The 144179-nt window shown below is 38.5% G+C and overlaps 1 pseudogene; it reads right to left on the minus strand.

The window, feature by feature from the left end:
* Positions 1-20291: 20291 nt before the first annotated feature.
* Positions 20292-80425, minus strand: LOC118635348 (annotated as a pseudogene).
* Between the last annotated feature and the right edge of the window lie 63754 nt (positions 80426-144179).

Genomic DNA, 144179 nt, shown 5'->3' on the forward strand with positions numbered 1-144179 from the left:
TTGGGACTCATTGTGCTTTCTGGACTTTTATGTCTATTTCATTCACCAGGTTAGGGATATTTTTTTATTATTATTTTTTCAAATAGGTTTTCAATTTCTTGCTCTCTCTGTTCTCTTTCCAGCACTCCCATGATGTGAATGTTGGTACATCTGAAGTTGTCTCACAGGCTTCTTATACTATCTTCATCTTTTTGGATTCTTTTTTTTTTTTCTGATTGGGTGTTTTTTACTTCCTCATAGTCTAAATTGCTGATTTGATTCTCAGCTTCATCTACTTTACTATTGATTCCCTGTAAATTATTCTTTCTTTCAGTTAGTGTGTTCTTCATTTCTTATTGGTTCTTTTTTTATAGTTTCCATATTCTTTTTCATGCTGTTGACAGTCTAAGTTCAATTAATCTTTCCCTATGTTTACTGACATCCTTATAACCAGTGTTTTGAACTCTGCATCTATTAGATTACTTATCTCCATTTAGTTTAATGTTGTTGTTTTTAATCCCTGGGATTTCCTTCTGTTCTTTCATTTTGAATCTGTTTCTTTGTCTCCTCATTTTGGCAATGTTTGTTTCTATGTATTAGTAGAGCTGCTATGTCTCTTGTGCTTGCTAGAGTGGCCTAATGTAGTAGATATCTTATAGAATCCAGTGGAACAGCCTCCCCAATCACCCAAGCTGGGCACTCAATTTGTGCCCTATGAGTTGTTTGTACCCTCCTTTTTTAGTTGAGCCTTGACTGTTGTTGGCACATCAATAGGAGGTTTTATCCCCAGGACAATTGGCTACAAGGACTGGCTGTAACCATCAACCACCATGGAAGATCAGCTGTACAGCGTCCTGCCCCACAGAGCAGGACTTATTTCAGCAGGTTTCTGGTGCCCACTGAGTCTGCCCCTTGAGTGTGTTACTATGGAGGTTGTTTGGTGGTATTTTTTAAAATATGTTTTTATTTATTTATTTTTTTATCCTCACCCGAGGACACTTTTCTATTTTTTGTTGAGATAGAGTGGGAGGGAGAGAGAGAAAGAGAGAGAACGAAACTGTGATGTGAAAGGGATACATTGAGTGGCTGCCTCCTACACAACCCAACCAGGGCCAGGGACAAACTGTAACCAAGGTACGTGCCCTAAGTGGGAACTGAACCCAGGTCTCTCCGGACCGCAGGTCGATGCTCTAACTGCTGAGTCAAACCAGCTATGGCTTTATTGAACTTTTTTTTAGAGAGAGAGAAAAAACACCAATGTGGGAAGAAAACATTGATCAGTTGCTTCCTGTACATACCCCAACTGGGGATTGAACCCATAACCTGGGCATGTGCCCTGACTGGGAATCAAACTAGTGATCTTTTGGTTATGAGACAACACTCAAAGAACTGAGTCACACTTGCCAGGACATTGGGTGGTGTTTTGATGTGGTCTGAAGCTGTCCACTAGGTGTGCTGGTTTTGGAGCATCCCAGGAGGTGCAGGCCAAGGTCAACTGCTGCTGTGTTCTACCCAGAGCCACCCAGCTTGAGCAACAAAGCATTTGCAGATAGCTTCTACTTTTGTTGGGCTTAGGAGTTCCCAGGAGAGGCCAAGTTGTGAACCACAGCTGGCTGTTATTAATGCTGGAACTGAGAACACTTAACAGAAGGTATGGGGCACACTGAGGCCAGATGCTGCTAGTTTGAGAGAATTTAGGAAAGTCTAAAGCATAAGCCAAGAAAGGCCTTTATTTTGAAAAAGCCAGTGGTAATAGTTTGTGTGGGGCAGGGTCTTAGGGAATCACCAAGGCAGGGCAAACAGTGATAGCCAGGTTGCTGGAGACCTGCCTACTGGCTCTGTGAGGAAGAGCCAGGAACGATGGCCTCTGTCAGCATTTTTGTCTGGGTAAAGCTCCTCCTTAGCTCTTGCACTAAAGGCAGAAACTTCAGTTATTTTATTTATTTATTTATTTATTTATTTATTTATTTATTTATTTATGTTACGAATGTTTCTCCTTTTTCTCCCATTGACATCCTCCACCAAATCCCCCCCCCCCAGTAGCATTATGGTCTACTGTCCTTGTTTATGTATACATGCATATAAGTTCTGTGATTTATCTCTTCCCTCCCCCCACATCTACCTATTCTGAGGTTTGTCAGTCTGCACCCCACTTCCATGTCTCTGGATCTATTTTGTTCCTCAGCTTGTTTTGTTCATTATTTTCCACAAATAAGTTAGATCATGTGATACTTGTCTTTCTCTGACTGTTTTATTGAACTTAGCATAATACTCTCCAGGTCCCTCCATGTTGTCTCAAAAGATAAGAGACCTTTCTTCCTTGTATTTGCATAGTATTCCATTGTGTACACATACCACAGATTTTTTATTTACTCATTTATTAATGGATACTAGGACTGTTTTGAGATCCTAGCAATTATATATAGCACTGCTATGAACAAAGGGGTAGGGAATATTCCTAGAAGTGGGATCACTAAATCAAATGGCAGTTCAATTTTTAATTTTTTGAGGAAACACTTTATTGTTTTCCATAGTGGCTGCACTAGTCTGCTTTCTCACCAGCACTGTATTAAAGTTCACTTTTCTCCACACTCTCGCCAGCACTTGTTGTTTGATGATTTATTGATGCCAGCCATTCTGACAGGTGTGAGGTGATATCTCATAGTTGCTTTAATTGGCATCTCTCTGACAATTAGTGATGTTGAGCATTTTCTTTTCTCCATCCTCACTTGAGGACATTTTTTCACTTTTTGTTCAAATAGAGTGGGAGGGAGAGAGAGATAGAAACATCGACGCAAAAGGGAAAAATCGAGTGGCTGCCACCCGCACCACCCAACCAGGACAGGGGACAAACTGCAACTGAGACATGTGCCCCCAGCGGGAACCAAACCCGGGTCTCTCTGGACCACAAGCAAATGCTCCAACCACTGAGCCAAACCGGCCAGGGCGTTGAGCATTTTTTCATATGCCTCTTGGCCATTTGTATGTCCTATTTGGAGAGGTGTCTATTTAGTGCCTCTGCCCATTTTTTAATTGGGTTCTTTGTCTTCCTTTGTTGAATTGTATGAGCACTCTATATATATTGGAAATTAACCCCTTATCTCATATGTCATTGGCAATAATGCTCTTCCATGTAGTGAGTCTGCTTTCCATTTTGATGGTTGTTTCTTTTACTGTGCAGAAGCTTTTGAGTTTGATGTAGCCCTATGTGTTCATGTTTTCCCTTCATTTCTATTGCTTTAATCATTGTATCAGTAAAAATTCTGCTGCGTGTGATGTCTAAAATTTTTGTTGCCTGGGGAAAAACGATTTATAACAATGAATTAGAGGATCAGGAAAATGGCGGCGAAGTGAATGGAGCTACACAGACCATCTCCCAAGACCAAACTGGATTTACAATGAAAATAAAGGCAAATCGTCAGGAAAGGGCAGCCGAAAGACATCTTGGAGGACCACTTAACCAGAAACACCCACTCAATCCTGGTAGGCTTGTGAGAACGCGAGAGGGGGCCGGGAGCCCACGGTCCGCAGAAGCCTGGGCAGGGGCCAGGGAACTCCGCGGGAAATTACTGCTACCGCCTCCCTAGCCACCCTGCATGGGCCCTGGGAACTCTGTAGCCTGCTAAATGAGCCGCACAGAATCGCGGGCCCCAGGGAACTCGGCGGGACCAGGGAACTTGGCGATACCAGGGAACTCAGCGGGAAGTTACTCCTACCGCCTCCCTTGCCACCCTGCATGGGCCCTGGGAACTCTGTAGCCTGCTAAACTCTCCGCTGGAACCGCACAGACTCGCAGGTCCCAGGGAACTCGGCAGGGCAGGGAACTCAGCGGGAAGTTACTCCTATCGCCTCCCTTGCCACCCTGCATGGGCCCTGGGAACTCTGTAGCCTGCTGAGCTCTCGGCTGGACCTGCACAGACTCGTGGAGACCAGGGGACTCAGCGGGATTCTGCTTCGAAGGCTGAGGCCCGCGAACTCAGGGAGCTAAGCCCTCGGCGGGCACCGCGCAAACTCGCGGGGACCAGGAGACTGTGCTGGATGCTACTGCCACCTCTGCAGTGTCCCGCTACTGCGTCTCAGTCCTGGGGCTTCTGCTGAGTGCAACCCCTCAGCTGATGCCACAGCCGCAGCCGCCCTTGGCTGGAATCAGCGCCCCTGGGTTAAAAGTCCTAGGCGGATCCACGACGCAGAGTCACTAACCAGAAAAGCTAAGACTTGACGGTGGTGTTTAAAGTGGGTCCTCACAGGCACATCCAAACCCAGGAGATGGAGCCACAAACAGCAGAACACCAACACCCACTGGGAAAACTTGGCAGACTCCAAAGCCCACTGTGATAGCCAAAATGGTGAGAAACAAAAACAAAAGCCAAATGAAAGAACAAGAGACGTCTACAGAAGATTAAATAAATGAGGTGCAGTTAAGCAAGTTAACAGAACTAGAATTTAGAGCCATGATGTTGCGGAAGCTCAACAGCATGTGTAAGGTCATGAGCACCATGAGTAAAGACATGGAAATGTTGAAAATAAACCAGTTGGAAATAAAAAACCAACAGGAAGAAATGAAGAATGACATATCAGAAATGAAAAACACACTGGAAGGTCTAAAAAGCAGAGTAGGGGAAGCTGAGGTCCGGATCAGTGAATTAGAAGGCAGGCTAGAAGAAATAAACCAATCAGAAAACCAAAAGGAAAAAACGATTAAAAAAAAGGAAGACAGCTTAAGAAAACTGTGGGACAACTGGAAACAGAATAATATTCGCATCATAGGAGTCCCTGAAGAAGAAGAAAGTAAGCGATGGCTAGAGAATATATTCAAAGAAATAGTGACAGAAAACTTCCCTAATTTGGTAAAGGAAAAAGGCATTCAAGTTCAAGAAGCACAGAGAGCCCCAAGTAAGAAGAACCCAAACAGGCCCACACTAAGACTCATAGTAATCAAACTGCCAAAAATTAAAGACAAAGAGAGAATCCTAAAAGTTAGCAAGAGATAAGCAACAGGTTACCTACAAAGGAAACCCCATGAGGCTCTCAGCTGACTTCTCACAAGAAACACTACACGCCAGAAGTGAATGGCATGAAGTAATCAAGGTCATGAAAAACAAGGATCTGAATCCAAGACTACTCTACCCAGCAAGGCTATCATTCAAAATACAAGGTCAAATAAAGAGCTTTTCAGACAAAAAAAAAGGCTAAGGGAATACATTAGCACCAAACCACCACTGCAAGAAATGTTAAAAGGACTGCTGTAATTACCAGGAGAAATGGGAAGGAAAATAAAACCACACTAAAAAAAATGGCAATAAATAAGTACATATCAATAATCACCTGAAATGTAAATGGACTGAATGTTCCTATAAAAAGACACAGAGTAGCTGATTGGATAAGAAAGCAAGACACATCTACATGCTGTTTACAAGAGACCCACCTCACAACAAAAGACTCACATAGATTGAAAGTGAAGCGATTGAAAAAAATCTTTCAAGCAAACGGAAAAGAAAAAAAAGCTGGGGTAGCAATACGTATATATCTGATAAAATAGACATACGTATATATCTGATAAAATAGACTTCGGAATGAAGGCCATATCTAGAGACAAAGAAGGCCACTACGTAATATTGAAAGGATCTATCCAACAGGAAGATATAACCTTGATAAACATATATGCACCCAATATAGGAGCACCGAAATATATTAAAAAACTATTGGAGGACTTCAAAGGAGAAATCAATAGCAATACAATCATAGCAGGAGACTTCAACACCCCGCTCATATCACTGGATAGATGCTCTAGACAAAAAATTAGCAAGGAAAACAGAGACTCTAAATGAAGCACTAGACCAAATGGATTTAATAGATATCTACAGAGAACTACAACCCAAAACTACAGAATTCACATTCTTCTCAAGTGCACATGGAACATTATCAAATATAGACCACATGCTAGGGCACAAACTAAGTCTCTACAAGTTCAAGAAGATTGAAATCATATCAAGCATATTCTCAGACCACAATGGCATGAAACTATAAATCAATTGCAAGAAGAACATACAAAGACATTTGAACACATGGAAGCTAAATAGCATGTTATTAAACAATGAATGGGTCACCGAGGAGATCAAGGAAGAAATCAAAAACTTCCTGGAAACCAATGAAAATGAAGACACAACAACACAAAATCTATGGCATGCAGCGAAAGCAGTTCTGAGAGGGAAGTTCATAGCACTACAGGCCTACCTCAAAAAAGAAGAAAATTCTCTAATAGACTACCTAACCTCACAACTTAAAGAACTAGAGAGCAAACAAAAAGAAAACCCCAGAGCAAGTAGAAGGAAGGAAATAGTAAGGATCAGAGTAGAAATAAATGACATAGAGACCAAAAAACAATTCAGAGGATCAATAAAACAAAGAGCTGGTTTTTCGAAAAGATAAACAAGATTGATGGACCCTTACCTAGACTCACCAAGAAACAAAGAGAGAGAACCCAAATACATAAAATCAGAAATGAAAGAGGAGAGATAACAACTGACACCACAGAAATACAAAAGATCGTTAACAACTACTATGAACAATTATATGGCAACAAATTCGAAAATCTAAGCGAAATGGACAAATTTCTAGAAACACATAGTCTCCCAAAACTGAATCAGGAAGAGATAGAAAACTTGAACAGACCAATAACAACAGAAGAAATTGAAGATGTAATCAAGACTCTCCAAGCAAACAAAAGCCCAGGCCCGGATGGCTTCACGGAGGAGTTTTACCGAACATTCAAAGAAGAACTAATACCCATTCTCCTCAAACTATTTCAAAAAATTCAAGAAGAAAGACTTCCAAACTCATTTTATGAAGTCAGCATAATTCTAATTCCAAAACCAGAAAAAGACACAACAAGGAAAGAAAACTACATGCCAATATCCCTGATGAACATAGATGCCAAAATCCTGAACAAAATATTAGCAAATTGAATCCAGCAATACACCAAAAAAATTATTCACCATGACCAAGTGGGATTCATCCCAGGGATGCAAGGCTGGCACAATATTCGCAAATCCATAAATGTGATACACCACATAAATGAAATAAAGAATAAAAACCACATGATAATATCAATAGATGCTGAAAAAGCCTTCGACAAAATCCAGCATGCATTTCTGATAAAAACGCTCGGCAGTGAGGAAATAGAGAGATCATATGTAGACATAATAAAGGCCATATATGAAAGACCTACAGCCACCATAATACTCAATGGGCAAAAACTAAAACGATTTCCCTTAAGAACAGGAACAAGGCAAGGATGCCCACTTTCACCACTCCTAGTTAACATAGTACTGGAAGTCTTAGCCACAGCAACAGACAGGAAGAAAAAATAAAAGGGATCCAAATTGGAAAGGAGGAAGTGAAATTGTCATTATTTGCAGATGACATGATACTGTACATAGAAAACCCCAAAGACTCCACCAAAAGTTTACTAGACTTAATAAATGAATTTGGCAAAGTAGCAGGATATAAAATTAATGTCAAGAAATCGATGGCATTCTTATATACCAATGATCAACTCACAGAAAGAGAAACTAAGCAAACAATCCCATTTATCATTGCAGCAAAAAAATTAAGATACCTAGGAATAAACTTAAACAAAGAAATAAAGGACCTATCGCCCTGGCCAATTTGGCTCAGCGGTTAGAGCGTAGGCCTGCAGTCCAGAGAGGCCCGGGTTTGGTTCCCGCTAAGGGCACTTACTTCGGTTGCAGTTTGTCCCGGCCCTGGTTGATCGTGCGGGTGGCAGCCGCTCGATGTGTCCCTGCACGTCAATGTTTCTCTCTCTCTCTCCCTTCCTCTCTCTCCCTCCCACTCTATCTGTACAAAAAAATGGAAAAAATATCCTCAGGTGAGGATAAAAAAAAAAAAAAGAAATAAAGGACCTATTTGCAGAAAACTACAGGTCATTGAAAAAAGAAATAGAGCAAGATATAAAAAAGTGGAAGCACATACCCTGTTCATGGATTGGGAGAATTAACATCATTAAAATGTCCATATTACCCAAAGCAATATATAGATTCAACACAATCCCCATCAAAATACCAACGGCATACTTCACAGAATTAGAACAATTACTTCAAAAGATCATATGGAACCAAAAAAGGCCTTGAATAGCCACAGCAATCATGAAAAGGAAGAACAAAGTTGGAGGGATCACAATACCAGATTTCAGGATATACTACAAAGCCACTGTAAGCAACACAGCCTGGTACTGGCACAAGAACAGGTATATAGACCAGTGGAACAGAATAGAGAACCCAGAAATGGACCCAAGGCAATATGCTCAATTAATATTTGACAAAGGTGGCAAAAGCATACAGTGGAGTAAGGACAGCCTCTTTAATAAACGGTGCTGGGAAAACTGGACAGCTACTTGCAGAAAAATGAAACTACACCATCAACTTACACCCTACACCAGAATAAACTCAAAATGGATAAAAGACTTAGATGTAACTCATGAATCCAGAAAAATCCTAAAGGAGACTGTGGGCAACAAAATTTCAGACATCATACACAGCAGAATTTTTACTGACACATCACCTAAGGCAATAGAAACAAAGGAGAAAATGAACACATGGGACTACATCAAACTCAAAAGCTTCTGCACAACGAAAGATACAATCATCAAAATGGAAAGGCTACCCACTGTATGGGAGAGCATAATTGCCAATGATATATCAGATAAGGGGTTAATTTCCAATACATATAGAGTGCTCATACAACTCCACAAAAGGAAGACAAAGAATCCAATTAAAAAATGGGCAGAGGAACTAAATAGACACCTCTCCAAATAGGACATACAAATGGCTAAGAAACATATGAAGAAATGCTCATCATCACTAATCATCAGAGAGATGCAAATCAAAACAACAATGAGGTACCACCTCACACCTGTCAGAATGGCCGCCATCAACAAATCATCAAACAACAAGTGTTGGCGAGGGTGTGGAGAAAAGGGGACTCTAGTGCACTGCTGGTAGGAATGCAGACTGGTGCAGCCACCATGGAAAACAATATGGTGTCACGTCAAAAAATTAAAAATTGATCTTCCATTTGACCCAGTGATCCCACTTCTAGGAATATACCCTAGGAAGCATAAAACACCAATCAGAAAGAATATATGTACCCCTATCTTTGTAGCAGCACTATTTATAACCGCTAAGATCTGGAAACAGCCCAAGTGTCCAGTAACGAATGGATCAAAAAGCTGTGGTACATATACACAATGGAGTACTAGGCAGCGGTAAGAAAGAAAGATCTCTTATCCTTTGAGACTACATGGAGGGACCTTGAAAGTATCATCCTAAGTGAAACAAGCCAAACAGAGAAAGACAAATTTCATATGATCTCACTTATTTGTGGAATATAATGAACATAGCAGTTTGAGGAATGGGGGTAGTCCCAGAGACGCAGAAGCAGGGGACAGACTGACAATCCGCTAAAAAGTGGGGAGGTGGGGGAGGGACAAACCACGGAACTTATACGCATGTATGCATGAACAGTGGACATGGACAACAATCTGGGGAAGGGGCAGGGAGGGAGGGGGAGGGGGAATCAGTGGGGAAAAAAAGGAGAAACATCTGCAACAAAAATTAATCAATAAAAAAAATAAATAAATAAAATTTTTGTTGCCTGAATTTTCTTCTAGGATTTTTATGGATTCATGGGTCACATTTAGGTCTCTTATTCATTTTGAGTTTATTCTTGTGTATGATGTAAGTTGGTGGTCTAGATTCATTTTTTTGCAAGTAGCTGTCCAATTTTCCTAACATCATTTATTGAAGAGGCTGTCTTTCCTGCACTGTATGCTCTTGTCACATTTGTCAAATATTAATAACTTGGGTCAATTTCTGGGTTCTCTGTTATGTTCCATTGATCTATCTGCCTATTCTTGTGCCAGTATTGGGCTGTTTCGATTACTATGGCTTTGTAGCATAACTTGATATTTGATATTGTGATTTCTCTTACTTTGTTCTTCTTTTTCAAGATAGCTGTAGCTATTCTGGGTCTTTTTTGGTTTCATATAAACTTTTGGAGTTTGTTTTTTTTTTTCATTTCTGTCAAATATGTAATTGGTATTTTAATGGGGATTGCCTTGAATCTATAAATTGCTTTGGGTAATATGAAAATTTTAATGATGCCAATTCTTCCAATCCATGAACAAGGTGTATGCTTCCACTATTTTATATCTTCCTCTATTTCTTTTTTCAATGACTTGTAGTTTTCTGTAAACAGGTCCTTTACTTCTTTGTTTAAGTTTATTCCTAGGTATCTTGATTTTTTTGCTGCAATGGTAAATGGGGTTGCTTTTTTACTTTCTCTTTCATTGAGTTTGTTGTTGGTCTACAAGAATGCCATTGATTTCTTTTTTTGTTTGTTTGTTTATCTTCAGATAGAGCAGTCAGGAGAGAGAGACCCATCAACTGGCTGACACATCAACCCAAGCGACCACAACCAGGGCCGGGGACAAACTGCAATGAAGGTACATGCTTTTAGTGGGAACCAAACCTGGAACTCTCTGGTTCACAGGTCATCGCTCCAGCCGCTGAGCCAAACCAGCCAGGGCATTATTGATTTTTTTTTTTTTTTATCCTCACCTGAGGAAACTTTTGCATTTTTTTTGTTCAGACAGAGCGGGAGGGAGAGAGAGGAAGAGAGAGAGAGAGAAACATCGATGTGAAGGGACACATCGAGTGGTTGCCACCCGCACGACCAACCAGGGCCGGGGACAAACTGCAACCGAGGTACGTGCCCCTAGCGGGAACCGAACCCGGGTCTCTCTGTACCCCAGGCTGACGCTCCAACCGCTGAGCCAAACCGGCCAGGGCTGATTTTTGACATTAACGTTGTATCCTGCTACTTTGCCAAACTCATTTATTAAATGTAGTTGATTTTTGATGGAGTCTTTAGGGTTTTCTATGTACAATATCATGTCATCTGCAAATACTGATAGTTTCACTTCCTCCTTTCCAATTGGATCCCTTTTTTGTTTTCTTCATGTCTAATAGCTGTGGCCAAGACTTCCAGTAGTATGTGAAATAAGAGTTGCAAGAGTAGGCATCCCTGTGTGGTTCCTGTTTTTAAGGAAAATGCTTATAGTTTTTTACCATTGCGTATTATGTTGGTTGTAGGTTTTTTATGTGTGGCCCTTATTATCAAGATATGATCCCTCCATTTCCACATTGCTGAGCATTTTTTATCAGACATAGGTGCTGGATTTGGTCATATGCTTTTCTAGCTTCTATTGATGTGACCATATGGTTTTTATCTTTCATTTTGTTTATGTGGAGTATAACATTTATTTCTTTGTAGATATTGTACCAGCGTTGCATCCCTGAGATAAATCCCACTTGGTCATGATGAATAATTTTTTTGATGTATTGCTGGATCCAATTTGCTAATATTTTGTTAAGGATTTTGGAATCAATGTTCATCAGGGATATTGGCCTATAGTTTTCTTTTTTTGTGGTGTCTTTATCTGGTTTTGGAATTAGAATTATTTTGGCCCCGTAGAACAAGTTTGGAAGTCATCCATCTTCTTGGATTTTTTGGAATAGTTTGGGGACAGTGGGTGTTAGATCTTCTTTGAATGTTTGGTAAAACTCCCATGTGAAGTTGTCCAGGCCCAGGCTCTTTTTTTGCTGGTCGATTCTTGATTACATCTTCAATTTCCTTAGTTGTTCTTGGTCTATTCAAGTTTTCTATCTCTTCTTGGTTCAGTTTTTGGAGACTGTGTGTCTTTAGAAATTTGTCCATTTTGCTTTGATTGCCCAATTTGTTGGTGTATAATTGTTTGTAACATGTTTTAATAATCATTTGTATTTCTGTGGCATCAGTTGTTACTTCTTTTTCATTTCATTTTATTTTGGTCTTCTCTTTTCATTTCTTGGTGAGTTTGTCTAAGGGTCCATTAATCTTGTTTATCTTTTCAAAGAACCACCTCTTTGTTTCATTGATCTTTTGAATTTTTTTTTTTTTTTTAGTTTCTATGTCATTTATTTCTCCTCTGACCTTCACTATTTCTTTTCTTCTACTGGCTCTTGGTTTTTCTTTTTCTTTTTACTTTCTAGTTCTTTTAGTTGTAGGATTAGAAAGTCAATTAGAAATTTTTCTTGTTTCTTGAGGTAAGCCTGCAGTGCTATTAACTTCCCTCTCAGGACTGCGTTCACTACATCTCATAGATTTTGTGTTGTGTGTTCATTTTTATTGGTTTTCAGGAAGTTTTTAATTTCTTCCTTGATTTCCTTGGTAACATATTCATTGTATATAGTTCAGTTCTTTTCCATATGTCTCTCATGCCTTTTGAGCTGCTGCCCTAGCACTGGAGCTGAAAACAAATGAGTCTGTCAAAAAGTAAGTCTGTGCAGAAGGCCTTTAAGAGGAATGCCTTGGACTTCAGGAGCCCTCTGTCTCACCTATTCTCAATTCCCACTGGCTTTTACAACCATAAGTTATCAGGACTTCTCTTCCCAGAACTAGAAACCTGCACTTTGGGGCCTGGTGTGGTTTGGGACCTCTTGCTCCTCAGATGGGGCCTGCATAGTGGAGATATCTCTCCCCATTTTTTATCCAGCACACATGAGTGTTAGAACAGCATGTTACAAGTCTCTGTACTCTGTCTGGATGTGCTTGTTCTTTAAACCCCTAGTTGTAGGACTTCTTCTATTCAGCTTGATTTCATGCCGTTCTGAATGATGGTTGTTCTGTAATTTAGTTGTAATTTTGATGTGGTTGTGGGAGGATGCAAGTACCATGTTTACCACGTTGCTATCTTGACTGGCTAAATAATGTTTTTTATAATAAAATAATCCAATCCAGGGTCACAGGTAGCATTTTACTTTCCTGTCTCTTTAATCCCCTTCACTCTGGAGCAGTTCCTAAGTTTTCCCTTGTTTTTCATGATCTTCACACTTTTAAAAGTACAGGCCATTTATTTTGTATAATGTCTCCTAATTTAGGTTTGTCTGATGTTTCCTCACTATTAAGTTCAAGTTATGCATCTTTTTCAGGAATAGCACAGAAGTGATCCTATCCGGTGACCCATTATTTCATTTTGTCCCATTACTAATGATGTTCACTTTGGTCACTTCATTAAGGTGGCAGTATCTGCCAGGCTTCACCACTGTTAAGTTATTCCCTTTATAATTAATAAGTATTCTGTGAGAAGGAAAAATACTCTGAGACTGTCACTATCCCATTCCTCATCAAACTTTCACCCACTAAATTTAGCATCCATTGATGTTTCTTGGCTGAGTTAATTTTACTATGATGGCTGCCAAATGGTGATCTTCTAATTCAATCATCCCTTAAACATTTATTATTTGTTTGTTTTTTTATGTAAGGGAAAGCTTTCCTTCTCCTTATTGATTGATTGATTTAAATATGAATCTATGGGTTTCTAAGCTTTAGTAAGATTTTAGAAATCTTTCTTTTCTGGCTATTTTCAAATCTTCTATATAATCTGACATTTCTCCCTTCAACAGAATGTAGAGCAGTGGAATATTAAACCTATTCTCAGAAACGTCAATCTCTTTAAACCCCAGAGCCCCAGTGCATTAAGCTTGCCAAATTGCAACATAAGTGTTTTCTTTTTATTTTATTTTATTTTTTTATTTATTTTTAGAGAGAGGAAGGGGGAGGGAAAGAGAGATAGAAACATTAATGAGAGAGAACATTGATTGGCTCCCTCCTGCATGCCCCTCACTGGGGATTTGGCCCACAACCTGGTCATGTGCCCTGACCAGGAATCGAACTGGTAACCTCCTGGTGCATGGGTTGACACTCAACTACTGAGACACACAGACTGGGCAACATAAGGGTTTTTATTAGAAGACAATAATAGCTAACTTTATTGAGTACTTAGACTGTGTGCTAAATTGTTTACATGCATTACTTGAATTTGCCAATAATTTAACTCTGTGAGGTAGGTGTTATTATATGTATAATAAATTACATATAAAGAAATCAAGGCATTGAGTTTATTTACTTTCCTAAGAATACACAGCCTATGTCAAAGTAAAGAGCTCAATAAATCAGTGCTACTAAGCACTTTGCTATCCTGTCCCCAATTTACCTCCAGCAATCCCTGAGACCTGAGTAGTCACTTTCCTTTTTCTCCTTGTTTTAATTTGTTTCCTTGGCCAAACTGCTGGCCTCTTCCATAATCCATTCTTAGAGTATGATTTTCTTAAAGTGTTCAGAGTGACTGCAGTTAAATCTATTTTCTGAAAGAAAAGAGAGATTGTCAAATTCCAGGTGTGAAAAGACAGCAGATTCCATAGACACTGAATTCAATGATAAAATAAACTTGAAGAAGAAGAAGAAGAAGAAGAAGAAGAAGAAGAAGAAGGAGGAGGAGGAGGAGGAGGAGGAGGAGGAGGAGGAGGAGGAGGTCCTCAACCCCTTCCCTTGCCCTCAATCCTAGCTTTAATACCTATGCTTTTTGGTCCTAGAGTTTAATTTCTCAGGCAATGTTCCAGGAAGAGTGGGACATGAACAGTGTGATGGGTCCACAGTGCCATGCCCTTCTTCGCCAATATCCCTGCTGACCTCCAAGACTTCAGGCTACTCAGAGTTAAGCCCCTGGGGTTATACAGTTTGTAATTCATACTCTAAAATAGTCTGAGACATAAGTCCAACAAATGGCAGGCTTTCGCTAAGTGTGACTGTGAAAGAGTCATCATTGAGGTCTTCTTCCTCCAGCCCAATTCATTCATTTCTTCACTCACCAAATAATTATTGAGCAGTATTTGTTCAGGTGATGCAGAACAAGGCAAATAAAAGCCTTGATCACAGAATCCAGAGGTGTCTATTGCAGGAATGAGACAAGTAAACAGAATTCCAAAAGTGTGATCAGTGCTAAGGGTGTACAAATACCATTCCCCATTCAACAGCTATTCTCAAAACTTCATAATTTCATAATGTTTCTCAGTGATTATGTGTTTCTATATTCATTCATGCATTCAGTGAATGATTATTTACTGACAATCTAGTCTATGTTGTGCACCAGAATAAGCAGGGAGAAGGACAGCAGCTCTCAAAGAACTCTCTGTCCAGGACAAGAAATTGTCAAGCAGTGGGACAATGACAGTCCAGATTGGAAGAGACACAGGCTTCAGAAAGCACAGAGCAGGATCCTCCACCTAGTCTGGATGAGAGTTAGAAAGTGTAAAGAAGGCTCTAAAGTTTTTCTAAAAGAAGTGCCTTGAAGCTGTGAGGGAGCTTCCCTTGAACCCAGAATAAAAGGACATTTAGGTTTTTGTGAGAGCCAGGCTTCGAGATCAAGACGACAGTCAAGATTAAGGCTGCTGGTTCTGTGAGATTTGGGGAAGATGTGGTCTCAGGGGTCATATGTTCAGCACAACTAATGGAGATATAACTACACCCTGAGGTACAGAGGCTTCTGAGATCAAATCTGAAAGAGCAGGATAAGGGTAAAGTCTCCAGGCTGTCCATACAGACTGCTGACCTAGGCCCTATTTCTCTTGCACAGCTAATAATCTTGAAAGGGCACCAAACATCGCTGAATCAATTAAATTTTGGTTCTAGTTACTTCAGGGTTTCACCAAATTTCCCTTATACAATTGGCCAAAAGTAAATAGCTTCTGTTCCTGGTCAAATGAATCCTAAAGTAGAGATTTTAAACACACATGTAGCCCTGGCCAGTTTGGCTCAGTGGTTGGAGTGTTGGCCCTTGAACTGAAGAGTTGCAAGTTTAATTTCAGTCAAGGGCACATATACTTCAGTTGTGGTTCAGTTCCCAGGCCTGGTTGGGGTCATTCAGGAGGCAACCAATTGATGTGTTTCTCTCACATCATTGTTTCTCTCTCTCCTTCCAACTCTGTCTGGAAAAAAACTTTAAAAATTAAAAATGAACACACATGCATGTGCATGCACACCCCCCCCACACACACACTTTTTGTTAAGATTACTCTTCTTTGTTGATATTGTTTGCACAGACCTGTACAACTTTCCAGAGTCAACTACTGGCCAAGCCTCTAGCCAGTGACCACACTTGTCATGGTCTTAGCAGCCAGCCAAAAAGTTAAAACAACAAAATGCATGCCTTAGGGAAATGTACTAGAACTACTGATTAATTTTATTACATTTAAAATACGTTAAGAGACCTCCAAAGAAATCCTCATCCCTGCTTGCTATGGATCTTCACATGTATCAGTCTGGACCAGCTCCTAGATAAACCTATACAGGTCCTCAAGCTAGCTGTGAGCAGCAGCCTGGTGCTGTCTTTCCTAATTACTTTGTTGAGGGCCCCAAACTCTGCTGCCCTATCATACTGGGAGTTGCAGAACGAGGGGTCTGAAGAGGGAAGGGAACTCCTGATGATAATTTCACCTTCAGAGCCCAACACTGTAGCATTTGGGAAATCCAGTGTTGTGTTATGCAAAGTACATAGGCAGACCTGATAGATACTGTTTTTATTAATTTCAACCATTATGACTTTAGGCATGTTACACAATCTCTCTGAGCCTCAGCTTCTTCTTCAGTAAAATGGGAGTAAGCCAACCTTGAAAGATTTGGGAAAATGTTAAACAAGATGATAGATGTAAAAGCACTCTGTAAACTGGAAATATAAATATTTATGCTGTCATTCTTCTTTCTGCCCAAAGGAAATACCTGGGAGAGAGCTAGCTGGTTACCTGTTCAAGGCAGAAATGGCAGGCAGAATGGCTGGATGGAGAGAGTATGCTAAGGTAGAAAAGAGGCTTGCCTGGCAGAATTGAGAAACTGGCAAAGCAGACTTCAGGAGCACAATTTCCTGGTTGCCTTATGCAGAGTGTGTCCTTCAGCTTGTCTTCCACTCTGATGTTCCAAGGTTGCCTTCTGAGATTGCCCAAGTGTCTGTAAGAGCCAGTACCTAGTGACAGCCCTGATGTGCTAAGACTTTAGAGCTGCTTTTCTCCAAGAATTCAGGATACAGTCAGCACTAGTATCTACTTTTAATCTCAATCTATCACCATAGAGAAGAATAATTATGATTAATCTTATTTTACAGGTAAAAGAATTGGAGCCTAGAAAGGTTTAAGGACATGCCCAAAGTAACAGTGAATGGTATTTACCTTTTAGTATCTCAACAATGTATTCAGAATGTATTTATTCATACAACAAATATTTATTGAACAACTACAAATTACTAGAATTGTTCTAGGGGAAGGGGACACACAGATAAATAACAACAAAAGCCACCAAGATTCTTTGTCCTCAGGTCACACACATTCTAGAGAGGAGTTAAAATAAATTAATTTGCAAAAAAAAATCATTAACAAGTTAATTTCCCATAAAAGTGGGTGTTAGAAAGACAATAAAAGAGGGAAGACCTTTCTGAGGATGAGGCAGTTGAACTGAAACTACTTGATGGACGAGGAGGAAGAGTTTCTAGGCAGAAGGATAAAGAAGATAATTTCAACCCTGGCCAGTTTGGCTCAGCAGTTAGAGTGTCAGCCTGTGGACCAAAGAGTCACAGGTTTGATTGTAGTCAAGGAAATGTATCTCGGTTGTGGTTCGGTCCCCTGTCATGGTCAGGGTTGTGGGGACAGCAACCAATCAATCTCTCTCTCTCTCTCTCTCTCTCTCTCTCTCTCTCTCTCTCTGCCTCCTCCTCCTCCTCCCTCCTACTTTACCTGAAGATAAATAAAAAAAATATCCTTGGGTGAGGATTAAAAAAAAAAAAAGATAAAATGCAGGAAATCTCACTTTAAAAAAAAAAGAGGAAGAATTTTCCAAACAGAGGGAGTGGCAAGTATATAGGCCCCAGGGCAAGACTAAGCTCCACATGAAGAGAGAGTGTTCAAAGGCCAGTGTGACCAGAGGTAGTGAATGAGGGGAGAAGAATGGAAGTAGATGAGCTCCAAGATAGATTGATAGGGGCCAGATATGGAGGACATTATAGAACAGTATAGAGTTTGAATTTTATTCTAAGTGCCTTGGAAAATTGTAGGGTTTGAGAGACTGACACAATCTGACCAAAGGTGGGAAATGGACTGATGGTAACAAGAGTAGCAGAAAGCAGGGAGATTGACCAAGCAGCCATCAAAGTAAGTAATTCTGACAGGAGAGGTTGGTGCTCAGACTGGAGCTGCCAACACTGGAGATGGAAAGAGGTACATGGATTCAGGATTTGATGATTTATTGGGAATGGTGAAAAGCAAAGAATCAAGGGTGTAAAGAACTGTGAGTGGTAGAGCCATCAGTTGGAAAAAGAAATTTAGTGAAAAAGTAGCTTGGTTGGGCTGTGGGAGTGTACTGTAGAAATCCATGATTTTGGTGTAGGCCATGTTAAATTTGAGATATCTGTTCTATGCACTGGGGATTAAATGATGAACAAAATAGACATAGTCTATGTCCTAATTTCAGTTGTAGTCTGTGGCTGGTAGTAGCAACACAGGTCGCCTAAAGGGTTTTAAATGAAGTCCATGGATATGCTTGAGAGGAATCAATAGATCTGAAAATCTGTCTCTTTATGTCCCTCCTCCTGAATGTTTTTGAGATTTTGATAAAAACTTTTGATCTCAGAAAAAGAAAAAGACAAACACACACTTACACCACCCCTCTGGAGTTTCCACTCACTACCTACCATATAGCTTATATTCTAATACTATTGAACTCTATGCAGATACCTGTACCTACTCAGTAATTTCTCACCTCCAAGCTTTTGCTTATGTAGTCCCTTTCACCTGGAAGAACTTCCCCTTCATCTCTTGCCCCTATTACTTAGCTAACCTTTCATCATACTTCTTAGTTCTGTGTCTTTCACTGAATGAAAACACACACTTGGCCCATGCCCTCCTTGAGCTTATGGTCTAGCCAAAGAATACAGACATGAATCAAGTAATGACAATAGAGTGGGATGAGCACCTTGAAGAAGAAGTGCAGGGTCCAATGGAAGGTACAACAGTGGAGTAAATTAGGAAAGAGTTTCCAGAAGCAGCCATCTGTACATCGGGAACTGAAAGAGAAGTAAAAGTTGCATGGGAAAGGTGGGATTGGGAAGAAGGAAAGAAAAGAGTATGTCTGGCAGGGAGGTAGCATGTGTGAAGACCTGGTGTGGGAAACCATGGAATATAAGGGGAAATAATGGAGTGAGTGCCCTGTAGATCAGCTAAAGTTGTAATGGGAAGACATTAAGAGGCTTTAAGCAGCACAGTACAGAATCAGATTTGTATTTGAGAAAGAGCACTGACTACTGTGTACAGTGTGGATGGGGTTGGGGGTGTCAAGAGAGGAAAATAGCCCAGCTGGTGTTGCTCAGTGGTTAGACACTGACGCATGCACCAGATCTCCCATTCAAGTGCTGGTTGGGGCATGTGCCCAGGTTGTGGGCTGAGTCTCTGGTAGGGGCATGCAGGAGGTGGCTGTGAGATGTTCTCTCTCATCGATGTTTCTATCTCTCTCTCCCTCTCCTTTTTTCTCTAAAAAGAAAGAGAGAGAGGGGGGGGGAGAACAGGCAACATAATTTTGCCTAACCATCACAAGTGAAATGGCTGTCATGCTGTGGTGATAGAAGTGTGCAGGAGGAACAACTTATCTGCTTCCTTTCTCTTTCTACTTTAAGCCCATAGTGAAACCATAAGCATCTATGTCAACAGAAGATGACTTATTTTCTCTCCTGAGACAAAGATTCATCCTTCCTCAACTGTAGACCATTTAGGACATGTGATAAAAAAGAAAATATGTCCCTGCACCATAAAAAAAAAAATTCAAAAAAATTCAAAAAAAATTCAACAAACAACCAGAAGAAACATGGCAGCGGGCAGGACCAGAGGGAGGGTGAGTACGTTAGAGAATGAGCTAGTGTGTGATAGAGACTGAGTGGATGTGAAGGTGGACGATCAAACTTGTGGCTCTTCAGGGTGCTTCTCCATGCACTGTGGGGAGGTCCCACCATTTTGGAAGATCCCAGGTCTTCTCTGGAAGGAAGCAGTGGGAGCAGCTAGGGCCCAGCAACCTGAGCCCACCAGTGCAACTGGCACCATCGAACCAGTGGACACTCTGTGTCAACACAGATCAGTGCACAGTAGTGGAGCTCCCAAGGAGCCTGTCGCAGAAGGCACAAACAGCCAGGAGATCAGCACCATCCCCCATAGTAGCATCCCCATAAGAGTCAAGATATACCCTAGCAACAGAAGCTGGGGAGCAGACATCCATCCCCAGGCAACAGAAGCACAGACCAGCAGCTGAGACCCATCCCCAAAAATTATAGCAAAGTCTGAGCAATAACTAAGCATGACTGGGCAGCAGTGCTCCCCAGCCACCAGTTACAGGACCTGGGGTTTCATCAGGACCTGTGCAACCCAGCTTCCCACAAGAGTGGTGGAGAGCCAGGGCTTCAGATGGACCTGTGCAATGCAGTGGCCAAAAAGAGCGGCGGGAAGCTGGGGCTCCAGAAAGACCTGTGCAACCCACTGGCCCACAGGAGTTTGGGGAGCTGGGGCTCCAGAGAGGCCTGTTGATACAGCTCCCAACAGGACATGAGGGTAGCTGGGGCTCCAGAGAGGTCTGTGAAAACCAGCTTCCCACAGTGTGGGCATGGAGTGCAGCTCCAACAGGGCCTGAACAATACAGCTACAGGTGGCACTAGCAACCAGTGGAGAACACAGCTTCAGAGGGGCCTTTGCAATCCAGCAGCACCTACCAGGACACACCAATACCAACTCCCAGTAGTCAATTTGCTAGGCTCCACAGCAGGCAAGAGGTGACATGCAACAGAACAGTCTGGGAGGCACAGCAGCTTTATTTGATATACAGTGAGCTGCCTACACATCCAAACATTCCTCACCAGGTCTGGAGCTACCAGATGGCTAAAATGGAAAGACAAAGAAAAAGCACTCAAAGGAAAGATAAAGAGGAATGACCAGAAAAGGAACTACAAGAAATGAAAAAAAAAAAAAAAAAAAAAAAAAAAGCAACTATTCAGATAAAGAATTCAAAGCAATGATTTTAAGGGTGCTCAAACAATTTGGTGAGAACTACAAGCAATGTAATAAGACTTATTAAGAGCTCACTGGGAACTACTTCAGCTTAAAAAAAGAGGTAGAAACTACAAATTAAGAAGTAGAAGCTATGCATAAAAATCAAGAGGAAATAAAGAATGACATAGCTGTTATGAAAAGTACCTTAGAAGGGTTCAAGAGTAGATTGGAAAAAGCTGAAGATCAAATCAGAGACTTAGAGGACAAGGAAGAGGAAAACACCCAAATAGAGCAGCAAATGAAAAAAAGTTTTAAAAGCAGGAGAGTTTAACAGAGCTGTGGGACAATACAAAACATAACAACATTTACATTATAGGAGTACCAGAAGGAGAAGAATCAGAGAAAGAAATAGAGAACCTGTTTGAAGAAATAATGACAGAAAACTTTCCTAAACTGATGAAGGAAAAAGTCACATAAGTCCAGAAAATACAAAGAGTCTCAAGGAAGATGAACTTCAGAATACCCACAGCTAGACACATCATAATAAAATTGGCAAACATTAAAGTCAAAGAATAAATCTTAAAGGAAGCAAGAGAGACAGAAAGTTACCTACAAGGGAGCACCCACTAGACTGTCAGCTGTTTTCTCAACAGAAACACTGCAGGCCAGAAGGGAGTGGCATGAAGTGTACAAAGTAATGGAAGGCAAGGGTCTGAATCCAAGACTACTCTATCCAGCAAGGCTATCATTCAAAATTGAAGGAGAAAAAAAAAAAGAGCTTCACAAAAAAAAAAAAAAAAAAAAGCTAAAGGAATTTACCACCACCAAACCTGCACTGCAAGAAATGCTAAAGGGACTGTTGTAAGAAGAAGACAAAACAGAGAAAGAGAGAGAGAGAGAGTGGAACACAGGCATAAACTAAAAATAGTAATTAATAACTATCTATCAATAATAACCTTAAATGTAAATGTCTTAAGTGCTCCAATCAAAAGACATAGGATAGTTGATTGAATAGAAAAACACGACCCATATATATGTCATCTACAAGACCCACCAAACAACAAAAGACAAACAAGATGAAAGTGAAGGGATGAAAAAAATTCTCCAAGGATATGAAAAAACAACAACAACAAAAAAAACTGGTGTAGCAATACTCATAACTGACATGATAGGCTTCAAAATGAGGGGCATAATAAGAGACAGAGAAGATCACTACATAATATTAAAAGGATCAATTCAACAAGAGGATATAACCCTGGTAAACATATATGCACCAAATACGGGAGCACCAAAATATATTTTAAAAACTCTAGAGGACTTCAAGGAAGAGATCCATAGAAATGCAATCATAGTGGGTAACATTAACACGCCATTGACACCACTGGATAAATCTTCTAGACAAAAAATTAACAAGGACATGGAGTTCTTACAAGACAAAGTACATCAGTTGGACTGCATTGATATTGACAGACCATTTCACCCCAAAGCTGCAGAACATACATTCTTCTCAAGTGCACATGCGACATTCTCAAAGATAGACCATATGTTAAGACACAAAGTAAGTCTCTACAAATTCAAGCAGATTGAAATCATATCAAGCATCTTTTCAGATCATTGTGGCATGAAACTAGAACTCAGTTAAAATAAAAACACACAAAAACATTCAAATAATTGGAGGCTAAACAACGAATGGGTTACTAACGAGATCTAGGAAGAAATTAAAAACGTTCTGAAAACCAATGAAAATGAACACACAACAACACAAAATCTATGGGATGCAGTGAAAGCAGTCCTGAGAGGGCAGTTCAAAGCACTACAGGCCTACCTCAGAAATCAATAAAAATTTCTAATTGACTTTCTTACCCTACAAATTAAAGAAGTAGAAAGTAAACAAAAAGAAAACCCATACCTAGTAGGAGGAAGGAAATAGTAAAGGTCAGAGCAGAAATGAATGACATAGAGACTAAAAAACAATTCAAAAGATCAATGAAACAAAAAGCTGGTTCTTTGAAAAGGTAAACAAGATCGATGGACCTTTAGCCAGACTCACCAAGAAACAAAAAGAGAGGAACCAAATAAAAAAAATCAGAAAAGAACGAGAAGTAACAGCTTACACAACAGAAATACAAAGGATCATCAAAATATACAATGAACAATTATATGTCAACACATTGGAAAATCTAGGAGAAATGGACAAATTTCTTGAAACACATATTCTCACAAAACCAAACTAGGAAAAAATGGAAAACTTGAAAAGACCAATAACAACAAAGCTAATTGCAAATGTAATTAAGAAACTTCCAGCAAACAAAAGCCCAGGCCCAGATGGCTATATGGGGGAGTTATCGAACATTCAAAGAAGATCTAATATCCATTTTCCTCAAACTCTTCTAAAAAATCCAAAAAGACAGAAGACTTCCAAATTAATTTTATGAAGCCAGTATAATCCTAATTCCAAAACCAGATAAAGACACTACAAAAAAGAAAACCACAAGCCAATATCCCTGATAAACACAGATGCCAAAATCCTTAACAAAATATTAAAAAATCAAATCCAACAATACATCAAAAAAATTATTCACCATGACCAAGTGGGATTCATTCCAGGGATTTGAGAATGGTACAATATTTATGCAAATCAATAAATGTGATACACCACATAAACAAAATGAAAGATAAAAACCATATGATCATATCAATAGATGCTGAAAAAGCATTCAACAAAATCCAGCACACATTTCTGATTAAAAACAAAAACAAAAAAAAAACTCAGCAATGTGGAAATAGAGGGGTCATATTTCAACATAATAAAGGCCATATAGGAAATCCTACACCAACATCATACTTAATGGGAAAAAAACTAAAAGCATTCCCCTTAAGATCAAGAACAAGACAGGGATGCCACTTTTGCCACTGTTATTTAATATAGTACTGGAAGTCCTAGCCACAGCAAGCAGACAAGAAGAAAAAATAAAAGAGATCCAAATTAGAAAGGAGAAAGTGAAACTGTCATTATGCTCAGATGACATGATATTATACATGGAAAACACTAAAGACTCCCTCAAAAATCTACTAGACTTAATAAATGAATTTGGAAAAATAGCAGGATACAAAATTAACATTAAGAAATAGATGGCATTCTTATACACCAATGATGAACTCACAGAAATAGAAACGAAAAAGCAATCCCATTTACCATCACAGCAAAAAAATCAATATACCTAGGACTAAACTTAGTCAAAAAAGCAAAGGACTTCTTCACAGAAAACAACAGGTCATTGAAAAAATAAATAGAGTAAGATATATAAAAGTGGAAGCATAAACCTTGTTGATGGATTGCAAGAATTAACATCATTAAAATATCCATACTACCTAAAGCAATCTATAGATTCAATGCAATCCACATCAAAATACCAATGACATATTTCACAGAAGTACAACAAACACTCCCAAAGTTTATATGGAACCAAAAAAGAATAGCCACAGCAATCTTGAAAAAAAAAAAGAATAAAGTAGGAGGGATCACATTAGCAGATATCAGGTTATACTGCAAAGCCACTGTAATCAGAACAGCCTGGTACTGGCACAATAACCGACAGATAGATCAGTGGAACAGAACAAAAAACCTAGAAATTGACCCAAGACAGTATGCTCAATTAATATTTGACAAAGGTGGCAAGAGCATACAGTGGAGTAAACACAGTCTCTTCAAAAAATTGTGTTGAAAAAATTGGACAACTTCTTGCAAAAAATGAATCTAGACCACCAACTTACACTATACACAAGAATAAACTCAAAATGAATAAAAAATGTAAATGTAACTCGTGAATCCATAAAAAATCTAGAAGAAAATGTAGGCAACAAAATTTCAGACATCATATGCAGAAAAATTTTCACTGATAGATCACCTAAAGCAAGAGAAAGAAAGGGAAAAATAAACACATGGGACTACATCAAACTCAAAAGCTTCTGCACAGCGAAAGAAACAACCATCAAAATGGAAAGAGAACCCACTGTATAGGAGAGCATAGTTGCCAATAATACATCAGATAAGGGGTTAATTTACAAAATATGTAGAGTACTCATACAACTCAACAAAAGGAAGACAAAGAGCCCAATTTAAAAGTGGGCAGAGGAGCTAAAAAGACACCTCTCCAAACAGGACACACAAATAGCCAAGAGACATATGAAGAAATGCTCAACATCACTAACCATCAGAGAGATGCAAATTAAAACAACAATGAGGTATCACCTCACACCTGTCAGAATGGCTGCCATCAACAAATCATCAAACAACAAGTATTGGCAAGGGTGTGGAGAAAAGGGGACTCTAGTACACTGTGGGTGAGAATGCGGACTGATGCAGCCACTATGGAAAACACTATGCTGTTACCTCAAAAAATTAAAAATTGGACTGCCATTTAACCCAGTGATCCTACTTCTAGGAGTATACCCTAAGAAGCCTGAAACACCAATCAGAAAAAATACATGTATTCCTATGTTCTTAGAAGCACAATTTGCAATTGCTAAGGTCTGGAAAAAGCCCAAGTGCCCATGAATATATGAATGGATGAAAAGCTGTGGTATATATACAGAGTGGAATACTATGCAGCTGTAAGAAAGAAAATCTCTTATCCATTGAGATGGCATGGAGGGACCTGGAGTGTATTATCCGAAGCCAAGCAAGTCAATCAGAGAAAGACAAATATCACATGATCTCATGTATTTGTGGAATATAATAAACAAAACAAGCTTATGGACAAAATAGTCCTAGAGACATAGAAGTAGGGTACAGACTGACAAACCTCAGAAGATGGGGTCAGAGGGGAGGGAAGAGATAAACCACAGAACTTATATGCATGTATGCATAACCATGCATGTAGACGACAGTGCTGGAATGGGCAGGGGTGGGGATTGGGAGGAGGATGTCAATGGAGGAAAAAGGAGAAACGTCTATAGCAAGAATAATAAAAAATAAAGAAATACTGAAGTTAAGGTTTTAAAACATTTGGACTTGACTATATCATCTTTTAGGAATAAAGAGAAGTTACTTATGAATTAGTTCTATTTACGTTGTTGAATTTTTTTTTAAGAATATTTTTTAGATTGTGATTATTTCTCATTGATTCACTTTATGTAATTTTTTGGAGCTCAAGCTTTCAAGATAAAATGGGAAACTGACTTTTGAGAATTATTGATTAGGGTCCATATGACATTCAAGACAATACACCCTTTGGAAAAATGGGTAATATTACAGTGGTACCTTCATTTCCATTTTATTTGTTTGGTAATATTTTAGCTGAAATACAATTGTAAATATTTTTTAAATAAAACAATTAATTAAAGCTATTTTTAGGTAGGTTGGAATTAAAGTTATTAAAACCAGGTTGGAAACTTTCAGAAAAATATAGCTTGGTACAGTTGGAGTAGGCTAGTGTAAACACTAAATAGAGATATAATACACTATTTTAACTTCCATTTTGGAGAACTAATCCTGAAGGATGTTGCATGATCCTTTCTATGACCTATAACAAACTTTTGTATTCTAAGAAGTATCTGAAGCCTTAAGTTCCATTAATATTCAGAAAAAACTATATGAAAAAGATGCCTACTAATAAAGATGTACCCCACATGTGGAGGCATGTTAAGGAAAAAAAAGTAATATTAAGAAAATTATAATTATCATAATCATTATGGATATCTTTCAATACAGATAGATCTCAACTAAAAACAACTTTTTTGGTGGAATATATGTACAGAAGTAACAAATTATGGTAATAATTCTTCACCCAGCATCTGATGCCTCAATTATGCAGAAAAATAAGGTGTCTTCTCCCTACTGAATTTAAAAGGGTATTGAAAATGGCGGCGTAGGTAAACACGGTATCACGTCCTCCCACAACCACATCAAAGATACAACAAAACTACAGAACAACCATCATTCAAAACCGCCTGAAATCAAGCTGAATGGAAGTCCTACAACTACAGAATTAAAGCAGCAGCCACATGGAGACTGGTAGGAGGGGTGGAGGCGCGACGGGATGGTCCCACACCCACGTGTGGCAGATAAAAATCAGAAGGATACCTCGGGTGGTAAGGTCCTTCCTGAGGACTGAGGGGTTCCCGTCCCACACCAGGTGCCCCACTCAGGGTTCCAGTGCCAGGAAGAGAAGTCCCCATAACTTCTTGCTGCAATAACCAACAGGAACTGAGGCTCAAGGAAGCTGGATCAGCTGGACCCACAGGCAGCTCCTTAAAGGACCCACTCAGGGACTTATCAGACTCTCTCCCTCTAAGCTTGGAAGGGAGGCAGCTCGAGGGGCATCAGAGACATACAGGGAAGAACTGAGCTGTTCAGCACTGGAGCGAGGGCTGGAGAAGGGGATTTCTCTGGGACAAATGTGCTGTCAGAGGCCTTTGTTCTTTTGGGTAGCCCTTCCCTGGGGCAGCAGACAGCCACAATATCTGGGACTTCAGCAACCTGCCTCACACTGGTAGCCCCGCCCTGGTGACTCCCTGAGGCTTCGCCCCACCCAACTTTTAGGCCCACCCAAGCTGTTGCCACTTGCTTAACCATAGGATTGGCCTGTCTTGGATCCTGCTTCAGGTTTTTCCTGAATTCTTTCAAACATGCAGCATCTGGTCTCAGCTTGCCCCATACCGCTCGTTAAGTAATACACAGAAACAAACACAGGGAGGCAGCCAAAATGAGGATAATAAGAAACAGGTCCCAAATAAAAGAACAGAACAAAACCCCAAGAAAAGAACTAAGCAAAATGGATATAAGCAACCTAACAGAAGCTGAGTTCAAAATACTGCTTATAAGGATGCTCAATGAACTTAGTAATAACCTCAGTGAACTTAGTGAGGGCTTCAAGAGCATAAAAAAGGACCAGTCAGAAATGATGGATGCACAGTCAGAAATGAAGGAGGCATTAACTGAAATAAAGAATAATTTACACAGATTCAATAGTAAAGTACATAAATCCAAGAAGCAAACCACAGATTTGTAATATAAGGAAGCAAAAAATGCCCAATCAGAACAACAAAAAGAAAAAAGAATCCAAGAAAAAAGAATCCAAAAAAATGAGGATAGTGTAAGGAGCCTCTGGGACAACTTCAAGCATGCCAACGTTCGCATCTTGGGGGTGCCAGAAGGAGAAGAGCGAGAACAAGATATTGAAGACCTGTTTGAAACAATAATGGCAGAAAACTTTCTTAACTTGGTGAAGGAAACAGCCATACAAATCCAGGAAACACAGAGAGTCCCAAAGAAGATGAACCCCAAGAGGTCCACACCAAGACACATCGTCATCAAAATGCAAAAAGTTTCAAGACAAAGAGAGAATTTTAAAAGCAGCAAGAGAAAGGCAGCTAGTTACCTACAAGAGAGTTCCCATTAGGCTGTCAGCTGATTTCTCAAAAGAAACTTTGCAGGCCAAAAGGGAGTGGCAAGAAATATTCAGAGTGATGAAAAGCAAGAACCTACAACCAAGATTACTCTATCCTGCAAAGCTGTCATTTAGAATCGATGGCCATATAAAGATTTTCCCAGATAAGAAAAAGTTAAAAGAGTTCATCACCACCAAACCCTTATTATATGAAATGATGAAGGGTCTTTTTGAAGAAAAATATAAAATATATGAACAAACAAAATGGCAATGAATACATATCTATTGACAATGTAATCTACAAACAAAATGAACAGGTAGAACAGAGACATTCTCATAGATACAGAGAACATTTTGTTGGTTGCCAGATGGGAGGGGGTTAGGGGAATGGGAGAAAAAGGCGAAGGGATTAAGAAGTACAAATTCATTGCTAGACTGACAAACCTCAAAGGGGAAGGGGTTGGGGGGTAGGAAGAAATAAACCAAAGATTTATATGCATAACCAATGGACACAGACAATAGTATGGGAAAAGGCGGGAGGGAGGCGGAAGTGGGGAGGAGGGGGTCAATGGAGGAGAAATGAGGAACATCTGTAATACATTCTACATTCAACAATAATAATTAAAGAAAAGTTTACTAGACTTAATAAATGAATTTGGCAAAGTAGCCAGATACAAAATTAACATCAAGAAATTGATGGCATTCTTATACACCAATGATGAACTCACAAAAAGAGAAACTAAATAAAAATTACATTTACCATGGCAGCAAAAAAATTAAGATACCTAGAAATAAACGCCACCAAAGAAATAAAGAAGTTATTCACAGAAAAGTACAGATCATTTACAAAAGAAATAGAGGAAGATATAAAAAAGTAGAAGCACAAACCTTGTTCATGGATTGGAAGAATCAACATCATAAAAATGTCCATACTACCCAAAGCAAACTATAGACTTAATGCACTCTCTCAAAATACCAATGACATACTTCACAGAACTAGAACAAATGCTTCAAAAGTTCATATAGAACCCCCCCCCCAAAAAAAAAAAAACCAAATAACCACAGCATTCTTGAACAAGAACAAAGTTGGAGGGATTACATTACCAGATTACAGGTTATACTACAAAGCCACTGTAATCAAAACAACATGGTACTGGCACAAGAACAAGCATATAGACTAGTGGAACAGAACAGAGAACCCAGAAATAGACCTAAGGTAATATATTCAATTAATATTTGACGAAAAGAGCATACAGTGGAGTAAGGACAGCCTCTTTATTAAATGATGTTGGAAAAATTGGACAGCTACATGCAAAAAATAAAAAAGAAACTAGACCATCAACTTACACCATACACAAGAGTAAATTCAAAATGCATAAAAGACTTAAATGTGACTCATGAATCCATAAAAATCCTAGAAGAAACTGTAGGCAACAAGAGTTCGGACATTATAATCAGCAGAATTTTCACTGATACATCTCCTAAGACAACAAAATCAAAGGAGAAAATGAAAACATGGGACTACATCAAACTCAGAAGCTTCTGCACAGCAAAAGATACAATCATCAAAATGGAAAGGCAACCCACTGTACTGGAGACCATCATCACCAATGATATATCAGATAAGGGGTTAATTTCCAATATATATATAGAGTGCTCATACAACTCCACAAAAGGAAGATAAGGAACCCAATTAAAAAATGGGCAGAGGACCTAAAGAGACACCTCTCCATACAGGATATACAAATGGCCAAGAGACTTATGATAAAATACTCAGCTTCACTGATCAACAGAGATACAAATTAAAACAACAATGAGGTATCACCTCACACCTGTCAGAATGGCCGCCATCAACAAATCATCAAACAACAAGTGTTGGCGAGGGTGTGGAGAAAAGGGCACCCTAGTAAATCACTGGTGGAAATGCAGACTGGTACAGGCACTATGGAAAACACTATGGTGTTACCACAAAAAATTACAAATTGATCTGCCATTTCTCCCAGTGATCCTACTTCTAGAAATATACCCTAAGAAGCTGGAAACACCAATCAGAAAGTATATATGTACCCCTATGTGTATAGCAAAACTATTTACATTAGCTAAGATCTGGAAACAACTGAAGTGTCCATCAGTAGACAAATGGATAAAAAACGGGGGTATCTATCTATATCTATATCTATATCGATATCGATATCGATATCGATATCGATATCGATATCGATATCGATATCTATATCTATATCTATATAATGGAGTACTTTGCAACTGTAAGAAACAATTATCTCTCATTTTTTGAGATAATGTGTAGGGACTTGGAAAGTATTATCATAAATGAAACAAGCCAAGCAGAGAAAAACAAATATCACACCATCTCAATATTTCCTGGAATATAATGAACTAAACAAACTAATGTACAAAATAGACACAGAGTCATAGAAGTAGGGCACAGACTGACAGTCCTAAGAAGAGGGAAGTGTGAGGAAAGATAAACCAGAGAACTTATTTGCATGTATGCCTAACTGATGGACACAGACAACAAAGCTAGGGATGGTGTGGGTGGTATGGGAAGGAGGGTGTCAATGGGGAAAAAAAGGAGAAACATCTGTCACAAAAATAAATTTATAATATAAAAAAGAGCTTTAAAGCATGAGTACAGATAGAGAAACATTGAAAATGAACAAATTGGAAATGAGAAATCACCACAAAGAAATAAATGATATAGCAGAAATAAAGAATATATTGGAAGAAATAAGCAGCATACAAGAGTTAGTCAAGGATCAGATCAGTAAATTAAGAGACACGGTCAACTAAATCACCCAATAAAATAAAGAATAAAATAATAAAATAAAATAAAATAAAATAAAAAACAGGAGCAACAATGAATGGGTTACTAATGTTAACAAGGAAGAAATTAAAAACATCCTGAAAACCAATGAAAATGAACACATAACACCACAAAATCTATGAAACACAGTGAAAGCAGTCCTGAGAGTTAGTTCCTAGCACTACAGGACTATCCACAAAAAGACAAGAAAATTTCCTAAATGACTTTCTAACCCTATAACTTAAAGAACTAGGAAGTAAACCAAAAGAAAATCCCAGAGCTAGTAGGAGAAGAAAATAGTAAAGGTCAAAGCAGAAATAAATGACACAGAGACAAAAAAAAAAAAAAAATCCAAAAGATCAATGAAACATAAAGCTGGTTCTTTGAAAAAAAAAAAAAAAAAAAAAAAAGCAAGATTGATGGACCTTTAGCCTGACTCACCAAGAAACAAAAAGAAAGAAACCAAATAAACAATATCAGAAATGAAAAAGGAGAAGTAACAACTGACACAACATAAATACAAAGGATCATCAAAACATATTATGAACAATTATACGCCAACAAATTGGACAATTTAGGAGAAATGGACAAATTTCTAAAAACACACAGCCTCCCAAATCTAAACTGGGAAGAGAAAGAAAATGTAAATAGACCAATAACAACAACAGAAATTGAAGATGTAATCAAGAAACTCCCAGGAAAAAAAGCCCAGCCCCAAATGGATTCATGGGAGAGTTTTACCGGAATTTCAAAAAAAGATCTAATACCCATTCTCCTCAAACTATTCCAAAATATCCAAAAAGATGGAAGAATTTCAAACTCATTTTATGAGGCCAGCATAATCCTAATTCCAAAACTGAATAAAGACACTACAAAGAAAGAGAACTACAGGCCAATATCCCTGATGAACACAGATGCAAAAATCCTTAACAAAATATTAGAAAATCGGAACCAGCAATAAAAAAAAAAAAAATTATCCATAATGACCAAGTGGGTTTTACCCCAGGCATGCAAAGATGACACAATATTTGAAAATGAATGTGAGAGACATTCCAAAATGGCAGCGTAGTGAATGGAAGCAACACAGACCATCTCCCAGGACCAAATGGAAATTACAATGAAAATAAAGACAAATCGTCAGGAAAAAGCAACAGAAAAGCAGCTTGGAGGACAATATTACCAGGGACACTGACTGAATCCTGACAAAATTTCAGAGGAGCGAGAGGGGGGCTGGGAGCCCAGAGACAGCAGCATACTTAACTGTGAGCAGCGCCCTCGGATTAAACTCCCAAGTGGCTCCAGAACACACAGCCGAGACAGAGGCTAAAATAGCCAGAACCACTTGCCTTGGGCTATTGAAGAGGGAGGGTGGACTGGACTGGAACTGTGTGGGGACACTTAGTATTTGGAGAGCTCCCAGGGCTTTGGCTGAGTTGTGGCCACCCAGGACTGTGGTCATCTTACCCCATCTGATGGCCCTAGAGAGAGGCAGAAGCCCCTCCCTCAAAGATTCAACCCAACCCGATGGCCACTGAAATGCAAATTGAGGCCCAATAACAACCAGCATCTTCCCCACCCTCGTGAAATACACTTATGCTGAAAGCGTGGGGGAGATTTTCATTCAACTGAGGACCCAAGGCTCTTGAAGTAACCACTACTGATAGCCTCCATGCAAAAAGCTAGAGGATAACTGTACCATTCCTGGGCTAGCAACTCTAACCAAGAAAGTAAGATTTGACAGGGGTATTTAACATGGGTCCACCCTGGCTCATCCAAACCCAGGAGAGGGAGCCACAAACAGCAGAACACCAATACACACAGGGCAAATTTTACAGGCTCCAAAGCCTACTGTGATTGCCAAAATGGTGAAATACAGAAACAAAAGCAAAATGAAAGAACGAGAGAACTCTACCAAAGATGAGATGAATGAGGTGCAGTAAAGCAAGTTAACAAAACTAGAATTCAGAGCCATGATCTTGAGGAAGCTCAACAGCATGTGTAAGGACATGAGCACCATGAGTAAAGACATAGAAATGTTGAAAATCAACCAGTTGGAAATTAAAAACCACGAAGAATAAATGAAGAATGACATATCAGAAATAAAGAACACATTGGAAGGTCTAAGCAACAGAGTAAAGGAAGCAGAGGACCGGATCAGTGAATTAGAAGTCAGGGCAGAAAGAATCAACAAATCAGAAAAAGAAAAGGAAAACAAAATTAAAAAACAGGAAGACAGCATAAGAGAACTGTGGGACAACAGGAAATGTAATAATATTCACATCGTAGGAGTACCCAAAGAAGAAAATGAGCGAGGTTTAGAGAATATATTTGAAGTAATAGTAACACAACACTTTCCTAAGTTGGTGAAGGAAGAAGGCATTCAAGTTCAAGAAGCACAGAGAGCCTCAAGTAAAAAGAACTCAAACAGGCTTACACCTAGTAAGCCACATAGCAATCAAAATGCCTAAAATTAAAGACAAAGAGAGAATCCTAAAGGCAGCAAGAGATAAGCAATAGTTACCTACAAAGAAACCCCCATCAGGCTCTCAGCTGACTTCTCAACAGAAACACTGCAGGCCAGAAGGGAATGGCATGAGGTAATCAAGGTCATGAAAAACAAGGATCTGAATTCAAGACTACACTACCCAGCAAGGCCATCCTTCAAAATAGAAGGTCATATAAAGAGCTTCACAGACAAAAAAAAAACAACAAAAACAAAAAAAAACAGGCTAAGGGAATACATTATCACCAAAACAGCAATGCAAGAAATGTTAAAAGGACTGTTGTAATTAGCAGGAGAAATAGGAGGAAAAATATAACCACACTAAACAAAAATGGCAATAAATACGTACATATTAATAATCATCTTAAATATAAATGGATTTACTGTACTGATAAGAAGACACAGAGTGGCTGATTGGAAGAGAAAGCATGACTCATCTATATTTTGTTTACAAGAAACCCACCTCACAACATAGGTTGACATTGAAGAGATAGATTTCAAAATGAAGGCTATAACTAAAGAGAAAGAGGACCACTACACAATATTGAAAGAATCTATCCAACAGGAAGATATAACCTTGATAAACATTTATGCACCCAATATAGGAGCACTAACATATATTAAAAATCTTCTCGAGGACTTCAAAGGAGAAATTAACAGCAATACAATCATAGAAGGGGTCTTCAAAACCCCGCTGACATCACTGGATAGGTCCTCTAGACAAAAATTTTGCAAGGAAATAGAGACCCTAAATAAAGAACTAGACCAACTGGATATAATTGACATCTACAGAGAATTATACCCCAAATCTACAGAATTCACATTCTTCTCAAGTGCACATGGGACATTCTCAAAGATAAACTATATGTTAGGACACAAATTAAGTCTCTGCAAGTTCAAGAAGATTGAAATCATATCAAGCATCTTCCCAGATCACAATAATATGCAACTAAAAATCAATTGCAACAAGAACATGCAAAGACATTTGAACACATGGAGGCTAAATAGCATGTTATTAAACAACAAATGTGTTACCTAAAAGAACAAGGAAGAAATTTAAAAACTTCCTGGAAACCAATGAAAATGAATACACAGCAACACCAAATCTATGGGATGCAGCAAAAGCAGTTCTGAGAGGGAAGTACATAGCACTACAGGCCTACCTCAAAAAAAACAAGAAAAATCTCTAATAGACTATCTAACCTCAAAACTTGAAGAAATAGAAAGCAAAAAAAAGAGAAAACCCCAGAGCAGGTAGACGGAAGGAAATAGTAAAGATCAGAGCAGAAATAAATGACATAGAATCCAATAAAAAATTCAAAGGATCAATGGAACAAAGAGCTGGTTTTTCGAAAACATAAACAAGATTAATGGACCCTTAGCTGGACTCATCAAGAAACAAAGAGAGAGAACACAAATACACAAAATCAGAAATAAAAGTGGAGAAAGAACAACTGACACCACAGAAATACAAAAGATCATTAACAATTACTATGAACAATTATATGGCAACAAATTGGACAATCTAAGCATAATGAACAAATTTCTAAAATCACATAGTCTCCCAAAACTGGACTGCAAAGAGATAGAAAACTTGAACAGACCAATCACAACTAAGAAAATTGAAGATATAATCAAGACTCTTTCAGCAAACAAAAGCCCAGGCCCAGATGTCTTCACAGGGGACTTTTACCAAACATTCAAAACAGAACTAACACCCTTTCTCCTCAAACTATTTCAAAAAATTTAAGAAGAAGAAAGACTGCCAAACTTGTTTTATGAGGCCAGCATAATTCTAATTCCAAAACTTGAAAAAGACATTACAAAAAGAAAGAAAGAAAAAAAAAAAACAAAAAAAACACTACAGGCCAATATCTTGGATGAACATACATGCCAAGATCCTGAACAAAATACTAGCAAATCGGATACAGCAATACATCAAAAAAAAATTATTCACCATGACCAAGTGAGATTCATACCAGAGATGCAAGGCTGGTACAATATTCACAAATCAATAAATGTGAGACATCACATAAATAAAATGAAGCATAAAAACTATATGATCATATCAATAAATGCCAAAAAAGCCTTTGACAAAATCGAGCATCCATTTCTGATATAAATGCTCAGCAGTGTGGGAATAGAGGGATCATATCTAGACATAATAAAGGCATATATGAAAGACCTACAGCCAACATCATACTCAGTGGGCAAAAATTAAAAGCATTTTCCGTAAGAACAGGAAAAAGACAAGGATGCCCACATTCACCACTCTTATTTAACATCGTACTGGAAGATAGCCACAGCAATTGGACATGAAGAATAAATTAAAGGGATCCATACTGGAAAGGAGGAAGTGAAACAATTATTATTTGGATATGACATGATACTATACGTAGAAAATCATAAGACTCCATAAAAAATTTACTAGACTTAACAAATGATTTTCTCAAAGTAGGAGGATACAAAATTAACATCAAGAAATCAATGTCATTCTTATACACCAATGATGAACTCACAGAAAGAAAAGTTAAGTAAACAATACCATTTACCATTGCAGTGAGAAAATTAAGATACCTAGGAATAAACTTAACCAAAGATATAAAGGACCTATTCACAGAAAACTACAGGTCATTGAGAAAAGAAATAGAAGAAGATATAAAAAAGTGGAAGCGCATACCTTGTTCATAGATTGGAAGAATTAACATCATTAAAATGTCCATACTACCCAAAGCAATCTATAGATTCAATGCAATCTCCCTCAAAATACCAACGACATACCTAAGAGAACTAGAACAAATACTTCAAAAGTTTATATGAAACCAAAAAAGACCTCTAATAGCCTCAGCAATCTTGAAAAAGAAGAACCATGTAGCAGGGATCACATTGCCAGGTTTCAGGTTATACTACATAGCCACTGTAATCAAAACAACCTGGTACTGACAGAAAAACAGGCATATAGACCCGTGGAACAGAACAGAGAACCCAGAAATTGACCCAGGACAATATGCTCAATTATTATTTGACAAAGGTGGCAAGAGCATACAGTGGAGTAAAAACAGCTTTTTAAATAAACTGTGTTGGGAATACTGGACAGCTACTTGCAAAAACTGAAGCTAGAACACCAACTTACACCATATACAAGAATAAACTCAAAATAGGTAAAATACTTAAATGTGACCCATGATTCCATAAAAATTCTAGAGGAAAATGTAGGCAACAAAACCTCAGACATCATACACAGCAGAATTTTCACTGATACATCACCTAAGGCAACAGAAACAAAGGAGAAAATGAAAACATGGGACTACATCAAACTAAAAAGCTTCTGCACAGCAAAATTAACAACCTTCAAAATGGAAAGGGATCCCCCTATATAGGAGACCATAATTGCCAATGATGCATCAAAAAAGGGGTTAATATCCAAAATATATTGAGTACTCATACAACTCAACAAAATTAAGACAAAGAACCCAATTTAAAAATGGTTAGAGAACCTAAATAGACACCTCTCCAAAAAGGACACACAAATAGCCAAGAGACATATGAAGAAATGTTCAACATCACTAATCATCAGAGAGATGCAAATTAAAACAACAATGAGGTATCACCTCACACCTGTCAGAATGGCCGCCATCAACAAATCATCAAACAGCAAGTTGGCAAGTGTTTGGAGAAAAGGGGACTCTAGTACACTGCTGGTGGGAATGCAGACTGGTGCAGCCACTATGGAAAACAATATGGTGTTACCTCAAAAAATTAAAAATTGAACTTCCATTTGACCCAGTGATCCTACTTCTAGGAATATTCAGTAAGAAGCCTAAAACACCAATTAGAAAGAATATATATATATACATACATATATATATATATATATATATATATATATATGTATGTATATATATATATTATTTTTTTAATTGTATTTTATTTTTTTAATCCTCACCCGAGGACATTTTTCCATTTTTTATTCAGGTAGAGTGGGAGGGAGAGAGAGGAACAGAGAGAAAGAGAAACATTGACGTGAAAGGGACACACTGAGTGGCTGCCACCCGCCCGCATGACCAACCAGGGCTGGGTACAAACTGCAACCGAGGTACGTGCCCTTAGGGGAAACTGAACCTTGGTCTCTCGGGACCGCAGGCAGATGCTCTAACCGCGGAGCCAAACTGGCCAGGGCTAGAAAGAATATATATATCCCTATGTTTGTAGCAGCATTATTTACTATAGCTAAGATCTGGAAACATCCAAAATGTATATCAGTAGACAAATGGAGAAATAAGAATGGAGTACTATGCTACTCTAAGGATGAAAGGTCTCTTATCTTTTGAGACAACATGGAAGGACCTGGAGAGTATTATCCTAAGCAAAAAAATCCAAGCAGAGAAAGCCAAATATCACATGATCTCACTTACTTGTGGAATATATTGAACATACAGTCTGAGGATAGGGGTATTCCCAGAGACATTGAAGTGGGTTACAGACCTACAATCCCCAGAAGAGGGGATGGGGCAAGATAAACCACAGAACTTATATGCATGTATGCATGGACAACGGACATGGACAACAAAGCTGGGGACAGGGCTGGGATGGAGGGGGAGGGGTGAGTCGGGGCGGGGAAAGAAACTTCTGTAAAAAAAATAAATGAATTAATTAAATAAAAAAATCTATGGTAAGTGTGCACAATGGAATATTATGCAACTATAAGAAAGAAATATTTCTTATCTTTTGAGATGGCATGGAAGGACCTGGAGAGTATTATACTAAGCAAAACAAGCCAAGCAGAGAAACACAAATATCATATGATCTCACTTATTTGTGGAATATAATGAACTAATCACACTGCTGAACAAAATATTTCAGCGACAATGAGGTGGGGTACAGACTGACAAGCCTCAGAGGAGAACAGGTACAGGGCGAAGAGATACACCACCGAACTTCCATGCATGTATGCAAGACCACTGAACATAGACCACAAAGGTGGGGGTGGAGCCGGTGGGAAGGGGAGGAGGGTGTCAATGGGGAAAAAATGAGAAATATCTGTAAAAAAAACTAATTAATAAATTAATAAATTCAAAATTAAAAAATAAAAGAAAACAGAAGACAGCTTAAGTAAGCTATGGGAAAATGTAACAACATTCGTAACATAGAAGTTCCAGAAGAAGAAGAAAATGAGCCAATGTTAGAGAATATATTTAAAGAAATAGTGACAGAAAAATCCCTAACTTGGTGAAGGAAGAAAACATTCAAGTTCAAGAAGCACAGAGAGCCCCAAGTAGAAGATCCCAAAGAGGCCAAGTCACATAATAATTAAAATGCCAAAAATTAAAGACAAAGAGAGAATCCCCAAAGCAGCATGAGATAGGAAACAGGTTACTTACAAAGGATCCCCCATAAAGCTATCAGCTGATTTTTCAACAGAAACATTACAGGCTAGAAGGGAATGGCATAAAGTAATCAAGGTAAAAAACAAACAAACAAACAAAAAAACAAGGATCTCTATCTAAAAATACTCAATCCAGCAAGAAGTCATTTAAAATACAAGATAAAATAAAAAGTTTCCAAGATAAAAAACAAAACAAAAATCTCCTGTAATAAGCTGAAGAAATGTGAAGAGAAACATAACCAGAATAAACAAAAATGAAAATAAATAGGTACATATCAATAATAATCTTAAATGTAAATAAATTAAACATCTGATCAAAAGATACAGAGTAGCTGACTGGATAAAAAAGCATGACTCATATATATGTTTTTTTTACAAAAGACCCACCTCACAACAAAACCTCACATAGGTTGAAAGTAAAGGAATAAGAAAATTTTCCAAGTTAAAAAAAAAGCTTGGTTATCAATACTCATATTCAATAATATAGACTTCAAAATGAAGACCATAACTAGAGACAAAAAAGGCCACTATATAATATTGAAAGAACCTATTCAACAGGAAGATATAAACTTGTCAAACATGTATGTACCCCATATAAGAGCACTAAAATATATTTGAAGATACCAGAGGACTTCAAAGGAGAATTCGACAACAATACACTCATAGCAGAGGATTGCTGATATCACTGGATAGATCCTCAAAACAAGAAATTTATAAGAAAACAGAGATTCTAAATGATGTCAAATATATTTAACAGATATCTACAAAGAATTATACCCCAAAACTGCAGAATACACATTCTTCTTGAGTGCACATGGGACATTCTCAAAAATAGACCCCATGTTAGGACACAAACTAAGTCTCTACAAGTTCAAGAAGATTGAAATCATATCAAGTATCTTCTCAGATCTCAATGGCATGAAACAAGAAATTAATTATAACAAAAACATTTAAACACATGGAGGCTAAATGGAATGTTATTAAACAATGAATGAATTACCAAAGAGATCAAGGAAGAAATTAAAAACTTCCTGGAAACAAATTAAAAACACAACAACACAAAATCTTTGGCACACAGTGAAAGCAGTCCTGAGAGGGAAGTCTGTGACACTAAAGGCATACCTTAAGAAACAATAAAAATTTTAATTGACTCTCTAACACTACAACTTGAAGAACTAGAAGGTAAACAAAAATAAAAACCCAGAGCAAGTAGAAGGAAAGAAAGAGTAAAAGTCAGAGCAGAAATAAATGACACTAAGACTAAAAACAAAAAAAAATTCAAAAGGTCAATGAAAGAAAGAGCTGATTCTTTGAAAAGATGAACGAGATTAGCCACACTCACCAAGAAACAAACAGAGAGGACCCAAATAAAAGAAATAAGAAATGCAAAAGGAGAAGTAACAACTGACACTACAGATATACAAAAGATCATTTTAAAAATACTATAAACAATTACATGCCAAAAAAACTGCACTATCTAGACCAAATAGACAAATTTCTAGAAACACAGTCTCCCTAAACTGAACTGAGAAGAGAAAGAAAACTTGAACAGACTGATAATAATGAAAGAAATTGAATATATAATCAAGAATCTTTCAGCAAACAAAAGCCCAGTCTCGGATGGTTTCATGGGGGAGTTTTACCCAATATTCAAAGAAGATCTAACATCCCTTCTCCTCAAACTATTCCAAAAAATCCAAGAAGAAAGAGGACTTCTGAAATTGTTTTATTAGCCAGCCTAATTCTAATTCCAAAACTAGATAAAGACAATACAAAGAAAGAAAACTACAGGCCAATATCCCTGATTAACATAGAGGCAAAAATCCGTAACAAAATGTTAGCAAATCAGATTCAGCAATACATTAAAAAATAATCTGCATGACCAAGGGGGATTCATCCCAGGGATGCAAGGCTGGTACAATATTCGCAAATCAATAAAGGTGACATATCACATAAACAAAATGAAAGATAAAAACCATATGATCATATTAACAAATGAAGAAGCATTTGACAAAATGTGGCACCCATTTCTGACAAAACACTCAGCAGTGTGAAAATAGAGGGATCATATCTCGAAATAATAAAACCTATCGTATAGCGAATATCATACTCAGTGGATAAAAACTAAAAATATTCCCCTTAATAACAGGAACAGAACAGGGATGCCCATTTTTACCACTCTTATTTAACATAGTACTGGAAGTCTTAGCCACAGCAATCAGACAGGAATAAAAAATAAAAGGGATTCAAATTGGAAAGGAGTAAGTAAAACTGTCATTATTCACAGATGACATAATATTATACATATAAAACTCAAAAGACTCCATCAAAAATTGACTAGACTTAATAAACAAATTTGGCAAAGTAGCAGGATACTTTACATCAAGAAATCGATTGCATTCTTATACACCAATGATGTACTCACAGAAAGAAAAACTAAAAAATCAATCCTATTTACCATCGCAGAAAAAAAAAAAATTATATACCTAGGAATAATCTTAACCAGAAAAGTAAAGAACCTCTTCACAGAAAATGACAGGTCATTAAAAAAATAAATAGAGGAAGATATATAAAAGTGAAAGCATATACCTTGTTCATGGACTGGAATAATTAACATCATTAAAATATCCATACTACCCAAAGCAATCTATAGATTCAAAGCAATCCCCATCAAAACATACTATGAACAATTACATGCCAACGAGTTGTACAATCTAGGAGAAATGGACAAATTTCTAGAAATACACAGCCTCCCAAAACTGAACCAGGAAGAGATAGAAAACTTGAACAGACCAATAACCAAAAAAAGAAATTGACATGTAATTCAGAAACTCCCAGAAAACAAAAGCTGAGGCCTGGATGGCTGCACAGAGGAGTTTTACCAAACATTCAAAGAAGATCTAACACCCATTCTCCTCAAACTATTCCAAAAAATCCAAGAAGACAGAACACTTCCAAACTCATTTTATGAGGCCAGCATAATCCTAATTCCAAAACTGGATAAAGACACTACAAAGAAAGAAAACGACAGGCCAATATCCCTGATGAACACAGTTGCCAACATCCTTAATAAAATATTATCAAATCGGATCCAGCAATACATCAAAAAATTATTCATCATGACCAAGAGGGATTCATGCCAGGGATACAAGGCTGGTACAATATTCATAAATCAATAAATGTGATACTCCAGATAAACAAAATGAAAGGTAAAAAACATATGGTTATATCAAGAGATGCTGAAATAGCATTTTACAAAATCCAGCCCCCTTTCTGATAAAAACCCTTAGCAATGTGGAAATAGACAGATCATATCTCAACATAATAAAAGCCTACCGCCAACATTATACTCAATGGGCAAAAACTAAAAGCATTCCTTTTAAGAATGAGAACAAGATAGGGATGCCCACTTTCACCACTCTTATTCAACATAGTTCTGGAAGTCTTGGACACAGGTATTAGACATGAAGAAAAAATAAAAAGGATCAAAATTGGAAAGGAGGAAGTGAAACTGTCATTATTTGCAGATGACATGATATTGTACATACAAAACCCTAAAGACTTAATAAAAAATCTACCAGATTTAATAAATGGTTTTGACAACATAGCAGAATATAAAATTAACATAATAAAATGCATGACATTCTAGTATGCCAATAATGAACTCACAGAAAGAAAAACTACAAAAAGAAATATCCCATTTACCACTGCTTCAAAAAAGTTAAGATACCTAGAAATAAACTTAACCAAAGAAGTAAAAACCTGTTTGGAGAAAACTACAGTACATTGAAAAAAGAAATAGAGGAAGATATATAAAAATAGAATCATATACCTTGTTCATGGATTGGAAGAATTAACATTATTAAAATGTCCATACTACCCAAAGCAATCTATAGCTTTAATGCAACCTCCATTAAAATACCAATGACACATTTCATAGAACTTTAACAAACACTCCAATAGTTCATATGGAATCAAAAATGACCCCGAATAGCCACAGCAATCATGAAAAAGTTTAATGAAGTAAGAGGGATCACAATACTGGATTTCAGGTTATACTGTAATCAAAACAGCCTGGTATGGGAACAAGAACCAGTATACAGATCAATGCCAACAAAAACAAACAAACAAACAAAAAAAAACAGAGAACCCGAAAATAGACCCAAGACATTATGCTCAAATAATATTTGACAAAGTTGGCAACATCATACAACAGAGTAAAGACAGCCTCTAAAGATAATAAATGGTGTGGGGAAAATTGGACAGCCATATGCAAAAAAGTGAAACTAGACCACCAACTAACACCATACACAAAAATAAACTCAAAATGGATAAAAGACTTAAATGTGACTCTTGAATCTATAAAAATTCTAGAAGAAAATATAGGCAACAAAATTTCTAAAATTATACACTGCAGAATTTTCACTGATACAATGCCTAAGGCAACAGAAACAAAGGAAAAATGAACACATGGGACTACATCAATCTAAAGAGCTTCTGCCCAGCAAAAGAAAAAAGCACCAAAGTGGAAAAGGAATCCATTATATAAGAGAACATAATTGCGAACAATATATCAGATAAGCGGTTAATTTCCAAATATATAGATCACTCATTCAACTCAACAAAAAGAAGACAAAGAACCCAATTTAAAAAATGGGCAGAGGACCTAAATAGACACCTCGCCAAAGAAATGCAAATGGCCAAGAGACATATAAAAAAATGCTCAACATCACTACTTGTCAGAGAGATGCACATTAAATGACTGTAGGGTATGTCCTCACATCTACTGGAATGGGTGCCATCAAGAAATCATCAAACAACAAGTGCTGGTGTGCTGGTGAGGGTGTGGAGAAAAGAGGACTCTAGTACACTGCTGGTGGGAATGCAGGGTAGTGCAGCCACTATGGAAAACAATATATTGCTTTTTCAAAAAATTAAATATTGAGCTTTCATTTGACCCAGTGATTCTACTTCTAGGAATATACCCCAAGAAGCCTCAAACACCAATCAGAAGGACTATATGTGCCCTTTTATTCATAGCAGTACTATTTACAATTGCTAAGATCTGAAAACAGCCCAAGCGTCCACAATTATAGGAGTGGATAAAAAAGCTGATGTACCTGTACACTTGGAATACTATGCATCTATAAGAAGGAATGATCTCTTATCCTTTGAGACAACATGGAGGAACATGGAGATTGTTATGCTAAGCTAAATAAGCCAACCAGTGAAAGGAATATATCACATGATCTCAGTTATTTGTGAAATATTATGAACAAAATAAGCTGATGAAGAAAGTAGACCCAGAGACTTAGAAGTTGGATTTAGACTGACAAACCTCAGAGGAGGGGGGCGGGGGTGGAGAAAAAACATAAACCAAAAAAGCAAAACAAGCCAAACAGAGAAAGACAAGTATGATCTCACTTATTTGTAGAATATAATGAACATAACAGTCTGAGAAATGGGGTACTCCCAGAGATGTGGAAGTGGGGTACAGACTGACAATCCCCAGAAGGGATGGTGGGGGAGAGACAAACCACAGAACTTATATGCATGTGTGCATGAACAATGGACATGGACAACAAAGCTGGGGACAGGGAGGGGAGGGAGGGAGAGGGCAGAATCAGTGGGGAAAAAGGAAAAACAACTGTAACAAAAATAAATTAATTAATTAAATAAGAAAAAAAAAAAAAAAGATAAACCAAAGAACTTAAGTGCATATAGATTTAACCAATGGACATAGACAACAATGCTGTAATTGTGGATGGGGAGGAGGGTGTCAATGGGGGAAACGGAAAAACATCTATAACAAAAATAAATTAATTGAAAAAAAACAATTCTGTTGTGGGGCAGAATTGGGAGGAGGGTGTCTATGTAGGAAAAATAAGAAACCTCTGTAACAAAAGCAAATTAATAAAAAAATAAAGAATAAAACAGCACCTTAATAATAAAATAAATAAATAAATTACCCCCACATACACACTCCCCCACCACCAGCATTAGTAGTCTAACTTAAATATCTCAAAGAATGTGGAACTCACCACCTTACAGAGCTGCCTTTTTCTTCTGTTAAGAATGATAGAATGCCATTCAGTCCTGATGAATAAGAATTAATTGTTTACCTGTCAGAAGCTTATTACTGAAGTGGCTAATAAGGAGAATTCTGAATACCTCTAACAAGGTATTTATTTCTGAGAGGTCACTGACATTCAGGAGTAAAAAGAAGTGAACATTATTATTATTATTATTATTATTATTATTATTATTTTTTAGGAAGCAATAATGAAAAACTCGGTTAGGTCATTGAGAAAACCCACAGAAATTTCTCAGTTTCCTGATTGAGCTGCTGTAGGGAATTTTTGGGCTTAGCTTTTGAGATACCTCCACTCTGCTTCACTGCCCTTTGGGCTCCTGGCACCCAGGAATGGGATTTCTACAGGAAACTTAACAAAGGAGAGCAGAGAAAGATATTCTTGAGGCCTAAACTTCAGTCATAGGGCTTTCTGAGAAACAGCTGGCAATCAAGTGCTAGACAGGCCAGCAATCCACCAGGATAAACAAGAATCTCTCTGCATCACTCCAAGGTCCCAAAGAAAATACAAAACAAAGCAGGAAAATTGTTACAGACCTAGCAGAGAAAGAATTTATTCATATAAGCCTTCTTATAGAATGCCATCCTTTTCAGAAACCTTGGCACCCCAAAGATAATGCTGAGTCATAACATTAATATAAAAGTAGATGCCAGTTATTGAGCACTTACTCTTGGCCAGGACTGGTACCCCATGCTTTATATGTATGATATCCTTTAATCTCTACATTGTCACTAGAAGGTAGATGTTATTGTTTTCCTCATTCTTCAGGTGCAGAGACTGGTAAATGACAGAGCCAGCATTCTAAGCAGAACTGGAATACAGGATTATCTGACTCTAGAATCCATGTGCTAACCACTTGTCGTGCTAACTGTCCTGATAAGGCAGGACAAAGTTTTTCTCTGCTTCTACAGGCACCTGTAATTAATCCTTCAGATTGTTCCCAAGGTTCCCTTATTCCTAAAATTCCCAGCTCTGTTCAAAACCTTCAGTGGCTCTGGTTTTGCTTCTCACTGAAAATTCAATATCTTAAAGATAGTATTTAGCACCTCTTCAATTTGGCCACAACCTACTTTTTGGGTCGATTTTCTATTTCTAGCTTCATGTATCCATTCCCCACCCTACCTCTTTCTCCCTTATGCTTCAACCATGTTGGGAAACCAGTCTCTGTAAACGCCACAGTATATTCTATCTTTGTGTATGATGTATCCTCTGCTTGGAAAGGTCCTTAAGCACCTTCCTTTCTTCAGCCAGGCTACTTATTATTTATTCAAAGCCCAGTTGAAATGGAAAATCCTGTCTTTATTTTTTCTTTTAATTGAATTTATTAGGATGACACTGATTCACAAAATTATACAATTTCAGGTGCACAGTTCCATAACACATCATCTGTACACTGTATTATGTGTTAACTACCCCAAGGCAAGTCACAGTCCATCACTATTTATCCCCCCTATACCCTCCTCCACCTCTTTCCAACCCCTCCCCCTGGTAAATACCACAATCTTGTCCTTGTCCATGAGTTATTTCTTTTTTTTCTCAATCCCTCCACCTCTCTACCCTGCCCCCACAGATGTCAGCCTTCTCTCTATCTATAAGACTGTCACTATTTTGCTTGTTAGTTCGTTTTGCTCATTAAACTCCACTCATGAGTTAACTCATATGGTACTTTTCTGAAGTTCTCCTCAACCCTCCCATTTAGAATAACCCCTGCCTTCTCCCATTTTCTATATCCTTTAGTGGTTAATCACCTTCTAATGTTTTTACACTCTCTTGTGTTAAAGTTATTCCCACAGCACAGCTAGTATAGCTCAGTGGGTGAGCATCAATCCATGCACCAAGAGGTCACTCGTTCAATTCCTGGTCAGGGCACATGCCCAGGTTGTGGGTCTAATCCCCAATGAGGGGCATGCAGGAGGCAGTCAATTGATGTTCTCTCTCATCGATGTTTCTATCTCTCTCCCTCTCCCTTCCTCTGTCTCTAAAATCAATAAAGAAAAAAGTTATTCCCACAATAGCATCTCTCTGAGTCAAAGAATAAATAGGAGCAAACAGAAACCAAGCCTTCTATTTATATCTGTGGCTAAATAAAGGGAGTTGTAGATTTAGGGACTGCTCAGCCTTAGGCCTAGCCTCTTAGGTGTGGTCTATTCAGGTCTAGGCCATATCAGTAAATGTAATCCAGAAAAAGAGAGGAAGAAGAGCCCCCAAAGAGGCTCCAAGAACTCTGACAATGTTGCCTCATTAATTTCCAAATGTTTCCATCAGCTATTTTATATCCTGTGTGGTTGTCCCCATTCAAAAACCTCAACCTTCTCCCAATCTTGACAAAACCAAACTTTGAAAATATTTGAAGACAGTTAATAGCATTTCTATGATGGTAGGCTGAATGTGAAAACCGAGATAAATTTCAAAAATTTAATGTTGATCAAAAGACGTGACACATAGAAAAATGCATCTTGTATCATTTCATTCAATGAGATTTAAGAACAGAGAAAATGAATCAAGAATTGTAGGTGTCAGAATAGTGGTTACCTGAAGGGGATGATTAACTACATGGATTCATGGAAGGAAGGCTTCTGGAGTGCTGAAAATCTTTAAATCATCTTCCTGAGCATTTCTTAAACTGTCTGTGAATCCTAAAATAAGCAATCATTTTTCATCTTTGGAATGTTTTGTTGTTTTTGTGGTTGAGAGATACAGGTTGCCCTCAAATGATACATGAAAAAACTACTTAAAATATTTTGAGAGTTTAGTTTGTGGAAAATTGGAGAGATGTCTTTTGTTTCTTGTTTTTTTTAAATTGGAATATATTACCCTCTGAGACAACATGGATGAACCCGGAGAGTATTATGCTGAGTAAAATAAGCCAGTCAGAGAAAAACAAGTACCACATGATCTCACTTATTTATGGAACATAATGAACAAAATAAGCTGTCGACCAAAATAGATCCAGAGTCAGGAAGTAGGGAACACACTGACAAAATACAGAGGAATGGAGGTGGGAGTGGTGGAAAGACATAAACTAAAGAACTTCAATGCATATATGCACAACCAATGGACACAGACATTAGGTTGAGGAAAACAGGGGGGAGGGAGTAGGCAAGGGGGGGTGTCAATGGGAAAAAAGGAGAACAACTGTAATACTTTCAACAACAACAAAAATAGACTCTGAGAGAAAGATAAAGATGGTAGCAGGCAGGACATGAGTGAGGGTGAGAGTATGAGAGACAGAGCGAGTGTGAGAGTGCGAGTGAACATGAGTGTGGATGACCAAGCTTGAGCAGTGCAGAAACGTAGGGTAGAAGGTTCTTGTGCTGTGGACGGAAAGCAGCCAGCTACTACAGTAAGCAGCTCATCAGCAAGCTTCTCCCTGCATGGGCAGGAGGCCCTGCCATTTTGAAAGATCCCTGGTTTTCTATGGAAGGAGGAGGTGAGAGCTAGTGCTGAGCAACCTGTATACAACAGAGCAAATTGCACCATCGGTCAAGTGGACCCCGCGTGTCAAGGTGGACCAGCACACAGTAGCTGCGCTATGGAGGTGCCTGCCGCAATAGCTAAAACCAGTGAAGCGCCAAGCACCATACCCAAAAGCAGAAGCCTGTTTGGAGCCCAGTACCTTCCACTACAGGAGAAGTGACTGGGTAAGAGTGGAGCCCAACCTCAACAGTAGCTGAGGATTGGGAGTGGACATCCATCCCCAGGCAACAGCAGCACAGATTGGCAACAGAGACTCATCCCCAGCAACATAAGCAGAAGCTGATCAAGAGTTGTCCCCAAAAGAGCATACAGTGGAGTAAGAACAGCCTCTTTAATCAATGGTGTTGGGAAAATTGAACAGCTACATGAAGAAAAATGAAACTAAACCATCATCTTACACCCCACACAAGAATAAACTCAAAATGGATAAAAGACTTAAACGTGACTCATGAATCCATAAAAATCCTAGAAGAAAATGTAGGCAACAAAAGTTCAGACACAATACACAGCAGAATTTTCACTGATACATAACCTAAGGCAATAGAAACAAAGGAGAAAATGAACACACGGGCCTGCATCAAACTAAAAAGCTTCTGCACAGCGAAAGATACAATCATCAAAACGGAAAGGCTACCCACTGTATGGGAGAGCATAATTTCCAATGATATATCAGATAAGGGGTTAATTTCCAATATATAGAGAGTGCTCATACAACTCAACAAAAGGAAGACAAAGAACCCAATTAAAAAATGGGCAGAGGAACTAAATAGACACCTCTCCAAACAGGACATACAAATGGCTAAGAGACATATGAAGAAATGCTCAACATCACTCATAATCAGAGAGAGATGCAAATTAAACAACAATGAGGTATCACCTCACACCTGTCAGAATGGCCGCCATCAACAAATCATCAAACAACAAGTGTTGGCGAGGGTGTGGAGAAAAGGGGACTCTAGTACACTGCTGGTGGGAATGCAGACTGGTGCAGCCACTATGGAAAACAATATGGTGTTACCTCAAAAAATTAAAAATGGAACTTCCATCTGACCCAGTGATCCTGCTTCTAGTAATATACCCTAAGAAGCCTGAAACACCAATCACAAAGAATATATGTACCCCCATGTTTGTAGCAGCACTATTTACAATAGCTAAGATCTGGAAACAGCCCAAGTGTCCATCAGTAGATGAATGTATAAGAAAGCCATGGTACATATACACAATGGAGTATTATGCAGCTGTAAGAAAGAAAGATCTCTTATCCTTTGAGACTACATGGAGGGACCTGGAAAGTATCATCCTAAGTGAAACAAGCCAAATGGAGAAAGACAAGTATCATATGATCTCATTTATTTGTGGAATATAATGAACATAACAGTCTGAGAAATGGGGTAGTCCCAGAGACGTGGAAGTGGGGTACAGACTGACAATCCCCAGAAGAGGGGGTGGTGGGGAAGAGATAAACCACAGAACTTATATGCATGTATGCATGAACAATGGACATGGACAACAAAGCTGGGGACAGGGCAGGGAGGGAGTGGGAGGTGGAATCAGTAGGGGGAAAAGGAGAAACATCTGTAACAAAAATAAATAAATTAATTAATTAATAAAAAAATTTAAAAAATGAGTGGTGCCCCAGCCCAAGCAGCAGCAAGGCTTGGGCAGGCAAGACCTGTCTCTGACAACTGCAGTAGCATAATTGGAATGGAGCCCTTCCCCCAGCAGCAATAAAGTCCCAGGTGCAGAGCATCCTGAGCCCCCAATAGTAGCAGAAGATTGGGACCTGAGGGCACCCCCTGGCAATAGCGGCAGCAGTAGCAGTTAAAACTGGAGGCTGATACTTGCCCCCAGCAGTGACTGATCAGGAGTTGAGCCCCACCGGGCAGCAGAGTACCCCAGCAGCACACGAGAAGTACCGACGCAGCCCAGAAGCATAACAGAAAGAAGCACAAACCCCAGAATCATACCAGTGAAACCCACGCAACCCAAAGGATAACAGTGGAACCCCACGAACCCCAGCAGACACCAGCAGGACCCACACCCAGGAGAACCCAAATTGAATCCATGCACCTCAACAGAATACCAGCAGGACCCACAAACCCTAGAAGTGTACCAGTAGAACCCATACCAACTAGCAGAGAACCAGTGGGACCCCACACACCCCATCAGGATACCAGCAGGACCCATGGACTTCAGAAGTGCACCAGCTGGACCCACACACCTCAGGCAGCAACAGTGCAGATCAGCAGCTGAGACCCTTCCCCAGCAACATTAGCAGAGGCTGATCAGAAGCAGTGCCCCACCCCAAGCAGCAACAAGACTCAGAGAGCCAAGACCTGCACTACAGACCAATACCACCTACCAGTTTTCAATTCTCTCCCCAGAGTAGGCAAAAGCGCCTTACACCAAAACAGTCTTGTATGCACAGAAGCCTGATTTGATACACACGGACCTGCCTACACATTCCAACATCTCTCCCTAAGACTAAAACTGCCAAATTTCTAAAAAGGTGAGACAAAGAAACAAATCCCAAATGAAAGAAAAAGAGAAATCACCAGAAAAGGACCTACAGAAAATGGAAGAAAGCAACTTGTCCGATAAAAAAATTCAAAGTAATTATTTTTAAAGGTGCTCAAACAATTTAGTGACAACTACAAGCAACTTGATAAGAATTATGAAAAGCTCAGTGCGAACTACATCAGCTTAATAAAAGAGGTAGAAGCTATGCATAAAAATCAAGAGGAAATAAAGAATGACAGAGCTGTTATGAAAAATACCATAGAAGGGTTCAATAGTAGATTAGATGAAGCTGAAGACCTAATCAGTGACTTAGAAGACAAGATAGAAATAACCACCCAAATAGAGCAGCAAATGGAGGAGAAAATTACAAAGCAGGAAGAGAGTTAAAGGAAGATTTGGGACAATAAAAAAGTCATATCATTCACATTAAAAGGGAACCAAAAGAAGAAGAAGCAGAGAAAGAAATAGAAAATGTCTTTGAAAAAATAATAACAAAAACCTTCCTTAAATTGGTAAAGGAAAAAGTCACACAAGTCCAGGAAATACAGAGAGTCCTAAGAAAGATGAACCCCAAAAGACCCACAATTAGACACATCATAATAAAAATGGCAAATATTAAAGACAAATAATCTTAAAGAAAGCAAGAGAGAGACAGAAAGTTACCAAAACTTGTGGAGAACTTCAGGAGAGAGATCAATAGCAATACAATCATAGTGGGTGGCTTTATCATCCCACGGACACCACTGGATAGATCTTCTAGACAAAATATTCACAAGGAAACAGACTCCTTAAATGATGAACTAGATCAATTGGACTTAATTGATATTTACAAAATATTTCACAATAAAACTGCAGAATATACATTCTTCTCAAGTGCACGTGGTATATTCTCAAAGGCAGACCACATACTGGGACACAAAGTAAGTTTCTACAAATTCAAGAATTTGGAAATCATATCAATCATCTTCTCAGATCACAATGGCATGAAACTAGAAGTCAATTATAGCAAAAACACACAAAAGCATTCAGACACTTAGAGGCTAAATAGCATGTTATTAAAAAATAAATGGGTTACCAAAGAGATCAAGGAAGAAATTTAAAAATTCCTGGAAATCAATGAAAATGAACACAAACAACTCAAAATCTATGAAACACAGCAAATGCAGTCCTGAGAAGGAAGTTCATAGCACTAAAGGCCTAACTCAAGAAACAAAAAGAAATTACTAATCAACTTTCTAACCCTACAATTTCAAAAATTAGAAAGTAAACAAACAAACAAGAAAAAACAACAACAACAAAAAAAACCAGATCAAATAAAAGGAAAGAAATAGTAAAGGTCAGAGCAGAAATAAATGACAAAAAAAAAAAGAAAAAAAATATCAGAAGATCAATGAAACAAAGAGCTGGTTCTTTGAAAAGATAAACAAGATTGATGGACCTTTACCCAAAATCGCCAAGAAATAAAGGAAAGAACCCAAATAAACAAAATCAGAAATGAAAGAGAAGTAACAACTGACACAATAGAAATGCAAAGGATCTTGAAAACATACTATGAACAATTATACGGCAACAAATTAGAAAATCTAGGCAAAATGTACAAATTTCTAGAAACACATAATCTCCCAAAAGTGACCCTGAAAAAGGTAGAAAACTTGAACAGACAAATAACAACTAAGGACATTGAAGATGTAATTTAAAAAACTCCCAGCAAACAAAAGCCCAGGTTTGGAGGGCTTTACAGAGGAGGTTTACCTTAACATTTAAAGAAGGTCTAATACCCATTCTCCTCATACTATTCCAAAAAGTCTAAGAAGACAAAACATTTTCAAACTCATTTTATGAGGCCAGCATAATCCTAATTCCAAAACCAGATAAAGGTACTAAAAAGAAAAAAAATTACAGGTCAATATCCTTGATGAACTAGTTGCCAAAATCCTTAAAAACGTATTAGCAAATCAGATTCAGCAATACATCAAAAAAATTTTTATTATCACCAAGTGGGATTCACCCCTGGGATGCACAGCTGGTACAATATTCACAAATCAATAAATGTGATACACCACATAAACAAAATGAAAGATAAAAATCATATGATCATATCAATAGACGTTGAAAAAGCATTTGACAAAATCCAGCACACATTTCTGATAAAAACACTCAGCAATGTGGGCATAGAGGCATCATATCATGACACAATAAAGGGCATATATGAAGAACCTGCCGGGATTCCAAAATGGTGGCGGAGTGAATAGAAGGTACACAGAACATCTCCCAGGACCAACCTGGAAATCCAACAAAAATAAAGACAAATCGTCAGGAAAAAGCAACAGAAAAGCAGCTTGAAGAACCATATAACCAGGGACACTGATCGATCCTAGTAGGCTTGCAGAGGCATGAGAGGGGGGCTGGGAGCCCAGAGACAGCAGCGACCTTAGCTGTGAGCAGCTCTCTCAGGTTAAACTCCCAAGCTGCTCCACAGCGCAGAGCCAGGATAGTGGCTGAAATAGCCACAGCGACTTACCTTGGGCTCTGGCAGAAGGGGGGTGGACTGGACTGGAAGTATGTGAGGACAATTGGAATTTGGAGGGCACTGAGAGCTTTTGCTGAGTTGCGGCCATGCAGGAAAATGGTCATCTTACTCCTTCCCAGGATCTGGGAAGAGGCACCGGCCCCATCCTCTGAGATTCAACTCCACAAGGTGGCCGTTGAAATGCAAATTGAGACTCATTAACAACTAGGATCGGACCCACCCTTTGGAAAACCCCTTATGCTGAATAGCTGAGGGAGTTTTTTATTCAACTGAGAAGCCAAGGTTCTTCAAGTCACCACTAATGATAGACTCCAGGCAAAAAGCTAGAGGACAACTGATCCATTCCTGGGCTAGAAACTCTAACCAGGAAAGTAAGACTGGACAGTGGTGATTAACATGGGTCCTCCCTGGCTCATCCACAGCCAGGAGAGGGAGCGACAAATGGGCAGAACACCAACACCCAGAGGGAAAATTTGGCAGGTTCAAAAGCCCACGGTGATTGTTAAGTGGTGAAACACAGAAACAAAAGCAAAATTAAAAAACAAGAGACTTATACTGAATATGAGATAAATGAGGTGCACTTAAGCAAGTTAACAGAACTAGAATTCAGAGCCATGATCTTGAGGAAGCTCAACAGCATGTGTAAGGACGTGAGCACCATGAGTAAAGACATTGAAATGTTGAAAATCAACCAGTTGGAAATTAAAAACCAACAGGAAGAAATGAAGAATGACATATCAGAAATGAAAAACACATTGGAAGGTCTAAAAAGCAGAGTAGGGGAAGCTGAGGACCGGATCAGTAAATTAGAAGACAGGCTAGAAAAAGTTAACCAATCAGAAAAACAAAAGAAAAAAAAAAACTATTAAAAAACAGGAAGACAGCTTAAGAGAACTGTGGGACAACTGGAAACGGAATAATATTCGCATCATAGGAGTCCCTGAAGAAGAAGAAAATAAGCAAGGGTTAGAGAATATATTCAAAGAAATAATGACAGAAAACTTCCCTAATTTGGTGAAGGAAGGAGGCATTCAAGTTCAAGAAGTACAGAGAGTCCCAAGTAAGAAGAACCCAAACAGGCCCACACCAAGACACATAGTATTCAAACTGCCAAAAATTAAAGCCAAAAAAGAGAATCCAAAAAGCACCAAGAGATAAGCAACAGGTTACCTACAAAGAAAACCCCAATAAGGCTCTTAGCTAATATCTCAACAGAAACACTACAGGCCAGAGGGTATGGCATGAGGTAATCAAGGTCATGAAAAACAAGGATCTGAGTCCAAGACTACTCTACCAAATGGAAGGTCAAATAAAGAGCTTTCCAGACAAAAACAGGCTAAGGGAGTACATTAGCACCAAACCAGCACTGCAAGAAATGTTAAAAGGACTGCTGTAATTAGAAGAGAATTAGGAAGAAAAAAAGAACCACACTAAACAAAAATGGCAATAAAAAAGTACAAATCAATAATCACCTTAAATGTAAATGAAATGAATATTCCGATAATAAGACACAGAGTATTAGAGTCCCCTTTACTCCACACCCTCGCCAACACTTGTTTGATGATTTGTTGATGGCGGCCATTCTGACAGGTGTGAGGTGATACCTCATTGTTGTTTTAATTTGCATTGCTCTGATGATTAGTGATGTTGAGTATTTCTTCATATGTCTCTTGGCCATTTCTATGTCCTGTTTGGAGAGGTGTCTATTCATTTTTTAATTGGGTTCTTTGTCTTCCTTATGTTGAGTTGTATGAGCACTCTATATATATTGGAAATTAACCCCTTATCTGATGTATCATTGGCAATGATGTTCTCCCATACAGTGGGTTGCCTTTCCATTTTGATGATTGTTTCTTTTGCTCTGCAGAAGCTTTTTGGTTTGATGACTGGATAAGAAAGCATGACTCATATATATGTTGTTTACAAGAGACCCACCTCACAAGAAAAGACTCACATAGGTTGAAAGTAAAGGGATGGAAAAAAGTCTTCCAACCAAATGGAAAGGAAAAAAAAGGTGGGGGAGCAATACTCATATCTGATAAAATAGATTTCAAAATGAAGACCATAACTAGAGACAAAGAAGGCCACTACACAATGTTGAAGAAAACCTATCCAACAGGAAGATATAACCTTGATAAACATGTATGCACACAATATAGGAACACCACAATATATTAAAAATCTTCTGGAAGACTTCATAGAAGAAATCGATAGCAATACAATCATAGCAGGGAACTTCAACAACCCGCTGACATCACTGGATAGATCCTCTAGACAAAAAATTCAGCAAGGAAACAGAGAATCTAAAGGAAGCACTAGGCCAAATGAATTTAATAAATATCTACAGAGAATGAGACCCCAAAAATAAAGAATTCACATTCTTCTCAAGTGCACATAGGACATTCTCAAAGATAGACCACATATTAGGACACAAACTAAGTCTCTACAAGTTCAAAAAGATTGAAATCATATCAAGCATCATCTCAGATCACAATGGCATGCAACTAGAAATCAATTGCAACAAGAACATACAAGACATTTGAACACATGGAAGCCAAATAGCATGTTATTAAACAGCTAATGGGTTACCGAGAAGATCAAGGGAGAAATTAAAAACTTCCTGGAAATCAATGAAAATGAACACACAGCAACACCAAATCTATGGGATGCAGCAAAAGCAGTCCTGAAAGGGAAGTTCATAGCACTACAGGCCTACATCAAAAAACAAGAAAAATCTCTAATAAACTATCTAACCTCACACCTTAAATAACTAGACAGCAAACAAAAAGAAAACCCCAGAGCAATTAGACGGAAAGAAATAGTAAAGATCAGAGCAGAACTAAATTATATAGAGTCAAAAAAAAAAAAAAAAATCAAAGGATCAGTGGAACAAAGAGCTGGTTTTTGAAAAGATAAACAAGATTAATGGACCCTTAGCTAGGCTCACCTAGAAACAGAGAGAGAACCCAAATACACAAAATCCGAAATGAAAGAGGAGAATTAACAACTAAAACCACAGAAATACAGAAGATCGTTAACAACTTCTATGAAAAATTATATGTCAACAAATTGGACAATCTAAGCGAAATGGACAAATTTCAAGAAACACATAGTCTCCCAAAATTGGACCGGGAAGAGATAGAAAACTTCAACAAACCAACATCAACTAAGAAAAATGAAGATGTAATCAAGACTCCTCCAGCAAACAAAAGCCCAGGCCCAGATGGCTTCACAGGGGACTTTTACTGAACATTCAAAGAAGAACTAACACCCATTCTCCTCAAAGTATTTCAAAAAATTCAAGAAGAAGAAAGACTTCCAAACTCGTTTTATGAGGCCAGCATAATTCTAATTCCAAAACCAGAAAAAGAAACTACAAAGAAAGAAAACTACAGGCCAATATCCCTGATGAACATAGACGCCAAAATCCTGAACAAAATAATAGCAAATCAGATCCAGGAATACATGAAAAAAAATTATTCATCATGACCAAGTGGGATTCATCCCAGGGATGCAAAGCTGGTATAAGATTTGTAAATTAAGAAATGTGATATACCACATAAATAAAATAAAGAGTAAAAACCACCTGATTATATCAATAGATGCTGAAAATGCCTTCGACTAAATCCAGCATCCATTTCTGATAAAAACGCTCAGCAATATGGGAATAGAAGGATCATATCTCAACATAATAAAGACCATACATGAAAGACCTACAGCCAACATCATACTCAATGGGCTAAAACTAAAAGCATTTCCCTTAAGAACAGAACAAGACAGGTATGCCCACTTTCACCACTCTTATTTAACATAATACTGGATGTCTTAGCCAGAGCAATCAGACAGGAAGTAAATAATAGAAGGGATCCAAATGGGAAAGGAGGAAATGAAACTGTCATTATTCGCAGATGACATGATACTATACGTAGAACACCCCAAAGACTCCATCAAAAATTTACTAGACTTAATCAATGAATTTGGCAAATTAGCAGGATACAAAATTAATGTCAAGAAGTCGATGGCATTCTTGTACAGCAATGATGAACTCACAGAAAGAGAAACTAAGAAAAAATCCCATTTACCATTGCGGCAAAATTAAGATACCTAGGAAGAAACAACCAAAGAAATAAATGACCTATTTTCAGAAAACTACAGGTCATTGAAAAAGGAATTAGAAGAAGATATTAAAAAAGTGGAAGCACATATTTTATTAATGGATTGGAAGAATTAACATCATTAAAATGTTCATACTACGCAAAGCAGTCTATAGATTCAATGCCATCCCCATCAAAATACCAACCACATAATTCAAGGAACTAGAAAAAATACTTCAAAAGTTTATATGGCACCCAAAAAGACCCCAAATAGCCACAGCAATCTTGAAAAAAAAGAACAAAGTTGGAGGGATCGCATGATCAGATTTCAGGTTATACTACAAATCCACTGTAATCAAAACAGCCTGGTGCTGGCACAAGAGCAGTCATATGGACCAGTGAAACAGAACAGAGAATCCAGAAATGGACCCAAGGGAATATGATCAATTAATATTTGAAAAAAGTTGCAAGAGCATACAGTGAAGTAAAGACAGCCTCTTTAATAAATTGGGAAAATTGGACAGCTACATGCAAAAAAAAATGAAATTGGACCATCAACTTACACCATACAAAAGAATAAACTCAAAATGGGTATAAGACTTAAATGTTATTCATGAATCCATAAAAATCCTAGAAAAAACTGTAGGCAACAAAATTTCAGACATCATACGCAGCAGAATTTTCACTGATACATCACCTAAGGCAATAGAAACAAAGGAAGAAATGAACACACGGAACTACATCAATCTCAAAAGTTTCTGCACAGCAAAAGATATAATCATCAAAATGGAAAGGCAACCCACTATATGGGAGAGCATAATTGCCAATGATATATCAGATAAGGGGTTAATTTCCAACATATATAGAGTGTTCATAGAACTCAACAAAAGGAAGACAAAGAACGCAATTAGAAAATGGGCAGAGGAACTAAATAGACACCTCTCAAAACAGGACATACAAATGGCTAAGAGACATATGAAGAAATGCTCAACATCACTAATCATCAGAGAGAGGCAAGTTAAAACAACATGAGATATCACCTCACACCTGTCAGTATGGCCACCATCAACAAATCATCAAACAACAAGTGTTGGCGAGGGTGCGGAGAAAAGGGGACTCTAGTACACTGCTGGTGGGAATGCAGACTGGTGCAGCCACTATGGAAAACAATATGGTATTACCTCAAAAAGTTAAAAATGGAACTGCCATTTGACCCAGTGATCCCTCTTCTAGAAATACACCCTAAGAAGCCTGAAACACCAATCAGAAAGAATATTTGTACCCCCATGTTCATAGCAGCACTATTTACAATGCTAAGATCTGGAAACAGCCCAAATGTCCATCAGTAGACAAATGGATAAAAAAGCAGTGGTACATATACACAATGGAGTACTATGCAGCTGTAAGAAAGAAATATCTCTTATCGTTTGAGATGACATAAAGGAACCTGGAAAGTATTATCCTTAGTGAAACACGCCAAACAGAGAAAGACAAGTATCATATGATCTCACTTATTTGTGTAATATAATGAACATAGCAGTCTGAGGAATGGGGTATTCCCAGAAAAGTGGAAGTGGGGTACAGACTGACAATCCCCAGAAGTGGGGGTGGTGGAGAAATAAACCACAGAACTTATATGCATGCATGCATGAACAATGGACATGGACAACAAAGCTGGGGACAGGGCAGGGAGATAGGGGGAGGGGGGAATCAGTGAAGGAAAAAGGAGAAACATCTGTAGCAAAAATAAATCCATTAATTAAATTTTTTTTTTTTTAAATAAAAAGGTCACTGGCTGATATGGTGCAGTTGGTTGAAATATCATCCCATACACCAAAACGTTTTGGGTTTGATTTCTGGTCTGGACACATACCTAAGTTGCAAGTTTGATCCCTATTCTGTGTGGGTGTGTGAAGCAACCAATTGAAGTTTCTCTCTCACATTAATGTATTTTTTTTCTCTCTCTCTCTCCCCACCTTTCATCTCTAAATTCAATTTTTAACAATGCAGTAGAAAGGAATAGGATAATATGATAGAACATTCAAGAATGTATCCTGAGTATTAAGAAAACAATTATGTTGTGTGAGTGTGCATGTGTACTGGTGGTGGTGTTTAATGTATTACTTACTCTAGGACATTGCCCAATGTTTGAAAGTTGAACTTGAGGTTCTGAGTATGGATGCTACTGCTGACTACACTCCAGAGAATTTTCACTTGAATCCTCTAACCCGTATTTACTGCCTGTCCTCCACTTTGGAATAGCCAGCTCCTTCACCCAGCTATCTTCTGACTGAGCCTGACCTTTTTTTGAATCCTCACCCGAGGATATTCTTCCATCTATTTTCATATAGAGTGGAAGGGAGGGAGAGAGAGTGAGAGAGAGACAGAAACATCAATGGAAGAGAGACACACTGACTGGCCACCTCCCGCATGACACTTACTAGGGCCAGGAATGAACTGAAACCAAGGTAGGAGCCCTTAACTGGGTTCAATCCCATGACTCATTGGTCCACGGGCTGGTGCTCTAACTGCTGAGCCAAACCAGCCAGGGCCTGATCCTGACTTTTAAAAAATACAGTTCAACCATGCTGGTGTGGCTTAGTGGATTAGCATCCTGCCACGTACTGAGAGGTCCGGTTCCATTCCTGGTCAGGAAACATGCTGGGGTTGCGGGATTCATCCCCAATGTGGGGCATGCAGGAGGCAGCTGATGGTTGTTTCTCTCTCACATCCATGTTTATCTCTTTCTCTCTCTTTCTAAAAAAAATCAATAAAAATGTATTTTAAAATAAAATAAAAGCCATGAGACTTAAAAATATATATATACAATCCCAATGCCATAGTTATTTTTTCTGAGATTACAAAAAGCTCACATAAAACATCTGTTAAATGCTCCCTGTAGTCAGGGTGGAATGCTTGAATTTAAGGCACTTTTTTCTCCCACCTACTCATGTGCAAAAGATAGATTCATTTTATAAAAAAAATAAATTATATTTACTATTTTGTACTTTTCTAGACTATTTACTCTTCAAAACATGCTTTAATTTTTATCATTCTTCATAGATATTATATTTGGCTTACAGAAATAAATAGGTTTATTAAGTGGCTAGTTTAAAAAAAACTAAAGATATAATTGGATCAAGAAGTACAAGAAAAATTAATCTCAACAAAATATGTCCTGGAGTCAGTTTCTGAGCAGTTGCTTTTTAGTCTATAATTATGAATAAAATACCCCTTGAAAAGAACTCATCAGAATTTGACAGAAATGAGAACAATAGGGTAGGTATTACAAAAGATTGGTTCTTCTTAGATAATTGTTTTTAATAAAATGGTAAAAGTGTAGGCAACACCAGGCAACTATAATTAGGATAATAATCTATTGTTCTACAGGAATATGTATCCTGTTGTCTCTTTATTGGAAAGCAACAAAGAAAATGAAGTAAAGGATGGGTGGAGACATTTGAAGGGTAGTTAGACATCAAAATGTAGAGGTCATTCATTAAATTCTTCTTTATGGCAGAATCAGGGGAATAATGAGAGTGGGTGCTATGCTGTGTGCAGGCTCTGAGAGTCCTCTATTTTAGTGAGAAGCCCAGGGACATATAGGAATGCTTTTAGATATGACTGTATACATATTCTATTTATATTCTTAGGATACAGCTGTATTCAGACACAAAGCAGCTCCTCTACACTTTTGAATCTATTCTTTGTCAATCATGAGTGTGCTATCATTGGTCTCTTTCATTGGGAGAAATTCCAATAGGATCTTAATTTGATCCAAACTTGACAGAGATGTGTTTTCAAGACAGGGGACTTAAAAAGATACAATACAACTGAGTGAAAAAATCTGTTTTTTATCTTAATTTTTAGATAAAAAATAAGGGGGAAAATCAAGCCATCTACCTTATTCAGGGCTGAGGAGGGAAGGAACACATTTGTCCAGAAATTCCCAGCCCCAGGCTGCTCTAGGTTAGAGGACAACTAGACCTTTCCCTGGTACCTATAAAAGAGTGTGCTCTTGCCCATCCCAGAGAGACAGCCACTTTACGCTGGGCAGAGAGGTCTTACATGGGAACTATGCCAGCAAGCTTCAGCAAGAGGTCCTTGTCCTTTGGGCTACACATTTATTTTCTTCTCACCTGAAGCTGTGGGCCCCTTAAATGGCTAGGTCCCAACAATCCTAATTTAGTTATAAATTTGGCAGTATAGTCAAGTAATTAATAGCACAGGCTCCAGAGTAGGATCACATAAATTTAAGTCCTCTGCTATCTATAGCTATGGGACCATGGCAAGTCGCTTAACTTCACTGAGCCTCAATTTATTCATCTGTAAATTGAAAGTGAACATAGTTCTTACCTCAGAGGGCTGTGATGAGAATTAAATAATTAAATGCAGGTAAAGTTCTTATCCTGGAATATAATATATACTTAAATACTAGCTATGTTTATAATTATCAACAACTAGTGGGGATATTCATCTCCTTTCTTTTCTGGTCTAATAGAATTTTAAGATTGCATTAAGAAAGAACTAAGTGAGCATCTCTGAAAGAGAAGTTTAGACATTTAAAGTAAACCCAATGATTTAGGATTGTCTTCTCTAAACAAATATTTATTTGCCATAACAGTAGCATCTTCTCTACCCCCATCCATTAGGTGAGTCATGCTACCCAACACAAGCACACACACACACACACACACACACACACACACACACAATACATACTCCACTAAGTACACACACGCACATTTACCTGGTGGGACATGGAAACTAATTCTAACTTGGCTTGCTATAAGGACCTTGACCTGAGGGGAGATGTGTGTGTGTCTGTGTCTGTGTGTGTGTGTTTTCACTGGAGTATTTCTTTGCCAAAGTCAAATATATAGACCTTTGAGCTTCTCCATTCCTTATTATGTTTGATTCCTCTCCCACCTTATCTGCCAAATGGCACTTCATCTTCTGCTTTGATCTATCCCAGAGTAAGCATATTGTGCCCTGCTTCCAGCAAACTTATCTTCAGCAAACTCTTTCTACTTATAATTTTTTTCTTGTTTTTAGTCTGAAATCTGCTTTCTTCTAGCTTTATTTAATTCCTAGGTCAGCCTCCTGAGGGACCCTAACAGAAGAGAGTAAAATAAATCCATTTATATTATGAACATCAGTAAGAAAGATACAATTATTTCCAATGGAGGAATATTGTATCTCTGCTTCTCTATTTAGAGTCCTTTCACATGACTGGTGTTTTGGGTTGGCATGGGTTTATCTTGGACGTGAATCTTAGCTGTCATGGGCAGCTCCCCTGGATCTCTTCCAAACCCAGGAGCAATTTTTCACCCTGACTACTCTAGGTCCAGCTTGGGGACATATATCCTCCACTTCACCTGACCTGATACTTGTGTTTTTTATTTTAATTTTCAATTACAGTTTACATTAAATATTATTTTATATTAGTTTCAGATGTACAGCATAATGGTTGGTTTTGGAAGTCCTAGCCACAGCAATCAGACAAGAAGAAGTAGTAAAAGGCATCAAAATTAGAAAGAAAGAAATAAACCTGTCATTATTTAAAGATGGCATAATACTATAGAGAGAACACAAAGGTTTCACCAAATAATGAATTCATTAAAGTAGCAGGATAAAAAATATATATCCAGAAAATGGTTGTATTTTTGTATACCAATAATAAACTATCAGAAAGAGAAACTAAAAAAAAAAAAAAAATTCATTTACAATTTCATAAAAAAAATACCTAGGTGCCCTGGTCAATGTTGCTCAGTGGTTAGAGAACTGACCCATGCACCAAAGGGTCATGGATTTGATTCCTGGTCAAGGGCACATTCCTGAGTTGTAGGTTTGATCCATGGCCCTGGTTGAGACATGTATAGAAGCAACCAATCAATGGGTTGCTATCACATCAATGTCTCTCTCTCTCTCTAAAATTCAATGGAAAAAATATCCTCAGGTGAGGATTAAAAACAACAAAAATACCTAGGAATAATTTTAACTAAGGAGGTAAAAGACCTACACTCAGAAAATTATAAGACATTCAACAAAGAAATTGGAAAATACACTAATAAATAGAATCATATACCATGTTCATGGATAGGAAGGATTGACACTGTTAAAATGCCCATACTACCCAAAGAAACCTATAGTTTCAATACAATCCCTATCAAAATACTAATATTGTTTTCACAGAACTAGAACAAATAATCCAAAAATGTATATGGAACCACAAAAGGCCCCAAATAACCACAGCAATCTTGAAAAAGAAGAACAAAATTAGAGGTATCACACTACCTGATATCAAACTATATTTCAAGGCTATAGTATTCAAAACAGCATGGCACTGGCATAAAAACAGAAACATAGATGAATGGAACAAAATAGAGAGCCCAGAAATAAACTCATGTCTATATGTCCAATTAATATATGACAAAGTATGCAAAAACATAGTTTCTTTTTAAAAAAAAAAAAAAAAGGTGTTGGAAAAATTTGACAGATGCATGCAAAAATGAACCTAGACCACCTTTTTACACCATATACAAGAATAAAAGCTCAAAATGTATTAGACACTTAAATGTAAGACTCCAAACCATAAAACTGCTAAAAGAAAATATAGGTAGTAAACTCTCTGACATTTCTCTTAGCAATATTTTTTCTGACATACCTGACACTTGGTTTTAATTCAGTTCCTTCATGAGCATAGGTTGCCCTATTCACTTTGAGGTATGAATACTGGCAGTTCAGAGCCTGGAAGCCCAGACTTGGTGAGGAGCATCTGTATCATCCTTCCTTTCCCAACCCTCACACACAGTTTTAATAGAATCATCTAAGTCTCATGAACTATCCAGAAGTCAGGACATTATTTTCTCTCAACAGAGTTGAAAATAGATAAAATAGGGAAATAAAGTCAATTAACCAAAGGTGTTAGAGATTTATCAGAGAAACTCTAAGTACTCTCTGAACTGAACTTCTGAGGGATGGTGTGCTGAGGAAAGTACCCTGAGAAGGGTGTCGTGTTCTTCAGGCTTACCCACACATCTCTTGAGTTACCGCCTCACATAGTGCAGTTAATTTTGTTTAAGCCCATAAGTGTTTATGTACCCATTACTGCAGGCAAATACTAAAGCTGATAGACTGCTAAAAAGGAGGGGAGCTCATGTTTGTTCATGTGTATGTGTTTTGGGGAGGTGGAGGGTGTCATTTATATGGCTATACCACATGTATATTTTATGGTATAAATATTCTTTAAAACTTAATTTATTTTTATCTCTATAAAAATAACCAATCTATATTGGTTATTTCATACTCACAAATTTTAAGGTCATTTTAAATACATAGATTTTTCCTTTCTATTATTTAATAACATAGTGATAGAACAGAACACTGGAAATTGCACAGTCTCAGTTCCTGTCTGCCCTAGGAAAAATTGATAACTGAGTGTTAAATGCACTTTTTCATCTTTTCTATCAGCTGTGGAAAGGGAACACCTTTTCACATAGTTATCCAACTTTTAGAGTTAACTTTTTGTTCAACGAAATAGTTTTCTAAAATATTGTTCGGTAGTTTTGTTTTTTAAAGAAAGGGATAGAGCCTTGGCCAGTTTGGCTCAGCGATTGGAGTGTTGGCCTGCAGTCCAGAGAGACCCGGGTTTGTTTCCTGCTAAGGTCACATACCTCGGCTGCAGTTTGTCCCCGGCCCTGGTTGAGTGGTGCAGGTGGCAGCCACTCGATGTGTCCCTTTTATGTCGATGTTTCTCTCTCTCTCTTCCTCTCCCTCCCTCCCACTCTTTCTGAACAAAAAATGGATAAATGTCCTAGGGTGAGGATAAAAAAAAAAAGAAGCATGTAAAGAAAGGAATAAAATTGCCCTGGCCAGATTGGCTCAGCGGTTGGAGCGTTGGCCTGCAGACCAGAGAGTCCTGTGTTCGGTTCCCGCTAGGGGCACGTACCAAAAAAAAAAAAAAAAAAAAGAAAGGGATAGAAGAGATGGTTAGGCTTTATTGAACTCTATATACTAGATATTTTACTTATATAAGTGGTAAAATTTTGAGGGAGAGTTTCATTTGTCTAGTAAAAATAAAGGTTTATGTTTACTTCCAAATGTTAAAAAAAAAATGAAATTCTTTATTAAACATGGATTGTGCTTAAAATCAATTTATACTACAATTTCCCAGAGTCTGTTTTGATGAACATTAGTATGTTTTAAACTTTTTATCTAAATTAATTTTAGATTTACAGAATTGCAAAGAGTACAAGTGTGTGTATATTGTTCACTCAGCTTCCCTGAGGTGAGTATTTTGCATAACCATGGTAAATTTGTCAAAACTAAGAAATTAACATTAGTACAATAATATTAACTTGGATTTTAACATTTTTTCCACTAATGTCTTTTTTCCATTCTAGGATCCAATCCAGAATACCACACTGTATTTATTCGGCAAGTTTTACTGGTCTCCTCTGAACTATTGCAATTTCTACTCTTTCATGATCTTGACACAGATGAACTCTAGTTTTACGGGGTCTTGTGCAGAGAGAAACATAATTATGTAGCTTCTTCAGTTTAAAATTACTAAATGAAAAAAGACTTATTAAACACTTAGAAGAGAATGCTAATGAGTTCATGAATATTCAAGAGAGGTCTGCAATACGCAGCATTTTCCAAACATTTGGCCATATATGCCACTATTCACAGAGCCTGTCTGCAGACTAGGGTTTTGGAGAATCTTTATGGAAATTCTGGTTTATATAATTTTTATTACAATTACCTCATACCTGTTCTTCCTATCTTTGGTCCTGTACATCTTCCTTCCTTCCTTCCTTTCTTCAGTCGCCAGTAGAGTGAGTTTTCTAACTGCAATACTGCTCCAAAAACTTTCCTCAGCCTACCCTTAGCTGGACTTGAACTCACTCTTAAGTATGCATTCTAACCCCACCACAACCTAGTTCTGGCTCACCTTTCCAGTTGCACCTGTTTCTTCCCCTGCAGTCCTTTCTAAATTCTGATCCAGTCACATTAGGTGCTTCAAATCTCCCAAACCTGCCTCTTACCTTTCAACACTTTCACTCTGCTTTTAATATCTTCCTCCTTTGTCTATCAAAAACCATCATATCCTTTTAGTCTAGTACAGATGCTACATTCTTTCCATAGTCTATTTCCTTTTTCTACACCTGTAACAATAAGAGCAGAATGAATCCCTCTGCTCCTAGATTCTCATAATCATAGTATCAATTTACAACACCTATTAGAGTTATCAGAAGATTTTTGCCACACTCGAGGCCATGAGCTTGTTGAAGATGAGAAATAGACCCTGTTTACCATTGTATATCTAGCTTTTCATCTTTTGCCTTGCACAAAACAGGAGCTCATTAAATACTTGACAAAAGAATGAACAAAAGCCTATACACTCGGCCTACATTTATCACAGTTAATCAGTTCCAGACACTACAACAATAAATGAACTTCCATGAAGTAGGATTCTTTATTTATAAATTGAATATTTCACAGTTAGACTATACAAAGCCTGTTTAAAACCTTCTAAGTATATTTTTTAACATTATTAGAGCCCTCTAGACATAAAATAACACCCTTTAGTCACCATTACACTCGTATTACCCAATATATTAGACACAATAAGAGAAAATAAAACATATTAGACTTTACAAATGTCATATTATTATTGTACTTTTTAAAAATTAGTTTATATATTTTTGATACAGGTGTTTCTCCTTTTTCCCCCACTGATTTCCCCACCCCCACTCTCCATACCCTGTCCCCATCTTTGTTGTCCATGTACATTGTTGATGCATATATGCATATAAGTTCTGTGGTTTATCTCTCCCCCACTACCCCCTCTTCAGAGGATTTTCAGTCTGTACCCCACTTCCACGTCTCTGGGAATACCCCATTCCTCAGAGTGCTATGTTCATTATATTCCACAAATAAATGAGATCATATAATACTTGTCTTTCTCTGTTTGGCTTATTTCAATTAGGATAATACTTTCCAGGTCCCTCCATGTAGTTTCAAAGGATAAGAGATCTTCCTTTCTTACAGCTGCATAGTGCTCTATTGTGTATATGTACCACAGCTTTTTTATCCATTCGTCTACTGATGGACATTGGGCTGTTTCCAGATCTTAGCTATTGTAAATAGTGCTGCTACAAACATGGGGGTACATATATTCTTTGTGATTGGTGTTTCAGGCTTCTTAGGGTATATTTCTACAAGTGGGATGACTGGGTCAAATGGAAGTTAAATTTTTAATTTTTTGCGGTAATACCATATTGTTTTCCATAGTGGCTGCACCAGCCTGCATTCCCACCAGCAGTGTACTAGAGTCCCCTTTTCTCCATACCCTCGCCAACACTTATTGTTTGATGATTTGTTGATGGCGGCCATTCTGACAGGTGTGAGGTGATACCTCATTGATGTTTTAATTTGCATTTCTCTGATGATGAGTGATGTTGAGCATTTCTTTATGTCTCTTAGCCATTTGTATGTCCTGTTTGGAGAAGTATCTATTTAGATCCTCTGCCCATTGTTTAATGGGGTTCTTTGTATTCCTTCTGTTGCGTTGTATATATTGAAAATTATATATAAATTAAACACTATATATATTGAAAATTAACCTCTTATCTGATATATCATTGGCAATTATGCTCTCCCGTACAATGGGTTGTGTTTCCATTTTGATGATTGTACCTTTTGCTCTGCAAAGCTTTTTACTTTGATGTAGTCAAATGTGTACATTTTCTCCTTTGTTTCTGTTGCCTTAGGTGATGTAGCAGTGAAAATTCTGCTGTATATGATGTCTGAAATTTTGTTGCCTACATTTTCTTCTAGATTTTTATGGATTCATGAATCACATTTAAGTTTGTATCTATTTTGAGTTTGTTCTTGTGTATGGTGTAAGTTGATGGTCTAGTTTTATTTATGTTTTTTTGCATGTAGCTGTCCAATTTTCCCAACATTTATTAAAGATGCCATCTTTACTCTACTGTATGTTCTTGCCACCTTTGCCAAATATTAATTGAGCATATTCCCTTGAGTCCATTTCTAGGTTATCTATTCTGTTCCATTGACTATTTGCCCATTATTGAGCCACTACCAGACTGTTTTGATTACAGTGGCTTTGTAGTATAACCTGAAATCTGGTAATGTGATCCCTCCAACTTTGTTCTTCTTTTTCAAGATTGCTGTAGCTATTGGAGGACTTTTTTGGTTCCATATGAACTTTGTAAATATTTGTTCTAGTTCTGTGAAATATGTCATTTGTATTTTGATGGTCATTGCATTGAATTTATAGATTGCTTTAGGTAGTATTGACATTTTAATAATGTTAATTCTTCCAATCCATGAACAAGGTATGTGCTTCCACTTTTTTATATCTTCCTCTATTTCTTTTTTTCATGACCTGCAGTTTTTGGCAAATAGGTCCTTTATTTATTTGGTTAAGTTTATTCCTAGGTATCTTAATTTTTTTGCCGCAATGGGATTGTTTTTTACTTTCACTTTCTGTGACTTTATCATTGGTGTATAAGAATTCTGTTGATTTCTTGACGTTAATTTTGCATCTTCCCACTTTGCCAATTTTTCATTAAGTATAGTAAATTTTTGATGGAGTCTTTGAGGTTTTCTACATATGCCATCATGTAATCTGCAAATAATAACAGGTTCAGTTCCTTCTTTCCAATTTGAATCCCTTTTATTTTTACTTCCAGTATGATTGCTGTGGTTAAGACATACAGTACCATGTTAAATAAGAGTGGCGGAAGTCGACATCATTGTCTTGTTCCTATTCTTAAGGGAAATGCATTTACTTTTTGCCCATTGAGTATGATGTTGGCTGTAGGTCTTTCAAATACAGGCTTTATTATGTTGACATATGATCTGTCTATTCCCAGATTGCTCAGCATTTTTATCAGAAATGGGGGCTGAATTTTGTCTAATTCTTCTTCAGCGTCTATCGATAAGATTATATGATTTTTATCTTTCATTTTGTTTATGTTGTGTTTCACATTTATTGGTTTGTGAATATTGTACCAGCCTTGTATCCCTGGGATGAATCCAACTTAGTCCTGGTGAGTAATATTTTTGATGTATTGTTGGATTTGATTTGCTAGTATTTTTTTCATGATTTTGGCATCTATGTTCATCAGAGATATTGACCTGTAGTTCTCTTTCTTTGTAGTGTCTTTTTCTGGTTTTGGAATTAGAATTATGCTGGTGCCATAAAACTAGTTTGGAAGCCTTCCTCCTTCTTGAACTTTTTAAAATAGTTTGAGAAGAATGGGTATAAGTTCTTATTTGAATGTTCGGTAAAATTCCCCCGTGAAGCCATCCAGGCCTGGGCTTTATTTGCTAGGAGAGTCTTGATTACATCTTCAATTTCTTTTGTTGTTATTGCTTTGTTCAAGTTTTCTATTTTTTCCCTGTTCAGGTTTGGGAAACTATGTGTTTCTAAAAATTTGTCCATTTTGTTTTGATTGTCGAATTTGTTGCCCTATAATTGTTCATAATATTCGTTAACAATCCTTTATATTTCTGTGGTGTCAGTTATTATTTCTCTTCTTTTATTTCTAATTTTGTGTATTTGGGTTCTCTCTCTTTGTTTCTTGGTGAGTCTAGCTAAGGGTCAGTCAATCTTTTTTATCTTTGCAATAAATCAACTCTTTGTTTCATTGATTATTTGAATTGTTTTTTGGTCTCCATGTCATTTATTTCTGCTCAGATTTTTACCATTTCCTTCCTTCTACTTGCTCTGGGGTTTCTTTTTGTTTGCTTTCCAGTTCCATAAGTTGTGAGGTTAGATAGTCTATTATAAATTTTTCTTGCTTCTTGAGGTAGGCCTGTAATGCTATGTACTTCCCTCTCAGAACTGCTTTTGCTGCATCCCATAGATTATGTGCTGTTGTGTGTTCATTTTCATTGGTTTCCAGGAACTTTTTTATTTCTTTCTTGATCTCCATGGTAACCCATTTATTGTTTAATAACATGCTATTTAGCTTCCATATTTTCAAACGTCTTTGAATGTTCTTGTTGCAATTGATTTCTAGTTGCATACAATTGTGATCTGAGAAGATGCTTGCTATGATTTTAATCTTCTTGAACTTGTAGAGACTTAGTTTGTGCCCTAACATGTGGTTTATGTCTGAAAAATGTCCCATGTACACTTGAGAAGAATGTGAATTCTTCAGCTTTGGGGTGTAATTCTCTATAAATATCTCTTAAAACCATTGGATCTAGCACATCATTTAGAGTCTGTGTTTTCTTGTTAATTTTTTGTTTTAGAGGATCTATCCAGTGATATCATTGAGAAGTTGAAGTCCCCTTTTATGATTGTGTTCCTGTTGATTTCTTCTTTGAAGTCCTCCGAAGATTTTTAATATATGTTGGTGCTCCTTTATTGGGTGCATATATATATTTACCAAGGTTATATCTTCCTGTTGGATAGATCCTTTTAATATTATGTGGTGGGCTTCCTTGTCTCTAGTTCTGAACTTCATTTTGAAATTTACTTTATCAGATATGAGTATTGCGACCCCAGCTTTTTTGTTTTGTTTTGTTTTGTTTTGCTTTTTGTTTTCTTGAAAGATTTTTTTCCATTCCTTCACTTTCAACCTATCTGAGTCTTTTGTTGTGAGGTGGTTTTCTTTTAAACAACATATATTTGAGTCATGCTATCTTATCCAGTCAGCTACTCTGTGTCTTTTTATTGGAGGATTCAAAACATTCATATTTAAGGTGATAATTGATATGTACTTATTTATTGCCATTTTTTAGTATGGTTCTATTTTTCTTCCTATTTCTTCTATTAATTACAGCAGTCCTTTTAGCAAATCTGGCAGTGCTGGTTTGGTGTTAATATATTCCCTTAGCCATTTTTTGTCTGGGAAGCTCTTTATTTGACCTTCTATTTTGAATGATAGCCTTGCTGGATAGAGTAGTCTTGAATTCAGATCTTTGTTTTTCATTACTTTAATTGCTTTATGACACTCTCTTCTTGCCTGTAGTGTCTCTGTTGAGAAGTCAACTGAGAGCCTTATGGGGTATCTTTTGTAGGTAACCTGTTGCTTATCTCTTGCTGCTTTTAGGATTCTCTCTTAGTATTTAATTTTTGGCATTTTGATTACTATGTGTCTTGGTGTGGGCCTGTTTGGGTTCTTCTTACTTGGGGCTCTCTGTACTTCTTGAACTTCAATGCCTTTGTCCTTCACCAAGTTAGGAAAGTTTTCTGTCACTATTCCTTCAAATATATTCTCTATACCTTGCTCATTTTCTTCGTCTTCAGTGACTCCTATGCTTCGAATGTTATTACATATCTAGTTGTCCCACAGTTCTCGTAAGCTGTCTTCTTGTTTTTTAATTGTGTTTTTCATTTGGTTTTCTGATTGGTTGTTTTTTCTACCCTGTCTTCGAATTTACTGATCTGGTCCTCAGCTTCCTCTACTCTGCTGGTTAGTCTTTCCAATATGTTCTTAATTTCTGCTATGTCATTCTTCATTTCCACTTGTGTGGTTTTCAATGTTTCTATATCTTTACTTATGGTGCTGATATCCTTACTTATGCTGTTGAGCTTCCTCATTATCATGACTGTGAACTCTACCTCTGATAATTTGCTTAACTGCATTTTATTGATCTCATCCTCAATAGAGTGCTTTTATTTTTTCCATTAGGGATTTGTTTTTTTGTTTTACCATTTTGGCTATCTCAGTGGTTTTGGGTCCTGCCAAATATTCCCCGTGGGTGTTGGTGTTCTGCTGTTTGTGGCTCCCTCTACTGTGTTTGGATAAACCTGGGTGGGCCAATATTAAACACCACTGTCTAGTCTTATTTTCCTGGGTAGATTTGTAAGCCCAAGAAAGGTTCAGTTACCCTCTTGCTTTTTCCTGATGGCTAGTAGTCCCAGTTACTCAGTGCCTTGTAATGTAGCCCTGGTGTCTGCATAAGAGGATTTCCAGAGTGTGGGATAGATGCTGGTTGTTAATGAGCCTCAATTTGCATTGCTTTGCCTCACCTGCAAAAGGCTGAATTTTTGAGGGTGTGGCTGCTGCTTTTCCCCTCAGCTCTTGGAAGGAGCACACTGGCCATCCTCTTTTGTGGCCATGACTCAGCAAAACCTTTGATTGCCCTCCAAATTCTGGGAGTTTCAGCCCAGTCTGTCCTCCTTTTGCTGTAGCCCCCAGGTGAGTGGCTGTGGCTATTTTAGCACTCTGTCCCAGCTCTCTGCACTGTGGAGCATGCTTGGTCTTTATTCCCTAAGGGCACTGCTCACAGCTAAGACTGCTGCTGTCCGTGGGCTCCCAGCCTGCCACCCTATCGTGCTTCTGCAGATCCTACCAGTGTCCCTGGTTATATGGTCCTGTCTTGCTGCTTTACTGTTGCTTTTTTTCTGAAGATTTGTGTTTACTTTAGTCGTAATTATTGTTTGGTCCTGGGAGATCATCTGTGTAGCTTCCATTCACCCCGCCTCCATTTTTACATCCTCTACACCTATCTTGTGTGCAGGAGGGCTGCACAGGCCTCTCTGGTGCCCCCACACCCTTCAGGTCCTGCAGGTAACTGGATCACACAGTCCCTTTGGGGACCCAGCTTTATGCCTATCTTATGGGCTGCTGGGTCACACAGGCTTCTCTGGTGCTTTAGCACCCCTCAGGTCCCATGGGTAACTAGATTTCACAGTCCCTACTGGGTTGCATAGGCCTCTCTGGTGCCCCTGCACCCTGCAAGTCCTGTGGGCAGGCAGCTGAATAGCACCATTCCCTCTCAGGCTCTGGCTTCCCACCCCTGTTGTGGCTGCTGGGTCGCATAGGTTCTTTGGTGCCCCAGCACCCCGCTAGACCCATGGGCTGCTGGATTGCTCCATTCCCTCTTGGGCTCTGGCTTCCCACTGCACCTGTGAGCTTCTGGACCCCATAGGCATCTGTGGAGTCCCAGGTCTCACCACTGGAGGCTGGGGAGTGCTGCTGCCCCATGGGGCTCAACTCCTACATAGTTTTTTCTCTAATATTTAAGGATGGGTCTCAGCTGCTGGCCTGTGCTTCTGTTGCCTTGGGATGGATCTATTGTACCTTTTCTTACACACACATAGAGTTCTTACACACAACCACTAACCTATGAAAACAGTGCAACTTTTTCAATGATGAACAAATGTACTACACAGCCAAGAAGAGCAAAGTTACTGCTCCTCTGAAGGCACAACCTCAGTAGGAGAGTCTTCAGGTTGTTCAGTATCTTCAGCAGGTGTGTCATCATCTTCTTCAGCTGAAGGAGTATTAGGAGTAGGCAGTGGGTGTCTGGGTGTGCAGATGAAGAACATTGTGATAGGCAGTTGCTGGTGCTGTCTTTTCATATGTGTGAGGAGGCTTTTGTAGGGTTCCATTGCTACATCATATGCATTCTGGAACTGCAATGCATGCATCATTTGTGCATCCCATTTGCCAATCATGTCCTGTACTACCTTAATAGTTTTCATGACTTGTGAGAGACGCTCAAATGTAAGGCCAACTTTCTCCTCCTGACTTCCAGGAACCTATGGATGCTCTTCCTCCTCACAGACTTAGTCATATCCACCAGATCCTCATCAGTTAAAGGATCAAAATGTGTCTCCAGCAACTAATCCACATCATGGCAGGCCATATCCACAGAACCTTCTCCCAGCATCCGGGCTAGCCTAACTGCCTTATTCACTGCCGAGTTGCCTATATCCTCTGGGGTGAATCCTCTGTAGTCATGGACAATTTCAGGCCACAACATCTTCCAGCTTGCCTGCACAATCTGTGTCTTAATGTCCTTCAACGCAGCCTGGATATTTTTCAGACAGGTCACGATGGTATACTGCCACCAGTACTCTTTCAGCAAGAAGTTCTCCTCAAGGTCCATGCCTTCGATGAGGTGCTGTAGGATGTTTTGTGTGTAGAGGGCCTTGACCATGTAAATAACACCTTGATCCATGGGCCAGATCAGCAAAGTGGTGTTGGGAGGAAGGAACTTGATCCACACACTGTCTTAGGATAGGTCTTGCGCATGACCTCCAGCATTGTCCATGAGGAGAAGGACATTAAACTCTAATCCCTTCTCCACAAGCTACAGCTTGTCTTGGGGGATGAAGCACTTGTTGAATCAGTCCAATGACAGCTGCTTCATGATCCAGCCCTTGTCATTGTGCATCCAATGCACTGGCAGCAGGTTCTTGTTTTTATTCTTTAGGGCCCTAGAGTTCTTGGCCTTGTAGATAAAGGAAAGCTTGAGCAAAAGTTTCTCAGCATTTCCACACATAACAATAGTCATGTAATCCTTATACGCCTTGAAGCCATGGACCTTGGCCTCATCCTTGAAAATGAATGTCCAGTAAGGCATTCTTTTCCAGAACAGTCCTGTTTCGTCCATATTGAACACCTGTTCTGGATGATACTCACCCTCCTCAAGGATCTTCTGGAATGTGTTGTTCATGTAGTCTTCTGCTGCAGGCTGGTCAGCAGAGGCAGCTTCTCCATGGAGAACAACACTCTTCAGATGATACCTCCTCTGGAACTTCTCAAACCAATCTTTGCTCACTGTGAAATCCATGAACATTGCGAAGAGGGTCCTGGTTGAGGTTCATCCACCATAAAGTGCTGATGGAGCTTTCTTGCCTTCTCCTGGATGACCAGTGAATCCAACAGAATGTTTTTCTTGTGGCTGTTGCTGATCCAAATGGCTAGGGCAGACTCTATTTTCACTATAAACTTATTACAACTTGTCATGATGAACTTTGCTTCCTTGTTGAAAGAGACAGTAGCCGCTGCACAGATGTTCTTTTCATCTTTATGGATGGAGCAAATGGTAGACTCATGCAAGTCGTAATGGCGGGCAACCTCCATGATTTTTCTTGCCATCTTTGATCATATCCAAGAGTTTCACCTTCTCCTGGATGGGAAGCATCTTCCTCTGGCACTTAGTTTCATCGTCAGAAGGCTTAGAAGAAGCAGCACATTTAGGAGCCATTGTGGGGCTTAGATAAAGTTCTCAGAAATTGCAAACACTTACAAGAGCAAAGACGTTTCCAATGTGTAGTGATGTAGAAGTGTGTGTGAGAGAAACAAACTTGCATGAGGCTAAGCCAATCAATTGCCAGTATAGAAAGAGGATAACCAATCAGTGAACAGCACGCTTTGATTGGCTTGGTTTTACCACACCTGATTTTTTAGAAAAAAGTTATTGCTCACACACAAGTAGTGGTCGAGAGGTTGCGCCTGGCATTGAAGGATTTGTGAGGGTGCTCGAATACATAGGCCTACAGTCCATACATAAAGTAATTTTAATTTTAATTGTAATACAGGGGTGTATAATTGGCTCGGACAACTGAGTGTGTGCTGTATCATTGTCACTGTCTCGATCAACTTTTTAATGAATATATTTGAAGAAATCGCAATAGAGTGAAGCCGTGAAAGTCGAAATGCGAAATGGCAAGAAACAACTGTAGTACCTTATAAGTGTCTCATTTGAGTCTCACAATAATCCCATGAGAGAGGAGTTATAATTATTCTTAGGTTACAGTTAAGAAAACTGAGTATTTGAATGGCTAAGTAACTTGCCCAGGTGTCACATGGCTAATCGTATGTAAAGCAATGTTTCCTGATCTCAGTTAGTAACTATGTTCTTGTCCAACTTACCACATGGCTTTCTTGAGTAACTAAGCACATCAAACATTAAGCATCCAGAGTTTACTGAGAACTGAAATATGAAGGCTGCAGGAAAGAATAAGAATGAAGGAGCATTTCTGCTGAAATAGGTAAGAATGGACTATTTTATGGGCAAAATAATCCTGACTCAAAAATGACAGTAAGAAGATAAAATAATCAAAAAAAGGCTTAGAGGCAGGGAGGAGTTGGTGGTAACCAGAGGGAGATAGTTACTGGTTGTCAAAGATCAGGGAAGCTGGAAAGAGCTATGTCAATATGGAAATATGTTTGAGACAGTGATGAAGCCAACACACTTTGATTGCCTAAGATTGGCTGTGCAGAAATGGATGGCAATAGAGACATTTGCTGCTGGGGAGAAAATATACTTTATATATAATGAGGACAACTCTAGAAGCCCTGCTGATTTCTGATTGATAAGTACTAAGTCACCTCACTTAACTTGCAGGCACTGAGCTGTCTGCACTGAGCATTCATGGGTACTGGGCAGCAGCTCAGCCCACAGAGAAATAGTCACTTCCTGGAAGGCAGATAGGAGAAGAAGCCGGTGCACAGCCCTGCAACCTCCCAACAAGTTATTTAGCCAAGGCAAATGTTGCCTATTGAATTCTCACTAGCCTGCTTAGAAAGGATTATGCTGAAGGTTTGTGAAGTATCTAGTAACCAATCTTCCTGAGTTATTTTTGAAGAGCTATTGAATGGATAATTTCCATACCCATTATCAAAATTATATATGGGAGGTGAAATTTAGCTGTATTGTATTTGATCAGTAATTGCAGAAATGTTTCCCTCAGATTGAATGCCTTACTGGCAGCAGATCTCCCTGAAGGCGCAAAAGACTTTGGGATACTTTTTGGATGACACAAAAGCTTTATTATTATAATATTTGTGTTTCAGTGCCGGTTAGGTGAAACAAGATGTATTTGGGCATCTGAATTGAAAGGTGTTTTTTTTTATTTTTATTTTTTCCTTCTTTACCTCCTAAGAGCAGCACTTGGCAACATAAAATTTTCCACTGGCAACAGCAAGTGAATAGTATCTCTTCCTGTCGCCCAAGCCTTAGTGCTCTGGAACAAGAACAGACACTGAGGCTCCCAGTAAACACCAAATCCAATGACAACAATCAGTCATGAAGGTTCCTGTTACCAGAAATAAGTGTAAAAATAAAGGCTGAGATATTTGACTATGGAAAGAAAACTTGAGTCCTGAGGTTCACTTCATATGCCTCTGCATTGCAAGATTTTAGATCAGATGATGCTAATAGAAATATAATGCAAGCCACATATGCAATTTTAATTTTTCCAGTAGCTCCATTTAAAAAGTTGAAAGAAACAGCTTAAACTAATTTTACTTTATTTATTTATTTTTATGTAAACTGTTTATTTACTCTAAAGAGCAACACAGACAAAAGGCCATAAAAACACAAAGGAAGTAATGCAGAAACAAGATGGTGGCTGACTTTAGATCTAAGGCTCATAGCAATACAATCTGGGTTCTGCAGAAAGAAAGACAGAGGAATGAGGGCAAGGGACAGGCTGATTTCTGTTTTATACAGCCAGCTGGAGGCTACATATAGCTTGGACAGTGGGAGACATGCCTCCACCCTGGAGCAAAGGGAACTAGCTCCTCAGGGATTCATAGAAGTATAAATGTTTATAATTTGACAGCAGCTTAAATACTGATTTCAATATTAAAATACAAGCAGGTTGCCCTGGCCGGTTTGGCTCAGCAGTTAGAGCATCAACCTGTGGTCCAGAGAGACCCAGGTTCAGTTCCCACTAGGGGCGCATAACTTGGTTGTAGTTTGTCCCCAGCCCTGGTTGGGTTGTGTGGGTGGCAGCCACTCGATGTGTCCCTTTCACGTCGATGTTTCTCCCTCTCTCTCTCTCCCTCTCTCTCCCTCCTACTCTATCTGAACAAAAAATGGAAAATGTCCTCAGGTGAGAATAAAAAGAAATAAAAATTAAAATACAAGCAAGTTTTACATAAAAATCAAAAATGCAAAAGACTAAAGGAATAAACCCTGTATAAAAAGCTGGGCAAGCCCAGAATTATACATTTGATAAGGGGTTAATATTCAAAATACTCATACAACTCAACTAGGAATATATCCTAAGAAGCCTTAAACATCAGTCAGAAAGAATACATGTACCCCTATGTTCATAGCAGCACTATTTACAATTGCTAAGATCTGGAAACAGTCCAAGTGCTCATCAATAGATGAATGGATGAAAAAGCTGTGGTACATATACACAATAGAATACTATGCAGCTGTAAGAAAGAAAGATCTCTTATCTTTTGAGACAACATGGAGGGACCTGGAGAGTACTATGCTAAGTGAGATAAGCAGATCGGAGAAAGACAAATATCACATGATCTAAATTATTTATGGAATATAATGAACAAAATAGACCCAGAGACATAGAAATAGGGTTCAGAGAGACAGACCTCAGAAGAAGGGGACAAGGTGGAGGATAGAGGTAAATCAAAGGACTTATATGCATGTATGTATACCAATGAACATAGACAACAGTGCTGGGAGTGGGGGTGAGATCGGGAGGAGGATGTCAATGGGGGAAAAAGGAGAAACATCTGTGACAAAAATAAATTAATAAAATAAAAAAAGAAAGACAAACAATCCAATTAAAAAATGGGCAGAGGACCAGAACAGACACTTCTCCAAATGGACCGACAAATGGCCAGGAGACATATGAAAAAATGCTCAGTATCACTAATCATCAGAGAGATGCAAATTAAAACAACTATGAGGTATCACCTCACACCTGTCAGAATGGCCACCATCAACAAATCATCAAACAACAAGTGTTGGAGAAGGTGTGGAGAAAAGGGGACTCTAGTGCACTCCTGGTGGGAATGCAGACTGGTGTAGCCACTATGGAAAACTATATGGTGTTACCTCAAAAAATTAAAAATTGAACTTCCATTTGACCCAGTGATCTCACTTCTAGGAATATACCCTAAGAAGACTGAAACACCCATCATGAAGAATATGTGCATCACTGTGTTTGTAGCAGCACTATTTACAATAGCTGAGATCTGGAAACCACCCAAGTGTTCATCAGTAGATGAGTGGATAAAAATGCTGTGGTACATTTACACAATGGAATTCTATGCAACTGTCAGAAGGAAAGATCTCTTACCCCGTGAGACAACATGGAGGGACCTGGAGAATGTTCTGCTAAGTGAAATAAACCAGTCAGAGAAAGACATGTACCACATTATTTATTTATGGATCATCATGAACAAAATAAGCTGTTGATCAAAATAGATCCAGAGTCATGGAAGTAGGGAAGAGACTAACAAGCTTCAGAGAGATAGGGCATGGAGAAGGGGTGGGGAGAAGTAAACCAAAGAACTTATATGCATATATGCACAACCAATGGACACAGTCAATAGTTTTGGAAAAGCAGGAGTGGGATGAGAGTGGGGAGGAGAGTTCTTGCCAAACCAATCCCTTCCTTTCGATGTTGTTTAAGGTCACTGCGTATAAGGCTGCAAACTTCTTGGCTTGTGCTTGAACCCTTTTCTTATATTCTACTCTGTTTTGGCAGTAAATTGTGTAAGCCTCTGCTTGAGCTGGATCTTAGATATTTGGTTCATTTAGAAGTTTGGTATTCCTAACAAGATCTGCTTAATCATGATGGCTGACCTCCAGTCCTTATCTTCCTCAAAGATGGACAGGCACACAGTGCCTGAAGGGTACACATTTAAGTGGAATAATCATGGTTCAAAAGTGCATTTTGGAAGTGAGGATAGATAGTCTTCTTTGAAGAGCATCCTTAGATTAAACAAGCCTCTTTCCAAGGGGTCCCATTCTTCCCTTTAATGCCACACTTCCAGTTCATGAGGTTAATTTTGCCATTGGTGGTTTTTGTTAGGATAGCCATAAAATCAAATGGGTGATATTTTCCCCAAGCTTTCCTCCCTTGGGAGAGTCTGCTGAGGGTGATCCCCAACATAGTCAAAGTCCTAGGGTGCTGTGCCCCTGCGATCAAGGCTGACTAAGCAGTGGTAACAGAGGCAGCGTGGCACATCCTTTGTCTTGGGACCAATGAAAGTAATTTTAATAATATATTTCATTTAACCAAGTATATTGAAAATATTTTTTCAAAATAAAATTGGTACAAAATTATTAATGAGATCATTTACATAAATTTTCATACTAACTCTATGAAAGAGAGTGTATATTTTATTTACCCTTATGGCACATCTCAATTCAAACTGGCCACATTTCAAGTGTTTGATAACCACATGCAGCTAGTTAGTGGCTACTGTATTAGACAAAGCAGGTCTAGCTTGAGCTACATATTAGAGATTGCAGCTTCCAATTAGTACCTGATTTGAACTAGTTTCTATATTTTGATCTGCCTCTATGCCAGGGAAAAGCTCATATTGCTCTCTCTCACTCGTGCTCTCTCTCTCTCTCTCTCTCTCTCTCTTTCTCTCTCCTCTCATTTTTTATATGGAGCCCTGTCGCCATTCAATCCTGTAATCCTATGCAGACCCTGCCAAGGTTGTCAAATCCAAAAATCAAAATCATCTGCTGACAGTCAGGACAAGTAACATTGCATGATAATTATTTATGCAAAGAAAGGAAAAGGTAGCCTTCCATATCACTATCAGAAGGAAAAGAGGATACTCAGTGAGCTTCAAGGCGATCCAGGTGCACTAAAATTCACCAAGACATCTTAACTCTGATCACTGCTCAATATTAGAAACTTTACCTTTAGCTAGGCTGGGCTTTCCAATAGTGATTTTGGAATCAAATCCCAGTAGAACCAAAACAAACATGCCTCATTGGGTTGGTTTCATACTGCTATAAAAAATTATGAAATAAATATTATTGAAAATAGGCAGGCCCAATTTATTTCTCTTGATTGAAAGTCTTTTAGTTGCAGAATGATAATATCATTTTAATTCTCTTTGTTGTGATGGGTTTGGATACATAGCTGCATATCTTGGGCATACTAAAGGAATACAATTACATAGAACATTTATGAGCACAGTGTAGGCTACCATATTTTGGACAGTTATAAAGCTATTTTTGCTGTATGTAAACTAATTAGAACTGATTTCTCTTCTCTCTGGCAATGCAACCTAACCCTATCAGTCTCTAATTGTTTCACATTACGAGATTTGTCTCTTTCATGATATGATTTAATTACCGGAAGACAAAGTAATTTACATTCTACTATGTTTCTTTACTCTCCTCACTCAACCCTAGTACAAGTTGTGAGGATTTGATGTCATTAATGATTGTCCACTTGTCTTGATTCCAAATTGCCTAAAATTCTACCTATGAAAAAGCTGTAGTTATTCTTCTGGGATATTGGCAAATTGTTATTATTTTTTTACTTCTCTTTCTTGAATGTCTTCATTTAGATATTGGATATGTTGTGATTAAAGTGACTAATGATGAGTACAAATATGAGCAGGTAAAAAAACTCAGCCACCTAGTTGATTTCTCTACTTGGCATTAAGAATTGTTGGCTGATCTTATCCACTGAACTGATTGAAAGAGCAGGAGGTTTTTGCATTCTCTGTAATGTTTCAGTCTCTTTTCAATTTATCAGGCATTTTTGTTGAATGCCTATTCTGCTAAGCCTGGACAATGGTCTCAAAGAATTTGGCCTGTGTGTTCAACAGTGTCTACTGGGGAAATTACAGAATGTTGTATTATATTTTTTTCTTTAAAAAAAAATAAATAAAAATGTAGAAAAAAAACAACAAAATAATACTAATGATAAGAAATATCATCTTGAACTTAACTGAGACAAACATAGAAATCATTGAATATGTTGTAACATGGCAAATGTTTATCTTCAATTATATTCTCATTAGGTATAAGGGATTTATGTCTTAAATTATAAAAAAAAAATTACAATTTTGAAGCATAAGATTATGAAAACCTATTTTTGCTTGTGACTAGAAGGTAAAGTATAATGGGGGATTTCTTTATTACTTTTTAGTTCAATGGGAATCAACTCCCTTTCATGCCTCCAAAGAGCATGTGAGGCTACTGTCTGACTCTTAAACATTGGATTTTTATACATATTTCCACGAGTGTTTTCTATAGGAAGGAAGAAAGCTACCTGAATAATGTTTGAAGTCATCAGCTTTAAAATGATTATTAAACCCTAAACTATATGTAGCTGTTTCCTAAATGTCTTACTGTTTGTTTAGTGTTCTCATCAACACCTTATTCAGCCAGGTTCCTTGGTTGATAAAAATATATATAAACAATTCATTTCTAGAGCTTATAGAAGATGGCAGTGGGAAGGACCAGAGTGAGGGTGAGAGTGTGAGGAAGTGTGAGAGAGAGTGTGAGTGGACATGAATGTGCACGAGTAACCTTGAGCAATGCAGAAACGTGGGGCAGAGGGTTCCTGTGCTGTGGAAGGAAAGCAGCCAACTACTGTAGTAAGGAGCTTGTCCCTGTGCTGCTGGGAGGCCCCAGCATTTTGGAAGAACCCTGGTCTTCTCTGGGAGGAGGCAGCCAGGACTGGCTAAGACCGAGCGAACTAAGACCACCAGAATGCCTTGAACCATCAGAACAGTGACCTCCCACTGTGTCAATACTGACCAGTACACAATAGCAGCACTATCAAGGTGCCTACTGCAGTAGCCACAACCAGTCAGGAACCCATCGCCATCTCCCACAGAAGCCGGGTTGGAATGGTGTCCCCCACAGCAGAAGCATGATCAGAGCCTAGCACTTTCCCCCACAGCAGCAGTGACTGGGTAGGAGTGGGTCTGCAAGTCCAACAGCAGCTGAGGCTCAGGAGATGAGACACACACCCAGCAGCAGAGGTTTGGGAGCAGACGTCCATTCACAAGCAGTAGCAACACAAATCGGCAGCTGAGACCCATCCCCAGCGACATCAAGGGAGGCTGATCAGGAGCGATGCCCCAGCCCAAGCGTCAGCAAGACTTGGGCAGCTGAGAACTGCCCCTCACAACTGCACCAAAGTATTTGGGGTAGAGCCCCTTCCTTGGCAGCAACAAAGTCCCAGGGCAGAGCATCCTCAGCACCCAACATCAGCAGAGGATTGGGACCTGGCAACAACAGCAGCAGTAGCAGTGCAAACCAGGAGCTGACACTCATCCCTACCAGCAACTGATCAGGAGCTGAGCCCCACAAGCCTTCAGAATAACCCAACAGGACAAAAGCAGGACCCACACACCCCAGCAGCATACCAGCAGGACCCACGAACCCCAGAAGAATACCAGTGGAACCCATGCATCTCAGAAGCATATGAGATGAACCCCATGCAACCCAGCAGGACAACAGTGAGACCCATGCTACCCAGGAACACAACAGAGGAACCCACAAACTCCAGGAGCATACAAGCTGGACCCATATACCCACCCAGCCCCATACCAGCAGAAACCATGTACCTCAGAAGTTCACCAGCCTGACATATGCACTTCAGGCACCAGCAGCACAGATTGGCACCTGAGACCCATCACCAGCAGCATCAAACAGAGTCTGATCAGGAGTGGTGACCCAACCCAAGCAGCAGAAAGACACGGGCAGCTGAGAATAGTACAACAGACCAATACCAGCCGCCAGTTGTCAATCCTACAGGACCCAAAGCAAGCAAGAAGCACCATATACCAAAACAGTCTGGAAGGCACAGCACCAACCTGCCTACACATTTCAACATCTCTCACCAAGCCTAGAATTAACAAACTGCTAAAATGGTGAAACAAAAAAAAACAACACCCACATGAAAGAAAAGCAGGAATCACCAGAAAAGAAAAACAACAGGAAATGGAAGAAAGATACTTGTCAGATGAAGAATTCAAAGCAATAATTTTAAGGGTGCTCAAACAATTTAGTGAGAACTAAAAGCAACTTAATGAGAATTATGAAGAGCTCAGTAGAACTACATCAGTTTAAAAAAAGAGGTAGAAGACCGAAAAATGGCGGCGGAGTGAACGGAGCTACACAGACCGTCTCCCAGAGCCAAACTGGAATTACAACTATAACACAGACAAATCGACGGGAAAAACCAACAGAGAAGCAGCTTGGAGGACCATACAACGAGGGACACCGACTCGATCCCGGTAGGCTTGCGAAGGCGCGAGTCGGGGGCTGGGAGCCCGCGGTCGGCAGCACGGCAGCGGCCTTAGCTGGGAGCAGCGCCCTCGGGTCACACTCCCAGGCGGCTCCACAGCGCAGAGCCGGGACAGAGGCTAAAACAGCCACAGCCACTCACCTTGGGCTCCGGCAGAGGGAGGGCACACTGGACTGGAACTGTGTCGGGACACTCGGGGTTTGGAGGGTTCTCAGAGCTTTGGCTGAGTGCAGCCACTCAGGACGGTGGCCACATTGCTTCTTCCCAGGGCTCTGGGGAAAGGCAGCAGCCCCTCCCTCGGAGATCCAACCCCACCCTGTGGGCCATTGAAGTGTTAATTGAGGCTCACTAAGGACCAGCATCTGCCCCACCCTCGTGAAAGCCCCTTGGCTGAGCACCAGAGGGAGTTTTTCAATCAACTGACAACCCAAAACTCATCAATTAACCTAGACTGCTAGCTTCCAGGCAAACAGCTAGAGGATAACAGTACGTTTCCTGGGCTGGCAACTTTAACCAGGAAAGTAAGACTTGACAGTGGTGTTAAACGCGGGTCCTCCCTCGCTCATCTAAACACAGGAGAGGGAGCCACAAACAGCAGAACACCAACACCCACAGGGAGAACTTGACAGGCTCCAAAGCCCAGAGTGATAGCTAAAATGGTGAAACACAGAAACAGAAGCCAAATGAAAGAGCAAACCACCTCCACCGAAGATGAGATCAATGTGGAGCAATTAGGCATGTTAACAGAGCTAGAATTCAGAGCCATGATCTTGAGGAAGCTGAACAGCATGAGTAAGGACATAGAGACACTGAAAATAAGCCAAATGGAAATTAAAAACCAACAAGAAGAGATAAAAAATGACATATCCGAAATGAAAAACACATTGGAAGGTTTAAAAAGCAGAGTAGGGGAAGCTGAGGACCGGATCAGTGAATTAGAAGACAGGGTAGAAAAAATCAACCAATCAGAAAAACAAAAGGAAAAAACTATTAAAAAACAGGAAGACAGCTTAAGAGAACTATGGGACAACTGGAAACGTAATAATATTCGCATCATAGGAGTCCCCGAAGAAGAAGAAAATGAGCAAGGGATAGAGAATATATTCAAAAAAATAGTGAGAGAAAACTTCCCTAATTTGGTGAAGGAAGAAGGCATTCAAGTTCAAGAAGCACAGAGAGTCCCAAGTAAGAAGAACCCAAACAGGCCCACACCAAGACACATAGTAATTAAAATGCCACAAATTAAAGACAAAGAGAGAATCCTAAAAGCAGCAAGAGATAAGCAACAGGTTACCTACAAAGGGAACCCCATAAGGCTCTTAGCTGACTTCTCACAAGAAACTCTACAGGCCAGAAGGGAATGGCATGAAGTAATCAAAGTCATGAAAAACAAGAATCTGAATCCAAGACTACTCTACCCAGCAAGGCTATCATTCAAAATAGAAGATCAAATAAAGAGCTTCCCAGACAAAAAAAAGCTAAGGGAATACATTAGCACCAAACCAGCACTGCAAGAAATGTTAAAAGGACTGCTGTAATTAGCAGTAGAAATGGGAAGAAAAATAGAACCACACTAAACAAAAATGGCAATAAATAAGTACATATCAATAATCACCTTAAACGTAAATGGATTGAATGCTCCCATAAAGAGACACAGAGTAGCTGATTGGATAAGAAAGCATGACTCATCTATATGTTGTTTACAAGAGACCCATCTCTCAACAAAAGACTCACATAGGTTGAAAGTGAAGGGATGGAAAAAAATTTTCCAAGCAAATGGAAAGCAAAAAAAAGCTGGGGTAGCAATTCTCATATCTGATAAAATAGATTTCAAAATGAAGACCATAACTAGAGACAAAGACGGCCACTACATAATATTGAAAGGATCTATCCAACAGGAAGATATAACCTTGATAAACATATATGCACCCAATATAGGAGCACCAAAATATATTAAAAATCTTCTGGAGGACTTCCAAGGAGAAATCGACAACAATACAATCATAGCTGGGGACTTCAACACCCCGTTGACAGCACTGGATAGATCCTCTAGGCAAAAAATTAGCAAGGAAACAGAGACTCTAAATGAAGCACTAGACCAAATGGATTTAATAGATATCTACAGAGAATTACACCCCAAAACTACAGAATACACATTCTTCTCAAGTGCACATGGGACATTCTCAAAGATAGACCACATGATAGGACACAAACTACATCTCTACAAGTTCAAGAAGATTGAAATCATATCAAGCATCTTCTCAGATCACAATGGCATGAAACTAGAAATCAATTGCAACAAGAACATGCAAAGACATTTCAACACATGGAGGCTAAATAGCATGTTATTAAACAATGAATGGGTCACCGAGGAGATCAAGGAAGAAATCAAAAACTTCCTGGAAACCAATGAAAATGAACACACAACAACACAAAATCTATGGGATGCAGCGAAAGCAGTTCTGAGAGGGAAGTTCATAGCACTACAGGCCTACCTCAAAAAACAAGAAAAATTTCTAATTGACTGTCTAACCTCACAACTTAAAGAATTAGAAAGCAAACAAAAAGAAAACCCCAGAGCAAGTAGAAGGAAGGAAATAGTAAAGATCAGAGCAGAAATAAATGACATAGAGACCAAAAAAACAATTCAAAGGATCAATGAAACAAAGAGCTGGTTTTTCGAAAAGATAAACAAGATTGATGGACCCTTAGCTAGACTCACCAAGAAACAAAGAGAGAGAACCCAAATACACAAAATCAGAAATGAAAGAGGAGAAGTAACAACCAACACCACGGAAATACAAAAGATCGTTAACAACTACTATGAACAACTATATGGCAACAAATTCGACAATCTCAGCGAAATGGACAAATTTCTAGAAACACACAGTCTCCCAAAACTATTCCCGGAAGAGATAGAAAACTTTAACAGACCAATAACAACTAAGGAAATTGAAGAGGTAATCAAGACTCTCCCAGCAAACAAAAGCCCAGGCCCAGATGGTTTCACGGGGGAGTTTTACCGAACATTCAAAAAAGAACTAACACCCATTCTCCTCAAACTATTTCAAAAAATTCAAGAAGAAGGAAGACTTCCAAACACGTTCTATGAGGCCAGCATAATTCTAATTCCAAAACCAGAAAAAGACACTACGAAGAAAGAAAACTACAGGCCAATATCCCTGATGAACATAGACGCCAAAATCCTGAACAAAATACTAGCAAATCGGATCCAGAAATACATCAAAAAAATTATTCACCATGACCAAGTGGGATTCATTCCAGGGATGCAAGGCTGGTACAATATTCGCAAATCAATAAACGTGATACACCACATAAACAAAATGAAGAATAAAAACCACATGATCATATCAATAGATGCTGAAAAAGCATTCGACAAAATCCAGCATCCATTTCTGATAAAAACGCTCAGCAATGTAGGAATAGAGGGATCATATCTCGACATAATAAAGGCCATATATGAAAGACCTACAGCCAACATCATACTCAATGGACAGAAACTAAAAACATTTCCATTAAGAACAGTAACAAGACAGGGATGTCCACTTTCGCCACTCTTGTTTAACATTGTACTGGAAGTCTTAGCCACAGCAATCAGACATGAAGAAAAAATAAAAGGGATCCAAATTGGAAAGGAGGAAGTGAAACTGTCATTATTTGCAGATGACATGATATTGTACATAGAAAACCCTAAAGACTCCATCAAAAATCTATTAGACTTAATAAATGAATTTGGCAAAGTAGCAGGATACAAAATTAACGTCAAGAAATCGACGGCATTCTTGTACATTAATGATGAACTCACAGAAAGAGAAACTGAAAAAACAATCCCATTTACCATCGCTCCAAAAAAATTACGATACCTAGGAATAAACTTAACCAAAGAAGTAAAGGACCTATTTGCAGAAAACTACAGGTCATTGAAAAAAGAAATAGAGGAAGATATAAAAAAGTGGAAGAACATACCCTGTTCATGGATTGGAAGAATTAACATCATTAAAATGTCCATACTACCCAAAGCAATCTATAGATTCAATGCAATCCCCATCAAAATACCAACGACATATTTCATAGAACTAGAACAAATACTTCAAAAGTTCATATGGAACCAAAAAAGACCCCGAATAGCCACAGCAATCTTGAAAAAGAAGAACAAAGTTGGAGGGATCACATTACCAGATATCAGGTTATACTACAAAGCGACTGTAACCAAAACAGCCTGGTACTGGCACAAGAACAGGCATATAGACCAGTGGAACAGAACTGAAAACCCAGAAATGGACCCAAGGCAATACGCTCAATTAATATTTGACAAAGGTGGCAAGAGCATACAGTGGAGTAAAGACAGCCTCTTTAATAAATGGTGTTGGGAAAATTGGACAGCTACATGCAAAAAAATGAAACTCGACCATCAACTTACACCATACACAAAAATAAACTCAAAATGGATAAAAGACTTAAATGTGACCCGTGAATCCATAAAAATTCTAGAAGAAAATGTAGGCAACAAAATTTCGGACATCATACGGAGCAGAATTTTCACTGATACATCACCTAAGGCAACAGAAATAAAGGAGAAAATGAACACATGGGACTACATCAAACTAAAAAGCTTCTGCACAGCAAAAGAAAAGATCATCAAAATGGAAAGGCAACCCACTGTATGGGAGAACATCATTGCCAATGATGTATCAGATAAGGGGTTAATTTCCAATATATACAGAGAGCTCATACAACTCCACAAAAGGAAGACAAAGAACCCAATTAAAAAATGGGCAGAGGAGCTGAATAGACACCTCTCCAAACAGGACATACAAATGGCCAAGAGACATATGAAGAAATGCTCAACATCACTAATCATCCGAGAGATGCAAATTAAAACAACAATGAGGTATCACCTCACACCTGTCAGAATGGCCGCCATCAACAAATCATCAAACAACAAGTGTTGGCGAGGGTGTGGAGAAAAGGGAACTCTAATACACTGCTGGTGGGAATGCAGACTGGTGCAGCCGCTATGGAAAACAATATGGTGCTACCTCAAAAAATTAAAAATTGAACTTCCATTTGACCCAGTGATCCCACTGCTGGGAATATACCCTAAGAAGCCTGAAACACCAATCAGGAAGAATATATGTATCCCCATGTTCATAGCAGCACTATTTACAATAGCTAAGATCTGGAAACAGCCCAAGTGTCCACCGGTAGACGAATGGATCAAAAAGCTGTGGTACATATACACAATGGAGTACTATGCAGCAGTAAGAAAGAAAGATCTCTTATCCTTTGAGACGACATGGAGGGACCTGGAAAGTATTATCCTAAGTGAAAGAAGCCAAGCAGAAAAAGACAAATACCACATGATCTCACTTATATACGGAATATAATGAACATAACAGTCTGAGGAATACAGTAGACCCAGACACATGGAAGTAGGGTACAGACTGACATCCCTCAGAAGAGGGGATGGGGGGGTGGGGGGGTGGGAAGAGATAAACCACAGAACTTATATGCATGTATGCATGACCAATGGACATGGACAACTAAGCCGGGGACAGGGTGGAGGGGGAGGGGGGTGGGGGGTGCCAATGGGGTAAAAAGGTAAAATATCTGTAACAAAAAAATAAATAAAAATTCATAATAAAAAAAAATAAAAAATAAAAAAAAATAAAAAAAAAAAATAATAAAATAAAATAAAAAAAGAGGTAGAAGCTATGAATAAAAATCAAGAAGAAATAAAGAATGACATAGTTGTTACAAAAAATACCTTGGAAGGATTCAATAGTAGATTAGAAGAAGCTGAAGACTGAATCAGTGACTTAGAAGATAAGGTTAAAAAAAAAAAAAAGAACCAAACAAACAAAAACCCCCAATATAGAGATGCAAGTTGAAAAAAAATTAAAAAGCAAGACAGCTTTGAGACGATATAATACCTAACAACATTCGCATAATAAGGGTACCAGAGGAAGAATCAAAGAAAGAAAGAGAGAAATTTTTTTAAATTAATTAAATTATTTTTTGTTACAAATGTTTCTACTTTTCCCCTCACGGATTCCCCCCTCCTCCTCCCTCCACACCCTGTCCTCAGCTTTGTTGACCATGTCCATTGTTCATGCATACATGCATATAAGTTCTGTGATTTATCCCTCTCCTACCACCACCTCTTCTGGGGATTGTCAGTCTGTACCCCACTTCCATGTCTCTGGGACTACCCCATTCCTCAGACTGTTATGTTTATTATATTCCACAAATAAGTGAGATCACATGATACTTGTCTTTCTCTGTTTGGCTTGTTTCACGTAGGATAATACTTTCCAGGTCCCTCCATGTCATCTCAAAGGATAAGAGATCTTTAGAAAGAGAGAACTTTTTGAAGAAATAATGACAGAAAACTTTCCTACAGTGGTGAAGGAAAAAGTCACACAAGCCCAGGAAATACAGAGAGTCCCAAGCAAGATGAACCCCGAAAGACCCGCAGATAGACACATCATAATAAAAATGGCAAACATTAAAGACAAAGAAAGAATCTTAACGGAAGCAAGAGAGAGACAGAAATTTATCTACAAGGGAGCTCCCATTAGACTGTCAGCTGATTTCTCAATAGAAACACTGCAGGCCACAAAGAAATGACATGAAGTAAACAAAGTAATGAAAGACAAGGGTCTTAATCCAAGAATACTCTATCCAGCAAGGCTATCATGCACAATTGAAAGAGAAATAAAAAGCTTCACAGACAAAAAGAAGCTAAAGGAATTTACCACCACCAAACCAGCACTGCAAGAAATGCTGAAGGGACTGTTGTAAGAAGAAGTAACAGAGAGAGAGGAACACAGGAATAAAATAAAAATGGCAACTAATAAGTATCTATCAATAATAACCATAAATGTAAATGGCTTAAATGCTCTGATCAAAAGACATAGGTTGCCCTGGCCAGTTTGGCTCAGTGGTTGAGTGTCGGCGTGCAGACCAGCGAGTCCTGGGTATGGTTTCTGCTAGGGACATGTACCACAAAAAAAAAAAAAAAAAAAAAAAAAAGACATAGGTAAGCTGATTGGATAAGAAAATATGAGACATATATATGCTGTCTACAAGAGACCCACTTCACAACAAAAGACTCACACAGGTTGAAAGTGAAGGAATAGAAAAAAAAAAATTTCAATCAAATGGAAATGAAAAAAAAAGCTGGTGTTGCAATACTCATATCTGATAAGATATACTTCAAAACAAGGGCCATAGTAAAAGACAAAGAGGTCACTATATAATATTAAATATCTCTTTCGAACAAGAGGTTATAACCCTGGTAAATATATATGCACCAAGTACAGGAGCACAAACATATTAAAAAACTTTTGGGAAACTTCAAGGGAGAGATCAATAGCAATACAATCACAGTTGTTGACTTTAACACCATTGGATGGATCTTCTAGACAAAAAATTAACAAGGGCACAGAGTTTATAAATGATGAACAAATCAGTTGGACTGAATTGATATTTAAAGAACATTTCACCCCAAAACTGCAGAATATACATTCTTCATAAGTGCAAACAGGACATTCTCAAAGATAGAACACATGTTAGGACACAAAGTAAGCCTCTACAAATTCAAGAAGATTGAAATCATATCAAGTATCTCTCAGATCACAGTGGCATTAAACTAGAACTCAATAACAATAAAAATATTCAAACACATGGACGATAAGTAGCAGGTTATTGAACAATATATTGGTCACCAAGAAGATCAAGGAAGAAATTTAAAACTTACTGGTAACCAATAAAAATGTACATACACAACATAAAATCTATGACACACAGCCAAAGAATTCCTGAGAGAAGTACATAGCACGAAAAGCCTGCCTTAAGAAACAAAAAAAAATCCTAATTGAATTTCTAACCCTACAATGTAAAGAACTAGAAAGTGAAAAAAAAAAAAAAAAAAGAAAGAGCAAGTAGAAAGACAGAAATAGTAAGCAACAAGGCAGAAATAAACAACCCAGAATCTAAAAAAATAATAATAACAAAGCAAATAAAAAGAAAATCCCAGAGCAAGTAGAAGGAAGGAAATAGTAAAGATCAGAGCAAAAATAAATGATATAGAGTCCAAAAAAAAATAAACAACTTAAAGGATCAATGAAACAAAGAGCTGGTTTTTCACAAAGATAAACAAGATTGATGAACCCTTAGCTAGACTCACCAAGAAACAAAGAGAGAGAACCCAAGTACACAAAATCAGAAAGGAAAGAGATGTAACAACTGACACCACAGCAATACAAAGGATTGTTAATAACTACTATGTACAATTATATGGCAACGCATTCGACAATTTATGAAAAATGGCAAATTTCTAAAAACACGTAGTCCACCAAAACTGGACCGGGTAGAGATAGAAAACTTGAACAGACCAATAACAACCAATAACAAGGAAATTGAAGATGTATTCAGGACTCTCCCAGCAAACAGAACCCAAGACCGAATGGATTCACGGGGGAGTTTTACCAAACATTCAAAAAAGAACTAACACCCATTCTCAGAGAATTCCAGTCAAGGTGGCAGCATAGGTAAACGTGGTATCACATCCTCCCACAACCACATCAAAGTTACAACTAAATTACAGAACAACCATCATTCATAACCACATGAAATCAAGCTGATTGGAAGTCCTTCAACCACAAAATTATAGCAGCAGCCACATCAAGACTGGTAGGAGGGGCGGAGGTGGACGAGCTGGTCCCACACCCACATGTGGTGGATAAAAATCAGCAAAATACCTCAGCTGGGAAGGTCCTGCCTGAGGACTGAGGGGTCCCTGTCCCACACCAGGTGCCCCGCTCAGGGTTCCAGTGCCAGGAAAAGAAGTCCCCATAACTTCTGGCTGAAAAAACCAGCAGGAACTGAGGCTCAGGGAATCCGATGTGGCTGGAGCCCCAGGCAAATCTTTAAGGGCCTGTGCACAGACTTATCAGACTCACTCCCTCTAAGCTTGGAGGGGAAGCAGCTCGAAGGGCAGCAGAGACATACAGGAAAGAACTGAGCTGTTTGGCACTGAAGTGAGGGCTGGAGAGGGGGCTTTCTCGGGGTCAAACATGCTGTCAGAGGCCTTTGTTCCTTTGGGGAGCCCTTCCCTGGGATGGCAGACAGCCACCATATCTGGGACACCAACAACCAGGCTTATACTGTTTGTCCCTCCCTGGTGACTCCCTGAGGCCCCGCCCCACCCAACTTTCAGGCCCACCAAAGCTGTTGCCACTTGCTTAATCATAAGATTGGCCTGTCTTGGATCCTGCTTCAGGTTTTGCTAAATTCTTTCAAACAAGCAGCATCTGGTCTCAGCTAGCCCCATACCACTCGTTAAGTAATACACAGAAACAAACACAGGGAGGCAGCCAAACTGAGGAAACAAAGAAACAGGTGCTAAATGAAGAACAGAACAAAACCCCCAAAAAAGAACTAAGTGAAATGGAGATAAGCAACCTAACAGATGCTGAGTTCAAAATACTCCTTATAGGAGTGCTCAATGAACTTAGTGAGAACCTCAGTAAACTTAGTGAGGGCCTCAAGAGCATAAAAAAGGACCAGTCATAAATGATGGATGCGCAGTCAGAAACGAAGCAGGCATTAACTGAAATAAAAAATAATTTATACAGATTCAATAGTAGAGTACGTAAATCCAAGAAGCAAAACGTTGATTTGGAATATAAGGAAGCAAAAAACGCCCAATCAGAACAGCAAAAAGAAAAAAGAATCTAAAAAAATGAGGATAGTGTAAGGAGCCTCTGGGACAACTTCAAGCGTGCCAACATTTGCATCTTTGAGGTGCCAGAGGAGAAGAGAAAGAACAAGAAATTGAAAACCTGTTTGAAGCAATAATGGCAGAAAACTTTACTAACTTGGTGAAGAAAACAGACATGCAAGTCCAGGAAGCACAGAGTCCCAAATAAGATGAACTCCAAGTGGCCCACACCAAGATACGTGATCATCAAAATGCAAAAGGTTCAAGACAAAGAGAGAATCTTAAAAGCAACAAGAGAAAGGCAGCTAGTTACCTACAAGGGAGTTCCCATAAGGCTGTCAGCTGATTTCTCAAAAGAAATTTTGTAGGCCAAAAGGGAGTGGCAAGAAATATTCAGAGTGATGAAAACCAAGAACCTACAACCAAAATTACTCTATCCTGCAAAGCTGTCATTTAGAATTGATGGCCATATAAAGACTTTCCCGGACAAGTAAAAGTTAAAGAAATTCATCACCACCAAACCATTATTATGTGAAATGATGAAGGGTCTTTTTCAAGAAAAAGATAAAATATATGAACAATCAAAATGGCAATGAATACATATCTATTGACAATGGAATCAAGAAACAAAATGAACAGGTAGAACAGAAACAGTCTCATAGATACAGAGAACATGTTGTTGGTTGCCAGATGGGAGGGGGGTTATGGGAATGGGTGAAAAGGGTGAAGGGATTAAGAAGGACAAATGTATTGCTAGACTGACAAACCTCAAAGGGAAAGGGGATGGGGGTAGGAAGAAATAAACCAAAGAACTTATATGCATAACCAATGGACACAGACAATAGTGTGGGAAAATACAGGAGGCAGGCGTGAGTGGGGAAGAGGGAGTCAATGGGGGAAAAATGAGGAACATTTGCAATGCATTCTACATTCAACAATAAAGATTTAAAGAAAAAAAAAAAAAGAACTACCACAAATTCTCCTCAAACTATTTTAAAAATTCAGGAAGGAAGACTTTCAAACTAGTTTTATGAGACCAGCATAATTCTAATTCCGAAAACAGAAAAAGACACTACAAAAAATGAAAACTACAGGCCAATATCCCTGATGAACATAGAAACCAAAATCCTAAACAAAATACTAGTGAATCAAATCCAGCAATACACCAAAAAAAATTATTCACCATGACCATTGCAAGTTATCCCAGAGATGCAAGGCTGATACAATATTCACAAATCAATAAATGTGATACACCAAATAAATAAAATGAAGAATAAAAAACACATGATTATATCAACAAATGCCAAAAAAGCCTTTGATAAAAATCAGCATCCATTTTTTATAAAAATAGTCAGCAATATGGGAATAGAGGGATCATATCTCGAAATAATAAAGGTTATATATGAAAGACCTACTGCCAACATCATACTCAATGGGCAAAAAATAAAAGGATTACCCTTAAGAACAGGAACAAGACAAGAATGTCCACTTTCACCACTCTTATTTAACATAGTACTGGAAGTCTTAGCCACAGCAATCAGACAGGAAGAAAAAATAAAAGAGATCCAAATTTGAAAGAAGAAAGTGGAACTGTCATAATTCACAGATGACATGGTACTATACATAGAAAACCCCAAAGACTGCATTAAAAATTTAGTAGACTGAATAAATGAATTTGGCAAAATAGCAGAATACAAAATTAACTTGAAGAAATCAATGGCATTCTTATACACCAATGATGAACTCACAGAAAGGGAAACTAAGAAAACAATTGCATTTACTATCATGGCAAAAAATTAAGATACCTAGGAATAAACTTAACCAAAGAAGTAAAGGACCTATTTGCAGAAAACTACAGGTCGTTGAAAAAAGAAATAGAGGAAAATATTAAAAAAGTGGAAGCACATATCTTGAATATGGATTAGAAGAATTAACATCACTAAAATGTTTATACTACCCAAAGCAATCTATAGGTTCAATACATTCCCCATAAAAATACCAACAACATACCTCACAGAACTAGAACAAATACTTTAAAAGTTTATATGGAACCAAAAGAGACGTAGAATAGCCACAGCAATCTTGAAAAAGAAGAACAAAGTTGGAGGGATCACATTACCAGATTTCAGGTTATACTACAAAGCCACTGTAAATAAAAGCAGCTTAGTACTGGCACAAGAACAGGCATATAGACCAGTGGAACAGAACAAAGAATCCAGAAATGGACCCAAGACAATATGCTCAATTAATATTTGACAAAGGGGGCAAGAGTATACAGTGGAGTAAAGACAGCCTCTAATAAATGGTGTAGGGAAAATTGGACAGTTAATTGCAAAAAAAATTAAACTAGACCATCAACTTACACCATACACAAGAATAAACTCAAAAGGGACAAAATACTTAAATGTGACTCATGAATCCATGAAAATCCTAGAAGAAACTGTACGCAACAAAATTTCAGACATCATACACAGCAAAATTTTCACTGATACTTCACCTAAGGCAATAGAAACAAAGGAGAAAATGAACACATGGGAATACATCAAACTCAAAAGCTCTGCACAGCAAAAGATACAATCATCAAAATGGAAAGGCAACCCACGGTATGGGAGAGCATTATTTCCAATGATATATCAGATAATGGTTAATTTTCAATATATATAGAGTGCTCATACAACTCAGCAACAACAACAAATGGCAAAGAACCCAATTAAAAAATCGGCAGAGGAACTAAATGGACACCTCTCTAAACAGGACATGCAAATGGCTAAGAAACACATGAAGAAATGCTTAGCGTCACTAATCATCAGAGAGATGCAAATTAAAACAACAATGAGGTACCACCTCACACGTATCAGAATGGCCTCCATCAACAAATCATCAAACAACAAGTGTTGGCGAGGGTGTGGAGAAAAGGTGACTCTAGTACACTGCTGGTGGGAATGCAGGCTGGTGCAGCCACTATGGAAAACAATATGGTGTTACCTCAAAAAATTAAAAATTGAACTGTCATTTGACCCAGTGATCCCACTTCTAGGAATATACCCTAAGAAGCCTGAAATACCAATCAGAATAAATGTATATACCCCCATGTTTGTAGCAGCACTATTTACAATAGCTAACATCTGGAAACAGCCCAAATGTCCCTCAGTAGACAAATGGATAAAAAGTTGTGGTACATATACAGAATGGAGTATTATGCAGTTGTAAGAAAGAAAGATCTTTTATCCTTTGAGACGACATGGAGGGACCTGGAAAGTACCATCCTAAGCCAAACAGAGAAAGGCAAGTATCATATGATCTCACTTATTTGTGGAATATAATAAACATAACAGTCTGAGGAATGCAGTAGTGCAAGAGACATGGAAGTGGGTACAGATTGACAATCCCCAAAAGAGAGGGTGGTAGGAGAGGGATAAATCACAGAACTTATATGCATGAATGCATGAATGCATGAATGCATGAACAATGGACATGGTCAACAAAGCTGGGAACAGGGTGGGGAGGGTAGGGGAGATGTGAATCAGTGGGGGAAAAAGGAGAAACATCTGTAACAAAAATAAATTAATTAATTTTTAAAAAGGAGAACACATTCTTTGAAAAGATAAGAATGATTGATGGACCTATTGCTAGACTCACCAAGAAAAGAAATGAGAGGACCAAAATAAACAAAATTAGCAATGAAATAGAGTCTATAACAACTGACACCACAGAAATACAAAGAATCATCAAAACAAACTATGAACAAGATTCCAAAATGATGGCAGAGTAATGGAAGCTACACAGACCATGTCCCAGCACCAAACTAAAAATACAACTAAAATAAAGAAAATTCATGGGGAAAAAGCAACAGAAAAGTAGATGGAGAGGACCCATATAACCATGAACAGAACAAAAGGACACTGAATTGAGCATCCTAGGTCTGTGGATTTGGGGGAGGGCAGGCTGGGAGCCCACCAACAGCAGCAGTTTTAGCTGTGAGCAGCTCCATTAGGGTTAAAATTCCAAGCTGGCTCCATAGCTCAGAGGGCTGGGATAGAACATTAAATTAGCTACAGCCACTCTCTTGGGCTCCAGCAGAGAAAGAGAAGACTGGATTGGAACTCCTTAGTCACTCCGGAGCTTGGAGAGCTGGGAGGGCACAGGGAGTTTTGTGCTGAATCAATCCCTCATAGGACAGTGGCCATCTTGCCCCTTCCCAAAGCCCAGGGAGAAGCAACAGCCCCTCCTGCATGAATTAAACCCCATCCAACTGGGCCAGAGAAATGCAAATTAAGGCTTATTAACACCCAGTATCTGCCCCACAGTCGAAATCCTCTTACGCTCAACGCTTGAGAAAGTTTTTTATTCACCTGAGGGCTACAACCCAAGGCTCATCAAGTAACTGAGACTAATAGCCTGAGGGAAAAAGATAGAGGATATCTGAACCTTTCCTGGGCTTATAAATCTACCCAGAAAAGTAAGACTTGACATTGATGTTTAACGAGGGTCGTCCCACATTCATCCACACCCAGTAGAGAAAGCCACGATCAGTGGCACACCAACACCCACAGGAAAAATTGAGCAGTTTCCAAAACCCACTGAGGCAACCAAAATGGTGAAATAAAAAAACAAATCTCAAATAAAAGAACAAGAGAAATCTACTCAAGAGGAGATAAATGAAATGCAGTTAAGCAAGTTATCAGAGGTAGAGTTCAAAGCAATGATCATGAGGAAGCTCAACAGAATGAGAAAAGATATAGAAACATTGAAATCAACCAATTGAAATGAAAAACCACCAAGAAGAAATAAAAAATGGCATAGCAGAAATAAAGAACACATTGGAAAGAATAACCAGAACAGTAGAGAAAGCTGAGGACTGGATCAGAGAATTAGAAGACTGGGTAGAAAAAAGTCAATCAGTCAGAAAACCAAATGAAAAAAACAATTTGAGGAAGAGAGCTTAAGAAGACGGTGGGACAACTGGAAATAACAACATTTGCATCATCGAAGTTCCAGAAGAAGAAGAAAAGGAGCAAGGGATAGAGAATATATTTGAACAAATAGTGACACAGAACTTTCCTAACTTGGTGAAAGAAAACACTCAATTTCAAGAAGCACAGAGAGTCCCAAGTAAGAAGAACAGAAACAGTCCCACATCCAGACACATAATAATTAAAACTCCAAAAATAAAAGACAAAGAGAGAATCCTAAAGGCAACAAAAGATAAAGAATAGACTACCTACAATGACAACCCCATAAGGCTATCAGCTGACTTCTCAACAGAAACACTACAGGCCAGAAGGGAAGGACATGAAGTAATAAGGGTATAAAAAACAAGAATCTCAATCCAAGACCACTGTATCCAGCAAGGCTATTATTCAAAATAGAAGGTCAAATAAAGAGCTTCTGAGATGAAAAAAGACAGAGGGAATATATTAGCACCAAACCAGCACTGCAAGAAATGTTAAAGGACTGCTGTAATTAGTAGAAGAAATGGGAAGAAAAATATAACCATAATAGGCCAAAATAGCAGAAATGAGTACAAATAAATAATCACCCTAAAGGTAAACGGATTGAAACCTCTGATCAAAAGACACAGAATAGCTGATTAGATAAGAAAGCATGACTCATATATATGTTTTTTTTACAAGAGACTCACCTCACAACAAAAGACTCACATAGGTAGAAAGTGAAGGGATAAAAAATCTTCCAAGAAAATTAAAAAAAAAAAAAAAGCTGGGGTAGCAATACTCATATCTGAGAAAATAGATATCAAATCGAAGACCATAAGTAGAGACAAAACAGACCACTATATAATATTGAAAGGATCTATTCAACAGGAAGATATAACATTGATAAAGATATAAGCACCCAATATACGAGGACCAAAATATATTAAAAATCTTTTGGAGGACTTCAAAGGAGAAATTACCAGCCATACAATCATAGCAGGGTATATCAATATGCCACTGACATCACTGGATAGATCCCCTAGACAAAAACTTAACAAGGAAACAGATACTTTAATGATGCACTAGGTCAAATATATTTAATAGATCTCTACAGAGAAGTACACCCCCAAAACAGCAGAATTCACATTCTTCTCAAGTGCACATGAGACATTCTCAAAAATAGACCACATGTTAGGACACAAACTAAGTATCTACAAGTTCAAGAAGACTGAAATTATATCAAGCATCTTCTCAAATCACAATGGCATGCAACTAGACATAAGTGCAACAAGAACATGCAAAGACATTTGAACACATGGAGGTGAAATAGCATGTTATTAAACAATGAATGGGTTACTAAGGAGGTCAAGGAAGAAATTAAAAACTTCCCAAAAATCAATAAAAATGAACACACAACAATACTAAATCTATGGGATGCAGTGAAAGCAGTTCTGAGAGGGAAGTTCGTAGCACTACAGTCTTACCTCAAGGAAAAATAAAAATTTATAATTGACTATCTAACCTGACAACTTAAAGAACTAGAAAGCAAACAAAAAGAAAACCCCAGAGATAGTAAAAGGAAAGAAATAGTAAAGATCAGAGCAGAAATAATCACATAGAGACCAGAAACACAATTCAAAGGATCAAGGGGAAAAAGAGCTGTTTCTTCAAAAAGATAAACAAGTTTGATAGACCTGTAGCTAGATTCACCAAGATACAAAGAAAGAAAAGCCAAATACACAAAATCAGAAATGAAAGAGGAGAAGTAACAACTGACACCACAGATATACAAAGAATCATTAACAAATGCTATGAACAATTATACGGCAACAAATTAGACAATCTAAGTGAAATGAACAAATTTGTAGAAACACTTTGTCTTTGAAAACTGAACCTGGAAGAGATAGAAAACTTGAACAGACAAATAAAAACTAAGAAAGTTAGAGATGTTATCAAGACTCTCTTATCAAACAAAGGCCAAGGCTTGACTGACTTCACAGGGGAGGTTTACCAAACATTCAAAGAATTAAAATCCATTCTCCTCAAACTATTCAAAAACATTCAAGAAGGAGAAAGATTGCCAAATGCATTCTATGAGGCCAGCATGATTCTAGTTTCAAAACCTGATAAACACACTACAAAAAAAAAAAAAAAAAAAAAAAAAAAAACCAAACAAACAAACAAACAACAACAACAAAAAAAACTACGGGCCAATATCCATTATGAACATAAATGCCAAAATCCTGAGTAAAACACTACCATATAAGATTCAGCAATACACCAAAAAAAAATTTCACCATGACCAAGTCGGATTCATCTGAGGGATGCAAGGATGGTAGGATTTCCACAAATCAATAAATGTGATATACACCACATAAATAAAAAGAAAGATAAAAACCAGATGATCATATCAGTAGATGCTGAAAAAAAAATTCGACAAAATCCAGCACCCATTTTTGTTAAAAAGACTCAGCAATGTGGGAATAGGGGAATTATATCTTGACATAATAAAGGCCTTACATGAAATACCGGCAGCCAACATAATACTCAATAAAGAAACAAAGAAAAAAAAGCAATTCCCTTAAGAACAGGAAGAAAACTGGGATGCCCATTTTTACCACTCTTTTTTTTTAAATTTATTAATTTATTTTTGTTACACATGATTCTCCTTTTCCCCCCCACTGATTCCCCCACCCCCACTCTCCATGCCCTGTCTCCAGCTTTGTTGTCCATGTCCATCGTTCATGCATACATGCATATAAGTTCTGTGGTTTATCTCTCCACCACCACCCCCTCTTCTGGGGATTGTCAGTCTGTACCCCACTTCCACATCTCTGGGACTACCCATTTCCTCAGACTGTTATGTTCATTATATTGCACAAATAAGTGAGATCATATAATACTTGCCTTTCTATGTCTGGCGTGTTTCACTAAGGATAATACTTTCCAGGTTTCTCCATGTCTTCTCAAACAATAAGAGATATTTCTTTCTTAGAGCTTCATAGAACTCCGTTGTGTATATTTACCACGGCATTTTATTCATTCAACTACGGATGGACATTTGGGCTATTTCCAGATCTTAGCTATTGTATAGTGCTGCTATGAACATACAGGTAAACATATTCTTTCTGATTGGTGTTTCCGACTTGTTAGTGTATATTTCTAGGAGTGGGATCACTGGGTCAAATGAAAGTTCAATTTTTAATTTTTGAGGTAACACCGTATTGTTTTCCATAGTGGCTGCACCAGTCTGCATTCCAACCAGCAGTGTACTAGAGTCCCCTTTTCTCCACACCCTCACCAACACTTGTTTGATGATTTGTTGATGGCAGCCATTCTGACAGTTGTGAGGTGATACCTCATCATTGTTTTAATTTGCATCTCTCTGATAATTAGTGACACTGAACATTTCTTCATATGTCTCTTAGCCATTTGTATGTCCTGTTTGGAGAGGTGTCTATTTAGTTTCTCTGCCCATTTTTTAATTGGGTTCTTTGTCTTCCTTTTGTTGAGTTGTATGAGCACTCTATATATATTGGAAATTAACCCCTTATCTGATATATCATTGGCAATTATGCTCTCCCATACAGTGGGTAGCCTTTCCGTTTCGATGATTGTATCTTTCTCTGTGCAGAAGCTTTTGAGTTTGATGCAGTCTCATGTGTTCATTTTCTCCTTTGTTTCTGTTGCCTTAGGTGATGTATCAGTGAAAATTCTGCTGCATGTGATGTCTGAAATTTTGTTGCCTACATTTTCTTCTAGAATTTTTATGGAATCCTGAGTCATAATTAAGTCTTTTATCCATTTTTAGTTTATTCTTGTGTATGGTGTAAGTCGGTGGTCTAATTTTATTTTTTTGTATGTAGCTGCCCAATTTTACCAACACCATTTATTAAAGAGGTTGTCTTTACACCACTGTGTTCTCTTGCCCCCTTTGTCAAATATTAATTGAGCATATTGCCTTGGGTCCATTTCTGGGTTTTTTGTTCTGTTCCACTGGTCTATATGCCTGTTCCTGTGCCAGTACCTGGCTGTTTTGATTACAGTTGCTGTGTGCTATAACCTAAAATCTGGTAATGTAATCCTTCCAACTTTTTTCTTTTTTAACAAGATTGCTGTCATTATTTGAGGCCTCTTTTGGTTTCATATGAACTTTTGAAGTATTTTATCCAGTTCTGTGAAATATGTCTTGGTATTTTGATGGGGATTGCATTGAACTATAGATTGCTTTGGCTTGTATAAACATTTTGATAATGTTACTTCTTCCAATCCGTAAACAAGATATGTGTTTCCACTTTTTTTTATATCTTCCTCTATTTTTTTTTCAATGTCCTGTAGTTTTCTGCAAATAGGCCCTTATTTCTTTGGTTAAATTTATTTCTAGGTATCTTAATTTTTTGCCCTGATGGTAACTGGGATTGTTTTTTTAGCTTCTTTTTCTGTGAGTTTATCATTGGCGTATAAAAATGCCATTGATTTCGTGACGTTAATTTTGTATCCTGCTACTTTGCCAATTTCATTTATTAAGTTTAGTAAATTTTTGATGGAATCTTTGGGGTTTTCTACGTATAATACCATGTCATCTGTGAATAATGACAGTTTCACGTCCTCCATTCCAATTTGGATCCCTTTCATATTTTTTTTCTTGTCTGATTGCTGTGGCCAAGACTTTCAGTACTATGTTAAATAAGAGTGGTGAAAGTGGGCATTCCTGTCTTGTTCCTATTCTTAAGGAATAGGAAAAAATTAAATGCTTTAATTTTTGCCCTTTGATTATGATGTTGGCTGTAGGTCTTTCATATATGGCCTTTATTAGGTTGAGATATGCTTCCTCTATTCCCAGGTTGCTGAGCGTTTTTATCAGAAATGGATGCTGGATTTTGTCGAAGGCTTTTTCAGCATCTATTGATATGATTATATGATATTTATCTTTCATTGTGTTTATGTGGTGTATCACATTTCTTGATTTGCTAATATTGTACCAGCCTTGCATCCCTGGGAGGAATCCTACTTGGTCATGCTGATTAATTTTTTTGATGTGTTGCTAGATTCGATTTTCTAGTACATTGTTCAGGATTTTGGCATCTATGTTCATCAGGGATATTGGTCTGTAGTTTTCTTTCTTTGTATTGTCTTTTTCTTGTTTTGGAATTAGAATTATGGTGGCCTCATTAAATGTTTGGAAGTCTTTCTTCTTTTTGAATTTTTAAAAATGTTTGAGTGTGTATTAGTTCTTCTTTGAATGTTCGGTAAAATTCCCCTGTGTAGCCGTCCAGAACTGGGCTTTTGTTTGCTGGAAGAGCCTTGATTACATCTTCAGTTTCCTCTATTGTTATTGGTTCATTCATGTTTTCTATCTCTTCATGATTCAGTTTTGGGAGACTATGTGTTTCTAGAAATTTGTCCATTTCTCTCTGATTGTCAATTTTTGCCTTATAATTATTCATAATATTTGTTACCAATCCTATGTATTTCTGTGGTTTCAGTTATTATTTCTCCTCTTTCATTTCTGATTTTGGGTATTTGGTTTCTCTCTCTTTATTTCCTGGTGAGTCTAGCAAAGGTTCCATCAATCTTGTTTATCTTTTTAAGTAACCAGCTCTTTGTTTCATTGATTCTCTGAATTGTTTTTTTTTTTTTTTTTGGTCTTCATGTCATTTATTTCTGCTCTGATCTTTACTATTTCCTTCCTTCTACTTGCTCTGGGGTTTTCTTTCTGTTTGCTTTCTAGTTCTTTAAGTTGTGAGGTTAGATAGTTTATTATAAATTGTTCTTGCTTCTCAAGGTAGGCCTGTAGTGCTATGAAGTTTCCTCTCAGAACTGCTTTCACTGCATTCCATAAATTGTGTGTTGTGCGGTGTTGATTTTCATTGGTTTTCAGGAAGTTTTTAATTTCTTCCTTGATTGACATGGTAACCCATTCATTGTTCAGTAACATGCTATGTAGCCTTTATGTTTTCAAATGTCTTTGCATGTTCTTGTTGCAATTGATTTCTAGTTGCATGCAATTGTGATCTGAGAAGATGCTTGATATGATTTCAATTTTCCTGAACTTGTAGAGACTTAGTTTATGCCGTAACATGTGGTAGATCTTTGAGAATGTCCCATGTGCACTTGAGAAGAATGTGAATTCTGCTGTTTTGGGGAGTAATTCTTTGTAGATATGTATTAAATGCATTTGATCAAGCACTTCATTTAGAGTCTGTGTTTCTCTGTTAATTTTTTATCTAGAAAATCTATACAGTGATGTCAGCTGGGTGTTGAAGTCCCCTGCTATGATTGTATTGCTGTTGGTTATTCTTTTGAAGTCCTCCAGAAGATTTTTAATATATGTTGGTCCTCCTATATTGGGTGCATGTATGTTTACCAAGGTTATATCTTTTGGTTGGATAGATCCTTTTAATATTATGTAGTGGCCTTCTTTGTCTCTAGTTATGGCCTTCATTTTGAAATCCACTTTATCAGATATGAGAATTGCTACTCCAGATTTTTTATCCTTTCTGTTTACTTGAAAGATTTTTTTTTCATCTCTTCGCTTTCAACCTATGTGAGTCTTTTGTTGTGAGGTGGGCCTCTTGTAAACAACATAAATGTGAGTCATGCTTTCTTATCCACTGAGCAACTTTGTGTCTTTTTTTTAAAAGGAATTTTTTTTTCATCCTCACCCCAGGACATTTTTCCATTTTTTGATCAGATAGAATGGGAGGGAGAGAGACAGAGAAACATTGACGTGAGAGGGACACATCGAGTGGCTGCCACCCGCACAACCCAACCAGGGCCGGGGACAAACTGCAACCAAGATACGTGCCCCTAGCGGAAACCGAACCCAGGTCTGTCTGGACTTCATGCCAACACTCCAACCGCTGAGCCAAACCAGCCAGGACAACTTTGCGTCTTTTTAATGGAGCATTCAAACCATTCATATTTAAGGTGATAATTGATATGTACTTTTTTATTGCTATTTTTGTTTAGTATGGTTATATTTTTCTTCCCATTTCTTCTACTAATTACAGCAGTCCTTTTAGCATATCTTGCAGCGCTGGTTTGGTGTTAATATATTCCCTTAGCCTTTTTTTGTCTAGAAAGCTCTATATGTGACCTTCTGTTTTGAATGATAGCTTTGCTGGATAGAGTAGTCTTGGGTTTGGTTTCTTGTTTTTTATGACCTTAATTACCTCATGCCACTCCCTTCTGGCCTGTAGTGTTTCTGTGGAGAAGTCAGCTGAGAGCCTTATGGGGTTTCCTTCGTGTGTAACCTGTTCCTTATCTCTTGCTGCCTTTACAATTCCCTCTTTGTCTTTAATTTTTGTATTTTAATTACTATGTGTTTTGGTGTGGGCAAGTTTGGGATCTTCTTACTTGGGGCTCTCTGTGCTTATTGAACTGAATGCCTTCATCCTTCAACAAAGTAGAAAAGTTTTCTGTCACTATTTCTTCAAATATATTCTCTAACCCTTGCTGATTATTTCCTCTTTGGGGACTCCTGCGATGCAAATGTTATTACGTTTCCAGTTGTCCCACAGTTCCCTTAAGCTGTCTTCCTTTTTTTTTTTAGTTGTTTTTTTTTTCCCTTTTGGTTTTCTCATTGATTGAGTTTTTTCTACCCTGTCTTCTAATTCACTGATCCGGTCCTCAGCTTCCTCTACTCTGCTGGTTACTCCTTCCAATGTGTTCTTTATTTCTGCTATGTCATTCTTCCATTTCCATTTACTTGGTTTTCAATGTTTCTATATCTTTACCCATTGTGCTGATGTCCTTACTCATGCTGTTGAGGTTCTTCAAGATCATGGCTCTGAACTTTACCTCTGATAATTTGCTTAACTGTATTTCATTTAGCTCATCTTCAGTAGAGTGCTCTTTTTCTTTTATTTGAGATTTGTTTCTTTGTTTCACCATTTTGACTATCTCATTGCGTTTTGGAGCCTGCCAAATATTCCCTGTGGGTGTTGGCATTCTGCTGTTTGTGGCTCCCTCTACTGGGTTTTGAAGAGCATGGGAAGAACCACTGTCAAGTCTTTATTTCCTGGGTACATTTGAAAGCTCAGGAAAGGTTTAGTTATCCTCTAGCTTTTTCCTGGAAGCCAGTAGTCTCAGTTACTCAGTGCCTTGGAATGTAGCCCTGGTGTTATGCATAAGAGGATTTTCAGATGTTGGGATAGACGCTGGTTGTTAATGAGCCGCAATTTGCATTTCTTTGCCTCACCTGGGGAAAGCTGACTGTTCAAGGGGAGGGGGCTTGCTTTTTCCCACAGCCCTGGGAAGGAGCACACTGGCCACCGTTGTTTTTTTGTTTTGTTTTGTTTTGTTTTTGTGGCCACAACTCAGCAAAACTCTGAGTGCCCTCCAAATCCCAGGTGTCCCCACAGAGTTCCAGCCCAGTTTGTCCTCCCTCTGTTGTAGCCCCCAGGTGAGTGACTCTGGCTATTTTAGTGCTCTGTCCCCCCTCTCTGTGCTGTGGAGCATGCTTGGTCTTTACTCCCCAAGGGCACTGCTCACAGCTAAGACTGCTCCTGCCCATGGGCTCCCATCCCGCCACCCCCTTGTGCCTGTGCAGATCCTACCAGTGTCCCTGGTTATATGGTCCTGTCCTGCTGATTTTCTGTTGCTTTCTTCTGAGGATTTGTCTTTATTTTAGTTGTAATTTCCATATGGTCCTGGGAGACTGTCTGTGTAGCTTCCATTTTCTATGACTCCATTTTCACATCCTCTATGCCTATCTTGTGCGCAACTGGGTCACACAAACCTCTCTGGTGCCCCTGCACCATGCAGGTCCTGCGGGTAACTGGATTGCACTGTCACTTTGGGGACCAGGCTCTATGCTATATTATGGGATGCTGGGTAGCACAGGCCTCTCTGGTGCTTCAGCACCCCGCAGATCCCTCAGGTAACTGGATGGCACACAACCTGCTGGGTTGTGTAAGCCTCTTTGGTGCTTCAGCACCCCACAGGTCCTGCATGTAACTAGATCGTACAGTCCCTTCTGGGTTCTGGAGGATTCTCTGGTGCTTCAGCATCCCACAGGTACCTCGGTTAACTAGATCTCACAGTCCCTGCTGGGCTTCACAGGACTCTCTGGTGGCCCTGCTCACTGCATGTCAATGGATGAGCAGCTGTATTGCATCAGTCTCTTTTGGGCTTCAGCTTCCCATTGCTCTTGTGAGCTTCTGGACCACCCACGCCTCTGTGGAGCCACATGTCCCACCGCTGGTGCCTGAGGAGTGCTGCTGCCCCATGGATCTCAACTCCTGCTCAGCTTTTGCTGTAGTTTTTGGGGATGGGTCTCAGCTGCTGGTCTGTGCTTTTGTTGCTTGGGGATAGATGTCTGCTCCCCAGCGTCTGTTTCTGAGGGTATATCTTGACTCTGATTGGGCTGCTACTGTGGGGGATGGTTCTGGGCTCCCAGCTGTTCGTGCCTTTTGTGACTGGCACCTTGGGAGCTCGACTACTGTGCACTGGTTTGTGTTGACACAGAGTGTCCACTGGTCCAATTGTGCCAAGTGAACTGGTGGGCACAGGTTCCTGGGCCCTAGCAACTCCCACTACCTCCTCCCACGGATGACCTGGGATCTTCCAAAATGTTGGGACCTTCCTGCGGCACAGGGAGAAGCGCCATGAATAGCCGCTTACTATGGTAGACGGCTGCTCCTCTGCTCCGTGTCTCTGTACTACAGGAGTTTGGTCATCCACATTCACGTCCACTCACACTCTCTCACACACTCACCTTCCCTCAGGTCCTGCCTGCTGCCATCTTCCCCAAGCTCACCACTCTTATTTAACATAGTACTGGAAGTCTTAGTCACAACAATTACACATGAAGAAAAAATAAAAGGGATCCAAATTGGAAAGGAATAAGTGAAACTGTCATTATTTGCAGATGACATGATATTGTACATAGCAAACCCTAAAGACTCCATCAGAAATCTACAAGATTTAATAAATGAATTTAGCAAAGAGCAGGATACAAAATTAATGTAGAGAAATAGATGCCATTCTTATATACCATTGATGAACTCACAAAAGGAGAAACAAAAAAATCCCATTTACCATCATGGCAAAAAAAATAAGATACCTAGGAATAAACTTAACCAAGTAAGTAAAAGACCCCTTCACAGATAACTACAGTTTCTTTAAAAAAAGAAATTGAGGAATACATACAAAAGTTGAAGCATGTATATAACTTGTTCATAGATTGGAAAAATTAACATCATTAAAATGTCCATACTACCAAAAGAAATCTATAGATTCAATGCAATCCCCATAAAAATATAAATGGCATATTTCACTGAACTAGGACAAATACTACAAAAGTTTATGTGGAACCATAAAAGACCCCAAATAGTCACAGCAATCTGTGAAAAAGAAAAAAAAAGAACAAAGTAGGAGGAATCACAACACTGGATATCAGGTTATACTACAAAGCCGCTATAATAAAAACAGCCTGGTACCAGCACAAGAACAGGTCTATAAATCAGTGAAACAGAACAAAATAAAAAAACACAGCAATTGACCCAAGAGATTATGCTCAATTAATATTTGACAAGTTTGGCAAGAGCATACAGTAGAGTCAAGACAGCCTCTTTCATAAATGGTGTTGGGAAAATTGGACAGCTACATACAAGAAGATGAAGCTAGACCACCAACTTGCACCATACACAATAATAAATTCAAAATAGATAAAAAACTTAAATGTGACTCATGAATCTATAAAAAGCCTAGAAGAAAATGTATGCAAAAATATTTCAGATATCACATGCAGCAGAATTTTCCCTGATACAATGCCTAAGGCAACAGAAAGAAAAAAATGAGCACATGGAACTACATCAAAGTAAAAAGCTTCTGCACAGCAAAAAAAAAAAAAAAAAAAAAAAAAAAAAAAAAAAAAACAAACAAACAAAAAAAACGCATCAAAATGGAAAAGGAACCCAATATAAGAGACATAAAAATTGACAATGATACATCAGACAAGGGGTTAATTTCCAAAATATATAGAGTACTGATACAACTCAACAAAAGGAAGACAAAGAACTCAATGAAAAAATGGGCAGAGAACCTAAAGAGACACCTCTCCAAATGGGACATACGAATGGCCAAAAGACATATGATAAAATGCTCAATGTCACTAATCATCAGACAGATGCAAATTAAAACAATGAGGTATCACCTCACTGCTGTCTGAATGGCCGCCATCAACAAATAATCAAACAACAAGTGTTGGTGAGGGTGTGGAGAAAAGGGGACTCTAGTACCCTGCTGGTGGAAATGCAGACTGGTGCAGCCACTATGAAAAACACTGTGGTGTTACCTCAAAAGTTAAGAATTTACTGCCATTTGACCCAGTGATGCCACTTCTAAAAATATACCCTAGGTAGCCTGAAACACCAGTCAGAAAGAATATATGTACCCCTATGTTTATAGCAGCACTATTTACAATTGCTAAGGTCTGGAAACAGTCCAAGTGTCCATCAATACATGAGTGGATAAAAAAGCTGTGGTACATATACACAATGAAATACTATGTAGCTGTAAGAAATAAAGATATTTTATTCTTTGAGATGGCATGGAGGGACCTGGAGAGTATTATCCCAAGCAACACAATTCAGTCAGAGAAAGACATGTATCACATGATCTCACTTATTTGTGGAATATAATGAACAAAACAAAGTGATGGACAAAATTGACCCAGAGCCATAGAAGTAGGGTACATACTGACAAACCTCAGAAGCTAGGGGGTGGGAAGAGGTAAATCACAGAACTTATATGCATGTATGTGTAACTTTGGCCATAGACAACAAATCTGGGGATGCAGTTGGGGGTGTGGGGATCAGGAGGATGGTGTCAATGGGGGGAAAAAAGAAACCTCTGTATTAAAAATAAATTAATAAAAAAATTTAAAAGGTAATTTGTTTCTAAACTTAATCACTGGAAACAGTTCTACTTTGAAAATTACACTTAATAACATCTATTATATTTTATTTTATACCACTCGGGATCGAAATGGACAGAGCGTTATGTACAACAGTAAATTTAATTAAAATAAAAGTAAATGAAAAATAACTTGTAAGCCTGCAAAGACCACCATGAAGAACTTTTTTTCTGTAACGATTCTTAATATTTGAATGCGTATTTTATGTCCTGGTTGTGATTGAAGATAACCTAATATGCTGAGAGGCAAAGGAAAAGTATTAACCCATAAATATTCCTTTTTAAAAACAGAAGCTATCCAATTTGCTTGGCTAAAAATCATAGTTGCTGGGCACTTCCATCTATTTGAAATTAGTTCCAGAAGGTGAATTATTACATTTCTATCTTGGATGAAAAGGGTTTTCTAATATGTACTGGGAGTCACAAACCTCATAATCTTGGACTTTATGTAAAATAACGTACCTGTGGACTTTACAAACCATATAAATGCATTTAAGACAATTTAAACTCAGCTTTGTTGAAAGATACAAATGAGGATGGACGTTTTTATTGTAAACAATACCTCTTCTACATATATATACAGAGTGCTCCCCTCTCTTATGCCAACATCTAGGTCAAGGATCAGGTGACATTAAAAAAGGTATTTATGTCCTATTAAGAAATTCCAAAAGTTATATTTTATTTTCCCTTTTCTATTTTGAAACTCACTAAATATTGCAAACAAAACAATGTAGTCATCATTGATGCTGTTATAATCACAAGTTGTCACTTTGAGGTCTATTAGTTAAGATGTATGTGAAGACAAACCAGGTCACGGCCTGTTAGGGTGGCTGACTGCTTTTTTTCTGAATGGCAATATCTAGAGCTTGGCTTCACTCAGATGGGTACTGGACTTATCAGGGTGATCAGTTTGTAAGGTATATAAATGTTTAATCACTATATTGTATACCTGAAGCTAATATAATATTGTATGTCAACTGTAATTAAAAAATGATTTTAAATATGCATATGACTCACTTAGGAATCTTACTAAAATGCACATTTTTATTCTGTGGATCTGAGTTGGGGTCTGAGACTGAAGTTTCTATCAAGCTACCAGGTAATGCTGATGCTGGTCCACAGCCCACACTTCGAGAATCAAAGAACTTAAAATATAGGATACATTTATGCATTCAGAAATACATGCTATATTTCTTTACAGGATTCAGGATTCACTTAGGAATATTTGTCCTTCTGTATACAGATTTATGTGAAGAGTGTTCATCTCTGTGAACATAATTATTTTTAAAATTTTTTAATTAATTTTTTGTTACAGATGTTTCTCCTTTTTTACCCCATTGGCAACCCCGTCCCCACCCCACTCCCACCCTGTCCCCAGCTTTGTTTTCCATGTCCATTGGTCAAGTATACATGCATATAATTTCTGTAGTCCATCACTTCCCACCCCCCACCCCCTCATCTCAGGGATGTCAGTCTGTGCCCCACTTCCATGTCTCTGGGTTTACTATATTCCTCAGACTGTTATGTTCATTTTATTTCATATATAAGTGAGATCATGTGGTATTTGTTCTTATTTGCTTGGCTTATTTCACTCATGATAACACTTTCCAGGTCCCTCCAGGTCATAACAAAGGATAAGAGATCTTTCTGTCTTACAGTTGCATATTACTCCATTGTGTATATGTACCACTGCTTTTTTATCCATTCGTCTACTGATGGACACTTGGGCTATTTCCAGATCTTAGCTATTGTAAATAGTGCTGCTATGAACATGGCAGTACACATATTCTTCCTGATTGGTGTTTCAGGCTTCTTAGGGCATATTTCTAAAAGCAGGTCACTGGATCAAATGAAACTTCAATTTTTAATTTTTTGAGGTAACACCATATATTTTTCCATCGAGGCTGCACCAGTCTGCATTCCCACCAGCAGTGTACTAGAGTCCCCTTTTCTCCACACCCTTGCGAACACTTGTTGTTTGATGATTTGTTGATGGCGGCCATTCTGACAGGTATGAGGTGATACCTCATTGTTGTTTTAATTTGCATCTCTCTGATGATTAGTGATGTTGAGCATTTCTTCATATGTTTCTTGGCCATTTGTATGTCCTGTTTGGAGAGGTGTCCATTTAGTTCTTCTGCCCATTTTTTAATTGGTTCTTTGTCTTCCTTTTGCTGAGTTGTATGAGCACTCTCTATATATTGGAAATTAACCCCTTATCTGATATATAATTGGCAATGATGTTCTCCCATACAGTGGGTAACCTTTCCATTTAGATTATTGTTTCTTTTGCTGTGCAGAAGCATTTTAGTTTGATGTAGTCCCATGTGCTCATTTTTTTTGTTTGTTTCTGTTGCCTTAGATGATGTATCAGTAAAAATTCTGCTGCGTATGATGTCCAAAATTTTGTTGCCTACATTTTCTTCTAGAATTTTTATGGATTCATGGGTCACATTAAAGTCTTTTATCCATTTTGAGTTTATTTTTGTATATGGGGTAAGTTGATGGTCTAGTTACAATTTTTTGCATGTAGCTGTCCAATTTTCCCAAGACCATTTATTAAACAGGCTGTCTTTACTCCACTGTATGCTCTTGCCACCTTTGTCAAATATTAATTGAGCATATTGCCTTGGGTCCATTTCTGGGTTTTCAGTTCTGTTCCACTGGTCTATATGCCTGTTCTTGTGCCAGTCCCAGGCTCTTTTGATTACGCTCGCTTTGTAGTATAACCTAATATCTTGTATTGTGATCCCACCTACTTTGTCCTTCTTTTTTAAAATGCTGTGGCTATTCGGGGACTTTTTTGTTTCCATATGAACTTCTAAATTATTTGTTCTAGTTCTGTGAAATGTGTCATTGGTATTTTGATGGGGATTGCATTGAATCCATAGATTGCTTTGAGTAATATGGACATTTTAATGATGTTAATTCTTCCAATCCATGAACAGGGTATGTGCTTCCACTTTTTTATATCTTCCTCTATTTCTTTTTTCAATGTGCTATAGTTTTCTGCAAATAGGTCGTTTACATCTTTGGTTAAGTTTATTCCTAGGTAACTTAATTTTTTTTGCCACGATGGTAAATGGGATTGTTTTTTCAGTTTCTCTTTCTGTGAGCTCATCATTGGTGTATAAGAATGCCATTGATTTCTTGATGTCCATTTTGTATCCTGCTACTTTTCAAAATTCATTTATTAAGTGTAGTAGACTTTTGATGGAGACTTTAGGGTTTTCTATATATAATATCATGTCATCTGCAAATAATGACAGTTTCACTTCCTCCTTTCCAATTTGGATCCCTTTTATTTTTTTCTCATGTATGATTGCTGTGGCTAAGACTTCCAGTACTATGTTAAATAATAGTACCGATAGTGGGCATTCATGTCTTGTTCCTGTTCTTAAGGAAAGTACTTTACTTTCTGCCCATTGAGTATGATGTTGGCTGTAGGTCTTTGATATATAGCCTTTATTATGTCGAGATATGATCCCTGTATCCCACATTGCTGAGTGTTTTTATCAGAAATGGATGCTGGATTTTGTCGAATGCTTTTTCAGCATCTATTGTTATGATCATGTGGCTTTTATTCTTCATTTTGTTTATGTGGTTTATCACATTTATTGATTTGTAAATATTGTACCAGCCTTGCATCCCTGGAATTAATCCCACTTGGTCATGGTGAATAATTTTTTTGATGTGTTGCTGGATCCGATTTGCTAGTATTTTGTTCAGAATTTTGGCATCTATGTTCATCAGGGATATTGGCCCGTAGTTTTCTTTCTTTGTAGTGTCTTTTTCTGGTTTTGGAATTAGAATTATGCTGGCCTCATAGAACGTGTTTGGAAGTCTTCCTTCTTCTCAAATTTTTTGAAATAGTTTGAGGAGAATGGGTATTAGTTCTTCTTTGAATGTTCGGTAAAATTCCCCGATGAAGCCATCTGGGCCTGGGCTTTTGTTTGCTGGGAGAGTCTTGATTACATATTCAATTTCCTTAGTTGTTATTGTTCTGTTCAAGTTTTCAATCACTTCCTGGTACAGTTTTGGGAGACTGTGTGTTTCTAGAAATGTGTCCATTAGGCTTAGATTGTCGAATTTGTTGCCATATAGTTGTTCGTAGTAGCTGTTAATGATCTTTTGTATTTCTGTGGTGTTGGTTGTTACTTTACTCTTTCATTTCTGATTTTGTGTATTTGGGTTCTCTTTCTTTGTTTCTTGGTGAGTCTAGCTAAGGGTCCATCAATCTTGTTTATGTTTTTGAAAAACCAGCTCTTTGTTTCATTGATCCTTTGAATTGTTTTTTGTTCTCTATGTCATTTATTCCTGCTCTGGTCATTACTATTTCCTTCCTTCTACTTGCTCTGGGGTTTTCTTTTTGTTTGCTCTCTAGTTCTTTAAGTTGTGAGGTTAGACAGTCAATTAGAAATTTTTCTTGTTTTTTTGAGGTAGGCCTATAGAGCTATGAACTTCCCTCTCAGAACTGCTTTCGCTGTATCCCATAGATTTTGTGTTGTTGTGTGTTCATTTTCATTGGTTTCCGGGAAGTTTTAATTTCTTCCATGATCTCCTTGGTAACCCATTCATTGTTTAATAACATGCTATTTACGCCCTGGCCGGTTTGGTTCAGCGGTTAGAGCGTCGGCCTGCGGTCCTGAGAGACCCGGGTTCGGTTCCCACTAAGGGCACGTACCTCGGTTGCAGTTTGTCCCCGGCCCTGGTCGGTTGTGCGGGTGGCAGCCAGTCGATGTGTTCCTTTCACATCGATGTTTCTCTCTCTCTCTCTGTTCCTCTCTCTCCCTCCCACTCTACCTGAACAAAAAATGGAAAAATGTCCTCGGGTGAGGATAAAAAAAACAAACAAACAAAAAAAAAATAACATGCTATTTAGGCTCCATGTGTGGAAATTTCTTTGCATATTCTTGTTGCAATTGATATCTAGTTTTATGCCATTGTGATCTGAGAAGATGCGTGATATGATTTCAATCTTCTTTAACTTGCAGAGATTTAGTCTGTGTCCTATCATGGGGTCTATTTTGAGAATGTCCCATGTGCACTTGAGAAGAATGTGTATTCTGTAGTTTTGGGGTGTAATTCTCTGTAGATATTTATTAAATTCATTTGGTCCGTGCTTCATTTAGTGTCTCTCTTTCCTTGCTAATTTTTTGTCTAGAGGATCTATCCAGTGCTGTTAATGGGGTGTTGAAGTCTCCTGCTATGAATGTTTTGCTCTCGATTTCTCCTTGAAAGCCCTCCAGAAGATTTTTAATATATTTTGGAGATCCTATATTGGGTGCATATATGTTTATCAAGGTTATATCTTCCTGTTGAATAGATCCTTTCAACACTATGTAGTGGCCTTCTTTGTCTCTAGTTATGACCTTCATTTTGAAATCTTGTATCAGATAGGAGTATTGCTACCCCAGCTTTTTTTTTGTTTTCCATGTGCTTGGAAAATTTTTTTCCATCCCTTCACTTTCAACCTTTGTGAGTCTTTTGTTGTGAGGTGGGTCTCTTGTAAATAACATATAGATGAGTCATGCTTTCTTATCCAATCAGCTGCTCTGTGTCTTTTTATGGGAACACTCAATCCATTTATATTTAAGGTGATTATTGATATGTACTTATTTATTGCCATTTTTGTTTAGTGTGGTTCTATTTTTCTTCCCATTTCTCCTGCTAATTACAGCAGTCTTTTTAACATTTCTTGCAGTGCTGGTTTGTTGCTAATGTATTCCCTTAGCCTTTTTTTGTCTGGGAAGTTTTTTATTTGACCTTCTATTTTGAATGATAGCCTTGCTGGGTAGAGTAGTCTTGGATTCAGATCCTTGTTTTTCATGACCTTGATAAATTCATGCCATTCCCTTCGGGCCTGTAGTGTTTCTTGTGAGAAGTCAGCTGAGAGCCTAATGGGGTTTCTTTTGTAGGTAACCTGTTGCTTATCTCTTGCTGCTTTTTAGATTCTGTCTTTGTCTTCAATTTTTGACATTTTAATTACTATATGTCTTCGTGTGGGCCTGTTTGGGTTCTTCTTACTTTGGACTTTCTGTGCTTCTTTAACTTGAATGCCTTTTTCCTTCACCAAATTAGGGAGGTTTTCTATCACTTTTTTTTTTTTTTTTAATATATTCTCTAACCCTTGCTCATTTTCTTCTTCTTCGGGAACTCTTATGATGCAAATATTATTGCGTTTCCAGTTGTCCCACAGTTCTCTTAAGCTGTCTTCCTGTTTTTTTAATCGTTTTCTCCTTTTGGTTTTCTGATGGATTGATTTTTTTCTACCCTGTCTTCTTATTCACTGATTTGTTCCGCAGCTTCCTCTACTCTGCTTTTTAAACCTTCCAATGTGTTTTTCATTTCTGATATGTCATTTTTTTCTCTTCTTGGTGGTTTTTAATTTCCAATTGGCTTATTTTCAGCGTCTCTATGTCCTTACTCGTGCTGTTGAGCTTCCTCAAGATCATAGCTCTGAATTCTAATTCTGTTAACATGCCTAACTGCTCCACATTGATCTCATTTTCGGTAGAAGTCTCTTGCTCTTTCATTTGGCTTCTGTTTCTGTGTTTCACCATTTTGAAAAGCACAGTGGGCTTTGGAGCCTGTCAAGTTTCCCCTGTGGGTGTTGGTGTTCTGCTGTTTGTGGCTCCCTCTCCTGGGTTTAGATGAGCGAGGGAGGACCCACGTTAAACACCACTGTCAAGTCTTACTTTCCTGGTTAAAGTTGCTAGTCCAGGAAAGGTACTGTTATCATCTTGCTTTTTGACTGGAGGCTAGCAGTGGAGGTTACTTGATGAGTTTTGGGTTGTCAGTTGATTGAAAGACTCCCTCAGGTGCTCAGCATAAGGGGATTTCACGAGGGTGGGGCAGATGCTGGTTGTTAATGAGCTTCATTTAGCACTTCAGTGGCCCAAAGGTTGGGGTTGGATCTCCGAGGGAGGGGCTGCTGCCTCTCCCCAGATCCCTGAGAAGGAGCTATATGGCCACCATCCTGCATGGCAGCAATTCAGCAAAAGGTCTGAGTGCCCTCCAAACCCTGAGTGTCTCGACACAGTTCCAGTCCAGTCTGCCTTCCCTCTGCCGGAGCCCAAGGTGAGTGGCTGTGGCTTTTTTAGCCTCTATCCTGGTTCTGCGCTGTGGAGCCGCTTGGGAGTGTAACCCGATGGCGCCACTCCCAGCTAAGGCCACTGACCGTGGGCTCCCAGCCCTCATCTTGCGCCTTTGCAAGCCTACCAGGATCGAGTCAGCATCCCTGGTTATATGGTCCTCGCAAGCTGCTTTTCTGTTGCTTTTTCCCGTCAATTTGTCTGTGTCATAGTTGTAATTCCAGTTTGGTTCTGGGAGTTGGTCTGTGTTGCTTCCGTTCACTCTGCCACCTTTTTGGAATCTGAACATAATTTTTTAACACAATTCAAGCTGAAAGTTTTTTACCTCATTTCATAAAATGTAATAGAGCCCCATGACAGAATAGCTTAGTATTTCATAACTCTGAAAATACTACCAGTCACTTTGTGTCCCTGATAATACAGTAGTTATACAGTAACAGCCTAGTTTCTATTTTATCCTCAATCAGGAAAGCAGTGGTTACTATTGTCCTCTAACCTCATGTTCTGTCTTTAGTCACAAAGCCAATCCATCAGTTGCTTGACCAAAATGAAGTCAAGACATCAGTTTACATTCACCATTGAAATGCCGTATCACTAAAGATAAGTCAAGAGAGCATAGAAATGTGTGCATGCAACACGTCAAGCAGGCATCTACAGAAAAATCTTTTTAATTGGTCATGGATCTAATATGATCCAAGTTCTATCAATAAACAAGTTTCTTTTTAAAAGAAAAAAGCAGCAGGTAGAATCAACACACAACATTTTGAAACAACTTTGTTTCTACTTGATCCTGAAAACAGACTGAATTCTGCTTGGGAATAAAGGGGCCTGATCAGGGGTAAACAGAACTAAGTTATTCCACCAAATTCAGCTCACCAATTACCAAACATGTTACATGCACTGTCTTTGGTGCTAGAGAAACTGACAAGAGTAAGGGCCAAATTCTGCTCTCAAGACTTCAAGGACAAATACACAAATGACTCACACAAAGTTCAGTAAGACAAGGGACAGAAAGAAAACACCAAATGAAACACATCAAGTATCAGGAAAAGGTCAGTGGCATCAGAAGAGTCTTCATGGAGAAATTGATATTTCAGGTGAGCCTTATAGGATTGGTAGACTTTCTACATGTAGCCCTTACAAGGAGGGGCACATCCAGGACAAGGAAAGAAAGGCAAGAAATCACGAAAGTGCAGAATGTATTCATGAGACTCTGGTTTGGTTAGTACGTAGGAAAAGCTTATTGAGCAAATAGATAAAAGGAGGGGATAAGTCCAGGCAAGTGGTTAGGAGCCAAATTGTAGAAGACCCTAAAAAACCCATCTGATCAGTGAGGCTCATATTATTAAAAAGCAATGTGATGGTTTATATGATTCTTGCATTATATCCACACACCTATTTTTATCTCCATTAAAATATCACCCAGCTTTGATATAATGCTGCAAATAGTTTATGATAATGCCTATATAAAATCTGAAAATTTCATTGTCATCTTACCAGTTATTAAGGCATACTGCAAAGATTGATAAAAACAATATGTTACTGATCCCCTAATGGAACAATAGTCCAGTGGATCAGAATTAAGCACTCAGATACAGTCACACACACACACACACACACACACACACACAGTTTCAGGTATGTATTGCTACTTAACAAATTACTTTTGCCTCCACAGAGCAGGCAGAGTGATTATTTTAAACTGTAAGACACATTATACCATATGATCAAAATCCTCCAAAGGCTTTTCAACGCACTCCAAATAAAATCCAAAGTCCCTGGCATGCCCTATAAGGCCCTATAAGGCCCTCCAGGTTCTGGTAGTTGTTACCTCTCCAACCTTATCTTTGAACACTTTCTCCTTTGCTCACTTAGTTCCAGCCTCCTGTTTGCCAATCTCTTAACATATGTACCTCAGAAAATTTGCTGCTTCCTAGGCCTAAACTACAATCCCCCTATATAGCCCAAAAGCTCAAATCAGGACTTTCTTTTTTTAATCCTCACCAGAGGACATTTTTGCATTTATCTTCAGATAGAACAGGAGGGAGAGAGGGAGGAAGAGAGAGAGAAACATCAATGTGAGAGAGACACATGGAGTGGTTGTCACCCACATGACCCCAACCGGGGCTGGGGACAAATTGCAACCAAGGTACATACCCCCTATGGGAAGCCAACCCAGGAGTCTCTGGTCCACGAGCCGAGGCTCCAACTGCTGAGCCAAACCGGCCAGGGCAATTCAGGTCTTTCTTTATTCAACTGTTCCTGCTTTAGAGAGGCCTTCCCTGATCAATCTATATCCCTATCATTTTCTATTCCTGCTTTATTTTTGTGTCTTACCACTCACCACCACTTGATATATCATCTCTTCAGTTATTTTCAGCTCTTCCTACTAGAATATGAATTCTGTAAGGTCAAGGATTTTTGTGTTTGGTTCTGTGGCCTTAGTAAGATAGAACAAGACAGTGCCTAGTACATAACAGTAAAAATAGGGTTTCAGGCTACTCTAACAACTAATAAACTGATGCTCTTCCTTCCTGTCTTGCCCACTACAATCTACTCTGCCCTCTACAGTCATCAGTTTCATTTTTTTATTCTGATTAAAATTCCCCAAGGGGCCCTGGCCAGTTTGGCTCAGCGGTTAGAGCGTCGGCCTGCGGTCCGGAGAGACCCGGGTTCGGTTCCCACTAAGGGCACGTACTTTGGTTGCAGTTTGTCCCCGGCCCTGGTTGGTCGTGCGGGTGGCAGCCACTCGATGTGTCCCTTCACGTCGATGTTTCTCTCTCTCTCCCTTCCTCTCTCTCCCTCCCACTCTATCTATACAAAAAATGGAAAAATATCCTCGGGTGAGGATAAAAAAAAAAAAATTCCCCAAGGGTTCATTATCACTACCTATATAATAAGATCAACATCCCTAGGCCTACATTCAAGGTCCTTCTTGATTGGACCCCAGTCTATTTCTGACTTTTCCTTGCTAGGAAATCTATCTGTGATCTGGTCCAGTTCTTTGAAATTTTTATTCTTATCAATAGAATACTTTCTTTTTTTCCCAAGTAACATCTTATATGGAACCTTAATGTAAAAAAAAAAAAAAAAAAAAATTTAGGTAGAGATGCTTCCATTGAAACTGGGGCAGGCATCCAAGATTCCTCCAACTTTACCTTTCTCCTTCTTTCAGTATCCTCCTAGGAACCCAATTTGATAACAATACTCTAACCAAGTTCTAACAATCTATGTCTCCCAATGCTTCTCAAACCCTATGTCTCTCACCCTAAATGTTCTTCATTTGTGCAGGTCCAAATCATACCTATACTCAACGCCCAGGCAATTATCACTACTTCATGAACATTTCCCTGGTTTCATCAGATATGACTTTCCTCCTCTGAACTTTGTTGGCCCTTACTTTCCTATCCCCTGTATCAGAGAGCTTGGTTTATAAATTGTAAATCTTACTAGGTTGTATGCTCCTTTAAAAGTGGTGGGTAGTCAGTGTTTGCTAAATTCATCTGTGTAGCTTCAATAGTCCTAGTACAGTGTCTTATACAGAGTAGGTGCTCATTACATATTAGTTTGTTGGATGAATGAATGAATGAGTTTCCTACATTATATGGAACAAAACCAATTGTTAAATTGAGCTTATTTAGCTTGTGGTTTGTTTCTTTTCATCATAAAAATAGACAATGCATCCAGTCCCCTGTGGGGGGACCTCAGTGAGCTGCCAAATAATATTACTGAATTTATTATTAGATTAATGAAAAGCTTGTAGCAAAATGATCCTAGTGAGGAAATAATCCTTTTAGGGACTTCAATTTAAATTAGCAAGGCAACATTAGTTTTAAATGAAAGAAAACATCTTATTGTGTAGACTGCACAGCTGATAAATATGCCAGAAGGAGTTTGTCCCAGGGCACCCTGTAGTAGATGCAAACAGAAAAAAACTCACCATGGCAAACTGAAGAAAAGAGAAGCATATTGTGTGACCTCACAAAAGTAACTCTTGCTCTCGGGGCCCCTAGTTCTCTGTTTTTGTTTTGTTTGGTTTGGTTGGGGTTTTTTTAGTGTGTAAACGGAATTCCATTTCCATGATCTCCAAGCTTCCCTCCAGCCTAAGCCATTTATGATTTCCTCATATTGTAAGTGGGCTATGAGTTTCCACAGGACACAGTCCAGATAGCTACTCCCCTTAAGCATCTGGCATTCAGTCCCATTCTTCTGTGAGGATCCTTTCTAGTGAGCCTGCAGAGTAAAAAAAAAAAAAAAAAAAAAAAAAAAAAAAAACATAGCCAGCTTTAAACCTGTCCTTTGCATATAACCTACTGGATACATTTCCACAGCAAGAAAGACAAATGAAGATCTGTTCAAGGAAAAAAACCCATGTTGGCAAGATATTCAACTGGATAAATCATTCCTCTTGCCTCAAAATATCCAAGTGGTTGAAAAATCAATAAGACCACCCGCTACAGCTTACACCTAATACTTTACTCATCACTGAGTGACCACAACCACATTCTCTAGCAACAAGAGATCTGTTATGGAATGAATGCTTACATCCCCCAAACTTTATTTATTGAAATTTTAACCCCCAAGGTGATTATATTAGGATGTGGGGGTCTTTGGAAGGTAATTAGGTCTTGAGGAAAGAGCCTTCATGAATGATATTACTGTCCTTATTATAAGAGACTCCAGAGAAATAGTTGCAGGCAAACTGCTGCCACTAATGGTAGAGAGTGGTAAGAAATGTATTAATTTTCCCTGATGAGAAGGGAAATGATTCTTCTGTCTTGATTCACTATGACTAGGCTTACATGAAACTTCTTTCCTTCAATGGTAGACTTTAGCTCAGCACAGACATAATGCTTTTATGACAAATGACTCTTTTCTACACACTTTATTAAGATTTACTCGTTAAAGTATTACAAGATTCTTTGAAGCTGTTTCTACATCTTTCTTACTCACTTTCCTCCAAAAGCAATGTCTGTTCAGTTAATTCAGAGGGGGAGAAATCAAGCTACTGTATTTTCACTCACTGAACAATTACAACATGCCATGTGTTATTCTAAAAGCTTTACCTATGTCAGCTCATTTATTCCCAATTCAACCCAATGAGTTAGGTCCTATTATCATATTCATTTTGCAGATAAAAAACACAAAAGGATTTGAAAGTTTTTACTTAAAACCAGCCAGCCTTTTCTCTAGCTGTGTCCTTCTCAAAGGGCCAAGAGAAAATGACGACCTAGAGCTTGACATCCCTCCACCCTGCTTCTAGACCAAACACAGGGAAACTGGAATGCCATATTTTTCTGCCAAATGACTCAAAATGCACTTCTGGGGCATAAAGGAGACTCTTTCTTGAGTTCATCTTCTCCAAGGCAAATTACAATGCTGCTAGTATGAGCACCCCTAGATCAAGGGGTGACTATGGGATTTTTTTTTATGAATTTTGAATATGAGGGTTGAAGTGTCTGCTTGCATGTGCATGAAGTCTCGTGTGGTGAGGGATGGAACCCAGTGTAGGAAGAGGAGAAGGATAAGTTGTAGGTCAGGGAAAAGGATCCACATGCAGCCATGTTTCATTACAGAATTCAAAGTAGTACAAGAGTTTAAATTCCAACCCAGCATTTTGGATAGTTAATAAAAGTATATCTGTTAGGATAGGAGAGTAAAACATATTTTATTGACCAGTTTGCTAATTTTCCCCAACTAACTCTTATCCCAGCCTCACAAATTTTAGGGACAGACTTGCACCTAAATATACATTAGACACAATTGAAATCTTCTTTCAGGAATCGTCTCAAATACCATGTTTTCCAGGAGTTCCTGACTAAGGGCATTAATCATAACTGTTTTTTTCTTTATCCTTCTCTTGTTCCAGCCTTTCCCCCGGCCTGCATGGCTATACTGTCTTAGCTCCCTCTGTCTTCCCCCATGAGGTTTCAAATTAAAAACTAAAACTTGTTCATCTTCTTGCCCCTCAGGGCCCTCTAGAATGTCTCCCCCAAATACATGTCGGGGAGATGTTTGCTGAATGAAAATATTTTTTTAAAAGGAAAAAAAATAAATGAGTTATTCCTTGGGGAGAAAGAAAAAAATGTGAAGCAATCAAGAAAGTCCTTGACATAAAAACGGGTGAATTAACAAGTTTCCCTTTTTCTAATGGAAAATATCCAATATGTAAAAAGAGAATAATGTAATTAATTTCAATGTGTCCTTCTGCAGCTGTAGCAATGATGAACTCATAGCCAATATTTTTTTTGGTATTTTTTATTAATTAATTAATTTATTTTTGTTACAGATGTTTCTCCTTTTCCCCCCACTGATTCTCCTTCCCCCACTCTCCATCCATGCCCTGTCCCCAGCTTTGTGGTCCATGTCCATTGTTCATGCAGGCCTGCATATAAGTTCTGTGGTTTATCTCTCCCCCACCACCCCCTCTTCTGGGGATTGACAGACTGTATCCCACTTCCACGTCTCTGGGACTACCCCATTCCTCAGAGTGTTATGTTTATTATATTTCACAAATAAGTGAGACAATATGATACTTGTCTTTCTCTGTTTGGCTTGTTTCGTTTAGCATAATAATTTCCAGGTCCCTCCATGTATTCTCAAAGGATAAGAGATCTTTCTTTCTTACAGCTCCATAGTACTCCATTGTGTATATACAGCTTTTTTATCCATTCGTCTACTGGTGGACACTTGGGCTGTTTCCAGATCTTAGCTATTATAAATAGTGCTGCTACAAACATGGGGGAACATATATTATTTCTGATTTGTGTTTCAGGCTTCATAGGGTATATTCCTACAAGTGGGATCACTGGGTCAAATGGAAGTTCAATTTTTCCATTGTGGCTGCACCAGTCTGCATTCCCACCAGCAGTGTCCTAGAGTTCTCTTTTCTACACACCCTCGCCAACACTTGTTGTTTGATGATTTGTTAATGGAGGCCATTGTGACAGGTGTGAGGTGATACCTCATTATTGTTTTAATTTGCATCTCTCTGATGATGAGTGATGTTGAGCATATCTTCATATGTCTTTAGCCATTTTTATGTCCTGTTTGGAGAGGTGTCTATTTAGTTCCTCTGCCCATTTTTTAATTGGCTTCTTTGTCTTCATTTTTTTGAGTTGTATGAGCACTCTATATATATTGGAAATTAACCCCTTAACTGATATATAATTGGCAATTATGCTCTCCCATACAGTGGATAGCCTTTCTGTTTTGATAACTATATCTTATGCTGTGCAGAAGCTTTTGAGTTTGATGTAGTCCCATGTGTTCATTTTCTGCTTTGCTTCTGTTGCCTTAGGTGATGTATCAGTGAAAATTCTGCTGCCTATGATGTCTGAAATTTGTTGCCTACAGTTTCTTCTAGGATTTTTATGGATTCATGAGTCACATTTAAGTCTTTTATCCGTTTTGAGTTTATTCTTGTGTAGGGTGTAAGTTGATGGTCTAGTTTCATTTTTCTGCATGTAGAAATGCATTTATTAAAGAGGCTGTCCTTAATCCACTGTATGCTCTTGCCACCTTTGTCAAATATTAATTGAGCATATTGCCTTGGGTCCATTTCTGGGTTCTCTGTTCTGTTCCACTGGTCTATATGCCTGTTCTTGTGCCAGTACCAGGCTGTTTTGATTACAGTGGCTTTGTAGTAGAACCTGAAATCGGGTAATGTGATCCCTCCAACTTTGTTCTTCTTTTTCAAGATTGTTGTGGCTATTCGAGGTCTTCTTTTAGTTCCATATAAACTTTTGAAGTACTTGTTCTAATTCTGTGAAGTATGCCGTTGGTATTTTGATGGGGATTGCATTGAATCTGTAGATTGCTTTGGGTAATATGAATATTTTAATGATGTTAATTCTTCCATTACATGAACATGGTATGTGCTTCCACTTTTTTGTATCTACCGCTATTTCTTTTTTCAATGACCTGTAGTTTTCTGCGAATAGGTCCTTTATTTCCATGGTTAAGTTTATTCCAAGGTATTTTAATTTTTTTGCCACAATGGTAAATGGGATTGTTTTCTTAGTTTCTCTTTTTGTGAGTTCATCATTCGTGTATAAGAATGCCATCGACTTCTTGACATTAATTTTGTATCCTGCTACCTTTCCAAATTCATTTATTAAGTCTACTAAATATTTGAAGGAGTCTTTGGGGTTTTCTACGTATAGTATCATGTCATCTGAAAATAATGGCAGTTTCACTTCCTCCTTTCCATTTTGGATCCCCTTTATTTTTTCTTCCTGTCTGACTGCTCTGGCTAAGACTTCCACTACTATTATAAATAAGAGTGGCAAAAGTGGACATCCTTGCCTTGTACTTGTTCTTAAGGAAAATGCTTTAATTTTTGCCCATTAAGTATGATGTTGGCTGTAGGTCTTTCATATATGGCCTTTATTCCATTGAGATATGATCCCTCTATTCCCAGATTGCTGAGCGTTTTAATCAGAAATTGGTGCTGGATTTTGTTGAATGTGCTTTTAGAGTCTATTGATATGATCTTGTGGTTTTATTCTTCATTTTACTTATCTCGTGTATCACATTTCTTGATTTGCGAATATTGTACCAGCTTTGCATCCCTGGGATTAATCCAACTTGATCACGGTGGACAATTTTTTTGGTGTATTTCTGGATCCGATGTGCTAGTATTTTGTTCAGGATTTTGGCATCATTGTTCATCATGGATATTGGCCTGTAGTTTTCTTTCTTTGTAGTGTCCTTTTCTGGTTTTGGAATTAGAATTATGCTGGCTTCATAACACGAGTTTGGAAGTCTTCCTTCTTCTTGAATTTTTTGAAATAGTTTGAGGAGAATGGGTGTTAGTTCTTCTTTGAATGTTTGGTAGAACTACCCGTTGAAGCCATCTTGGCCTGGGCTTTTGTTTGCTGGGAGAGTCTTGATTACATCTTCAATTTCTTCTGTTGTTATTGGTCTGTTCAAGTTTTCTATCCCTTCCTGGTCCGGTTTTGGGAGACTTCTGTGTTTCTAGAAATTTGTCCATTTCGCTTAGATTGTCGAATTTGTTGCCATGTAATTGTTCATAGTAGTTGTTAACAACCTTTTGTATTTCTGTTGTGTCAGTTGTTACTTCTTCTCTTTCATTTCTGATTTTGTGTATTTGGGTTCTCTCTCTTTGTTTCTTGGTGAGTCTAGCTAAGGGTCCATCAATATTGTTTATCTTTTCTAAAAACCAGTTCTTTGTTTCATTGAACCTTTGAATTGTTTTCTTGGACTCTATGTCGTTTATTTCTGCTCTGATCTTTACTATTTCCTTCCTTCTACTTGCTCTGTGGTTTTCTTTTTGTTTGCTCTCTAGTTGTTTAAGTTGTGAGGTTAGATAATCCATTATAGATTTTTCTTGTTTCTTGAGGTAGGCCTGTAGTGCTATGAACTTCCCTCTCAGATCTGCTTTCACTGCATCCCATAGATATTGTGGTGTTGTGTGTTCATTTTCATTGGTTTCCAGGAAGTTTTTAATTTCTTCCTTGATCTCCTCAGTAATGCATTCATTGTTTAATAACATGCTATGTAGCGTCCTTGTGTTCAAATGTCTTTGCATGTTCTTCTTGCAATTGATTCCTAGTGTTATGACATTGTGATTTGAGAAAATGCTTGATGTGATTTTAGTCTTCTTGAACTTGTAGAGACTTAGTTTGTGTCCTAACATGTGGTCTATCTTTGAGAATGTCCCATGTGCACTTGAGAAGAACGTGAATTCTGAGGTTTTGGCGTGTAATTCTCTGTAGATATCGATTAAATCAATTTGGTGTAGTGCTTCATTTAGAGTGTCGGTTTCCTTGCTAATTTTTTCGTTTAGAGGATCTATCCAGTGATGTCAGCGGCGTGTTGAAGTCCACTGCTGTGAATTGCTATCGATTTCTCCTTTGAAGTACTCCAGATGATTTTTAATATATTTTGGTGCTCCTATATTGGGTGCATATATGTTTATCAAGGTTATATCTCCCTGTTGGATAGATACTTTCAATACTATGTAGTGGGTTTCTTTGTCTTTATTTATGGCCTTCATTTTGAAACCTATTTTATCAGATATAAATAATGCTACCCCACCTTTTTTTTATTTCCTTTCCATTTCCTTGGAAGATTTTTTTCCATCCCTTCACTTTCAACCTATGTGAGTCTTTTGTTGTGAAGTGGGTCTCTTGTGAACAACATATAGATGAGTCACACTTTCTTATCCAATGAGCTACTCTGTATCTTTTTATGGGAGCATTCATTACATTTACATTTAAGGTGATTATTGATATGTACTTATTTATTGCCATTTTTGTTTAGTATGGTTCTATTTTTCTACCTATTTCTCTGGCTAATTACAGCAGTCCTTTTAACATTTCTTGCAGTGCTGGTTTTGTGCTAATGTATTCCCTTAGCCTTTTTTTTTTTTTTTTTTGTCTGAGAAGCTCTTTATTTGACCTTCTGTTTTGAATGATAGCCTTGCTGGGTAGAGTAGTCTTGGATTTAGATCCTTGTTTTTCATGACCTTAATTACCTCTTGCAATTCCCTTCTGGTCTGTATTGTTTCTGTTGAGAAGTCAGCTCAGAGCCTTATGGGTTTCCTTTGTAGTTAACCTGTTGCTTCTCTGTTAGAATTCTCTCTTTGTTTTTAATTTTTTGCACTTTGATTACTATGTGTCTTGGTGTGGGCCTTTATGAGTTCTTCTTACTTGGGGCTCTCTGTGCTTCTTGAACTTGAATGCCTTCTTCTTTCACCAAATTAGGGATGTTTTCTGTCACTATTTCTTTGAATATATTCTCTAACCCTTGCTCATTTTCTTCTTTTTCGGGGACTCCTATGATGCGAATATTATTACGTTTCCAGTTGTCCCACAGTTCTCTTAAGCTGTTTTCCTGTTTTTAAATAATTTGTTCCTTTTGCTTTTCTGATTGGTTGATTTTTTTCCACCCTGTCTTCTAATTCACTTATCCGCTCCTCAGCTTCCTCTACTCTGGTATTTAGAATTTCCAATGTGGTTTTTATTTCTGATATGTCATTCTTTATTTCTTCTTGGTGGTTTTTCATTTCCAACTGATTGATTTTCAATATTTCTATGTCTTTACTCATGGTGCTCATGTCCTTACGAATGCTGTTGAGCTTCCTCAATATCATGGCTCTGAATTCTAGTTCTGTTAATTTGCTTAACTGAAGTTCATTTATCTCCTCTTTGGTAGAGGTCTCTTGTTCTTTCATTTTGCTTTTGTTTCTGTGTTTCACTATTTTGGCTATCACAGTGGGCTTCGGAGCCTGCCAATTTTTCTTTTGAGTGTTGGTGTTCTGCTGTTTGCGGCTCTCTCTCCTGGGTTTGGATGAGGCAGGGAGCACCCACATTAAACACCACTGTCAAGTCTTAACTTTCCTGGTTAGAGTTGCTAGCCTAGGGAGTGGTAGATATCCTTTATCTTTTTTGCCCGGAGGCTATTCTTAGTGGTCACCTGAAGAACCTTGGTTTTTGAGTTGAATGAAAAACTCCCTCAGGTGCTCAGCGTAAGAGGATTTCCGGAGGGTGGGGCAGATGTTTGTTGTTTATGGGCCTAAATTAGCATTTAAATAGCCACCAGTGGGGTTGAATCTTTGAGGGTGGGGCCGGCATCTCTCCCCGTAACCCTGGGAAGGAGTAAGATGACCATAGTCTTGCATGGCTGCACTCAGTAAAAGCTCTGAGCACCCTCCAAATCCCGAGTGTCCCCACACAGTTCCAGTCCAGTCTGCCCTCTCTTTGCTGGAGCCCAAGGTGAGTGGACGCTGCTAATTTTGCCTCTGTCTGTGCTCTACATTGTCCAGCGACCTGGGACTTTAACCCGAGGGCTCTGCTCCCAGCTAAGGGTGGCCGAGGCTGAGGCAGCTCCCAACCAAGGGCATAGCTCCCAGCCGAGGCCGCAGGTCCCAGCCAAGGCCTCCGCAGGTCCCAGCCGAGGCAGCTGCTGGTCCCAGCCAAGGCCACAGGTCCAGCCAAGGGCACAGCTTCCAGCCAAGGCCACTGGTCCCAGCCGAGTCTGCAGAAGGTCCAAGCCGGAGCTGCAGTTCCCAACCGAAGCCGCTGGTCCCAGCCGAGGTCGCAGCAGGTCCCAGCCGGGGCCGCAGGCCCCAGCCGAGGCCACAGGCCCCAGCCAAGGGTGCAGGTCCCAGCCCAGGCCGCTGTGGACCGTGGGCTCCTGGTCCTCTCTCATGTCCTTGCAAGCCTACCAGGATTGAATCAGTGTCCCTGGTTATGTGGTCCTCCAAGCTGTCAGGTTGCCCCTTCCTGACAATTTGTCTTTATTTTCATTGTAATTTCAGTTTGGTCCTGGGAAATGGTCTGTGTAGCTTCTATTCACTCCGCCGCCATTTTTTTCTCTGCCAATAATTTTTTTAAATCCTCACCCAAGAATATGTTTCTATTAATTTTAGAGATAGGGGAACGCAAAAAGAGAGTGATAGAGACTTCAATGTGAGAAAGAAATATCGATCGGTTGCTTCCCATATGCACCCTGCCCCGGAATTGAACCCACAGCTTTTTGGTGTACGGGACAATACTCCAACCAACTGAGCAACCCAGCCAGGGCTCATTGCCAGTTTTGTTTCACCTTACCTTCATTCACTCTTTTCTTTTTTCATTCACTCTTTGTACCCCAATCTTGGATTACTTTGAAGCAAGCCTCAAACAAATAATTTCAACTATAAGTATTTCATCATGGTAAACCAGGGTTTATCAAGAAAATGGTATCACTATACCCAGCTGAGCAACCAACCACTGAAAACCGACATTAACTGTGTAGAATTAGTTTTGGCAATTGCTGAGGCTTGCAGCACAGGGACTCATGCTGACTGTTAACCTGTGTATAAGCAGAGAAGGCGATCTTTTCTCTTTTCCACTGTGATTCTAAGTGGCAAGGAGCTGGGCCAACATGGGGCTTATGGCCATGGCTTCTTACTGAGTTGGCCATCTTTCTTTGCTTACTGCAAACTCCATACTTACTTATTTTAGACACCTTTGTGCACAGCCATGTGACTTGTCTTAATTCTATCAAAGACTTTTCCCTCTTCCCTAGAGCTGTCTGGGAATTCTGGTTCATTGTTGCTGGCAGTTTTTTGCCTCTTTTGTGCTTAACTTGTTGAAATGCAAAAAGGGGCTGGACAGTGTCAGACAATATGGCCCCCATTATGCCACATTTTTTATTGAAATCATCTTTAAGGTCTTTGCTCCTTGACACAGATGGCCTCCATATCCTAGGAGATACTCTTTGGGCACAAAAATTAAAAAGCTATGCCCCCTGTGAATCAAGAAATGTGGCAAGTTTATTCTGTCTCAAGTCAAACTGACACTTTATTATACTGTTGAACGCTTACATGAGTTTGCACTCTTCTTTCCCACCTAGTGGTAGACTACCATTCACACTAAGACCCTTCCTTTTTTCTAAGTCATGAACCAGCCTTCATTTTTAATACTGTCACATAGAGAGTGACCTGCCTGACTCCACTCTCTGCTTCCCCAGAGCCCTTCTAAGAAAGCTTGTGCTTCTCTGTCTGCATCTGTTTCATCCTTTCACAACCTGCTGCTAATTCTTCCGTTCTTGTCTGGTTTAACTCTGTGACTGTCACTTCTTGTAAACCTCACTTTCTTCTTTAGTGAACTTTTTGGCTTCTTCGGTAATTAATATCTCTTTTAGAGTAAGAGAAGTAAGCAAATACATAATCACCATTTCAGTCTCTTTTCCTAACTTGTTTTATACCTCACTAACTCTGAGGCTTAGGCAGCACATCACTACTCATTCTATATCTCCATATTTAGGTCCCAGTAACTCTTTGTTTTCCATCTTTATCTTAAGGATTTTCTACACCCTGGGGCAAACTGACATCAACCACTTAATTATCCTGAAAAATATTCCTTTTCCATTTCATACTTCTAGTTAGTAGCATATTTCCAACTGTAATATGTCCCATGACTTCAGAATTAGATATTTAATGGCTATTCCCTTCCTCCTCAGTACTAAGCACCAGGAGGGCAAGGATGGTGGCATCTGTGTCATAGTAGGTCCTTGATAAATATTTGTAGGAAATAGAATCAATGAATTAATGAACGTCCTTGAATTAATACCTTTTGACATTTCTTTTATTCTTCTAAAATTTGACCTTGTATTACTGTCTTAGTTTTACTGTATTTATTATTACAAATCTAATCCATTGTTGCCTTGATAAAACTCTTCTTGTTCTACAATTCTATATACTTCAAGCCAGATACTTGTTTTTTGTGTGTTTATGTGTTTCATTTTTCAGCTATTATGTCTGTCTAGATATTGCTTCTTAAATTCACAGTTTTAGTGGATCAGTAGATTCTTGTCTACATGGGGATATTTTTTCACTTGGCTTTAATAACATAACTAATTGGATCAGCTATGCTACAATGTGAAACAATTATATAAATTGATCACTTAATATTAACTACATTTTTTTTTGTTTGTTTTTTTTTATGAATTTTTATTTATTTTTTTGTTACAGATATTTTACCTTTTTACCCCATTGGCACCCCCAACCCTACCCCCCCTCCACCCTGTCCCCGGCTGAGTTGTCCATGTCCATTGGTCATGCACACATGCATATAAGTTCTGTGGTTTATCTCTTCCCACCCCCCCACCCCCCATCCCCTCTTCTGAGGGATGTCAGTCTGTGCCCTACTTCCATGTGTCTGGGTCTACTGTATTCCTCAGACTGTTATGTTCATTATATTCCATATATAAGTGAGATCATGTGGTATTTGTCTTTTTCTGCTTGGCTTCTTTCACTTAGGATAATACTTTCCAGGTCCCTCCATGTCGTCTCAAAGGATAAGAGATCTTTCTTTCTTACCGCTGCATAGTACTCCATTGTGTATATGTACCACAGCTTTTTTATCCATTCGTCTACTGGAGGACACTTGGGCTGTTTCCAGATCTTAGCTATTGTAAATAGTGCTGCTATGAACATGGGGGTACATATATTCTTCCTGATTGGTGTTTCAGGCTTCTTAGGGTATATTCCCAGGAGTGGGATCACTGGGTCAAATGGAAGTTCAATTTTTAATTTTTTGAGGTAGCACCATATTGTTTTCCATAGCGGCTGCACCAGTCTGTATTCCCACCCGCAGTGTACTAGAGTCCCCTTTTCTCAACACCCTCGCCAACACTTGTTGTTTGATGATTTGTTGATGGCGGCCATTCTGACAGGTGTGAGGTGATACCTCATTGCTGTTTTAATTTGCATCTCTCTGATGATTAGTGATGTTGAGCATTTCTTCATATGTCTCTTGGCCATTTGTATGTCCTGTTTGGAGAGGTGTCTATTCAGCTCCTCTGCCCATTTTTTAATTGGGTTCTTTGTCTTCCTTTTGTGGAGTTGCACGATCACTCTATATATCTTGGAAATTAACCCCTTATCTGATACATCATTGGCAGTGATGTTCTCCCATACAGTGGGTTGCCTTTCCATTTTGATGATTGTTTCTTTTGCTGTGCAGAAGCTTTTGAGTTTGATGTAGTCCCATGTGTTCATTTTCTCCTTTATTTCTTTTGCCTTAGGTGATGTATCAGTGAAAATTCTGCTCCGTATGATGTCCGAAATTTTGTTGCCTACATTTTCTTCTAGAATTTTTATGGATTCACGGGTCACATTTAAGTCTTTATCCATTTTGAGTTTATTTTTGTGTACGGTGTAAGTTGATGGTCTAGTTTCATTTTTTGCATGTAGCTGTCCAATTTTCCCAACACCATTTATTAAAGAGGCTGTCTTTACTCCACTGTATGCTCTTGCCACCTTTGTCAAATATTAATTGAGCGTATTGCCTTGGGTCCATTTCTGGGTTTTCAGTTCTGTTCCACTTGTCTATATGCCTGTTCTTGTGCCAGTACCAGGCTGTTTTGGTTACAGTCGCTTTGTAGTATAACCTGAAATCTGGTATTGTGATCCCACCTACTTTGTTCTTCTTTTTCAAAATTGCTGTGGCTATTCGGGGTCTTTTTTGGTTCCATATGAACTTCTGAAGTATTTGCTCTAGTTCTATGAAATATGTCGTTGGTATTTTGATGGGGATTGCATTGAATCTATAGATTGCTTTGGGTAGTATGGACATTTTATTTATGTTAATTCTTCCAATGCATGAACAAGGTGTATGCTTCCACTTTTTTATATCTTTCTGTATTTCTTTTTTTAGTGACATGTAGTTTTCTTCAAATAGGTCCTTTAGTTTTTTGGTTAAGTTTATTCCTAGGTATCGTAATTTTTTTGGAGCGATGGTAAATGGGATTGTTTTTTCAGTTTCTCTTTCTGTGAGTTCATCATTGATGTACAAGAATGCCGTCGATTTCTTGACGTTAATTTTGTATCCCGCTACTTTGCCAAATTCATTTATTAAGTCTAATAGATTTTTGATGGAGTCTTTAGGGTTTTCTATGTACAATATCATGTCATCTGCAAATAATGACAGTTTCACTTCCTCCTTTCCAATTTGGATCCCTTTTATTTTTTCTTCATGTCTGATTGCTGTGGCTAAGACTTCCAGTACAATGTTAAATAAGAGTGGTGAAAGTGGACATCCCTGTCTTGCTCCTGTTCTTAATGGAAATGATTTTAGTTTATGTCCATTGAGTATGATGTTGGCTGTAGGTCTTTCATATATGGCCTTTATTATGTCAAGATATGATCCCTCTACTCCTACATTGCTGAGCGTTTTTATCAGAAATGGATGCTGGATTTTGTCAAATGCTTTTTCAGCATCTATTGATATGATCATGTGGTTTTTATTCTTCATTTTGTTGATGTGGTGTATCACGTTTATTGATTTGCGAATATTGTACCAGCCTTGCATCCCTGGAATGAATCCCACTTGGTCATGGTGAATAATTTTTTTGATGTATTTCTGGATCCGATTTGCTAATATGTTGTTCAGGATTTTGGCGTCTCTGTTCATCAGGGATATTGGCCTGTAGTTTTCTTTCTTCGTAGTGTCTTTTTCTGGTTTTGGAATTAGAATTATGCTGGCCTCATAGAACGTGTTTGGAAGTCTTCCTTCTTCTTGAATTTTTTGAAATAGTTTGAGGAGAATAGGTGTTAGTTCTTTTTTGAATGTTCGGTAAAACTCCCCCGTGAAACCATCTGGGCCTGGGATTTTATTTGCTGGGAGAGTCTTGATTACCTCTTCAATTTCCTTAGTTGTTATTGGTTTGTTCAAGTTTTCTATCTCTTCCGGGAATAGTTTTGGGAGACTGTGTGTTTCTAGAAATTTGTCCATTTCACTTAGATTGTCTAATTTGTTGCCATATAGTTGTTCATGATAGTTGTTAACGATCTTTTGTATTTCTGTGGTGTTGGTTGTTACTTCTCCTCTTTCATTTCTGATTTTGTGTATTTGGGTTCTCTCTCTTTGTTTCTTGGTGAGTCTAGCTAAGGGTCCATCAATCTTGTTTATCTTTTCGAAAAACCAGCTCTTTGTTTCATTGATCCTTTGAATTGTTTTTTTGGTCACTATGTCATTTATTTCTGCTCTGATCTTTACTATTTCCTTCCTTCTACTTGCTCTGGGGTTTTCTTTTTGTTTGCTTTCTAATTCTTTAAGTTGTGAGGTTAGACAGTCAATTAGAAATTTTTCTTGTTTTTTGAGGTAGGCCTGTAGTGCTATGAACTTCCCTCTCAGAACTGCTTTTGCTGCATCCCATAGATTTTGTGTTGTTGTGTGTTCATTTTCATTGTTTTCCAGGAAGTTTTTAATTTCTTCCTTGATCTCCTCGGTGACCCATTCATTGTTTAATAACATGCTATTTATCCTCCATGTGTTGAAATGTCTTTGCATGTTCTTGTTGCAATTGATTTCTAGTTTCATGCCATTGTGATCTGAGAAGATGCTTGGTATGATTTCAATCTTCTTGAACTTGTAGAGATTTAGTTTGTGTCCTATCATGTGGTCTATCTTTGAGAATGTCCCATGTGCACTTGAGAAGAATGTGTATTCTGTAGTTTTTGGGTGTAATTCTCTGTAGATATCTATTAAATCCATTTGGTCTAGTGCTTCATTTAGAGTCTCTGTTTCCTTGCTAATTTTTTGCCTAGAGGATCTATCCAGTGCTGTCAACGGGGTGTTGAAGTCCCCTGCTATGATTGTATTGTTGTCGATTTCTCCTTGGAACTCCTCCAGAAGATTTTTAATGTATTTTGGTGCTCCTATATTGGGTGCATATATGTTTATCAAGGTTATATCTTCCTGTTGGATAGATCCTTTCAATATTATGTAGTGGCCGTCTTTGTCTCTAGTTATGGTCTTCATTTTGAAATCTATTTTATCAGATATGAGAATTGCTACCCCAGCTTTTTTTTGCTTTCCATTTGCTTGGAAAATTTTTTTCCATCCCTTCACTTTCAACCTATGTGAGTCTTTTGTTGAGAGGTGGGTCTCTTGTAAACAACATATAGATGGGTCATGCTTTCTTATCCAATCAGCTACTCTGTGTCTCTTTATGGGAGCATTCAATCCATTAACGTTTGAGGTGATTATTGATATGTACTTATTTATTGCCATTTTTGTTTAGTGTGGTTCTATTTTTCTTCCCATTTCTACTGCTAATTACAGCAGTCCTTTTAACATTTCTTGCATTGCTGGTTTGGTGCTAATGTATTCCCTTAGCCTTTTTTTGTCTGGGAAGCTCTTTATTAGATCTTCTATTTTGAATGATAGCCTTGCTGGGTAGAATAGTCTTGGATTCAGATTCTTGTTTTTCATGACTTTGATTACTTCATGCCATTCTCTTCTGGCCTGTAGTGTTTCTTGTGAGAAGTCAGCTGAGAGCCTTATGGGGTTCCCTTTGTAGGTAACCTGTTGCTTATCTCTTGCTGCTTTTAGGATTCTCTCTTTGTCTTTAATTGGTGGCATTTTAATTACTATGTGTCTTGGTGTGGGCCTGTTTGGGTTCTTCTTACTTGGGACTCTCTGTGCTTCTTGAACTTGAATGCCTTCTTCCTTCACCAAATTAGGGAAGTTTTCTCTCACTATTTTTTTGAATATATTCTCTATCCCTTGCTCATTTTCTTCTTCTTCGGGGACTCCTATGATGTGAATATTATTACGTTTCCAGTTGTCCCATAGTTCTCTTAAGCTGTCTTCCTGTTTTTTAATAGTTTTTTCCTTTTGTTTTTCTGATTGGTTGATTTTTTCTACCCTATCTTCTAATTCACTGATCCGGTCCTCAGCTTCCCCTACTCTGCTTTTTAAACCTTCCAATGTGTTTTTCATTTCTGATATGTCGTTTTTTATCTCTTCTTGTTGGTTTTTAATTTCCAATTGGCTTATTTTCAGTGTCTCTATGTCCTTACTCATGCTTTTCAGCTTCCTCAAGATCATGGCTCCGAATTCCAGCTCTGTTAACATGCCTAATTGCTCCGCATTGATCTCATCTTCGGTGGAGGTGTCTTGCTCTTTCATTTGGCTTCTGTTTCTGTGTTTCACCATTTTGGCTATCACTGTGGGCTTTGGAGCCTGTCAAGTTCTCCCTGTGGGGGTTGGTGTTCTGCTGTTTGTGGCTCCCTCTCTTGTGTTTAGATGAGCGAGGGAGGACCCACGTTGAACTCCACTGTCAAGTCTTACTTTCCTGGTTAAAGTTGCCAGCCCAGGAAACGTACTGTTATCCTCTAGCTTTTTGCCTGGAGGCTAGCAGTCTAGGTTAATTGATGAGTTTTGGGTTGTCAGTTGATTGAAAAACTCCCTCTGGTGCTCAGCCAAGGGGCTTTCATGAGGGTGGGGCAGATGCTGGTTGTTAGTGAGCCTCAATTAGCACTTCAATGGCCCACAGGGTGGGGTTGGATCTCCGAGGGAGGGGCTGTTGCCTCTCCTCAGAGCCCTGGGAAGGAGCAATGTGGCCACCGTCCTGAGTGGCTGCACTCAGCCAAAGCTCTGAGCGCCCTCCAAACCCCGAGTGTCCCGACTCAGTTCCAGTCCAGTCCGCCCTCCCTCTGCCGGAGCCCAAGGTGAGTGGCTGTGGCTGTTTCAGCCTCTGTCCCGGCTGCGATGTGGAGCCGCATGGGAGTGTAACCCGGGGGCTCTGCTGCCAGCTAAGGCCGCTGCCGAGCTGCCGACCTGGGCTCCGAGCCCCGTCTCGCGCCTTCGCAAGCCTACCGGGATGGAGTCAGTGTCCCTCGTTGTATGGTCCTCCAAGCTGCTTTTCTGTTGGTTTTTCCCGTCGATTTGTCTGTGTTATAGTTGTAATTCCAGTTTGGTTCTGGGAGACGGTCTGTGTAGCTCCGTTCACTCCGCCGCCATTTTTCGGTTCCCCTTAACTACATTTTTTAATGGTATCTATAACCTTCTAGGTTCTATTATTTGATGCCAGGAAATATCTATTTGAGTGTATGTAGGTTAGTGTATGTGTGTGTGAATTTCATTTAAGAATTATGAAAAAGGGATTCCAAAATGGTGGCAGAGTGAATGGAAGCTACACAGACCGTCTCCCAGGACCAAACTGGAATTACAACTAAAATAAAGACAAATCATCAGGAAAAAGCAACAAAAAAAGCAGCTTGTGAGGACCATATAACCAGGGAGACTGAATCAATCCTGGTAGGATTGTGGAGAGGTGAGAGAAGGGCTGGGAGCCCACAGACAGCAGTGAACTTAGCTGTCAGCAGCACCCTCTGAGTTACACTCCCAAGCCCACTACACAGCACAGAAAACTGGGACAGAGCACTAAAATAGCCACAGCCACTCACCTTGGGCTCCGGCAGAGGGTGGGCAGACTGAAATGAAACTGTGTAGGAACACTAAGGATTTGGAAGGCAATCAGAGATTTTGCTGAAATGAAAACATACAAGACAGTGGCCATCTTACTCTTTCCCAGGCCTCTGGTGAGAGGAGGCAGTCACTCCCATGGAGATTCAACTCCACCCAGGTAGGCCATTGAAATGCAAACTGAGGCTCATTAACAACGAGCATCTGCCCCATTGTCAGGAAATCACCATAGCTGAACACCTGAGGGAGTTTTTCATTCAACAGAGGACCCAAGACTCTTCAAGTAACCAAGAGTATATAGCCTCGAGGCAAAAAGCTAGAGTATAACTGAACCATTCCTGAGCTTTCAACTCTACCCAGGAAAGTAAGACGGGACAGTGGTGTTTAACATGGGTCCTCCCTGCCTCATCCAAACCCAGTAGAGAGAGCCACAAACAACAGAACACCAAACCCACAGGGAAAATTTGGCAGGCTCCAAAACCCATTGAGATAGCCAAAATGGTGAAACAAAGAAACAAATCCCCCCCCCCAAAAAAAAAAGAACAAGAGAACTTTACCAAAGATAAGATAAATGAAATGCAGTTAAGCAAGTTAACAGAGCTAGAATTCAGACCCATGATCTTGAGGAAGCTCAACAGAATGAGTAAGGACAACGACACCATGAATAAAGACAGAAACATTGAAAATCAACCAATTGGAAATGAAAAATTACCAAGAAAAAATTTTTAAAATGATATAGCAGAAATAAAGAACACATTGGAAGGACTAAACAGCAGAGAAGAGGAAGCTGAGGACCAGGTCAGTAAATTAGAAGACAGGATAGAAAAAAAATCATCCAATCACAAAATAAACAAACAAAAAAAAATTACAAAACAGGAAGACAGCTTAAGAGAACTGTGGGATAACTGGAAAATAATAATATTCATATTATAGGAGTCCCCGAAGAAGAAAATGAACAATGGTTAGAGAATATATTTGAAGAAATAGTGACATAAAACTTTTCAAATTTGGTGAAGGAAGAAGGCATTCAACTTCAATGAGCACAGAGAGCCCCAGGTAAGAAGAACACAAACAGGCGCACACGAAGTCATATAGTAATTAAAATGCCAAAAATTAAGAAAAAGAAAGAATCCTAAAGGCAGAAAGAGATAAGCAACAGGTTACCTACAAAGGAATCCCCATAAGGCTCTCAGCTGAATTCTCAACAGAAACAATAAAGGCCAGAAGGGAATGGCATGAAGTAATCAAGGTCATGAAAAGTAAGGATCTGAATTCAATACTACTCTACCCAACAAGGCTATCATTCAAAGTAGAAGGTCAAATAAAGAGCTTCCAAGACAAAATAAGGCTAAGGGAATATATTAACACCAAACCAGCACTGCAAGAAATATTAAAAGGACTGCTTTATTAGTAAAAGAAATAGGAAGACAAATATAACCACACTAAATAAAAACGGCAATAAGTAAGTGCATATCAATAATCACGTTAAATGTAAACGGATTGAATGCCCCTATAAAAAGACATGGAGTAGCTGATTGGATAAGAATACATGACACATATATATGTTATTTACAAGAGCCCCACCTCATAACAAAAGACTCACATTGGTTGAAAGTGAATGGATGGAAAAAAAATATTCCAAGCAAATGATACGGAAAAAAAAAAAAAAAAAAAAAAAACCTGGGGTAGCAAAACTCATATCTGATAAAATAGATTTCAAAATGAAGGCCATAACTAGAGACAAAGAAGGCCAGTACATAATATTGGAAGGATCTATCCAACAGGAAGATATAACATTTATGAACATATATAGACGCAATATTGGAGCACCAAAATATATTAATAAATTTTGGAGAACTTCGAAGAGAAATTGACAGCAATACAATCATAGCAAGGGACTTCAACACCCCGCTGAAATCACTGGATAGATCCTCTAGACAAAAAATTTGCAAGGAAACAGACTCTAAATGAAGCACTACACCAAATGAATTTCATAGATATCTAAAGAGAATTACACCCAAAAAAATACAGAATCCACATTATTCTCAAATGCACATGGGACTTAGATCACATGTTAGCAAACAAACTCAGTCTCTCCAAGTTCAAGAAGATTGAAATCATATCCAGCATCTTCTCAGATCACAGTGGCATGCAACTAGAAATCAACTGCAACAAGAACATGTAAAGACATTTGAACACATGGAGGCTAAATAGCATGTTATTAAATAATGAATAGGTTATAAAGGAGATGAAAATAATTTTAAAACTTCCTGGACACCAATGAAAATGTATACACAACAACACAAAATCTACGGGATGCACCAAAAGCAGTTCTGAGAGGGAAGTTTATAGCACCACAGGCCTACCTCAAGAAGCAAGAAAATTTTTAATAGACTTTCTAACCTCACAACTTAAAGAACTAGAAAGAACAAAAAGAAAACCCCAGAGCAAGTGGATGGAAGGAAATAGTAGCGATGAGAGCAGAAATAAATGACATAGAGACCAAAAATAAAATTCAAAGGATCAATGAAACAAAGAGCTGGTTTTTTGAAAAAATAAACAAGATTGATGGACTCTTAGCTAGACTCACCAAAAAATAGATAGAAACCAAATACACGAAATCAGAAATGAAAGAGGAGAAGTAACCACTGACACCACAGAAATACAAAAGATCATTAAAAACTACTATGAACAATTATATGGCAACAGATTCAACAATCTAAACGAAATGGACAAATTTCAAGAAACACATAGTCTCCCAAAACAGGACCAGGAAGAAATAGAAAACTTGAACAGACCAATAACAACTAAGGAAATTAAAGATGTAATCAAGACTCTCCCAGCAAACAGAAGCTCAGGCCCTGGTGGGTTCACGAGGGAGTTTTACTGAACATTCAAAGAAGAACTAATACCCATTCTCTTCAAACTATTTCAAAAAATTCAAGAAGAAGGAAGACTTCCAAACTCATTTTATGAGGACAGCATAATTCTAATTATAAAAGCAGGAAAAGACACGACAAAGCAAGAATACTACAGACCAATAACCCTGATGAACATATATGCCAAAATCCTGAACAATGTACTAGCAAGTCAGATCCAGCAATACATCAAAAAAATTATTCAACATGACCAAGTGGCATTCATCCCAGGGATGCAAGGCTGGCACAATATTCGCAAATCAATAAACGTGATACACAAAATAAATAAAATGAAGAATAAAAACCATATGATCATATCAATAGATGTCAAAAAAGCCTTTGGCAAAACCCAGCACCCATTTCTGATAAAAACGCTCAGCAATGTGGGAATAGATGAATCATATCTCAACATAATAAAGGCCATATATGAAAGACCTACAGCCAACATCATATTCAATGGGCAAAAATTAAAAGCATTTCCCTTAAGAACAGGAACAAGGCAAGGATGCCCACTTTCACCACTCTTATTTAACATAGTACTGGAAGTCTTCGCCACAGCAATCAGACAGCAGGAAATAATAAAAGGGATCCAAACGGGAAAGGAGAAAGTGAAACTGTCATTATTTGCAGATGACATGATACTATACATAGAAAACCACAAAGATTCCATCAAAAATTTACTAGACTTAATAAATGAATTTGACAAAGTAGCAGGATGCAAAATTAACGTCAAGAAGTCTATGGCATTCTTATATGCCAATGATGAACTCCCAGAATGAGAAACTAAGAAAACAATCCCATTTACCATTGGGACAAAAAAGTTAAGATACCTAGGAATAAACTTAAACAAATAAATAAAGGACCTATTTGCCGAAAACTGCAGGTCATGGAAAAAAGAAATAGAGGAAGATATAAAAAAGTGGAAGCACATACCCTGTTCATGGATTGGAAGAATTAACATCATTAAAATGTCCATACTACCCAAAGCAATCTATAGATTCAGTGCAATCCCCATTAAAATACCAATGACATACTTCACAGAACTAGAACAAATACTTCAAAAGTTCATATGGAACCATAAAAGACCTTTAATAGCCACAGCAATATTGAAAAAGAAGAACAAAGTTGGAGCGATATCATTTTCACATTTCAGGTTATACTACAAAGCCACTGTTATCAAAACAGCCTGGTACTGGCACAAGAACAGGCATATAGACCAGTGGAACAGAACAGAGAACCCATAAATGGACCCAAGGCAATATGCTCAATTAATATTTGACAAAGCTGGCAAGAGCACACAGTGGAGTAAGGACAGCCTCTTTCATATATGGTGTTGGGAAAATTGGACAGCTACATGCAAAAAAATGAAACTAGACCATCAACTTACACCATACACAAAAATAAACTATAAATGGATAAAAGACTTAAATGTGACTCATGAATCCATAAAAATCCTAGAAGAAACTGTAGGCAACAAAATTTCAGACATCATACTCAGCAGAATTTTCACTGACACATCACCTAAGGCAACAAAAACAAAGGAGAAAATGAACACATGGGACTACATCAAACTCAAAAGCTTCTGCACAGCGAAAGATATAACCATCAAAATGGAAAGGCTATACACTGAATGGGAGAGCATTATTTCCAATGATATATCAGATAAGGGGTTAATTTCCAATATATATATATATATAGAGAGAGAGAGCTCATACAACTCCACAAAAGGAAGACAAAGAACTAATTAAAAAATGGGCAGAGGAACTAAATAGACACCACTCCAAGCAGGACATACAAATGGCTAAGAGACATATGAGGAAATGCTCAACATCACTAATCATCAGAGAGATGCAAATTAAAACAACAATGTGGTATCACCTCACCGCTGTCAGAATGACCACCATCAACAAATCATCAAACAAGTGTTGGTGAGGGTGAGGAGAAAAGAGGACTCTAATACACTGCTGGTGGGAATGCAGACTAGTGCAGCCACTATGGAAAACAATATGGTGTTACCTCAAAAAATTAAAAATTGAACTTCCATTTGACCCAGTGATCCCATTTCTAGGAATATACCCTAAGAAGCTTGAAACACCAATCAGAAAGAATATACGTACCCCCATGTTTGTAGCAGCACTATTTACAATAGCTAAGATCTGGAAAGAGCCCAAATGTCCATCAGTAGATGAATGGCTAAAAAAGTGGTGGTACATATACACAATGGAGTATTATGCAGCTGTAAGAAAGAAAGATCTCTTATCCGTTGAGAAGACATTGAAGGACCTGG

This window comes from Molossus molossus, unplaced genomic scaffold (genome assembly GCF_014108415.1).
Source record: "Molossus molossus isolate mMolMol1 unplaced genomic scaffold, mMolMol1.p scaffold_m16_p_2, whole genome shotgun sequence".
Classification (NCBI taxonomy): Eukaryota; Metazoa; Chordata; class Mammalia; order Chiroptera; family Molossidae; genus Molossus; species Molossus molossus.